The sequence below is a fragment of the Labeo rohita genome, chromosome 18, assembly GCF_022985175.1.
Source record: "Labeo rohita strain BAU-BD-2019 chromosome 18, IGBB_LRoh.1.0, whole genome shotgun sequence".
Taxonomy (NCBI): Eukaryota; Metazoa; Chordata; class Actinopteri; order Cypriniformes; family Cyprinidae; genus Labeo; species Labeo rohita.
This window is the reverse complement of record NC_066886.1, coordinates 32900958-33045136: the sequence shown is the minus strand read 5'-3', so window position 1 is coordinate 33045136 and position 144179 is coordinate 32900958. Positions and strand designations below refer to the sequence as shown.

At 36.1% G+C, this 144179-nt stretch overlaps 4 protein-coding genes across 10 annotated transcripts in view; 1 reads left to right on the top strand and 3 right to left on the bottom strand.

Moving 5' to 3' along the window:
* The window catches only part of tnfaip8l3 (tumor necrosis factor, alpha-induced protein 8-like 3), a 46881-nt gene extending 28224 nt beyond the window's left edge, over positions 1-18657 (bottom strand). Inside the window, exon 1 of the mRNA XM_051135708.1 lies at positions 18299-18657. Within this exon, the coding sequence (XP_050991665.1) occupies positions 18299-18344 (46 nt within the window). The 5' untranslated portion in view covers positions 18345-18657. The remainder of the gene's footprint in view (positions 1-18298) is intronic.
* Positions 18658-32317: 13660 nt separating this feature from the next.
* Positions 32318-49269, bottom strand: LOC127181253 (ovarian aromatase). Its single transcript, XM_051135922.1, has 10 exons — positions 49133-49269; positions 39917-40336; positions 39461-39611; positions 37515-37669; positions 37256-37432; positions 36882-36996; positions 35226-35337; positions 34981-35143; positions 34483-34724; positions 32318-32693 (listed from the first exon to the last, which is right to left on the bottom strand). Exons 2-10 carry the CDS (start codon positions 40119-40121, stop codon positions 32460-32462), a joined length of 1554 nt encoding a protein of 517 aa, XP_050991879.1. The 5' UTR covers positions 40122-40336; positions 49133-49269; the 3' UTR covers positions 32318-32459.
* Positions 46879-55298, top strand: gldn (gliomedin). Its single transcript, XM_051135921.1, has 10 exons — positions 46879-47542; positions 48344-48395; positions 48492-48518; positions 49148-49246; positions 50043-50153; positions 50402-50530; positions 51315-51380; positions 51467-51592; positions 51761-51911; positions 52518-55298. Exons 1-10 carry the CDS (start codon positions 47093-47095, stop codon positions 52981-52983), a joined length of 1677 nt encoding a protein of 558 aa, XP_050991878.1. The 5' UTR covers positions 46879-47092; the 3' UTR covers positions 52984-55298.
* dmxl2 (Dmx-like 2) lies at positions 55189-119850 on the bottom strand. 7 transcript variants are annotated; one of them, XM_051135913.1, is made up of 46 exons: positions 119458-119850; positions 108400-108525; positions 105880-105951; positions 105585-105663; positions 105067-105214; positions 103616-103682; positions 102832-103004; positions 100767-100944; positions 97830-98004; positions 96632-96835; positions 96210-96472; positions 93963-94668; positions 92584-92705; positions 92368-92457; positions 92173-92284; positions 91971-92090; positions 91419-91649; positions 88445-90121; positions 86750-86860; positions 86436-86605; positions 85225-85322; positions 84934-85099; positions 84101-84365; positions 81500-82266; positions 80022-80312; positions 79742-79933; positions 79582-79658; positions 79276-79406; positions 76993-77241; positions 75943-75993; positions 71391-71584; positions 71123-71256; positions 69860-69945; positions 68091-68292; positions 67860-67977; positions 65387-65449; positions 64875-64961; positions 63274-63395; positions 63057-63195; positions 61405-61465; positions 61199-61326; positions 59527-59604; positions 59242-59333; positions 59105-59157; positions 58518-58735; positions 55189-56789 (listed from the first exon to the last, which is right to left on the bottom strand). In XM_051135913.1, the coding sequence occupies exons 1-46, from the start codon at positions 119542-119544 to the stop codon at positions 56580-56582; spliced, it is 9183 nt and encodes a 3060-aa protein (XP_050991870.1). In that variant the 5' UTR covers positions 119545-119850; the 3' UTR covers positions 55189-56579. The 7 variants fall into 7 exon arrangements, with proteins under 7 accessions (XP_050991870.1, XP_050991871.1, XP_050991875.1 ...); XM_051135914.1 differs by having other exon boundaries at positions 79276-79403; XM_051135918.1 differs by lacking the exon at positions 65387-65449.
* Positions 119851-144179: the final 24329 nt, after the last annotated feature.

The window sequence follows — 144179 nt, the reverse complement described above, 5'->3', positions numbered from 1 at the left end:
TGATTGATTTTTCTTTTATGCCAAAAATCATTAGGATATTAAGTAAAGATTATGTTCCATGAAGATATTTTGTAAATTTCCTACCATAAATATATCAAAACTTAATTTTTGATTAGTGATATGCATGGCTAAGAACTTCATTTGGACAACTTTAAAGGCAATTTTCTCAATATATATATATATATATATTTTTTTTTTTTTTTGCACCCTCAGATTCCAGATTTTCAAATAGTTGTATCTCGGCCAAATATTGTCCTATCCTAACAAACCATACATCAACGGAAAGCTTATTTATTCAGATTTCAGATGTCTGATGTTTAAATCTCAATTAAAAAAAAAAAAAAAAAAAAAACCCTTATGACTGGTTTTGTGGTCCAGGGTCACATATAATCTCTTTACATTTACACAAGTTACGTTTCCATCAGCATTTTTGCCACTTTGAGTCAGGAGACAAGGAACTAGTTCAATGAAACAACCTCAGTGGCCAAATAAAATATCAATTACAATCATAATTAACATATTGTGAATACCTCTCTATCTCTCTCATTCGGCACAAATCCAAATATTCCATAATATTTCCATATTTGTGCTGCATCCAAATGCTAAACTATTATTTATTATGTAAATTATAGACTTGCACTGATGTTCGGTTCACTGTTGTTTTATGTTGATAAAGTAATGTTACATACTGTGCAGTCAAGTTAGCACTGCTAGAATCGCGCCGGCGTGATTACTTCATCTTTCCTCATACCAGCAAAATCAACTTAAACAAAAAACACATAGGATGTCGCTTTCTCCATTTGAGTTTCCTTTCTGTCTCAAAACTGTGCTGAAACTCAGCAAATATAGGCTACATTATGTTACACAGTTTTGTCTATCAGTTAACTAAATTAAATATGTCAAGTATCTATTCCTTGTATGTATATATGTACTGCAGATTTTATAGCATATATATGACATTAATTTGATATAATATTTAATATTTTCACATGTAGGTGGAATTTAATTTGTACTGCTATCTGTTTAAAAGAAATGAAAAGAATAATATTTTATAAGATAAAAATAATAAAAATGTAATTACATATAAAAATATTATTACAAGTTTCACTACAATTCTAATTGTTTTAATCTGTTGTTGCTACACTTATTTTGATGTGTTGACTGACATACAAAAGCACATGTAAAGTACTTTTACAATACTTTTTCTATTTCTAATTTCTATTTTCTAGTTTTCCTAATGTACTAAATTGCAACTCATTAATACAAGTGTAATTACAAATACATTTAATTTAATGACATCCAAGTTTCAGTAGTATATTTTAGTACGCCGTAAATGCTCATTACTACATCTGCCAGTGCACCTTAGCTTTATATGATGAAACATGAAAGATGAAATTACATATAAATGATGTCATTATTGCATATGAATTATGACAATTACAAAAATACATGTTAAAATAAAATCATGAAATGACATACATACAGTATGCATATAACTGAGTCCTGCTTGCAGTAAGTGGGTGAAAAAAGCAGTTTTAAGGTTGATAGCATTATGTATATATAGAAATTATAATACATATTCACTGAATTTCATCTTTGAACAGTAAGTGTCTGAAAACATTACATTCGGTTCACACTTAAGTATATTCTTTCAAAGAACGTTGTTTATGTAATTGGTGCTCTTTCTAAAAGAATGCTACAGTGTATTTTTTTTTTTCCACTGTGGCATTGGCTAAGAAGTAAAACATTCCTCCGGGCATAAAACATCTGATCTGTGGCAGAGTGTAACCACTAAAATGAGCTAGAAACAAGAGAAATCACTCCTGGTCTTGTTTTTCTGTGTGGGACGTATAGATTACTTTCATTGTTTCTCATCATCTGCAGCCCAAATACACACTAACAGGAAACACTGATTCTGAATCAATAGCCTCTTCTCTGACGACACAGTTCAAATTTAGCAGCATGAACTCATTAGCTGTGCTCCAAACCCTCGCATCCAGCCATCACAAACACCCTGTTAAAGCAAACACTGATCCAAACAAGCTGGAATCACTTTAAGATACCTCATTTTGGCCAATCCAAGATGCTTTTCAATGAGCTCAAAATAAATAAATAAATAAATAAACAAACAAACAAACGATACAAAAAGTTACAAAAAAACAGAGACTGTGCCTTTTCAAATTTTCCAAAAATCAGTTTTTTTGTTATCATGTTTTTATTGTGTTAGTTAGCTGTATTTTTTTTAGTTATTTTTACTTAATTAAAATAACCCAACTGCAGTTCAAGATTAATTGAAATGCACAATGAAATAACATGATTTGTCTGTTTTTGCAAATTATATATATATATATATATATATATATTTTGAACAATTATTTAAAAAATATTGAAATATATTATTATTATTACTATTATTATTTTGAACAATTATTAAATATATATATATATCATGCTCAAGTACTTGTTTTGATGTACTGAATAATATGCTATGTGTAAGTACTTATGTCCTTATTATTATATTACGTTTAAAGTAAACATATTTCGAATGTACTAAATGTACATCATTACAAATGTGAAATTACAAATATATATTTAAATATATGACACAATTTTTTGCAAATTTTTTTTTTTTGCAAAATATATATTTTTGTTTTGTGTTAAAAAATATGTATATATATATATATATATATATATATTTACCATGCTCAAGTACTTTACAAATATATTACAAATATATATTTAAATATATGAATATATGAAATTTAAAGTCAATAGTTTACAGTGCATTCGACAGTACGCTTTAACCCATACTATGAAATTATAATTATAATACAATAATTATTATAAATATAATTATAATTATATGTACTTAAGTCCTAATAAATGCACACTTAAGTCAAACAAATTGCATTTAATATGAATTTAAACTATAATTTTATTTTATTTAACTGTAATGAACATACAATTAGGTATTTCATTCCATGCTTACATCAGACTCTACTGGATGCTTTAAGGTTAATTAACACAGGACACGTTCTTGTGTTCCATTCGCACTGTTTTTTAATTATTGTTTTGTGTACTAATGCCTCAGACAAACATCAACACTGTGTTTTTTTTTAAAAAACTGTCCCGATCCCTGCATTCTGTTCCGTTCCACCGCGCTCCATCGTGCTGTTTATGACCGAAAGAACACGTTCTGTGTGAACTTCCCTTCAGTGGCCTGTGCAGACAGTAGCCAGTGAGGCGGCTCACTAGGATTTGGGACAGAGCCAGCATCAACACACATCTCTGTGTGATCTGATCTGATATCAGTCCAGACCGACGCACACTGACCTTTGTCTGAAAGTGCAGAAGGTATATATGGGTTATTCTCAGTGTGTGTGTGTGTGTGTGTGTGTGTTTGTGCTAGCCTGCATATCTCTAATGTGTGATTAAACATAAAGGTCAGCTGTCGACACAGTGAGAGGCTGGATTTTGCCCCTTGGTGTTTTTTTTTTTTAAATCAATTTATAACATGGCAATAGAGATATCTGTGACTGACTGACTAAATGTAGGTCACGCGATAACACTGGTACATTACAGGGCTTGACGTGACGCCTGTAAAATGTGTTTTGTTAGAGAGAGACGGATGTGCTTTGCTCTCTGAGGGTGTTCATTTGATTCTGGGTGTTTAATTGTACACAGGCTGCTGCCCTGTGTGATGATGATTTTACACAATTCTTTGGTAAAGTGTTGACTGAGAGTCAAGCCTTATATTATGAAGCGTTCTTCAAAACCCACAGAGCGCCACAGGAATGAGTCCTAAAACCCACAAATGAGTAAACATGATTGCATTTCCTGTTACATTGCTGCTTGCTCTTTACAGTCGGAAGTGTTATCCTTAAATCACATGACCTTCTGTAAGTGACATAATTTCCTTGAAAGAGAAGAATTTCTAAAACAAAGATTTAGTTGCAAGCTATTCTCTCTTTTCCTCATTCTTTAGAAAATCGAAAAAAAATGTATCTATTTTTATTTCCTTTCTAAATGTTAATCTTCTTTTAGCGTGTTAGTAATGGGCTTAAAGCATAATAAACATTCACCCTATTAAGGTGACATATTGCATTGTAAAAATGTCATGTGCTACGAGAGGGTGGAGAAGTTTCCTAGTCCAAATGTGAAATATTTGGTCAGGATTTCAACCCTTCGGGTGACCAGTATGTTTTTATGTAAAAATGTTTTTTTCCAAAATTAATTTTTAATTAAGGGGAGACACTGCAGGCAAAAACGTTGTTTTTTCAAGCACCTGTCAAGTTTGACATATTGGGCTTTTTGTTTTTTCAGACTAGTGGACAAGAAACATCCAAAAGATACTGTTGTTTCTTTTATAGCACTTTATCTATTTGTGTCAATAGATTTTAATTACAATACATATTTTTAAAGGTCGTTTTCCCAAAATGAGTTTTTTTTTCTACACTGAGCCATAAATCTCCTCTTCAGTAACACTTACACACACCAAACTTGACATTTTTATTCCTGTCTATATCCTCTTTGTTTTTTTTTTTTTTGTTTTTTTTACAGAGGGATTTGATCATATATAATTTACTTGATTTTATACATCATTTTATTCCCCCCAGAATTGTAAAAAATATGTTTTTTTTTTTGTTTGTTTATTTTTTTTATGTAATTATGATTTTTTTTTCCTGAATTATGGAGTGACAAAATGAGGTACCCAAAATTCCCTCCGTAAAAACATTTGACCCTAATATGTCAAAAAAAAAAAAAAAAAATAAATAAATTAGTGCATATTTCATTAAATAATATCTAATTTGCATATTTAAACCTAACATTTTGGAAAATATGTAATACAAAAAATGTTTGCAATTATCAGTGTAATCAATCAACTGGGCAAGTAAGGTGATAACTGTTAGGTTTTTTTTTTTTTTCTATTCTATTCTTTTCTATTCACCTGCAATGTCTCACCTTCCTAATTAATATTAATTATCACAACAAGTCTGCTCAGTCCAAAATCCACCAGACTATAGAAATGAGCTTTAGATTTTACTTCTGCTGATTGTATTTGGACTTCAAATTTCATCATGTTCTTTTGTAAAGATTATGCATAAGAATCATGAACTTTTGTTGGTCACAGAGTGTATATTCTGCATCTGTCCAAAAGTCAATGGAAAAATCCGCTTGGGTTGTATTGAAGGAACCAGAGCGATACTAATTTCCGGGCAGGCCTACAAAATTACACCACCCCTGTGCTACTCATAGGCTTTCATATTTAAACAATGATTTACAGCAAAGCTGTGGTCACATATATTGTGTGTGTGTGTGTGTGTGTGTTGTGTAAATGCACACTGAAAGTGCTCTTGACCACACGGATGACTACAATGACGGACAGGAATGAGTAACATGTATTCCAAAGGTGTGAAAAGGGCCATGTGCGTTTGACATCAATTATTTCAGATGGGTTTATATGCACTGGTTTATTCCACTAGTCCATAACAGAAGCTCATTTAAATAATGACACACCGTTCTGGTCTGCAGAAAACACATAAACTATTCAGATGCTTAAAATGTGTGTTGGTGTTGGTCAGTTTCCCTCCATGCAGATGTAGTAAACACTGGATATTGCAGAGGCATAATTCTGATAGCAAAACAGAACACTGACAAACTTTATGATACAAGTTTGGCATATTTTGCAAAATGCTTTTATTAAGGCAAGATGTCAAGAACTTGTTTGCCAGTTTTTTTCTTTCTTTCAAGCACTCCTTGTAACAAGCCAGAATCCCAGCCTATCTCATTTTTTATGATTTAGATTTTATTTGTTTGTCTAAATTATATGTACAAGCAAACACACAAAACTAAATAAACAAACTCTAAAAATAATAATATATACATGCACAAATGGAAAAAACTAATGAAACAAACTGTACAGTTTAAATCCTTTGAAGTTGCATATCGTGAGTTTTAGATTTAAAATATTAACTGCATAAAATGACTCGCTGTTTAAATATTTATTTGAATGTGTGTTACAGCGTATTATACTCTGATAATTCATCAAAGAATGGCACCATACGCCTCCACAGATGTCTGGACTGAGCCCAGAATATCAACTGACCCTAGAAACGTCCCACTGCGAGCCTGTTCAGTGTCATATTTGATATCACAGTGAGTTTTAAATATTACATTAACTATAATTGTAGTTCCTAACGATTTAATATCTTGCAGTCGTCAGTTTTAAAAGAGCGTGTTATTTGCCCGGTGGTAGGGGTTTGACTAATAATGACTGGCGAAGAGAAGCTAATCAGACACTTAGCATGAAATCAGATCTAATAATGGCTCAGCACTCCAGACATAATGACAGATTTAAAGAGTTAAATGTTCATCTGCTGTTTGCGATATCACTGTGAGCAGCTGCTCTGTGATTATTTAGACTTTGGTGAGTCTAAAAACAGACAACAAAGGGAAAAAAACCATGAGTAGAAAGAAGACTGGCCAACCGACGTCAAATATAAGTGTCCTCCTCCAGAAGCGAAGCCAGAACAGCCTGGGGTGATTATACGGATTTAAGGAAGCCTTTGAGGGCAGAGTTACGCTCCCTTTCGTCTGGCACGCACGTGCGTTTTCCAGACTCAGCAGAAACCGCAAGAGGTTTGCACCCGGCAGCTGATTTTTAAATGGAAGCTAACAGTTTTAAGTCGCTCCCAGTAGATCTTGAAATGCCAGACGAACCCTGATACCTTTACCTTTGTGTCGCCCAAACTCACTGTCACAACTTATTCAAGATTTTTCCCAAACCACAAATAACTATAGTGAGAATGACGCTTAGATGAGTAAAACAAGTTTGTTATAAACCACACTTCCCTAAAAAAAGATGTACTGACAAGGTAGGATCAACACTAATTCTTTTATTTCTTTCAGTTTGAATTCAATTCTTTGTGCTTTTTTTTTTTTCAATGTAAGGAAAGTCAGTAGGCTCCAATACAACCCCTTTGTCATTGCATGGAAAAAACAGTTTAAATTTTTGGGTGAACTATTCTTTTGAAAAAAAGTGCACTCAATTGTATTGAATCTGCACTTGTACTTAAAATCTTAAACGTAAATTTAAAAAAAGAAAGATTCTGATTGGTTGAGCCGGTCACCTTTGTTTACATTTGTGTATTGCTCGGCAACCACTTTTTTTTTTTGGTAAATTTACCCATAAACCGCGACTTCGTGGAGCTTATTGCTTTATTAACACACTTAAGTACACTTTTTAATAATGTCAAACTAAAAGTACTTAAGTATTTTTTTTTTTAAAAATCTTTTGTCGTGCTTTAAAGAATTACACCTATTGTGATGTGTTGACTACAGGGTTAGTCACATGTAAAGTGATTACAGTTTCAACTGTAATGAGCTATTCAATATTATTTTAAAAGTTAGCATATTTTAACCACTCCCATTTTTGAACCGAGATGTAAAAATGCACTATCCAGGTTAAATTTTTTATAATTCATGAAAGAAAACATTTTGTAATATGATTTTAATGTACATTTTCCATGGTAATGCAATGTCTGGTTTTAAAATGGCTTTCAAAGGATGAATTTTGAGATTTTAAGTTTTGAACTGATATTGTCAGGATTTTGGACTTTTGTTTACATGTTTTCCCCCTAGCCTTTTTCCTGTTTGTCCATATTTGGTTATTTTTCTTTTCTCTTTAGTTTGATTGTTAATTAGCCCCGCACCTGTTTCTGTTTCCACTGATTGCGTTCCAATCTTCATAAGCTGTGGGTTTTCCTCTGTCCCTTTGTCTTGTGTTAATGTAGATGTATGTTGAAGTTGTTTTAGTTGTCTCCTGTGTTCCAGTGGATTTATAATTAAAGATTTATTTTGGATTTCTCCATCACCGTGCGCTTCCAAGTCAACACGCTACAGATATATCATTTCTTATGATTTCTAACGCGAAGAAAGTCTTTTGTGACCAAGGTCAGAACTCATGTTATGACATAGATTTTCTTTTTTTTTTTAAGTTGCACTCTTGACATATATGAATCTATTACTTTTCCTACATAATTTGTACCACAAAAATACGATAAAATATCTATTTGGGAGTCTTAGACCTTTCCAACAATGTATAGTTTGTCATGATTAGATTAGGATTTATTTGTAATATGGTGAAGTAAACTTAGATGTCCCACAGAGGGGACGGTGACAACTAAAAGGTTAAATAGTTGAAATCAGAACCTTATTATTATTAATGTGTAATTACAAATACATTTAAATTATTAAGATGCAAGTTGAAATATGAATATATTAAAGTATATTTCAGTTTACTATAAATGTTTGTCGGTACATTCAGCAGTGCACTATAACCATATTTCAATGACAATAAAAGTATTTTTTACAGTAAGTATAAAGATGAGTTGAGTCCTATTTAAGTGGATCAAAAACATTCTAAAGGTTAACTAACTGTATTTATTATAAGTTAAAATTCTAATGCATTTTGTTCACTTGTAGTAAAGTCTCCACAACTTTACACTGGATTGCACTTAAATATATTCTTATAAAGTAGCTTATTTCCATAAAAAGTATGTTTTTTTGTTTTTTTTAAGAACATCTGTATATCTCATCCTGCATCCTGTATGCTACTAACATTAATGCTATCTGAAAGCATGCAGTTTGCTGGTGTACAATTACATCTCTAAGTCGTCTTACTCAATAAGAAAACAATATACTGTAGGTCAATGGAACGTCGGTCAAAAAACCCACCATGATTGAAAAAGCAAACGTGTGTGTGTGTGTGTGTTTGTGTGTATTCCACAGGCTCAAAGCCAACGAATTTTGTGGATGCACCAAGAATACCAATGTTGACGTTCTGCATCTCTGAACAAACCCCTAACCCTAAGTATTCAACTTTAGCTTGTTACTCATTCAGCACTTTTAGTGCTACAGACATGAATAATGCGTTTAACTGTACAGCTTGTTGAGGAAACCTGTACTATTATTTTTATAAACAATCGAACTTACAGTTTTGAACTGGCGATTGATGGAATAGATGACAAGATCTTATGAACTTTGAATTCTTTAAGATATCTTTTTTTGAATTCCTTCATTCCTTCATTTCAAGAGTTTGAAATGTCATGAGGGTGAGTAAATGATGGCAGAATTTTCATTTTTGGGTGATTGTTTCAGTATGAGCTCTTATGACTTGGACAACTAAGTAAACACCTACCAACCACAGAGAACAATGTGTTAAAAGCAACACCCTGGCAACCACCCACTACATCCTTGCATCAAGTACTGCAAGATGTTAGCACAGTTCACTTTTTTCCTCAGAAAATGTAAATCAAGTAACTGCAGATAAGCCCTAAGCCAAACCTAAAAACCTTTAAAAAAAAAAAGAATAAACACATTTTTCAGTCTTTCGTGCTGCATGTTTTTCTTTTGAGCTTGACAAAAAAGTAGGTTTTTACCAGAGCTAGCTTCTGGGGGCATTTTTATATATATATATATATAAAGTATAGCTGGGCCAGAAGCAAATAAAACACACGTCTAGGTACAGACGACTCGTGTCACCAGCGTAGACGCTGCCCACCCCCCTCCTGACCACAGTCTCAGTCTCAGTGGGTGACTTCCTGTCCAGAAAAGCTCTCAGCCTGAGTCACTCGTGCCAGCTTCCTCATAACCCTGATGTGTTTGTGTGAGGGTTACTGTCTCACTCTTGGCTCACGCACTTTCACATCTCTCCAAATGGATGCTTTTATAATTATAGAAGCCATTTATTCTATGAGTTATGCATATTAATTTTGAAAATGGAGCAGTCGGGAACAATTCTGTCTGTCACATTGAGACAGAGTGTTCGGCTGTAATATTTTGGATGCATAAAGCATCTCAGGAGCTAAAGGACATAAAGACCTGCACCAATACACACCCTAACTATAGACCCACAACACACACACACACACACACACACACACACACACACACACAATAAAGAAAGAGGAAACGATGCCGAAGGAACAGCATATAAATATCAACACATTGAGAAATATCCATGGCACTTTTTAGTAAGAGCTTCAGAATGTACTTATGTCATGCTTTACTACTGAACTCATGAGTCCATGTACGACAGGCAATGACTTTTAGCAAAAAAAAAAAAAAAAGTTAAAAATATTTGTATTTTATTTCACACACCTATCGTTTTGCTTTAGAAAACACTGATTCATCAACTGTGAAGTGTCAACTTTGGAGGTCCTGTTTACTTGCATTATATGGCCTCACAGAGATTATTTTTCTAATAAAGAAAATTGTCATTTTTGTGTGAGTATCCCTTTAAAGTTACGCCTTCAAAATAAAAGGGGCAACTGCATTGCAACTACAGTTGGAAACTTTAGCAGAAACAATGCAATATACAGTATGCAGTATTTTTTCTTCTTCCGTTATTTATTGCTGATTTGAAAAATGCAGATTGCACTTTTTTGTTATTCCAGTTTTGTATGAAAGTTATTTTTGGAAGCTCAGTCAAAAATGATTCAAGATGCAGAAATTAGAATTACTGTTATTATTTCTGATTCATTCACTGCAAATGAAAGGTCAAGTGTAATATTCCCCACATTGTACATCTGAGCGAATGTTGGTCATCCCTGTATTTCATTATGTATTTAAAGAGGCCATGAACTGAGAAACCAAAATTGCCTTGAGCTTCTAACATTTAAGAGGCCATTGTACTATAAAAACATCTTGTAAGTTTTAGAACTGAAAACTTTCTTGTTAGTCTAAAAACGGTTTATATTGAAGCCAGTCTGCCAAAACAACAGCTTGTAGACTATGTTTGACTCTATGATGTAAGAGTGTGGATAAACACCGCCCACTGATTCTACATCCTTGCCGATTCAGCCTGGCCTACCAATTCTACGTCATAGCCTGTTTAGCCCCGCCCATCGATTCTACATCAGTCTGTTTAGTCCCGCCCACCACTTCTACGTCACTACTGCTTTAGCCCCGCCCACCGATTCTATATCACTGCCTGTTTAGCGGACACATGCACACGTTTAGCAGACTTAACACACGCAGGTGGCGGTAAATCGGCATAAGTGCAAGCGCACATGAAGTGTGCCATTTGGAACAGGGCCCATCTATAAAGGATGTCAAATATACACGTTAGCTAATCATAGCAGTGGGAGTTTTCTTCCGAGTCTACATCCACCACGCCTGTTCAAACTTGGGGGATTGGGGTTAAAACAAGGACAGAAAATAGCCTATTACTTCAAAGTTATGATTTTTTAATGTAAAAATATTGATAACATTATAAGTGGACCTCAGAGAACAGTACAAAAAAACAAAACAAAACAAAAAACACTTCATGATCCATTTAATACAGAATATTCACATTTTGTATAAATGCTGCATACTTTGTAAAACAACTTACGAATAGCAACTTTCAAGGAAATTAAATCCAAAGAAAAACTTTGAATTAAAACCTCCTATCAACTTAGCGTGTTCAGCATTCAAAGCATAACCACTGGCTAGGATGATATTGGCATACTGAATTCTTCCAGCATGCACAGAACTTATCCAAAACTCCAACAGCGTTCTTAGCCGCCTTTCCGTCTGGAAATACTAATGTCGTTATTGTTGTCATTATCTGAATACTCCGGCCACATTGTAAACACAGAGGCTAATAAAGGCCTGACAGACCCGAGGCAGTTCAATTAAGAGCGCTTTACTATAGCATTCCTCCGTTTAATAGGAGAGAGCAGTGGAAATGGCTGTGGTACGCCTCAGGGAGAGTTTATAGTCACTCATACTTTTGTCTGTTTTCACTGATGTGATTCTTGTTAAATGTGGATGAGAAATATTCCCTTATTTCAGCACAATTTCTCTCTGTCTGTCTCTCACTCTCTTTCCCCCCGTCTCTCTGTCTTCAAGCTAAAATTAAGACTGTTTCCCTCTTGCAGAATTAAATACAAAGTGCCAAAAAGCTCAGAAGAGTGTTTAGATGGCTATTTTTCCTCATTTACGCACACTTTCTTCATGCTGCGGGAGGAAAATCTCTCTCACATTCCCTCTCACTCGTTCTCCTTTTATCTTTTTGGTGGAGCCCATTTTCCTCTGGCAGGACACAGAAGCACAAAAGAGAGAGGTTTGCCTTCGCTCTGGTCCACACGTGGCTTCGCTGTCTCTCTCTGCGGTGTGTCGGTTGTGTAATGATGAACTGCTGGTTGGTCGTGTGGTGCTACAGGTCAGATATCAGTACAAATAGATCAGAAAGAAGCTCGTTACTCGCGGATCGGGGTGGAGATTTAAGAACAGCTGGATCTCACGTGGCTCATAACTGGACTTGGTTAAAAGTGAACTGTATAATTAGGCCTGTTGATTTAAGGCATTCATTTAGTGTGAGTAATAATTTGACAAAAATACTCCTTCTGGTCCATATGCAAATTATATAATAAGTAATTTTGCTGTAGGCTGTCAGTGATAAATGTATTTTCAATAACATGAAATAAAACCAACAAGTGCAAAAATTTTAAAAAGGTGTCATTTATAGCACAGCTTTTTAAAGGTGATTTCTGATCAAGCGTGAGTGTTTGAAATGTTGTAAAGTGTTTGCATGCACGAATTACAAATGTGGTACATTTACCAGAAAAGATATTTAGCCAATTTTACGGCGGTTTAAAAGTATGCGATGTTGTCGGTGTGCCAGTCTGCTTTGGTTCAGAGATAAAGACTGAAGCCTGCTGACACAACAAACACACACCCACGCCAACCCATCGCATTTCTCCAGAAAGACAATCTGAAGATGGACACATGTCCCAGGAAGTAGATCAAGGCCTTTGATTGCTAAAACACACCCTGACACAAAGCAAAACATTTCAGCAGTATCCACCGAAAACTGCTGGGTTTTGGAAAGAACTGACATTCCAACTAGTGTCTGATTTATATTGACAAACAGAGTCAACATAAACAACCTGAGTACATGTGTTCTGCTGGGTACCTGAAGCCCAGAATCAGACAGGATTTTTAGACAACTCTTGTAATTATTACAGAAATAATATAATTTACAAGAAAATACTTAAGTGCGAACCGAATTTTAAACCAAGTTTTAAAGCACTCAATTTTTTGTTAATTTCATGAAAATGTATCATAGTAATTTATATTGCATGCTATTCCTTGTACTTTAAACTGCTGACCCACTTAAGTATGACTTAAGTGCATTTTAAAATGTAATTTCATTGTCTTAAAAAGCATGTAAGAATAAAAATGTACTACCAAATGTACTGACACGCATTTATGCAAAACTAAAATATGCTTTTATAAAACGGATAGTTCCGGTCCTCGATTCTGATTGGTTGAGCCGCATTCAAAGCTATTGTAAATTACTATACAAACATACACTTTTGTTTACGTTTGTTTGTTTCTCGGTAACCACTTTGTTGCAACCACAACCGTTTCTGAGGAACTACATTGTTTGGTGGAAGAGTAATGTCTTCATTATTATCATTACACTTTATTTGCACTGTTTTATTATGTGAAACCTTACTATGTATATGGAATAATATAAAAGCATATTATAAAAATATAAAAGCGTTTTATAAAAGCAATAACCCGTGTGAAGCCATGATGTACAGTAAATTTATAACAACGCCCCTTAGCTGTTATAAATTCACTGTAAACCACAGCTTCTTGGGTCTTATTGCTTTATAATGTCATTTCTACTGAAGCTGGTATTTAAATATATTTGCAACATATATTTGTACACTCAAAATACGCTGACTTTAAATGTAAAACTGCAAAAGTCCTTTGCATGTGATTTTGTTAATCAACACATCAAAATAAGTGTCTCTTCAAAGCATGACAAAAATTAAATAAAACAATGATTTAAAATGGACTTTAAAGTAAAACTGTTAAAGTGCACACTTTTCAAGTAGTCTTTTATTTCAGTATTATTAAATTATTTTGAAGTTTTTTTTTTTTAAAATATACTTTAAACTACAAGCCTATAATTAGTACAACAAAGTGTACTTATTTTTCCAAGGCAAGACATGTTCGGTCGTAAATATCACGTGAATTCTTTTGCTATAGGCCTATATTTAGTTTATCTCCTGTGATATGAGAGAGCACAGCCCAGCCATAGGAAAGATAACGATAGTTATGATCACTTTGATAGCTTTTTCACACCATACACAAAAGCAATGTGTAAGTAAAGCAGCAGCTCAGCGTTTTTCTTTCGAACATCTTCAACTCTACACTTCTGAGATCTCCTTTAAGAGTTATGAAATATCCTCTGAGCTGCAGATATTTCATTTTCAGCTGCAGAGACAGGTGGCTTTGCATTGTAGTGTCTCTAATCAGCTCTGCAGTTACTCATAATGAGGAGACTGAGTGTGTTTGAGAAACAATGTATGTGTGTCTGTATGTGTGGAAACATCTGGCCAATATTCCACTGCTAAACGTGTTCCTTAATCTTATTCCTATCAAACTAGTCTGCAGCGGAGTACTGCTATCTGCCATACTTTACTGAGACTCTACAGCATCTCTCCACTACTGCAATCTGTTTTTAAACAAGGAGTAGGCCCATCTAATCTTCTACTTAACCACCAGAGCATACAAGCAGTCATTCACAGTGTTGGTTCCTCCTGCATCTCGCCACCTGCTCAACTCCACCTCTATAACTGTGTCTTTCTTTATATAATCATCATCTCCATGCATTAGTAGTCCCATAGGAGGTATAAAAGCACTTGAATTGAGTCTCCTCCATTGCAGATAGAAATCTAAACTCATTTAACCATCCATTCATTCTAGGGACTAAATGATGCTGGAGCCCATCTCAACACCTCGGGCCACAGGCAATAGAGTTGCCAAGTCTGTGGTTTTTCCACAGGCTACTTTAAAGAATTAGTCTTTCAGAACAAAAATGTACAGATAATGTACTAACACTCTTGTCATCCAAGACATTCATGTCTTTCTTTCTTCAGTCGTAAAGAAATTATGTTTTTTGAGGAAAACATTTCAGGATTTCTCTCCGTGTAATGGACTTTTATGGTGCCCCCAAATTTCAACTTCCAAAATGTAGTTTAAATGCAGCTTCAAAGGGTTCTAAATCATTTTGCTTATCTAGCAAAACGATTGGTTATTTTCTAAAAAAAAAATAATGACAATTTATATACTTTTTAACCTCAAACGCTCGTTTTGTCTTGCTGTTTTTTTCCAGTGGTGACAGTTAGGGTACGTCTAAAAACTCCCATCTCATTTTCTTCTCCAACTTTAAAATCATCCTACATCACTGCAAAGGCACCAACCCAGAGTTTACAAAGTGAACATGCAAAGAAGATCAAACACCATTTACAAAAAAAGGTAAAACAGCGATGTAGGGCGATTTGTAAGTTGGAGGAGAAAATGAGATGGGAGTTTTTCGACATACCCTAACTTCACACAGAGCTAGACAAGATGAGCGTTTGAGGTTAAAAAGTATATAAATCGTAATTTTTTTTTTTTTTAGAAAATAACTGATTGTTTTGCTAGAGAAGACCCTTCTTCCTCGGCTGGGATCGTTTAGAGCCCTTTGAAGCTGCATTTAAACTGCATTTTGGAAGTTCAAATTTGGGGGCACCATAGAAGTCCATTAAATGGAGAGAAATCCTGAAATGTTTTCCTCAAAAAACATAATTTCTTCACGACATGAACATCTTGGATGACAAAAGGGTGAGTACATTATCTGTAAATTTTTGTTCTGAAAGACTAATTCTTTAAAGTAGCCCAATTCTGCAGGAAAGCCATGTGGCTCGAGGTGTTGAGATGGGCTCCAGCATCATTCAGTCTCTAGAATGAATGGACAGTTAAATGAGTTAATATTTCTATCTGCAATGGAGGAGACTCAATTCAAGTGCTTTTATACCTCCTATGGGACTACTAATGCATGGAGATGATGATTATGTAAGGAAAGACATAATCACACAGAGGTGAAGTTGAGCAGGTGACGAGATGCAGGAAGAACCAACACTGTGGTTGACTGCTTGTATGCTCTGGTGGTTAAGTAGAAGATTAGATGGGCCTACTCCTTGTTTAAAAACATCATTTAAGGTGCCTGGATTGCAGTAGTGGAGAGATGCTGTAGAGGCTCAGTAAAGTATGGCAGATTAAGCTCCTGAAATGCAAATTTACCAGGGGAACTCCGACAAAAAACATGCATTTTATCCCCTGGAACGTGTTTTTTAACAGGGGACCCCCCTCACAACATGATTGGGCTAGTTTTGAGTAGCAATTGGGTGGGTTTTGTTGTGAAAATCTGGCAACCCTGACAGGCAAGGAACACCTGGGATGGATCACCAGTTCACCACAGGGATAAAAATGTGTTTAACCTTTACAGCCTGGCTGTTGGAACTCATGAAACTGAAAGTGCACTTAACTACACTGCAACTAGACATCTGGGTATTCATTGTTATGGTTATAACAATCGTCTCCATCATTTGACAAATTACTGCTGCTGGTTTCCAGCACAAGTAGGCATATGAAAATCCTGGATGTTCTTGTTTCCCAAAATTGTGTTGACCATCCAATCAGACTGAAACTGGCAATTTCCTCAGAACTTGCCATTTTTTGCCAATGGATTTGGGTGGTCTGTGGCCAGGACTTCTGAGGCTGAAACTAGTGGCTTATTCAGCTAAGAAGACAGAGAGAAAATAAACAGCAGAGCTGATCAGCCAATGGAAAAGCAGAGCATCTCCCTCTCCAGTCCACAACCCTAGAGATCTTTACAGTGAGACCTTCAGCCAAACCTCACAGTAGCTGAAGAACTCGAACTTTCCCTCAGAGGGCCACTGAGCAGCTCTCCGCGAGCAAACATACAGAACTGAGACAGTCTGTCAGACGCCCCAGCGATGTAATGACTTACACATACAACTTTTTACAACATTACCACATTTACGCTTCATCAGCAACGGAGTCCTGCAGTGAAAGGAATAGTTCTGCCAAATGTGAAAATTTGGTCTTCATATATTCTTTTATGACTTTTCAAAAGTTTGTAAATGATGATAGAATTTAGTTATTCCTTTAAGGAACTAAATGGACTGCCAACATCAAGATTGGAGGTCAAGTAAAAAAGACCCAGAAAGTAAAAAAGACTTTAGTCCATGACTAAACATTTAATCACACAACAGTCCTGAAACCAGTTTTATGAAGGCTTCCTCTAGGTGAAAAATAAATAAATAAAAATCTGGTCACAGGTCAGTTTTTAAAAATCAAAAGATGTGTTATATTTTGTGTGTGAGGACTCTCTATGCTAAATACTTTTTGTAGTAGTTGATTGTAAGAATATCGGCATGCCATTTTTGCCTCAGCTATGTATCTGTAAAGGTTTTTATCATTATTATACGAACATATATGTGATTCTGGACCACAAAAACAGTCTTAAGGAGCACGGCCTTAAGTAGCCAAAAATACATTGTACGGGTCAAAATGATCAATTTTTCTTTTATGCCAAAAATCATTAGGATATTAAGTAAAGATCATGTTCCATGAAAATATTTGGTAAATTTCCTACAGTAAATATATAAAAACGTAATTTTTGTTTGGTAATGTGCATTGATAAGAACTTCATTTAGACAACTTTAAAGACGATTTTCTCAATATTTAGATTTTATTTGCACCCTCAAATAGTTGTATCTCAGCCAAATATTGTCCTAACAAACCATACAGCAATGGAAAGCTGATTTATTCATCATATCATATGATGTTGCATATAGAAAGATAGTTCATCTATCTATGTGCATTGCGTGGATAACCTCAGTTGGTCTCAGAACGATTTGATGAGTTCACATGAAATATCTGACTTTTGATGGCAACTCTTGGCAGTTCTGAGCACAGTTTGCTGAAATCTCTTTTGAAACTCTGGACGATACTCACAGCTCTTTCAGTGATTTTACACTTATTCTTTATTGTGACCACAAGGTTGTTTTAGGTTTGTCTGCCGGTTGGTACCGTAAGCATTTCAAGTCTGCGAACCCTGCCAGCCATAAACCAAAGTGCTGCCGTTCAATTTTCCACCGCCCCTGCGTTCAGCCGGCTCAAATATCACAGATTAACTTCTCCTCCAAGAGCAGAACCAAAGATACAACGCTCTGAAGAGACGCCTCGAGCGCTCGAGGACTGACGGACGGACGGACGCCCTGTCACAGGCTGTCACGCCGGGCGAGGAGGATGAGTACGATGATGAATGTTAAACGTGTTAATGAGAAAAGTAGCAGCACGTGCCTGTGCTCGCCTGCGCCGCCAGACAGCTGCTCAAACAGAGTTGGAGAAACAGGAGACGGGAAAGACAGGACTGATGCCTTACCTGGAGAGAGCTCTCCTTCACTCTGATCCCCAGAATCTGAGTCCATCTCTCCACGCAGAAGCTCTCCTCTCCTCTCCTCTTCTCTGTTCACTCCACTTCCTCTGTTTCTGTCTGTCTCTGTGCTGTCTCCCTGCACTGAAAACTGTTTTCTCGAGCTCAAATGCACCAGCTCTCCGTGTTCAGAATATAACTGACTCAATGAGTGCGCGCTGTTTGCCGAGCGCCTTTTCTGTGCAGTCAGACTGGCTTCTTTCACTGACACTCTCTTGCTTCCACTTTCTCCTCTCGTTTGCTTCCTTCCCCTCCCTCTCCCTCTCTTTCTCTCTCTCTCTCTCTCTCTTCTCTGTGTCCCTCCTCCCCCTTCTCCCCTCGCTCGACATTGTGATGCCTACAAAAACATTAAGAGGAGGAAAACTCTCTCTCTCCCTCTGAGCTGATCTCTTGTCTGTGAGAAATGTTTTGTATGTTGGAGAGGGTTTTTTCATTCTGACATTGCTGGGTGCTATTTTGGTTTTTAAAATGCTGTTTGGATGGACAAGTGGATGAGAAATGACAGCAGCATTGAAGGTGCTGTATTAGATTGGCGTTGCCACATCATCCATCTCGAAAATAAATAGAGTCACAGCGTGACTATAGGTGCCATCAACAGGTCAAGGCTGGTTTGGCAAGTTAGTGTGGTTCAGTTAGCCCCTGCTGGTAGATGATATAACTACACCATTATGAGGGCAAAAAGCTTCTTTCTCTTTGATGGTCATTTGAAGTAGCTGTGATGAAAGAAATCTTTTTTTTTCCATTATATGAAGTAGATATTGTGCCATGTTTAGATTGATTTCCCCTGTCTCCTGCCCTTGACGTACAGCACGGCGTGTGTGTTTGCTGTGCCATCAGTCAGTTAGTGTCACAATGTCATTTTCCTGCAGATTTAGATTTATCAGTCATAAATCATAAGCTTGAATTTAGATTGATTTCTGCCCTTCCAAAAGTAATAAGTACAGATTATTTCACAAGAATAACCAAAGTCTTAGCAGCTATATTCATGCAGCTACAGCTCATCTACTTGAATGGAAAGACCAACATCATTTATATGAATTACATCTAAGTTACACATTTCAAGTCAAGTATAAAATCTGACACAAGTGACAAAAATGTCTAAATGCATCCCCTCTGTAAAACCACCATCTCTTTTAGATCAAATGTATGATGCATATGAAATATTAAAATCTTTACGTATGATACTTTATACGATATAAATAATGGCTTTTCGCCAAACACATCGTAATATTCCACAAGGTCATATAAGCATGTGTCAAATTCACACTCTTTTAAACAGGCCAAGAGGATGGTGCAAGCACATCTTTTGATGTTCTTTAAAAAAGAAGCAGGACAGAAGGTAAGTTGACTGTTTTTCAGGACATTCCCCTACTGTAACATTGGAAAAACATATACAGTATAATGACATAAAATACACTGATTTAATAAGACATCACAATCAAGGTTGCAATGAATTACCGAAAATTAATGAAATCACCAAAATACATGCATATGCAAGGTAAAAAAAAAAAAAAAACTAAGGTTTTTGCGTAAAAAGATGTAAAATGCATTTATTTTATACTAAGTATAGTTTAAAGGATTCACTTCCAGAACAAAAAATATACAGATACTCACCCCGTTGTCATCCAAGATGTTCATGTCTTTCTTTCTTCAGTCGTAAAGAAATTCTGTTTTTTGAGGAAAACATTTCAGGAATGTTCTCCATTTAGTGGACCTTAATGGCGCCCGCGAGTTTGAAATTCCAAAATGTAGTTTAAAGCCAAGGAATAAGGGTCTTATCTAGCGAAATGATCAGTCATTTTCTAAAAAAAAATATATATATATATATATATATATAATTTATATACTTTTTAACCTCAAATGCTCATCTTGTCTAGCTCTGTGTGAACTGTCATGACAGTTAGAGTATGTAGAAAAACTCCCATCTCATTTTTTCATCCTACATCACTGTTCTACCTTTTTTTGTATAGGGTGTTTGATCTTTGCATGTTCACTTTGTAAACTCTGGGTTTGTACTTCTACAACGGTGTATATGATTTTGAAGTTGGAGGAGAAAATGAGATGGAGTTTTTCGACAAAAAAAAAAAAAAAACAGTTCACACAGAGCTAGACAAAACGAGCATTTGAGTTTTAAAAAAGTAACCGATCGTTTCGCTAGATAAGACAAAAATAGTTTAGAGCCCTTTGAAGCTGCATTTAAACTGCATTTTGGAAGGTCAAACTTTGGGGCACCATTGAAATCCACTATATGGACTTCAGTATAGGCCACATCAATAAACATTCCTGAAATGTTTTCCTCAAGAAACATCATTTCTTTACGACTGAAAAAAGAAAGACATGAACATCTTGGATGACAAGGGGGTGAGTACATTATCTGTACATTTTTTGCTCTGAAAGGGAACTACTCCTTTAAGTCTATTAACATATTTACTGACATATCGCTTGAGACTTACTGTTATAAAGATTGTAATTAAACTTTATTTGGAGTACACAATGCATATTTCTTAATATTAAGCCTAAATCTTAATCTCTATTGATGAGGATTGTATGATCTTTAAATAATATCAGTCTCTAAATGCTAAATATTTAAAGTGCACCTAAAGAATACTTGCAGTAGTTCACTTTAGCACAATCAAATATACTTCAGTATATTTTTAGTTGGACTTCAGCTCTACTTCCACACAATTAAAGTGCATTAAGTACAACATTAGTAGTTCCAGTTTAGCAGACTTTAAATATACCAGTTATTATACTGAAAGTACAATTGCAGGGTATTTTTATTAAGCACATAAATATCTAAATATCTTTGTAGTATACTTTGCATTAAATAAATGTATTTCAAATACATTTAAGTAAATTTATTTTTCTCTAGGGAAGTGTTGAGGTATTTTCTTACATCACTGTTTACTCAATCTGCACTGAGAGACAATGCAAACAACAAAGAGTCGTCAAAAATGATCTCCCTGTCTTTATCATCCACTGTGAAAGCTTTGGAGTGCTGAAAAGTGTGGGGCTCAGAAATAATGTATATTGGTCATTTAGAGATATTTTTATTAAAAAATTATGTTTAGAATGAGTTTAGAGGTGTAATGATTAGATAATATAAAATCTTCCCAAATTGCCCTCCAGTGGCATCATTCAGGTTGTTTGGTACGCAGGGAATGTGTGCACAAGAGAGTCTGATCATTATTCATGCAAGACTACAGTCACTTAAGTGCATCTGTAATTTCATAATCACTTCTATTATCTTTGAAATATGGTTAAAGTGTACTGTCCAATCTACTGACAAACATTTATGGTAAACTAAAATGTCATGTATTTAAATATTTTTAAATGCACATTTTTAATAATACACAAGTCTACATAAGTGGCCCCTTATTTCATTAATTAATATTACATTATCTGCAAGTGCAGTTTTTTTTTTTAAACTATCAAAGTATGACAAATTGCTCGTGATGTTTTTCAGTTATAATTTGCATCTGCCAAGCAAATAGATGTAACAGAACATTTGTTCAGTCTAATGTGCAAACAGGTTTGGCTGTTTTTTAACTGTAAGGCTAAACTACAACCTCCATATACAGCATTACAGGTTCTGTCATTCATATATCTGCACGTCAACCATGTTTTGGTCTCTAATGTAACAGAAAACAAGTGATTCAAATAAACCACACACACCATCTTCGAAAACTCCGCCCAGAGTGAAACATCATTGGTCAAACATCTTGTTCCACATGACTGTAAATTAAAGTCAAATATGTTCTGCTTGCTGTGAAACTTGCAGAATTAAGTTTTCTTTACGAGCGTCTTTCTCTGTCTGTCTGTCTGAGCAGCTGTCGTTGTGTCTGTCCCGTGATCTGTTTGTCCTTCAGGAGTGTCTGATAGCTCGTGGCTCTCAGCAGGGTCAGTGTGGTGGCAGATGGCGTGGAGGTGCCTCAGGCTGAGGGTGTGTGTGGTCAGCTGTCACATCTTAATAGACAGATGGTCATGAACTTTCTCTCTTTGAGTCCAATTTATGTCCCAGTTCAGTCCAGTGAAGCAGTCAATCGCCTCGACCCAGTCACGCTAAAGTGCAGTTTAAGACTGATAGTAAAAACATTCAGAGGTGAAGGTCTTGCAGTCTTTGTCCAATCAAAGCTGACTCTTCGTCATTCATGGCCTTTTCTTTTATTTGGTAGAACATCTTTTTGTCCCTGTTGGGTTTTCAAAGCTACAGATGTGTTGGATAAACACTCATGGTGATTGACATTTACCCTTTTGTGCTCTTTTGTGTGGGTAAAAGGTTACTCTAGTTGTTTTTCCACCTTCCTCACAGAGGTAAAGAACATTAATAGCCATGTAAACCTCCATTGTTGATGCAATTTCTAGAAACACTGCCACCTGCAGCCCTGGAGTGACACAGTCTGCAACAGTATTATTCTGGGACACTTTAGATAACAATCCTCTTTCAAATTTGTAATTAGGGTTCAAGTGCATTTCACTGAAACCCTACTGTAATGGTTGGAATGGTCACGGATGAGCGATTTCTACGTAAAACTGATCGTGCAGACCAAACCGTAAGTCACTGAGACTTGAAACTTGGAGGGATGGTAGTACTCACACCGCTTACAATGTGACCAGGTCTCACCCCAATCGGCCTGACGGGGGCGCTACAGCGATCAGATTCGTTCGTGAGCCATGGCGAAATTTTCGGGTATTTCGTATTTTTTGCAGTACCTACCTACCTTAGGTTTTTCACCCGATGGGAAGCAAACCAGTGCAGAAAGATTCTCTGAAGAGTGAATAATAATAATTTTTGATTAAAACTATTTTTGCATTGTGAAAATTTATACTGTCAAAAAGATGCATACTGTCACAATACATTTTCACAGGACATCGGTTCATTCGACTGCTATATGCATCTTTTATATGCATCTTTTTAAAGTAAAGATTATGTTTAACACAGCCATTCATGAAGGCAGGACATTCTGCATTACCAGATTTGCTTCCCACATTTGCAGCAGGCTTCACTGTACATCGTAACAGCTTTTTCCACCTGGCGAGATGTGCTTCCTATGGTAATTTAGAGCAGGTAGGTCAGATTCTCTGGAAAGAACTGTCGTTATGTTATCTATCCTTCCAGGCTGCCTCACATTAGTCAGAATCAGACTGACATGTAGATCTCACTTGGATTGATCATTCGTCAAGCGATTCCTGTCATTAAACTCTCAGAGTGCCACAGAAAAGTTCCACAACCATGTGCATCCATTGTCTTTATGAAGCAAGTGTGGAAAACATTATCTATTTCTGTTTTATTGATCATTACTGATTTCTAGTAGACAAATAAATTCAATATCACATGAAAAAATAATGTTGACCAGTTTTTACAATTGTAATAATAAAAATAATAAAAAGCAAAAAGTACTCCAACTGTACAAGGACTACCCTACATTATTATTCCATTACGGACACAGCCAGACAAGGTCACTGCCTTTTGTGACACAGCTAACAACGTGCATTAATTACCATTAATCCTTTACACATAAATATAGTCTACTATAGAGACGCACAACACACGCTTACGCTGCCAGTGAGACAGAAAGAGATGAAACCACACTTTAATGGGAGTTAATTGCTGTCTAATTCACTCCGAGATTAAACCCTGGAGGGAACAGCACGGCTCAAGAAGTTACTGCCAAATACATTCCCTGAAACCCTAACATGAAAAAAACAATCCACAATCTGCAATGCCAGGACGATCCTGAGTTCAGGCAAACCACAAACTGCCTCTAAAAGCCTCTGATTTTCTGGTAAATGGCGAATGAAGGCACATGTGGGTGTACGACTGTTATTACATCTAATAGATTTCCTGGTTATTCATAGAACTGCTTTCACAGGTCGTTTAGTTTAGAAAGCTTATGGCTGACTTTTTTATTCCTGTGTGCGATTTTCACAGCATGGTTGTTTTCTTCATTGAAAAAAAAACAATAGAGAAACTAATCGAGAGCACATAAAATAAAACGATTTTGACTAAATATGCCATCAAACTAAAAATGTGACTAACATTTATAAAATGGTGTCTGTGTGAATGGGAGAGTGGCAAAATAAATGAATTAAAGTTGCATAAAAGGAGGCAGTTTCTGGTTGTCATTGAATAACATACGTCTATACATATAAAATCACAAATGAAGCTCAAAAACTGACCCATACTTACTATGCAAAATTCACTTTTACATGTTGTTTAAATGTAAATGTGTGTTGGCAGTGTGTGTACACAACCACCCTATAATGATACAAATCATTTTTTTCCTCCGTTTTTTTACTCCCTATAAATCATAAGCAGTGTCTCAGAGCAAGCCATTTGCAGAATCTGTAAAATGTGATGTCAGACTTTACAAGCCCCGCCCACTGCTGTTGACTGACACTGCTGTATTAGCATAGACTCCGCCCTGATTGAGCCGCACACAATCCGCCATGTTTATTTTCACGCTACAGCATTTAAAAGCAGCATTTAAGAAATGTCTTCCTATGATAGCTATAGACATTATTCAGTGAGTGATTTTCTGTTTTTATTTTATTGTTTGGGTCACATTAACAGCATAGACCCAAAGAGCAGCATATTACACTGCTGTCACTTTATACACCGATCTAATATAAACATGTGATTTCTTTCCCAGCTGTTTAACTTCACAAACATAACCGACTGTGTTTTTGTAACTTATGTGTGTTTTTAACATAAACTTGTGTTTGAAAGAGAACTTAGTTTAGTACTCAAATGCCGTGTCATAGCCACTTCCTGCTCGTGTGTTTCAGATGTGTGCACTCAGAAAACTGTTTATCAGAAGTTTAAACTGATATGGCTTTAAAAGGCATGATTTCAGCACGATAGACATGATAATCAAAACCAAACAGATGTTTTTCCGCAGAGTATCTGATGTATGAGCTGTAACGGCACAGGCCTATTTTAGAAAAGGGGGCGGGGAGCAGCAGGTCATTTGCATTTAAAGAGACATGCATGAAAACAGCCTGTTTTAGCTTCTACTCAAAATAGGCATTTTCAAAATGTTATATTATAAATCTGTGGGGTATTTTGAACTGAAACTTCACAGACGCATTCTGGAGACACCTGAGATTTATAATACATCTTGTAAACAGGAGCATAATCGGTGCCCATTAAATTAATCAAACTGTTTACAAAAGTAGACAATTTGCACTGTTACAGCTCACCCACTTTGAAATGACCATATCATGTCTGATTTGAAGAAAAACTGAAAGGATGATTTTTACTGATCCCCCAGATTGGTTTAATAAGAATAGCTCACCCAAAAATTTTAATTCCCTGAAAATTTACTCACCTTTTACCACCTATGGATCCTCTGCAGTGAATGGGTGCCATCAGAACGAGAGTCCAAACAGCTGATAAAAACATCACAATAATCCACAAGTAAACCACACCACTCCAGTCCATCAGTTCACATCTTGAGAAGACAAAACCTGCATGTTTGTAAGAAACAAATCTATCATTAAAATTGTTTTTAACTTTAAAACATGAAAATCCACCAACATATTTGTTTAGAGCAGTTTTCGGCTGTTTTCACTTCTAAACTGTCCTTGATCTCTGCATATTATTCTGCTAATTCAGGTAAGAAAATTTTTCAGTGGAGAAAGCAACATTATGGATAGAGGACTTGTAAAACATACAGCTTGTGGATTACACACATTATTTGTGGATTGTTGTGACGTGTTTATCACCTGTTCGAGCTTTCATTCTGAGGCACCCATTCATTTCAGACGACCCACTGGTGATGTAATTCTAAATTTCTGCAAATCTATTCCAGTGAAGACACTCAGTGAGTGAAAACATTTTCAGCACATTTTCATTTTTGCGTGCACTAGTCCTTTAATGAAAACTGTCACTGCAGTTTGTACTAAAGTTAATTACTCTGAAATGTTGGGGGGTCTATAAATAATAGTCAAATAACAGCAAGTACAGAAAATTAAAAAGCTACGTGAATTACTTGTTACTGTACTTTAAAAGTTATTATTTTTTTAGCCATATAAAATTTTATTAAAAATCATAAACCTGATGAGATTTGATGTGTCTTGGCTTTAATAAATTATACATAATGTAGGCCTATGGAAATGCTGTTTCATATGCCTTTATGCTAGAAACATCAAATGGAACTGAAACATGATTTTTTTGGGCTATGTAGAGAGTGGACTTCCTCCTTTCAGAAGATCACAGCACACCACTGGATCCCAGAATATATATGGATTTAATTAGAAGGCAAATTGCTTCTACAGAGTTGTGATTCTAATCTCGTAAATAAAAATATTAATAATAATAACATGTAGGAAGTTATTCTAGGTTAGTTTCACACAATAACAAAGGGCTCAGTGTTTATAAGAGTCTTTCTAAAACCACCAAGTATCTTGAAGATTTGAAGATTCTGTCTGACGCCAAAGCCAGATCTGAAGTGAAATGTAACTTTGATGTGATCTCGGAGCTGGAAATGTGCCCATGCTGAATGAAAGAGCTAATGGTTTTCTATTTCTCCCTGTGTCAGTCTGATTTTAATAAGAGGAAAGTTATTCTCTTTGCTTTGATTAAACATAAAGTATCCTTGTTTGCCTTTGCCACAGAAGACAAACAAGTTGGGCTAAATTTACCTAAAGCAATAGTTCACCCAAAGCTGAAAATGAAGATGCTTTCATGGTGCATTTACATTTTTGTCTCATTCAAAAGAAGAAGCCTGGACCTTTGACTAAAACTGTCCTTTTCTGTTCCACGGAAGAAACAAAATTAGGTTTTATCTTTGGGTGAACTATTTCTCAGTCAAAACTTCTGTTTTACAAGAAACAACTGTAATGCTAAGATGAGTGTGAGGGTTACTGGAAACATCCTGCTTTCATTTCTCTGTTTTCATAACGAAAGCAAAGACAGAGATATTTCAAGGATTTGTGATATTCAGTGATGCTGATGATCTCCATGGTAACCAGTGCTAACACTGCAGCAGCATTGCTGAAATCAGTACAGCATTGTATTAATACAAAGAAGAGTCAAGGGACAGGGCAAGCTCAGTGTGTATGTGTGTGTACTTATAGACTATAGATGAGGGCTTTGAAATAACGCTAATGGCTGCCCAGCATCAAAATGCAGTGTGTGCTCAAATATGTGTGTGTGTGTTATAAAATAATAAAATACCTTCTCTCTTTGTAATCTGTCTCTTTCACCTGCTAAGAGCTTCTCCTCACCTGTCATCCATCCCATTATAAACACACACACACACACACACACACAAGTATAGTTAAACCAGTACACATGCATCATTATTTACTGAGTACAACTCAAAATGTTTTTCTCTTCTGTATCTGCAACATTTATTGAAATATGATTGTATAAAGCAATGTTTCCCAACCTTTTTTTCTCCAGTAGAAGAAGTTCACTTCCAGAACAAAACTGTACAGATATTTCAGTCACCCCCTTGTCATCAAAAATGTCCATGTCTTTCTTCCTTCAGTCGTAAAAAATGATGTTTTTTAAAAAAAAAAAAAAAAAATCAGGAATGTTCTCCATATAGTGGACTTCAATAGTGCCCACGAGTTTGAACTTCCAAAATGCAGTTTAAATGCAGCTTCATAGGCTCTAAATGATCCCAGCCAAGAAATAAGGCTCTTATCTAGCGAAAAAATCAGTTATTTTCTAAAAAAAAATACAATTTATACAATTTTAACCTTAAATGCTCGTCTTGTCTAGCTCTGTGATCCGCATGCGTACTCTGTGTAATCCGGGTCAATACATTTAAGGTATGTAGAAAAACACCTGTCAAATTTTCTCCTCCAACTTCAAAATCATCCTACATTGCTGCAGAAGTACCCAGTGTTTACAAAGTGAACGTGCAAAGAAGATCAAACACCCTTTACAAAAAAATATAAAACAGCAATGTAGGATGATTTTGAAGTTGGAAGAGAAAATGAGATGGGAGTTTTTTAACATACAATAACGAAACAAGACAAGCATTTGAGGTTTAAAAGTATATATATATATATATTTGGAAAATAACTGCTCGATTTGCTAGATAAGACCCTTCTTCCTCGACTGGGATCGTTTAGAGCCATTTGAAGCTGCATTTAAACTCCATTTTATAAGTCCACTATATGGAGATCATTCCTGAAATGTTTTCCTTAAAAAACATAATTTTTCTACGACTGAAGAAAGAAAGACATGAACATCTTGGATGACAAGGGGGTGAGTACATTATCTGTACATTTTCGTTCTGGAAGTGAACTAATCCTTTAAACACACCTGATTTAGCTCACCAGCTGGTTAGCACTCCAATTTCTAAAATGAATGGGTCAAATAAGGGAGAGCAAAATGTGTAGCTGTGGTGCCTCTAGAAACAGGATTGACAACCAGCACTAAACATCTTTGCTTTTTCCCATAAATTATCAACCTTATTCTTGAACGTAAAAGATTGCACATGGGCGAGACTTCATTCGTTAACTACATTAAAAAGAGATTGGCGCTGTTTGAATGGGTTCCTATGGAGACCGGAACAGAAGAGCATCCAATCGGAAGTTAGAATTAATGGCCGCGCTTTTACTCAGGAAAATAAGAAGAATAACAGCAACATGCAGTAAATGGTAAAACTGTTTGATCTACAAACCAATGTGCTCATAATTAAAATAATACATTAACAATATAGTAAGACACATCATTTTGCAATATCAAGCAGCTAAAAATAGCTGGACGTGGATGAGACAAGAACCCAGACCCATAAAATTTCTAAACAACAGAAATACAGCCAGGGCTTTAATCAGTACAATCCGTCAGTGGTTTCCTTCTATTTTAATATGCATTGATCCTTGTGGAAATGCTTTATATAAATGAATTGGGATACTTTAACACTGTTGCCGTGGGTTGTTTTTGATGTAAAAAAATAAGAGCATTTTATCCCCCAGAACACGATTTTTAATGGGAGACCCCCCTCGAAACGCGATTGGGCCAGTTTTGGGCTAGTTTTGAGTAGCAATTGGGCGGGTTTTGTTGGGAAAACCTGGCAACCCTGCAACAGTGGAAAGAAATATTCTAAAGACGTTATAATCTCCACTGATGGAAGTTCATTTAAATGGGGTTTGTAATAGCTATTTCTATTAAGCCACCATCCAGAAGACCCAAAAATATGTTCTTAAAGGGGTCATCGGATGCTAAGTTCACTTTTACATGTTGTTTGAACATTAATGTGTGTTGTCAGTGTATGTACAAATCTACCCTATAATGATAAAAATCCATGCAGTGGTTTTTAATTAATCTGTAAAAATAATATCCCCTTTTTCAAATCGAGCCATTCTCAGATGCCTGTCGTTGTGCCGTCACACCCACAGAGGCCGCTCCCACAATAGTTGATTGACATGAGCGTCTTACCTCAGATCAGCTGTAACAGTCCCACCTCCATTGTTTCGATGCCGGAGCAGGGATGTAAGTTAGACAAGAATATCTCCGATTGAGCGATTGAGGTGTTGTATTGCCGGATGTAATAACAAACATAGTGGTTGCATTTACTCCCAACATCTGAGCCACTGAAGATGCAGTGGATTACGTTTGTTTGTGAAGGGAATGCGCCTCCCGATCTACATAAATGCGTCTATGTTCGCACGAATCATTCGTGATCCAGCTTCACTTACAGCAGAAGTGAGTATAAGAGTATTTTATGAATCTTTGTGATCGCCTTTCCTAATAGGGTGCTAGTTAGCAAGTTTAGCGGCTAAACACAGCTAAATACGGCTAAAGTAAACAGGCTTGTCACTCCACAGCGAGAAAAGAGGGGCGGGGCGAGCAGAGCTCATTAACATTTAAAGCAACCTCGACCAGAACAGGATGATTTTTGCAGAGCTGATTTTGGCAATGTAAAAAAGGTGTTATTTACACTACCATTGAAAAATTTTAACCAAAGCATGTTATTGACTTTTCATTAAGGCCCTAAAGAATCATATCAACTCGATGACCCCTTTAATAAAGGGTAAAAATGTAGGCTAGTCATTACTACAACCTGCTTATTTTGTTGATCATGGCAGCACTGTTTCCTTGTTTGTTTGTTTTGTGTGTGTGTGTGTGTTTTTACAAGGCAGACTTTTTTCTGCTTATCTGAACGTTTCTTCCTGTTAAAGCAGATAATTATGTTAAAATCTATCTGCAATGTGATTGGCATTTGAGTGTGAAACTGATCTGGTCTGGTAAAGCGTATCTGAGACTGCAGCTATCTAGATGGGCATCTGTAGATTTATCTCATTGTGGGATTACCTGCATGTTTAAACAGAAGCTAAACACCTTTTTTTCAGGCTTCTGAAACATCCCATTTCTCTTATCATAGAGTTTACCTTGAATTAGATAGTATACTAGATATTTGACATGTGGGTCAATGACAAGTGTTCAAGATGATGAAAATCAAACTTTTTTTTCAGCTTTAAATGCGGGAATTCTTAGAAATGTACTCTTTTTTTGGTATTCTTGCTGGTTCCATTTAGTTTCGAATTCAAAACCTTCACCTCCTTTTAAAGTTCAATGACTCAGAAAGCAAAGTAACAACCTTGTGCATTCAATAGATGTGAGTGTACTTTCAAAGAAATTAATACATACATTTTTAAAATGTTAAAATCACGTCCACATTACGTCCTCATTATCATTGTGTGGAGCTTTCATCTTCTGTTCCACTGAAGAAAGATTTACAATATTTTGGGAGGAGGGTTCATTTAACAGATGCTTCACTTATTTATCCCTGTTAATAATTGGAGAATAGTGACGGAAGTGGCCAAATTACACTACAAATAAAATGAAACAGGAATAGGTTGGACAGATCTCTCTCAGTCCTTATTCATTTGTTGCTCTTCTTCTTTTGTGCAGTTTCCCAGTGCTCCGAAGACATGAATATCTCAGCGTGTTTGGTGATAAACGTTTTCCTGTTTCCTGTTTCGAGAGCATTGACATGGAGATCTCTGGATCAGGCAGGTGTGTGTTTTGTTTGAGTTTAACAATGTGTATTTGTCTACAGTGTCGTCTGGTTGCCACTAACGCAGCTGTCGGGTTACCACGGCAATAACGAGACATGCGTCATATTCATTTCCGTCTTCATCTAAGGGTTGGCCACTGATTCTCACAGAAAACAATAAGCAACAGAGATCCGGTCTGCCTGAACGCTCCACTTTAGACGGCCTGATTATGATAATAATACATCAAAACAACCAATGCTAATGTAATTTAGAAATCATTTAATATGCATACCAAGTAAGTTAATCTTGACTGTTTACATCTGCTCATGACCTAATACATGGTGTGTGTGTGTGTGTTTGTGTGTATGTGTATGTGTGTGTTCCTAGTCTCTATGTGTTGGCTGATGGCTTTATGGGCCCCATATGGAAGAAATGGCCCCTGAAAGCTAATAGACCCTGAGACCCTTATGCTGCCTGCCAGCTACTCACAGGAGCTGTACAAATGGGGTCTGCTGAACATCTGTTGAGTCCAACTAGTTTTGAGTTCAATGAACTCATTTAAAACTTGACAGCCCTGAATCCTCAGTCAGTTCAAATAAAACAGTTGTAAAGTTCAGATGATTTATTCACGTGCAGTTCACACTGTCCTGACATGGTGTAACGGCGCCCTCTGCTGAAGAAAAACACAGACATACTGGAAGTGTTTTATCCCATAATTAAACACATGCATGCACCACACATTTGATTATTTATCAGGACTGTTGTGTTTTTAGCAGCGTCTCTTTTGGCCTCAGTGTGACTGATTTGACATGACTTTTTTGAGGTTTTCAGTTGCTCTACTTTATGTATTTTTCATCATTTTAGTGTTTTGCTTTTGCTTTTTAATTTATAATTTTTAAAAACTATTTTTTTTTAAGAATCAGTTACAGTTACATCATTTGAAAAAAAAAAAAAAAAAAAAAAAAACTTTTATTAACAGTAAAAAAAAAAAAAAGTAATCCACAGAAAGCCACATTATACATTATAACAACAATTATGTTCACACTTACATACAAATTTAAGCAAAAATATCCAGAGGACTGACTACTATAAGCAGTAGATAAATACATGGTAATAATGACACAAGAGCAGACGTCTTCGAGGTGAATCAGAGAGCGTTTCTGAGGATGAGCTGCACGCCGAGGCTCGCGGGCTCCTCCACCGGCTGCTGCGACAGGTTGTTGGTTTGTGGGATGCTGTCTACAGTACAGCCCTTCACAGGACACACGGAGAAACGAGACAACAGCATCACAAGAACCGACTTCATCATCACCATAGCGATGTGCTTCCCCACACACGACCGCGGGCCTGATCCGAACGGCTGGAAGAAACGACTCGGCACCTTGAACGACAGATAGAGAAAGGTATTACACTGTCGGTGCTGCCGTGGACACAAAACATATTATTTTGAGTAGTGACTTTATTACTATTTGTTTTTTTTTAATTATAAATATATAAGAAATATAATTGTTTCTGCAATCAAAATAAGATAAGAATTCTATCTTATAAAGGATTGTGAACATTTTTCACACTTTAGAAGAAAATTCTAATCATATAACCCTCTGGTACTGTAGTAATACAAACCTTTAAGGTACTAATATGTACCTATTATGGGTAATAAAGGTGCAATAATTTTCTTTTAAGGGTACTGCTTCAGTGACAAGCTGTTGTACCCCAAAAGGTACAATTTTAAACCTCTATTTTTCTGTATGAATGGTACGAAACTTGATGACTTTAATGCCAGTCACTATGTGAGCACAAAACAAACAAACAAACAAACAAACAAACAAACAAAAAAAAAAAAAACGAGTACTTGATTCAAAAAAGCAAAATGGTCATAAAAAAGTCATACTTGTGTTGTTCATGGTCAAAAATGACCGCCATTGGAAATGAATGGGAAATACAATTTTTTGTGTGTAAAATCCAGAAATCATTCATGATGCAAAAAAAAAAAAAAAAAAAAAAAAAAAAAAAATTGCACAGCAATAAAGGGGAGACGCTCTAAAATATCAAGAGTGCAAAATAGACACACTCCTGAAAAGTAATATAAAAATCTTAGGGAAAAAAAAAGTTTTATTTTCAGTGGTGAAAAATTGATCATAATTATTGGATAAATATTAATTAGTTCCATGAAATTCTCTCAAAATACAAAATAAAAAATATTATGGAACAAAAATATATTACATTGATTTTACTAAAAAAAAAAAAAAAAAAAAGTTACATTTCGTCAGGTGTTCAGTCACTTTTGACTCCCAAATACCAGATCAATACCACAGGGTTAAATTAGCATAAATACTAATCCCAATACTAGGGTTTGTTAAATAGTAACAATAACTGTTAAAATGATGTTTAAAAAAAAAAAAAAAAAAAAAAAAACACTTTAATTACCACAGTGCATTTTTGTAAGGTTGTAAGGAACACAAACTTTATTTTGGTAGATATTATACAGCTGCTGTATATTCTCAGTCAACTAGTGCAGTTACAGTTTGAAAGTCAACATTCATTAATTGCTGGACCGTATGTGTTTAAGATTTAATTTTAACAGATCAAATATAAAATCAAAGGTAAATGGCATAGGATTTAAATACAATGCTAGTGTTTAAATAATATAAAATTAAATTTTAAAATTAATTATTCAAATAAATAAATAAATAAATAATGAAATAAAATAAAACTAAAAAGTTTCAGATATTTTTTGAGTGATTAGATTAAATATATAATCTCTCATATATGTATTGTATATAAAATATACAGTATAATTTATTTAAAAATTAACATTAACATTAAAATGTGATTTTTCTCAAACAGTCTCAGATTTATTTATTTGAGTGATAGTTTTAGTGTGGTAAATGTGTGTAAAGACGCTGAAGACTAAACATTAGATCAAGTATATAATCAAATATATATAAATCCATTAAAACATATATACATATAAACTATTATTTAAAAAAACAATAAAATTAACATGAGATCTCCCTCAAACATTTGCATAATTTTTCTTATTAATTTATTAATAATTATTTTAATTACTTCTGTAAGTGATGGCTAATAGTTTTATCGTGGTAAATGTTTGTAATGACACTGATGACAGAAATACAGGACAAGACACAAATTTTATAATGCAGACTCACATTCTTCTGGAAGTTGTCCAGACTGAACTGATTCGGTTTGGGGAAGAATTCGGATCTGTGCATCCGACCCACATTCAGTATGATGTTTGTTCCTTTCTTCACTTTGTAGCCCTCGATGACATCATCGTCCAGCGCCCGACGCATGGTGAAGTCCACGACCGGATGAAAGCGGAGCGACTCGTTGATAAAACTCTCCAGAACGTGTAACCTGGACAGATGTGAGTGCTGCAGACTCCTGCCAGCTACAAAACACAATCACAACATGACGTTCAAACGGTCAGAGAAACATCTGGATGAGACAAATAATCACAACTGAACAATTCATCCAAACATGACAATTCTGTTATTATTTGATCATTTTCATGACATCATTATCTACTTTTTGTCTACTGGAAAAGAGGTACAAATTTGTTTAACATAAAAAAATTCCAGCATACAGGTATGAAATGAGAGATTGTGAGCAAATTATTCTTTAAAGAACAGTAACTTGTTTCAAACCTAAGACAGTGTCCATTTCCTGCAGGATCTTTAACTCGACGTCCGGATTCTGTTTGAGCAACAGCAACATGAAGAACAGACTGATAGAGAGAGTATCCGGAGCCGCGATCACCATCTCCAACACACACTGCCTGACGTTCTCAGCGCTCAGCTCCCCGTGGCTCTAAACGCACACGAACACAGGTCAGTCATTCTCATTTATGTTTCAGAGCTGTGTTTGACATACTGCCTCGTGTCACATTCACCTGAGCAAATATCAGATCTGCTGTGAAGTCGAGCTGGTCGAGTTTTTCTGCGTGTGTCAGCTGAACTCTCTTCTGCTCGATCAGAGCCGCAATGGCATCCTGCAACTCCTGACTGAAACATACACACATACACACTGTACTAATAGGTTTCAAAGCCTTTACAAACATTCAGAAAGGAAAAAAAAACACTTCCTTAACCCTCTGGTCCTCTTCGGTCATTTATGACCGAAAAATGTTGCTTTTTGAAATGTAAAAAATCGTAGCTTCATCGGAATGAGATGACATTCCGTGACTCTTATCACATTAGCAATGTAAACACGCAAAAAATCACAGACATGATTTGGATATGTTAAAGGGGCGGAAAAAAGCCACACTTGCCTTCTTCGCGGTCAAAAATGACAGACATAAGAAAAAATATGAAAACTGGGAATATTTTGGGCGCCCAAACTACAAATCAGCCACTGTGCAGAAAAAAACGCAATCAAGGAGTGACACTCTAGAATATCAAGAGTGCAAAACTGACACCCGCGCGCACACACACACACACACAAACACACACACACACTGAAATGAACTGGTAAGACTGTAACAGAGCAAATTTTGAGTATATGTGAAATAAAATGAATACATGGAAAATAAAAATACAAAAGAGTCTTTCTCTCACTCCCACACGAACACACACCCAAGCGCGCAAACACACACACACACACAGATGAACTTAAAAAAAATCCTTTCCATGCTTCCCTTTCTAACAAAATTGTAATGTCTGATTGTAATCATAATGCAAATCCTGATATTAATCTAACAAAAAATATCTAAAAAATGAAAAATGTAGTCTTTTAAAATGTCTACATATATTTCTAAATACAAAACCTAAAGAAGAAACTATGTATAAAAACACAATGGGAATCAAAAAGTCTCTGTATGTATGTATATAGGGAGCTATACAAGAGGTTACATGAGCAGAACCTGATTTTACCAAGTACGGCGTGTTCCTAGATCAACATCTTTGTTGACCCTGGAACAACATTGTGATTAACCAATCAGATCTGAAAAAAACAGTTTAGTTTTTGTGAAGTTTAGGCTTACAGTCGGTGTTTGGTGCTTGTACATCAGTGTCAGTGTCATCATTTCCTCTGATTTTAGGGACTACTCATGGGCAAGGTTAGGTTTAGATGTAGGAAGTTTTTTTGTTTGTTTGTTTGTTTGCTTGTTTTTTTTAATGCTACCAGATAGCACAAATTTCGGTTCAAAATTGGATTTTAAATGCTTTCACTCTAATGTTGCATTTATCGAAAAAAAATAGCAAAAATAGATAAATACAAAAATATACTCATTCCAAGGGGGAAAAAACTAATTAAAATTGTATAAATATTGCAAACGTATCATCAAATCTCCTTTTGTTCAAAAAATATTATTGAACAAAAATGTATTACACTGATTTTCCTGAAAAAAAAGAAGAAAGTTACATTTCAAGGCTTCTGTCACTTTTGACCGCAAAAAGGCAAGTGTGACTCCTAAACAAAGAGGGTCAGAGGGTTAAAGCACTCTGGATTCTGCATTTGTGATTCTGCAAGTGTTTCTGGCAAAAGTATTAAAAGTTGTCACATTCACATACAGGACAAACATCTCCAAAACAACATTTCACAAACTCACGCATCTCTCTTGTGCTTCCTGTTCAGCCAGTCCAGTCTAAAGTACACATCAGGTTTGATTAAAACTGTCTGCCAGGTGTCAAAATATTTATGAATCTTCTGAAGCAGATCATGCTCTACAACACAGCATATGCATTTATAATGAATATAATGTACATCTGATACTAAAATTGCAATATTAACCATATGATCACAAACAATAGAGGGAACATCAGTCATGCATTATTTAGGGTTGAATAATGCACATAGCCAATAAAAAATATAGTACTGTTCAGTTGTATAAAATTGGTAAGATGTATTACATCATTTGCGTGAAATAACAAAACATCAAACTGTTCATTAAATGTGATTTAAGTGGACTAATTGAGGACTGACCATTGAGAGGGACTCCCAGAAACAGTCTGTTGGAAATGTCCACCACAATGCACCGCAATAAATTGAGGATGTCCACCTGTCCTCGAGCATCTGTCAGGTGAGACAGATCTTCCAGGTGTGTGTTTGTGGATGTGATGCAAATCTCCAAAGTTCTCTGAAGCCCTGGACCTGTCAGAGCTGATGCACACACACGGCCATGCAATTTAAACCAGCCTGTTCTACTACAGCGTAACTTGCATATTTTAAAAATCATGCCCACCTTTAGCATAAAAGGTGCGGACTTTCTTCCAGAGTACCACATTTGAGTTGAATATAATGCCCTGTTCGTGCATCCCGATACACTGCAGACCCAGTTTGCTCCCAAAGCGTGAGGTGTACAGAGATCTCCTTAACACATGATACACAGCCGATGACCTGAGACACACACAGCATTAGAATGAGAAATTCAGAACAAACATTTGTGTTCATTTATGCAGGGACACTCTGTGATATGGTGGTGCTAATATATTCTTTAGAAAAAAAAGTGCCAAAACATAGTTTTGAATTTGACTTGTAGTGCACTTCAAAGTTCTCAAATCTTAAAAGTATATAAAAAAAAAAAAAAAAAAAAAAACCTTTAAAGGAAAGGACATGACGTGTGGCCAAGTATGGTGACCCATACTCGGAATTTGTGCTCTGCATTTAACCCATCCAAGTGCACACACACAGTAGTGAGTAGTGAACAAACATGCACACAAAGAGATCACACACCCGGAGCAGTGGGCAGCCATATTGCTATCACTGCGGCGCCTGGGGAGCAGTTGGGGGTTCGGTGCCTTGCTCAAGGGACTCACCTCAGTCGTGGTATTGAGGGTGGAGAGAGCGCTGGCTTTTCACTCCCCCCACCTTCAATCCCTGCCGGACCTGGGACTCGAACCCGCAACCTTTCGATTACAAGCCCAACTCCCTAACCATTAGGCCACGGCTGCCCCTGCAGATTATATATACACTGTAAAAAAAAAAAGTTCCAAAAAGTTGTTTCAACTTAAATTAATTTGTTACCCCACTGACTTAAAATTTATAGTTTAGTCAACTTGAAATATTAAGTTACTTAATGTAAATTTAAGTGACAACTGGCAGCGGGGTAACAAAATATTTTGTTGAAACAACTTTTTTTTTTTTTTTAAACAGTGTTTTAAGTGTACTTTCATGACTATGTTTCTTAACACACCCAAATACATTTTAAAAAAGTGCTCTTTGTAATAATGTAATTATATATATATATATATATATATATATATATATATATATATTTTTAAAAGTACATTTTAAATCATTATGTTTCGAGTACACTTATTTTGATGTATTGACTAACATATTAAAACACATTTAAAGAACTTGATTATAATTATAATTATATAGTTGGTTTATATTGTGTGTTGTTTGATATTACAAGTTAATAAATATTAAATGCAATTTTAACTTAATCATTTCAACTGTGTAATTACAAATAGATTTAAAAACATGACATTTAAGTTCATTTTAATTATATATGACACTGGACCGCAAAACCAGTCATAAGGGTCAATTTTTTTAATTTATACATATAAAAGTGGAATAAATAAGCTCTCTATTGATGTATGGTTTGTTAGGACAATATTTGGCCAAGATACACCTATTTGAAAATCTGGAATCTTTGGGTGCAAAAAATAAATAAATAAAATATTTATTTGGGATAAAATCTCCAATAATTTGTCCAATTGAAGTTCTTAGCAATGCATATTACTAATCAAAAATTAAGTTTTGATTTATTTATGGTAGGAAATTTACAAAATAACTTTATGAAGTATGATCTTTACTTAATATCCTAATGATTTTTGGCATAAAAAGAAAAAATCATAATTTTGACCCATACAATGGAATGTTGGCTATTGCTACAAATAGACCTGTGCTACTTAAGACTGGTTTTGTGGTCCGGGGTCACATATTTAAAACAGACAATAGAATTATGAAACTGTATACAAAGATGCACTCTTAAGTTTAACTAAATGCATTTAATATAAATTTAGACTATAATGCATTTTCATTTAATTGTAAATAACACGCAGTTAAGTGCAGTTAAGTTTGCACGTATTTTCTATATATTACTTCTGTTATAAGTTCTCTTTATAAAAGTATGCTAAAGGGTACTTTTTCCACAAGGTGTGTGTGCGTTTCAGGACTTACTTGCTCAAGACGAGAGTTTCCTCACCATTGATCCAGACCCTCACAATGTCTCCGTATTTGCTGTTGTAGTAGTTGCTGGCAGTGCCAATCCCAGACCAGATGAACCGACAGTAAGAGAGAACAGGACCCAGACCCAGAAGGAAACAAGGACCTGAATGAAACACATGGCAGCATGTGAGCTATAACACAGAACTGCATTTATAAGCTACATTTTCTTAATTATTATATGTGGAGGTGTCTGTTTATATTTATTCTACTTTATGCATTTAGTTATCCAATCAGAGTTTAGACCACAAATATAACAAAATATTGTAGATAGCACAGTCACTAACAAAAGATAAAAAGGCAAAACACCACATGACCATCAGTTCAAAAATGTATTTGTTTTGGATTTGATAAAGAAAATACTGTGATTTCTTTGAAAACCGGACAAAATTTTGAACAAACCCTACCGACCCGGCACACAGTCTTTCTCTGGCCGATGGTGTCTGATGGCCAGCAGCAGGCAGAGCATAAGCAGCAGTAGTGTGGTCAGGGATCCGCACGCATTGTCTTGGGCAGCGTCAGTGCTGTTATGGGCCCCCCGGATCAGAAGGTCCAACGCAGCCTCACCGAGACGCACCGGCTTCATTCCACAGGGCTGGAGAAGTTCACCTGACATAAGAACGGCGTGAGAATTGCAGCTTCTTCAAGACTGAAGCAGCAGAACTGCAGATATACACTTTTATATGTGTGTGGTTGCACCGGATTGGATCTGGATAAATCAAAAGTCAAAATAAAAACTCAGCATAACCTTGTGCGCTCCTCGTGTCCTTCAACCTCAGTTTCCACAACATTATCATGACACGCGAACCCTCAGCTGTCCCGAACTCATCTCTGCAAGACATCAAAGACTTTAGGAGATTTGAGACATCTGCAGCACAACCTTGAGTCATTCAAAAATGAAAAAAAAAAAAAAAAAAAAAACGTCCTTCAGACCTTATGCATACGCTTTCCAAAAAAGTAGAACACTTTAAGTTTATTTTATTAAGTATACACAAGTAAAGTTCAAGTATATTTTTAGTATACTTTATGTAGTAAGTATACAAATATCAGTGTACTAGTAGTATACTTATAAGTGTACTATTTTAATACTCCTTGGGACTGAATTGGCCCACTTTCTAGTATATAAAAGTATACTTTTAAGTATAACAGTAGTAAACTTTGAGTACAAAATTAGTTTACATCAATGTTTTTAGTTTGTACTGCAACTATACTAAAAGTGATCTTATAGATATATTTATAGTTTACTAATTAAATACTTGAAGTGTACTTTTTATTACACTTTGAAGTATAGTCTCAGTAAACTACTAGTTTATTAGTTTTATACTGCAAGTATACTCAGAAGTTTTCTATACTTTCACTACTATGTCTCTATATCTAGGTATTAATTTGTATATATTTTGTTATATGAATATTTGAACATACAAAACATCAAATAAAAGAACAGGGTATCTGCTTGTAAACAAAAACATTTTATTCTTGCTTCATGCATTCTTTTTATAAACACTTGAATGAGGGTAAGTTTTATAAAGAAAAAATATACATTTTGAACAAAAAGCTGAAAACAAGACTATGAATTGGATTCAGAATGATAATCAAAATGTAGATGAGTCGATCAGCACCCCAAAGGTTTACAGTCATTATTACCTCTTCATGGCATGGGTCACATTTTATTCCACAACGTTACACAGTTTTGATACTGTTTTATGTCTGATGATTGTGTTAGATTACATGTGGAAGCATCTGTTGTTTCAGTTTCTTTTTTACTTGTGTTTTTTTGTAAATTCTGTACAGTAGATGTGTACTAGTGCCCCCTACAGTATAACAATGAAAATACAGATTCTCGGAGCACAAGTATAGCTCAAATATGTTTAGACTTTTTCTAAATATTTTCTAAGTCAAGTATACTTAAATGTCATTTTAAGTATATTTCTGATAAGTGCATAAAAAGTAGACTAAAAGTATACTTACTGGTGTAACTGCATTTACGCTGCAATTAAAAAGCATAAATAGTGTTGTGCGATTCATGTTTTAAATATGAAATATATTTGAATATAGAACTATGAAATTTTAAAAAACTTAAGCAATACTTTAAATATACAATAAAAACTGCCAGTAGGTAACAGCAAGTCACTGCGAGTCCACTGAATCATTCATTCAGATGATCGGTTCCGAATGTCTGATTCTTACAGAACAATTCAAGTGACGTTATAAATAAATGTCTCTATAAATGGGTCATTGAATCACTTTATTAATTCAAAATTTTTAATGACAAAATAATGAGAAAAAAAGTCGACAATATTGTGTCTAAAATGTAGTGTAGAATGGGGCTAAAAGGTTCCTTTGATATTATTTTCCTCTAAACCACTACGTGGCAGAAAAACGTGGCATAGCACTTACCAAAACATTTGCTTTTCGAGATACACGTGCAAATTTGTCTGATCCTTGACGAGATCACAGGCAAAGTGCAAAGTCGATTATGTGCTTAATTGATCTAATATTTGATGTTTCACAAAATGCTGTGAATTTAAGTAGCAAATGAGAATCTATACAATTCTTGAATATATCAACACAAAGGTCTTCTTAATGATTTTCTCAAATCCATTAATAATTATTCTGTAAATTAATTTTATTATCATCTTTCTTATTCAGTCTTAAAACATCATTAGTTAGGTATTTTATGGTTTTCACCATTCAATTTAAAACAAAAACAAATTGTTACAATGAACACAAAAGCCATTTTGTATCTTCAGTTTGCCCTCTTTGTGTGTGTCTATCAGATTCAGAGACGTTGTGAATTCACTGAACGCCCACTTTCATCGCGAAAGAATTTATGGAAATAAGCTGACATCATTGAGTTCGGTCACAGCAGATGCATGCAGCTTTCTAGCATTTTCTGAGTAAAGGGAGGATCCCTCATAGTTCATGTACCAATAGGTGAATGTGTGATGCCTTAATTTCACACATTCATTCTGTATGTACATACTGATGTTGCCCTATCTGCTGTATTAACCTAAATTAAATGCAGGTCAATATTTTAATGGCAGCAGCTTAAGATTAAACCCCTGATGATTTAACTAGATGTTGCTGGGTTAAGGCCCAAAGGGGGTTATTTGAACCACTGTAACCTTGAGCAAAGTGTTTAACTTCAGGTTACTCAGGAGGACTGAAGCTGTAATGTTAATGTAAGTGACAGTACCTTAAATAAGAAACCATTGACTAAATACCAATTAACTGTGTGAAAAAAGGCCTTTACATAGGCCAAACAGGCATCAATGTGTGGCTGCCAATGTGATTTTAGGATGTTTAAGGGCTTGCTTAAAAAGAGTTTTCTGAGTAAACAAATTCTGGGTAAAAAACGCCCACTTTCATGTTTCTTTTATTTCTGTGATTTTTTTCTCTCGTAATTTAAAAAAGTAATAGTAACAACATATTTTTGCTCATTTACTAAATCATTAATAACTGACATTAGTTTAACTGACTTGTGTGGTATATTGAATTATGTGAGTATGTGGAGGTGTAAGGGGGAATTTTCTTGGATGTCAGAATCGCAGGGTGGTCTTAAAGATTTTGAGCCTCTCATAAAAAAGTCGACCTTTTGAACATACATCAACATCACACACTACGTATTTAGGGCTGGAATGTCTTTCTCGGAAAGAAACAAGTAATCTTTAATTCATTAGAGAACAAAGTGTCCCTCTGCGCACTGAAAGCCACGTCACTTAAATATGTCGTCACTTCAATACGGCCTTTGTGGTCCATGTGTTTCGCAATTCTTCAAATAAGTTGTTTGTCCCCTGTAGCAAAACTGTGGGCAGGAAGCCACAAGGAAGGGAATTGTGGATACTGTCAACCATAAATTTACAGATCATTTACATTGATGCTGCTGGCTGGCGCTTTCTCAATTAGTAATCCAATAGAGTAATTATGTTGTGTTTGCGGAAACTGCATTTGTGATAAATATTGTACATGTTCATTTTTATGATTATGTCATTTTTTTTCTCCATCCACCGAATTACTTTGGCAGCTCATCACTGTACACCTAACATCCTGAGGAGAGTGTGTGTTGATCTTTGTGATGGTTGTGTGTTCAGCTCAGAGAAATGCTAGTCGCACGGCTGTTGTGGGAGGTCGTTTGTTCGGTTTCTCATGGGGAGTGCCAAGCAACAGAGAATAACAGCAATGTTTGAGACAACGCACAGGGAGAGAAGCCAAACCACTTCCCTTTACTCAACACAGTCCAATGTCCACTCAACTGACCTCTCTGAGGTCTGAGGGCCTGTTTTATACAAATCTTGCATATATAGCAAGTATCTTTTTTTTTTACCTGTTTAATAATTGCTTTTCATATAAAATGTGATTTTTATTGAACGGACAATATCAGATAACGCCAGTCTATTGCATGTAAACTTCGGTGTTCCACAGGGTTCTGTTCTAGGCCCTTTTTAATTTATTCTGCGGATGCTGTCTTTAGGTGATATTAGTAGGAAACTTGACATTAGCTTTCATTATTATACAGATGACATACAGATTTATACTTTCTTATCCACACAGTGCATTGCATTAAGGGCATTAAAAACAGTAAATGGGGATAATCTCTCTCTCTATTTTTTAACCACATCTGTAAATAAATTTTACTGACTATAATCTGTGTCTTGATGGTACCACTGTTACGAGAACAATGGAACCATCTGGATTACACTGTAAAAAACAACAACAAAACAGTTTGCTGAGTCAACTTAAAATAATTTGTTACCCTGCTGCTTAAAAATGTTAAGTTCAGTCAAATGTTAAGTTGTACTAAGTGACAACTTAGATATTCGAGTTGACTAAACTAAAAAAAAAAGTGGTTTGTTCAACTTAACAGATGTGTTTACCCAGCTGCCTTAAAATTGTAAGTTGAATCAACTCAAATATCTAAGTTGTCACTTAGTAAAACTTAACATTTCAAGTTGACCAAACTTTTTTTGAGTTGACTGAACTTAAAACTTTAAGGCAGCGGGGTAACAAATTATTAAGTTAATAAGTTAACTCAGCAAATTGTTTTACAGTGTACCCTGTCATGTTAAATTTGCAGATTTCTCATATTTCTAATACAACTTTAAAGGAACATCCTCTTTATTTTATAACCCTCTGGTTGTGTTCGCATTCCTGTCATCACTTGTGGTGTTCCCGGTCAAATGACCGGACTCCAAACAATTGCTTATAAATCTCTCATTATGCTATATTATCACCAAATATCTTTTTCTTTCATTTAGGACTGGTTTTTGTGTTTCTATTTGCATCTGATTAATCGTAGGCCTCATTTATCTGAGAGTATGTACCTCTTTTGGAGTCCGGTTATTTTTGACCAGGAGCACCACAAGTGTGACTTTGTGCAATTTTGTACAGTTTTGCCTACTTTCAGAAAAATGAGGCCTAGGATTAATCAGAGGCAAATAAAAACACAAAACCTGTCCTAAATGAATGAAAAAAAGTTGACAAAAAGAATGAATCCAATATTTGGTGATAATATAGCATAATGACAGATTTATAAGCAGTTGTTTGGAGTCCGGTCATTTTTGACCGGGAACATCACAAGTGTGACTAGGTGAAATAAAACCCACAAAAAATTCAAAAAATTCCAAAAAAAAAAAAAAAAAAAAAAAAAAAAGATACGTACTAATACCCTGTGTGAACAAAGTAAGTTTGAGTCCAATTTTGAGTATTTTCGGGAAAAATAAAATCTTTTCTGGGTCAATTTGACTTGAACACAACCAGAGGGTTAATGCTGAAAAGTTAGTTCACATTCATGACCTGTTAATTGAAATGCACTATTGGCTGGATGTCTAGCTGCCTCCATACAAATTCTGCAGGTAGATTTCGCAGGAGTATAAGCAGCTCGAAGTATAACTAAGTTATGTCAGCCAAACTGAATCATTTACTGGTTATGTGTTAAGTTCGATGTCAGTTATATCAGCGCTTCCTTGTCTGTCAGGGGAGTCTGTGAACTTAACAGACCTCAAAAATTTGAGCTTTAAACAGGATTAAAATGAAAGTCAATTAGATTTTCAAGCCAGACTTCTCTACTGCCAGCACAAAGTCTGGTAACTATTACTATACTAACTAGTGTTGGAACATTACTTTTAACAAACATGTTACAATATTGTATTTCTCCCAGTAGAATGAACTGATTGTTACATTGTTGCTTTTAATGTGAAGTATATTTGTTATTTTGTCATTTTAAGTATTCTGATGAATCATTTAATTTATTTATTGACCAATTTAAATTGCTTCAAGTGAAACATAGCACTCTTGGTAAAGAACTTGGCTGACCTCAAGAAACCTAAGCTGAAAACAGATTTAAGGTTTAAGACAATTAATCTTACAATGCAGACTTCTGGCAACTGTTCTTAGGTGAAGCTGTACCCAACTAACTACTTAAAGGAATGACAGAAAATAAAACCTGGCTGAACTGATTTGACCTTCACACTCCTCTCAGCATAAGCACATTCTCAGCACTGAGCTCGGATACCTTGTTTCTTGTTTGCGTGATCACACAAACCCAACCGAGGAGCTTGTAGCTCAGCTTGTATGTTTTATTTGGCAATGACCTACAGCTGCAGGGCAGAAGACCACAAAACACAACAGACTCCACAGCTTCATACAGCAGTCCGCCAGTGTTTTTTCAATGCATAAATTTGTTTTTACAACAATTTTAAATGCATTTTTTTCATCTGGCTGTGCATGACAGGATTATATTAATTATTACTGTACATCCAGTACTGTCAGTGCATGCCATTTCCAATTATAACGAGTGCAGATGTATTTCACATTCATTATATAAGCACAGAAAGAGAAGACAGAGGTGCTAAGTGATATCAGATCAAAACCCGAATTAAAACTACAGAAGTGGGTCATGTTGCATGATAAGAATTGCATGTCAGGCCTTCAACTCCACAACCAGCCCGAGTTCCCTCAAGGGTCCTGGCTCCTTTAGCTGCTGACATTTACTCACTCTGACAAGCTTGTGAAATCACCTTGAAACTGAATAACTTTTTTTGTCAGTACTGTTTTGTCTGTATTATTCCATTGTCTTAGATACAGATATACTTTTGGATTTCGTCTGTTAAAATGTTTAGCACATGCTCAGGTGTTAAAAGCTGCACTACTCCTTGCTAAGCCAGCTTTGAATAATCTAATAAAAAATAAATAACTAAAAAACACTACACGTTTGAAGATGTTTGGACAGCCTTAGTAGAACTGTTTACTGAAATCTCGCTGTGGCTCTCAGCATGTCTAGTTTTCTTCCACATCATTGGCTGTAGAGTGGATGTGGATTATGCTGGTCAGCCCACGGTCATGCTGAAGAATGGACTCTACTGCATATAAATCAGGTGACTGCACAAGTGGGGGGTTCTTCTCCAGCGCATCAGCCGAGCAGCCCTCAGTCGCACACAGACCCGACTCGAAACAAGGACTTCAATTGTCTTCTCGCATCCCGAGACTGTTCTTTTTCAGGGGAATATTCTTTTATTACTCAGCCTTACTTTTGAAAGTCTTAGTTTTGTTAGTTGTCTAATTTTTGTTCATTTCTAAATTGAAGTCAGAATGCTGGATCCACTGGCTGAGTTGAGAAGAACCGGGGGCTTTCGTCAGTGCGGTGGCCGCTTGTCCTGGCAGGTGCGTTTGATCTTGTACAGCGTGTGCGTGCTGACGGTGATCAACTGCGCCTGCCTGGTTCTGCTCCTGGTTCAGCAGAGAGAGCTGTGGGCTCATCTGACTGAGGTGGAGAAGCAGGTGGTGGAGATCTCTCAGAGCTCCGTGGTGGAGTTTATGACACAGGTGAACGAAGATGAGGGAGAGTATCAGTACTCCAGAAACAAACGCAGAAGGCAGCACCGAGGGACACGACCTTTTGAGGAGCACGAGGGGAGTGTGGGAGAGGAAGTCTTGGGAGATTTCCAGTATCAGTATCCGCAGACGCATGGGCCGGTTTACCAGCACAAAACAGAGGAGCAGGATGGAATGATGATGATGATGACATACTCCATGGTGCCAGTAAGAAAGTCTATTAATTACATGATTCATTTCAATTTTACACAAAAAACTGGATAAAATGTGGAAAGTGTCAGTGGAAGTCTATTTCTCCCAGACTGCTTTAACTATTTTGAAGAACAAAAAAGTTTGATTTATGGACTGTTAATGTTGTGTGCAGAAGATGAGTTTTTCAGATGTCATTCATTCAGTTTTAAAAAACTTACAGCCTCATCATGCAGTTTTCCAAGCTATGGGAATAAAAAACCAAGGGAAAACATAAAACAGATAACCTGATGATAGCTATGTAATGTTATATAGCTAATAGTTTTCTTTATTTCACTGAACTGTCTGAATTTCCTGATGGAGATTGGATGGAAAAGTTTCTTATGATAAATAAAAATGACAGCTATAGGATATACAATGATATTTTGTTTTTTTGTACATTGCAAGAAAAAAATATCTGTGTAAAAGTCTGTTATAAATTTTCATAGAAATGTCTGTAAACTCAACATTATCTGTTAATTTTACAGAACCAAACAACAGAATGCAATGCATAATTTAAAATATGGGTAAACACCTGTGAAAAATCAATACAGACAGTTACTTCTCATCAGCAAAGTACATTGCAATGAAAAAATATTAAATAATTTGTATGAGTAGACAATGTCTACTTACAAAAAGAAAAGAAAAGAGAAGAAAATGAAGAAAATTTTAGCTCCTTTAAATGTGTTTTTAGTTTTGCTGCAGTAGTTACATAATTGGATTCTACTAGAACATTCTTCTACAGAATTGCAATGACCTGACTCCAAATATATGTTACAGATTAAAATTCTTCTGGACATTTGCAACAGTACTAAAGGAGTCTGTCTGACTGGTGAGTATTTCGATCTGTTAGGTCATCTTCGCAACTTATATCCTGAATTCACTGTGTCCAAATGTTTACATTTTGGATTGATTTTGGCTTTCACAGGACCACCAGGACCACCAGGAATTCCAGGTAGGAAATGAACTATTCTAATGTTGTTTACAGATTATATTCTACAGATTCTAAAGCGACCTCAAAACCGTGTATTTTACAGCCCGGAATGCAATTTTTACCGGGGGGACTAGTTTGCGTTGGGCTAGTTTTGAGTAGCAATTGGTTGGGTTTTGTTGTAAAAACCTGGCAACCCTGAGAGATAGATAGATAGATAGATAGATAGCCATCATTAACATACACTCTTAAAAATAAAGGTGCTTCACGATACCATAGAAGAAACTTTTTTGTTCCTGGCGAAAGAAGGTTTCTCAGATTATAAAAAGGTAAGAAAGAGATGGTTCTTTAAAGAGCCTTTGACTGAATGGTTCTTTGTGAAACCGAAAATGGTTCTTCGATGGCATCGCTGTGCAGAACCTTTTAAAGCGCCTTTATTTTTAAGAGTGTAGGCATCCCTTTCTTGTTAACACTATTACATTTTCTTAAAACACTATTACTTTTCACTTCAACATTTCATGTTTAATTCAACGTGTTACTTGCCATTTCTTTGTACTTCATTGTGAAATTTGCTAACAATTTCCGAGTTAAATTTTCAGTGTAGCGTTCCAAATAATACATGATTCTAATAATCTTACTTTACGGATTTCCAGGCTTGCCGGGTGTGGACGGAATGCCGGGATATAATGGAACAGATGGAATTCCAGGGTTGCCAGGAGAGCCTGGAGCACATGGAAAACGAGGAAAAAGAGGTCAGCTACTGACTCCGCAAAAGAACGTGTAAAATCCATCCATCATGCACATGAATGAATATAGTCAAAAAAGGTCTTCTGAAAGAAAATGTCCTTCTTTCAAACCTCTTTGTGAAAATGTGTCTGTTTCTATGGCTTTCATCCTCCACTGAGGAAGAGGAGAGGGGAATTTTATCCTGTTTTAGCCACACAGCAGGATTCAAAGAGACTCTCCCACTGAATAAAGCAGAACTCATGATAAGAGCTGACTGACTGACTGACTGACTGCTCTGTTCTGAGAGCACAAGAGCCCACAGACTGAAGTGTCATTCAGCAAATCAATTATGAAGAAATTGAATGAAATTCTTTGTACCGTGGCAGAGAAATTACCGGAAAGCATTTGAATACGTTTTATGATGACTTCATACATTACATTCCACCAGCAAGTGATTGTTTATGCACTGTTTACATGGCTAGGTAAAAAACTAACAACCTCCCAGAACACCCTGGCAACCACCAAGAACATCACCTAGCAACCAACCACACTTTTTTAGTTCAGAAAATGTTTTGCATATATATATATATATATATTTATGTATTTTAAGGTGATGTAGTTGCACATTACATTTGCTTATTATAGTAAGTGGGTAATTACTTATTTGGGTAATTACACTGTAACAGCATCACTAAAACTAAGCTGTAATGTTTATTGCATGACTGTAACAATGTAATAAACAGAGCTCTGGATAGTTTAAGAAACTGCGTTACATGCACACATGAATTAATAATTGTTTTGCGTTTTTGTACCTGTATGCAGGTCCTTCAGGTGAGAAGGGTGAGCCTGGTGAGAGAGGAGAGCAAGGATATCCTGGACCCCCAGGACCCCCTGGAGAACAGGGCGAACCTTCAAATGATGTCATTGTAGAGGGTAAAGATGACTTCTGTTTTAATGAGGGAAAAGTCTATTTTTAAGCAATAAGGCACATGTGAGGATGTTAGAATCAGTCACAGCTAAACGACCTTGTTAGGCAAGACTATATACACAAAATAAGCAGCAGTGCATTGTTGGGTACAGCATGATAAAATAGTATTTTATGACATAGTCCTGCCATTTATATTATATTACATTGACATTAAAACAAGTGATGCCATATTTCCTTCTGCTTTAATTTGCAGGTCCACCTGGCCCAATAGGACCCCCAGGCCTCCCTGGTCCACCCGGCCCTCCAGGGCCCCCTGGGCCTCAAGGGCCACCAAGACACAGGAGCCACAGAGCACATCTTCAAATTGGGAAGGAGTCTGTGGGTAGGTGAAAAATGGCTAAAATTACGAATTGTGCATGTGCATATTTCAAAGTTACCTCATTATCCTTGGCATTTTTCTCATAATCAAAAACAAACAAAAGAAAACGATTTTCTTTCTTCAAATCATTTAACAAATTATGAAAATGTATTATTGTATGTAAACTACATACAAGGTAACTAATTCCTTTGTTACAGTATTTGTTAAACTGTAATACATTAAAAATAATTTTTATTAGAGAAATGTGAATCACTATTGATAATAATGAGGATTAACTAATTGTGTTACTTATTTACTTGTTATGGAATGTAATGCATTATGTTACTTTTGTGTTACTTTTTAAATCTGGGCGGGGCTTGCTTCTTTGTTTATAATATTATTTTTTTTTTCATTTTGGCAAAAGTAAAAGCCTAAAAGTGAGATGAATGCACCTCAGGCTGAAAGTAAAGTAAATTCTCTCTGAAGAAGAACACTCTTCAGCAATAAAAAATGTAGCCTGAATGTTAATATATAAATTTATGCCAAAAAATCATTAGGGTATTAAGTAAAGATCATGTTCCATGAAGATATTTTGTGAATTTCCTACCATACATATATCAAAACTTAATTTTTGATTAGTAATATGCATTGCTAAAAACTTCATTTGGACAATTTTAAAGATGATTTTCACAATATTTAGATTTTTTTTTTTTTTTAAAACATAATCTGATTATGTAACTCATGTTACTTGTAATGCCATACTTGCCACCAACACTGATTCTGATTTAATCTCATTGTTTATCTTTAGGTCACCTTAATTCAGTCCCAAATGATGACACCATCAGCCAGAAAACTGTCTCATGGAAGATAAACGGTACCAACTAGAATGATTTATTAGTTGTTCTACCTATAAATAAAGCCTTTAAGCTTCACCTCTGATGGTGTGATTGTGTCTGTCAGACTGTGTCATAAAGTCAGTGCAGAACCCCAGACATCTGATGAAGATGAGCAGCACGTTTGGAGCGTGGATGATGGACACTGCCGCTCACGACAATGAGAAGATCTGGGTAGCAGAACATTTCTCAGGTACTGAAAAAGAGAGAGAAACCTGCGTCTAAACTCTACTTCCATTTGCAATTGCTCAGTGTAATCAAATGTTGTTTGATATTTGACATTGTGCGCGGTCATAGAGCATACCTTGCATTGAACATGGAACTTTTGAACATGCTTTTTAGATTTTTCCCATTTTTTTAGGACGTATCATAAAGGAGTACAACAGTATCGCAGCGTTCCAGAACAGCAGCAGTGAATCCATTGATGTCCGGAGGTTCTTCCAAGGTTGTGGCCTCGCTGTACATAACGGCTCCATATTCTACCACATCGCTGGGACATCCAATATTGCTAAGTATGAATGAAGACAGCATGGGTGGATCTTCTTGATAACATCATGATTATAAGTCATTTAATTGAGCAAAAAAACGGAAATTCTGTCATCATGTTGCTCCAAACATACGGAGGACTAGGGATGTTAAACGTTAAATTATTACTTTTTTTATAGCAATAACATTAAATTATGCAAAACTAACCCTAAACCAAACCCTATTCCTAACTCTAACCCTATAGTAAGTACATGTTAATTAATACTCACTACTTGATTGTATAATTACAATGTAGCAAGGACACCCTTCACTCTGAGAAAATACATAAAAAACAAAAAACAAATTCAAAATAAAAAAAATACAAAACGGTCACTTGAAAAGTATCCTTTCAAAAGCTATATATACACTTTAGTACTGATAGGTACATATTAGTGTTTCGAAAGTACATATTTAAGGGATAAAGAAGTTACAAAAAACTTTTGAACTTTCAGACCTTTGTACGAAAGCTTTGTACCTTTTGTAAAATAAAGTATGAACAAACCATGTAATATGTATTATGTAAGTCATGTTTAAAATGTAATGCATACTCTTCCTACATTAATCACATGCTCTCAATTCTCCCATATTCTCAGGTTTGACCTCCAGACGAAGATCTTACACACGCTGACCATTGAAAACGCTTTCTATCACAACAAGTCGTACCTCCTTGAGAACTCAAAGACGTATTTCAAGTTGGCAGCGGACGAGAACGGCATGTGGATCATATTTGCCTCCAGCATCGACGACAACATAATGGTGGCGCGGCTGGATGAGAAAACCTTCTCCGTCACCGCATACATCAACGCCACCTATCCCAGGACCAAAGCCGGTAATGCGTTCATCGCCTGCGGGATCCTCTACGTCACAGACACTAAAGACACAAAGGTGACGTACGCCTTCGACCTCCTCAAGGAGAAGCCTGTTAGTGTGAGTTTTGATCTGAGGGCACCTGGAGGGGTTCTGTCCATGATCTCCTACAATCCCAGAGACAAACATCTCTACATATGGGACAGCAGCTACGTCAAGTCGTACCAAGTCCAGTTCCTCTCAGATGAATAATCAAAAATGAATGACATAATTGGGATATTTTATGTTTTGTTTATATATATTTACTAGCAATGTTTCAAGCCTGGGAAGGGTCAATTGACAAACATTGCTAATAAAAATAATATCCACCTTTTTCTGAATGCGGAAGTCTTGCCCGACTGGAGCATTTTCCGAGCTGATAATACAATGCACATTTTTATAGTTAGTTATATTGAAAAAGTTTAAATTCAGTCAATCAGTTTTTACCCCATTTTAACATGGATTCCTATGGAGACCGGGACACGAAAGCACCCAAATGGAAGTTAGAATCCTTCATGGTCGCCGCTCATCGGTTACTTAAAGGTGGATAAAGGTGGATTGATAATTAATTCCTTACATTTATATGATACAAGTTTGATTAGAAGGTGTGATTTCTATATAGATTTTTTATAATTTAAAGTCTAACAAACATCTTTTTGTAAAAGGTTTAGGTTGAAAAGTGAGTTTGCATTTTCCTTCTTTAAAATAAACGCCACTTGGTTGAAAATATTTTTATAAAACAGAAAGTTCCGGTCCTTGATTCTGATTGGTTGAGCCACGTTCAAAGCTGTTGTAAATTACTCTACAAACATAAACCTTTGTTTACATTTGTGTTGCAACCACAAACTTTTCTGAGGAACTACGTTGATTGGCAGAAGAATAATGTTTGTATTAACATCATTACACATTATTTGCTCCGTTTCATTTTATGAAACCTTACTACGTATATAGAATAACTGTTTTATAAAAGCAATAAGCCCTGTGAGGACGTGGTTTACAGTGAATTTATAACAACCAGGGGGCTTTGCATCGTACCTAACAATGCCCCATGGCTTCTTGGGGCTTATTGCTTTATTATACAATGGATAGTTCCGGACCTTGATTCTGACTGGTTGAGCTGCGTTTGAAGCTGTTGTAAATTACTCTACAAACCTCCACCTTTGCTTACGTTTGTGTGTTGCACAGCAACCACTTTGTTGCAACCACAACCGTTTCTGAGGAACTACATTGTTTGGCGGAAAAATAATGTTTTTATTAATTACACTTTTTTTATTTTGTAAAACCTTACTATGTATATGGAATAACCATTTTCTAAAAGCAATAAGCCCTGTGAAGCCGCAGTTTACGGTGAATTTACAACAGCTTTGCGTCGTGTCTAACAACCTTAGCTGTTATAAATTTACTGTAAACCATGGCTTCTTGGGGATTATTGCTTTATTAAAAACACATAGTTCCGGTCCTTGATTCTGATTGGTTAAGCCGTTGTAAATTACTCCACAAACACACACCTTTGTTTACGTTTGTGTGTTGCTCAGCAACCAATTTGTTGCAACCACAACCGTTTCTGAGGAACTACATTTTTTGGTGGAAGAATAATGTTTTTATTAATATCATTACACTTTATTTGCTCCTTTTTAGTTGTGAAACCTCACTACGTATATGGAATAACTGTTTTATAAAAGCAATACAAACAGCACCCCTGAAGCTGTGGTTTACAGTTACTTTATAACAGGCCTAACAACGCCCCTTAGCTGTTATAAATTCACTGTAAATCACGGCTTCGTGGCGCTTATTGTTTTCATCTAATGTAATGATATTAAGGCATTTTTAAATTTGACTTTGTGTTCAAATGGGGGTTCAAATTTTGGGGCTACCATATTTATTTATTTATTTTTCTGTATGACTTTTACTTTTATGTGTTATATTTTGCTTTTTTGGCTAACACATGTTTTAAATGAATGTTTATTGAAACATGCAACATGAGCAGAGCTAATTTTTGTGCAAACTGTTTTCGTGAAAGCATTGTTACATATATTCGTTTACGTAGAAATGATATACTTTTAAATTTACAAAAGATTTGTTCTCTTGCTTCATGAACAAGGCCAAATGTGTGTAAACAATAAATTACAATTCTATGTGCAACCACTGCTATCAGTATTTCACAGCATCACTTCATCAAGACTTTTCAAGGTAAAGTCACACAAAAACCCTATGTGATAAGATTAGTTATGTGCATTAAGTAAGGTGATTTTTAATTTTCGTGTTGACTTCATGTTATAGACGACTGTGTTAGACTGCAAATATGTGATTGTATAATTTTATATCGCATGCATGTTTATGCTTGTAAGTCCTGAAATAAACCCTGAAACATGTTCATCTGAAAGACACGTGGAGTCGAAACAGTACACGTGTAATGACTTAATTCAAATAAAAAGAATTTATTCAACTTACAAAGGTAAAACTTTGACCATGACAGAACTACCTGTTCCTTCAGAAATATCAACCAGTGTTTTTGGGGTTTGCATTTTCACACACGCAGACAGATCAGGCTGTTCAATAAATACACATCAGACCATCGGTTGAACATTTAAAATACGTACAGTTGACATGGTGCCCAGCAAATCAGACAGAAACACAAATATGATCTGAATAAATACCACATACATCAAACCAAATATACGACTATTCCAGCAGTTAAGATAAAATCAAAAAAATAAACTAAAAGCATTATTGTGTTTGTACAAGCTATCGTCGTAATTCGTCATTTTATATTTATATATTTATATATATATTTATATATATTTATTCATTTAAAACTATTTCCACTTTTTACTACTCGGCCACACACAGCCAGACATTCATTTGTAAATAACAGTTTCCTCTAATAGAGCTTTTTAATCACGTGTAACGTAAGAGTGTTATTGTTTCCCCAGATCTGAGTGCAAATATTCAGAACAGATAAAACATGAAAAAATAAATATGTAAATAAATAAAACACAAACCTATTCAGTGTTGCACTTTGTCCCAGACATCTAAAACGTAACTTACATTCCTAAAGTTAAATATAAATACAAGAGTTCGTAACAGAACAAACGAAACGAAAACGAGCAAACGAACAAATATTTTGTGCAAAAACTAAACATTTCCTGTTCAAAGTGAGAGTTTCAGGGCTCGAGAGATGAAAAGGTCAAACACGTCATTTCCAGGAGCAAGCATCGTCGTCTCGCGTGGAATGTTTAGCTGTTTGGCTGCTACGGAAACAAGCGTGTCAACAGCAGCGTGTGCGCGTGGAAGGGGGAGGGGGGTGTGTCTCTGGGGCCGCGGCGAACCGCCGGGCCGCCAGGGTACTGTGCCATTTTACACTCCGCAAATACATTAGCAGCCAAGGAGAAAACGTACGGTAAAAACAAAACCCAACGACTGGACTTACACTGATAGCAGAAGCACAGTGCTGGTATTTTAAATGCTAAAATGGGCACAAAATGAAGACACACACACATACACACTTAAAAATGGAGCTTTGAGCACTTTTACAGAGCACGACCAATAACCTGGGAATGGAGTGCGATGACTCAAACAGCTCATGCATACGGCTTTCCTACCAACACGTTATCTGGATTCGTCTCCAGAAATGACAGGAGTCGATCGTCCGAATCGAGGGACCTCATGCGCGTTTTCCGGCGTCTTTCGTGGGGCGGGGTGCTAAAGAGATTCTGCAGCGCGAGATATTTGTTACCGGTTTACGATTCACAGCTAAGGAAACGCGGAGGTGCCGTCGAAAGCGTTAGTGTTCTTCGGCCGCTCCGCTGTTAGAGGATCTGGAATATACTGGCCGGAATGTTGTAGCGGTCGGGAAGGACCCTCATTTTCAGGGTCCCGTCGGCTCCGCAGGTGAAGATCCGGTTGCCCGGGCACGTCTCGACTTGCATCACGCCGGCGCCGATGTTTCGGAATATGGACTGCTTGGCGTGCTCGGTGCTGAACGAGTGCATGAGACCGTGACCCGCCAACTTCCAGACCTGAAACGGAACAGGAACACGATCATTAGCAGTGATGCGCAAAAATGGATTTTTGACATTAAAAGTGAAAACTAATTAATTAGTTATGAAAAAATAAGACGATTAAAATATTTTAACACAGTTATTGCACTGGCCCCGCCCACAGACCTGTATGTCATCTAACATTTCATATAGTTGACTGCTGACAAATATGATGCAGGACACCCCAAAATTCAAGATATTGGTGCAAAAAATGCCCCTGTATGAGTTTTTGTCTCATATTTATATCATACGATATCACATGAGCAGGGAGAGCACTGTTACACGAGTGCTGATTTTCTCCCAAATATCACGAGTTTAAATGTGATTTTATACAACTGTTTAGTAAATAAGAAGTTGATATTTTGTTATATTTTAAACATAATATGTGTTTTTGCTTAATTTTGCAAAGAACATATTACCTTTGAAGCCACGGCAGAATTGTTGCACGTCTCCGAGCAACACAGCACTGTTTAGTTTCTGAATGAATCCGCGTTTTGAACGAATCGTATGAATCAATGATTCAAAGGCTCATTCATAAAGAGAGCCGTTTACTTCATTCCCGAATGAATCAGCTGTTTAAATGAATCTAATGAAGACATTTACCGCCACCTGCTGGCAGATTTAGTTTCTTATTTATAGTATAATTTCCTAAATTATATTATTTAAGGGATAGTTCAGCCAATGACTTTTGTTGTATAAACAAAAAAATACTGAGATGTTTCTCAAATGATCTTCTTTTATGTTTTATGGTTTACTGTTTTGGCTGTTGTAGCCAAAATGTTTTTGTGTAATTCATTTTACGTTGAATCAAATTAAATATTTCTACTTGATACTTTCTCATTTAACACAAAAACAGCTTTAAATAATCTTTTGTGGGTACCAACTGACCAATAGTTACCTATTTAAGACTATTTTGTGAATACAAAAAAAAAAAAAATAATAAAAAAAAATAATAATAATAAATAAATAAATATGTACATTTTTAAATATTTTGAAACCCTTCAGCAATTCAGCATACATCTCAATAGTTATCATTTAAGTGCATTATGTACACTACTATCATATCTGCCACAGATCACCATACTCTCTAGATGGTGTTATTAAAAAAAAAAAAAAAAAAAAATGTAAATGCATAAACAAAAAAGGCTATATGTTTGTTTACACTAAGATGAATGTTCAATGATAAATGAATAAACAATTATGTGCGATAAATATTTTAATGTGAATTAATGACTTGTTAATGCATCTGTTCAGACTGACATGTACAGGTCTTCACACATGGATGAAAGCGTGTCACCTGTTAACCCCGGCATTTTCCCCGTCTTTTTATGAACTCACTGATGAATTCACACCAATGTAGAGTCTAATTGGATGTGAAGCCTTGGACATGAAAATGAGGAGTGTTTCTCCTTCCATTTAAAGCTGTTAAGGCTACTTAATTTTTATCCTAAAAATGTGAGATTGCATCATTTGTTATTACATTTGTTATTAAGGTAGTTTTCACACATGATACTGAAGGAGGAGGTTTTAGCACTGACTTAAAAAAATGTCTAATTAAATTCAGTTAAATTAATTCTTGTTTAGAGTTAAATGTTTTAAAAAACATTTTTAAAAAACTTGTTGCTTTTTAAAGCTTTTAGCCTAAACATCCACATACCAGCAGCAGGAGATGTTTAGGATGCACTGTGTCATTTTAGGGGAATATACCTTCATGTTCCCTTCGGCTGAGCCGGTGACAAAGAAGTCTTCGGTGGAGTCCATGGCCAGTGCTTTGATGGCTGAATCATGCGCCTGGAATGTGTTGAGCAGCTGTCTCTGACGGATGTCAAAAATACAGACGAATCCCTTCCGGCCGCCTGTGATGATGAGCTGCTGTTTAGGAGCATACTGAAGAACCGTCGCACCATTCTCATGACACTGGAACGCTGGATACAAAGAAATACAGAATAAAACTAGGGTATAAAATACTTTACACAACTTTTTTAAATGACATTGTATGTTTATAGAAGACAAACCCATACAATCTCAGACTCTTTTACTTAAATAGACATTCAACTGCAAAACAGGGCTACTGAGGTTTTAAAACACTTAAGACATTTTTAGTCAATATATACATACACTTTGAACCTGTCATAAATCATCAAGAGTAGCTCATAATCTCTTGAGATAAATGCATGGTTTTGATTATGAACTGATCTGAAACTGCTCATGCAACAGCGCAGAAAATGTATTGAGACTTGGAATAAAATTACATAAAACAAAAAACACCTTCCCTCAAGAGTCTGTGGACGTACCGTGTATCATTGAGTTACTTGGAGAGACCAGAGTGTCCCATAAACAAACATTCCTGTGGATGAAAGTGAAATATTTCCTTAAAAACATTGTACACAGTCTGTTTCTATATGACAGTAGGATAAATCATGTAACTGACCTGCCATCGTTGGACTGTCCTGCTGTGGCGATCAGACTGGAGGACGTAATGAAGGCGAAATCTCCGCAGCTTTTACTGTGACACTGCCAGCTCTGACACAGACACACAGAGATGTTTACTATTTCATGTTATACAGTCATACTGCTTTAGATACACTAAATATGTATGTAATAGTGAAGCTAGCATTATTTGCTTGCAGATGCCACATGCTTTAATCAGAGTCTAAGGGGAATTTGTGACGCTCAGTAATGGAAGGTTTGTGCGGTAGAAAGATAAAGCTCTTACCAAATACGGTTTGGGGTTTGAGGAGGTCTGATTGACTTGCCAGAGGCTCAAAAAACCCTCGCCATCAGCAACACCACACTGCAGACAGACGGAAAAAAATGGAGATATTTAAGGACACAGACGGTATTTTCAGCCGCATATTGCATAATGATTGAAATAAAGAAGAGAAGACACAACAGGATGACCTTTCCTAAACAGATGTGCTGCTGTACTCAACTTATTACATAACAACACAGACAACAATTACCGCGCCGCTGACGCACTCACTCTATTCTGTGAAGAACAGACACTAAATGAGCCTGGAAATGATTATACACTACACAGGAAACAGTCACTAAAGCTCAAAAGCTTTTTCAATGGACAATTAATAATTTCTAGTTTAATATTTGCGTGTGTGTATTTTCACTAAATACTGTGTAAAATAGGCATCCAATGAAATTAATCACATTTGTACAGAACTTATTGCTTATCAACACACCGCATCATATATTAACTGTATGTATGTGATTAATTAAATACAAATACACAACTCTATAAATACAGTAATTGTAAATGTCTTCCCAAATAAATCAAAGATATTGTACCAACTAAAAATTAAATCAATAATTGATATATTATAATTAATACACTATATTAACATTCATTAGACTTTTCATTACTGAAATATAGAGTTGAAATATTGTTTTATAATTCATATTTACATTTATAAGCATGATGTGACATATTTCCTCAAGAATGATAAAAGTAGTTTTTTTTTCCTTTTCAATGCTTATTATTATTACTATTTTAAATTTAAATTTTCTCTTAATCTGTAATTTATTTCTTTGATCAAAGCTGAATTTTCACCATCACTACTCCAGTCTTCAGTGTCACATGATCCTTTAGGATCTAACATGCTAATTTAGTTAAAAAATATTTTATTTATCAGATTTTTCATTATGAATGTTGACAAAACTGCTGCTTAATATTTTGGAAGGAAGTGTGATACATTTTTTCAGGGTGATTTGATTAATAAAAAGTTCAGAAGAACAGCATTTATTTGACATGGAATATTTTTTAAAAATATAGTTAAAAATAGTTATTTACAATAGTAGTAGTAGTAATAGTAATAATAGTTATAATAATAATAATAATAATAATAATAATAATAATAATAATAATAAAAGCATTTTAAAGAAAAAAAAAAGTTATTTTTATAATGCTTGAGGAAATAATGTCACATTATGCTTATAAATGTAAATACACAGTTTCTGCAAATTTTATGAGGGTAAATTTAAGCAACCTAAGCCATGTAGCACAGAAATTACGCTTTCGCTTCACTTTAAAATGAAGCACATGAGGAAACAATCCCTCACGCAAATTAATACCATGATCATATGAATTTAAGACTTGCTGCTCTGATTTAAGACCTTTTCAAGGCCTTAATTCACTGAAAAGCGATTTAAGACTTTTAAGACTTTTATTAAGACCCACGGAAACCCTGTAAATATAAATGTCCCAGCTGCTACTTTTGATCAATTTAATGCATCCTTAATGAAATAAAAGTATTCATTTCAAGCGTACAGATCCAACTTTTTGAACAGTAACGCTTGTCTAATAATAAAAGTGAATAAAAAAAAAAAAAGTCACTTGTTTATGAAGTTTAGAATTTTAGTAGCTAGTGCTTCAATACCTTGTTCCCCTGTGAGTTGAAATAGAGACGTGTGACTCGAGCGTTTCCGGCCTGTCTGAAACAGATGAGCTGCTGTGGACGATTCCACTCAAACATCCTCACGCTGCCGTCCTGAGCTCCCGTCATATCTGAAAACATGTCAAAGAAGTCAAACAGGAGTTTCATCAAACCTTACAGTGCTTTTGTGTGAAATAAGAGACACTCACAGTACTGATAGATGGGATGAGACGTCATTCTCTTCACGTTATTCAGGTTCCTCTTCATGATCTGACAGAAATCACACACACAGTTAAACATGAAACACTGTTATCTCAAACAGTTTCTTTATATTTTACAGTAAAATATTACCATATCAAATATCAAAAAATATCAAAATCAACTACAGCACCATTAACATCTGATTTCATCGTTGTACCAGATCTTTTGTTACTCACTGTAGAATAGCTAACTACACAATAAAACGATAATTTGTCTGAAGTTTATTATTTGAATTAATCAGCAGCATGTGGAGCTTGGAAAACTAGTTTAAAAAGTAGCTTCCCCAACTCCATATTGTCATCTTTATCAGCCGTGAATGAGAACAAGAGTGGAGGTTGATGTGATGACGCAGGTCTGTACCTTGGGCCGCTCGGACTGTCTGCGGTTTACTTATCAGCTCAATACAGACTCATCAAGAGCTCTGTTGAGACCACGACTCACTGTTTGTGTTCTGCTGATAGCAGCCAAAAGAAAACAGTCAGAAGCCGCTCTTCACCGGCGGCTGCAGCTCTGTGGGAATGTGACCATCGTGAACCTGCTTCAGTGTGTGCATACGCACAGCGGGGTTTAAAATCTGAGACCACTAGTACAAACGCTTCTGTGTTTTTCCTAATATGATACAAACTTGTACATTACAATTTATATTCTTAGCTGTAATATTTGTGTGCAAAGCTGATTTTAAAAAATTAAGGCCTTTTTGAGTATTTGGTTTCTTTTTCCGGTAATGATTAAAGTACTGAAGCTGCATTAACAAAATCTGATGATCATGTTCTCCAGCATGAAGATCAAGAAAACCTGACTGTCTGTGCAAAAGATGGCCACAGATTTACAAATGTCAAAAATTTGCTTACTTGATTAATGACCTAGAAATGCATTTTTAAATGTCATTTAGTAATTTAACTTATTGGTGTTTTTTTGTACTTTTTTTTTCAAAAAAAAAAAAAAAAAAAAAAGCAATATTGTTGAAGAGGTACTTGAAAAGTGCGTGAATTATTGAAAGACAATCAAAAAAGTAGTGCTTGAACAGTCTATCAAAGTCCATTTCATTTTACAGTATCTGCACAAACCCTGCATACTATGGTTTAAAGAATATATATATATATATATATATATATATATATTCTTATTTTGTAGAAATGTTTTTGTAAAAAATAATATATTCTTATTTTGTAGAAATGTTTTTGTAAAAAAACCAAAACAAAACAAAAACAAAAACACACTAAAAAACATTTAAAATTTTAAGATTCTGTCAACTAAATCTGGACTTTATTAAGATTTTTTTAAAAGGTGTCACTCAAATAAAATAATGTAAAGAAAAGTGAATGTTTAGTTAAATGCTGCTGCTTTTCGCAAGTCATAAATAATAATAATAATAATAATAATAATAATAATAATAATAAAAATAATAATAGTAATAATAATAATAATAATAATAATAATAATAATAATAGCTTAATTTTTAAAGCGCTTTTCCAAAGCTCTAAGCACAAGGTCAAGCGATCATCCATTACTTTTGCACTCCATCTTCCCCCCAACTTTTTCATCAAAGTTTATTTGCAGACTTTATTTCACTTCACAGAAAACAGTCTGACTAACATACCACACTGGCACCCATGCTGGTCTGTCCGCTGCCCAGCCACGGCATGGAGGATGACGCTGCCATTTGTTGAGGGGCAAAGGGACCTGTGCTGGCCTGAGCGATGTTGGTGTGGGACGAGCGGTAATCCACATCATCAGAGCTACACAGAGAAAACTAGATGTTCATATCAGTCCCTTCAAATCTGAATGATTCAAATACAAACAGACAGGTGACAAACCTGCGAGACTCTTTGTCAAAGTCCTCTCCGATCCAGGTGTACGGCTGAGCTGCGAGCAGCGTGGACACGTCCACTTCCTGGACATCATGAGTGGACGCCAGCACTATTTCATTAGTGTTAGCCTGAGAGAAAGAACACTTTATTTTAAGGACTAACTCTCACTATTAACCAGCATGCATAGTACTAGCATATTGGCTGTTTATTAGTACTTAGTCCTCCGGTTTAATTTTACAGTAATTAAAGTAGCGTTGAAAGATATACTAAAAGGTATCAAGATATGCTTAAAAAAAAAACAGTACGATTCCACATTTTACTAGTACCGGTTCTTTAAGACAGCATTTTGATAAGAGCTGTATTAACACTGTTTATTTAGGGTCCTTTGATTAAAGCGAAGCGGAAAACGGACAGAATCACACGATCCAGTCATAAAAACAGAATTTACTGTGTTAGATGAAATATCACCGATTTAAATATGAATCCTGCACGTTCTACACATAAAGGCAGCAACTCGTCAAAATAAAAGTTTGGTTTAACTTGACAGAAATATTACAAAATGTAACAATAGTACTATTACTAATATTATTAAACTAATATTATTTACCAGAATTTATTTACAAGAAAAATGTAAATACACAAGACAGTATTTCCAGGAAAAAAAAAGAAAAGAAATAGAAAATAAATAATTCTTTATAAAATCTAATCTTTATCAATTCATTAGACATGATTTTGATTATTAAAATTTAATTAAACTATTAAAATGGAATGCAGAAAATTAATAGAAAACAGGTTCACAGAATTTGATCAAAATAAAACTGATTTGAGAAAAATAAAACATTTTTATAGAGCCTTAAAATGTAATTTTTGTTCAACTTTTAAGAAATTGCTGTTAAATTGTGTACGTTTCATGGTTTCATGATTTTTGATTCATATTTTTTAATGTAATATATATATATATATATATCTATATATGAAAAAATGGAATCCAGAAAAAATTAAATCAAATGGAAGAAATAAAACAGAATTTGGGAATAAAACAAATTTCATAGGGCCCTATTTGTTTCATTTGTGTCTTTGTTTTATTGTATTTGTCCTTTATTTTGTTACTTGTGTCTGTGTTCTTATTATTAATAACAAAGATAAAAAAAACAAAAATTGATTATATCATGATATAAATTGTTATTGTGAAATAAAATTACTATATCATGAAATAAGATTTGGCTTTGTTCTTGGATCATCTACTATTCACTTACTTTAGCTGTCGTTCTATGTTTTTGTTGTAGTATCGGTTCAGTATTGAGATATTTTATTCAGGCATTGATCGGAGTCAATATCGGAGTATTGTGACAACACTAAAATAAAGTAAACAACTGAGCTGATAACTGAGACCAATCATAATCAAGTATTCCAGAGAGCCGTGTATTGACCTATATATGAAGTATATTTAAAGAAGCACTTGGAGCATTTGAAGTCCTGCACATGTGGTTTGTTGCATTTTCAGTTTTTCTATTAACTAATTGACTATGAAAACTGACTTCACAACCATGACGCCATTAACAGAGCCACTCTCTCTTTAATAGAACTAGAGATAGAAATGTTTTTACCTTGTTAATAGCAAACGCCATGATGATGTCAGATTCTTTATGGATGATTTTGGCTTTGCCTCCAGGGTAACCCATATCAGCCTCCACCTGTAACACAACACACATACACAAATACACACTCGCATTAGTTCTGCTGCACTGCTGTTGCTAAAATAACCACCCAATCACATCCACACACACAGCAGCAATAGCAGGAAGTTTGCTAACATGCAGTTGAGACCATGTACACACCTCCTCAGAGGACAAAACACAAATTAATCGCAGTTATTACTTGATCTGCTAAACATGGTGTCAGAAGCAGAATCCGGTCTGATTGGTTAACCGCTTTCAGTGCCGTCGGCGGTTAGTGAGGAAGAGCAGTGCCGAGCCAGACGAGTTAGGGGATGTGAGGAAAGAAACGGACGCGTGTGTGTGAGAGTGTGTGTGAGGTCACAGCAGGTTGACAGAGGATAGAAGCCCAAAGCTTTGAGAGGGTTTCACAGAGAGACGAGTCCCATTCTGTGTCTCAGTACCTTGTTGGTTTTTCGAGCTCCAGTAACGCAGTTTTGTATGAGGTGGTCCACATGATCTAAAGACTACACAATACACATCACAACACACACACACATTAACAAACACACACGGGCACAGCACAAAACACATGCACGAGTGACAAACAGATGGAGAAAAACAAATTAAATAATAAAGACCAAAATAAACCTCATTGAAGCTCTGACAGAGAGAGAGAGAGAGAGATGGTCTTGAGATAACATGCACACTCCAGCATCTGTGTCAGTACTTACCCCTCAACATAAAAAAGACTACTGACTACAGTTCTATATTTAACGGATAAAAACCCTGTTTCAACTGGTTTATCTTGAAGTTTAATAACTTCTAAAAAAAAAATGAATGTCGTTTTAATAATTTTATGCTGGCCCCGTCTCTTTATTCTTGTAACAGTTGTTTTCAAAACGTCATCCCTTTTATTTCCTAACTCTTACATTTCTCCACCGCTTTCGTCGCTGCAGTTTCAACGCTACACATCGCTGAGGTCAAAAGTTTACGTCCCCCTTTCAGAATCATTAAAAATGTTAATTATTTTACCAAAATAAAAGGTGTCATACAAAATGCATGTTATTTTTTTTTATTTAGTACTGACCTGAATAAGATATTTAACATAAAAGGCATTTACATATAGTCCACAAGAGAAAATAATAGTTGAATTTATAAAAATTACCCCTTTTCAAAAGTTTACATACACTAGATTGTTAATACTGTGTAGTTCCCTGAATGATCCACAGCTTTTTTTGTTGTTTAGTGATAGTTGTTCACGAGTCCCTTGTTTATTCTGAACAGTTAAACTGCCCACTGTTCTCCAGAAAAATCCTCAATTCCCACAAATTCTTTGTTTTTTCAGAATGTTTGTGTATTTGAACCCTTTTCCAACAATGACTGTATGATTTTGAGATCCATCTTTTTACACTGAGGACAACTGAGGGACTCATATGCAACTATTACAGAAGGTTCAAACACTCCACAAATGCTCCAGAAGGAAACACAATGCATTAAGAGCAGAGGGTGAAAACTTTTGAACAGAATGGAGATGTGAAAATTGTTCTTATTTTGCCTAAATATATATATATATATTTTAATTTAGTACTGCCCATCAGAAGCTACTGCAGATACATGTTTCCCAGAAGACAAAATAAGTTAATTTTACCCTGATCTTTAAATTCAAAATCTTTACACACCCAGCTCTTAATGCATCGTTTTTCCTTCTGGAGTATGACAGCAACAACTATCAGCTATCACTGAACAAAAAAAACACAGCTGTGGATCATTCAGGTAACAACACAGAATTAAGAATCAAGGGGGTGTAAACTTTTATTAAACTGAACTGTTTTCTCTTGTGGACTACATGTAAATATTTTTATGTGAAAAATCTGATGCAGGTCAGTACTAAATAAAAAATAACATACATTTTGTATGATCCCTCTTATTTTGGTAAAATCATTAACATTTCTAATGATTCTGAAATGGGGATGTAAACGTTTGACCTTAACTGTACATGTTTTGAAATTATATTATATACAGTCGCATTTCAAATGTTTACGTGCTTTTCTTCTCTTTCTTCTTTTTGTTCTGAACAGCCCCTTCATGCAGTGGTGGAGCAGTTATGAAATATTGTTCTTGTAAATACTTCCCAGCATTTCAGTATTAAATATGCATGGAACTTTCAGCAAAGTACAACAGTTACTGTTTGGCAGTGGTCAAAAAAAAAAAAAAAAAAAAAAAATGTAAACAGTGAATTTTGAATCGATTTCTTTATTGCTACACTGACATTCTGTATTCAAACTGCAATATAATAATAACGCAAAATAATAATAACTCTTGAAAATTATAAAAATAGCTCAGATCCCCTTATTTCTAGCCCCACCTTTTGAATGCATCACAAAGACTCCACCCCTTGTCTTACCTCATTCTAGTATTGTCCCCACCTCTCTAATTACCTCACTCTGGCTCCTCCCATTCCATACCAAACTCTTGCCCTGTCTTACTTTCCTCTTTCACTGTTCCCATCCCTTTTGCAACCTAACTCTGGCCTTTAACCACCTTACTTGGACTGCATGTGAAATTGCATATTTTGCTACTATATAGTAGATGAAAAACAGCATGTGAAAACTCACAGTAGGTGAGAGCACTTTTGATGGACACTTTAATATTGTATAAGGCCACGAGAGAGGATCTGTGAATGGCTTATGGCAACGACAGTACATCCAGATTATCTTCACACCATGCACACTCAGACTAAACAGAACGTACTGCACATTAACAGTTGAGAATTGCTTATTCAAAAGATGTACCTACTTAAAGAGTATGCAATTTCAGTCACAGCCTATGCATATTTGTACACCTCACTCTGTGACCGGCCCTGCCTCTTTAAAAATCTCTCCTGCCCCATTTATTCTGTCAGTGTCTGGTCCCACAGCTGTATTCTGTAATTACCTCACTCTGCTTCCTTTTCTTTGTAAAGATGTATCGAATCAAAGTCTCCTGGAGCACCTCCTGTTTGACCAGAAAATGCCACAGGCGGCGAGCAGGGAAGGAGAAGCGGTGCTTTGACCTTAAACACATGGACAGTTATTTACACAGTTGCATAATTCTTTAAAAAAATCAGTAATTCTGTTTTAATTGTAATTTTTGGGTTTAACTGAGACATCTGGAGCGAATACCCACTTGAACGGTGTGTTATCAGGCTCTAGCATGGCTTTGTGTCGGAGTATAGCCGGTCCCCCGCCAGCGCTCAGGTCCGTGGGGTAGGTGTTGATGTAGTTTGGTGGAGGGCCGTCAAATTTGTTTATTTTTTCCAGAAGAATCTGTTCCCAGTTTTCCAGTGTCTTCAGCACAGCGTTGGCCAGGGGAGACGTCACTGGCAACTCTAAGACAACACAAGGGGGAAAAGGAAACGGAAGTAAATTATTTAGTTTACCTTCTGACAGTTTAAGCATGTTTGTAGGGATGCACCAATGTATCGGCCGCTGATATTTATTGTCGATTTTTGATTATTTTAAAGCCATCGGCATATCGGAAATAGCATGAAAACACTTATTATACTGATGGTTTATTAATTAACTGCATGGAGACAATGAGTTGCACGTCTGTTGCATAATCCAACATATTTCTCTGGGCAAAATAATTAAATGCTTGCCAAAACAAAATAAACAAAATATAGTTTGTCAAATGGCATAGTACAGCTTATGCAAATGTGACACTGATGCATCCAATGAGTGAAAGGCCTGCGCTCAGCTATAAATTCATAAAACTATATAGGCTATAAAAAGGAATATGTAGGCCTATACATGAAGGAAAGAACTGTGCTGAATTTTGGATCATTGTAACATGCTCTGGAGCGGAAAGAAAACTGAGCCATTTTCTTTATTTTGCAAAAGCTTTACAGTTTTAAATGATGTAAGGAGTAGCAATTGCAGTGATCACGTCGCTGCCTCACACGCACACACGTTTTTGCTAACTTGACATTGTAGCCTGTTCATTATTAAAATAAAATACAGCTAAAGAAACATAAAAAGTTACACTGCTCCGTCCGTACAGTCTGTGCTGTTCGGCGTGACCAGTGCCTCAGCGCTGATATAGCCTATGTGAAGGATGATTTTTTACGTCGATAATGTGAGTGAAGAACAAAGGGTATAGTTTACATAATAAATAATATTTCAGCATCCAGATACGACACGGAATATGGAAACATTTGGATTTGTGCAAAATGAGAGAGGTAGACTTCAGTTTCGCTTTTAAATTAATTCATTTTGGCTTGACGTTTACTTTAGAGGATTTGCTGTGGAGAGAAGGGAACTAAAATGTTTGTAAATATTTTGCTTTATTTACCGGCATTTTAACCTACATTATTTCTAAATGTAATAATAAAACGCAGCGTACAGCCGACTAATGTTGTTTTTTTTCTCTCAAAATGCTTATAGGAGTAGTGTTTTTTTTAATCCATGCTCCAAACATTTTTAAATATCTTGGAAAAAATCATTTAATTAATGTCTTTAAAATGTTGACTTTTCTTTCTTTTTATACATTTGGTCAAAACCTAGTTAAGACGATGCTGTATTGGCTATAAGTGCAAGATAGGCTACCAAATCAAGACCCTCTTTGTGTTTTTTTTCTTTTTGAGTAAAGAATGTATTATTATTTATTATTATTAATAAAGGCAATGAAAAAGTTTAAAAAATAACATCATTAATTAGTATTTTTTTCTACTCATACCGGTTTTGGAACGATAATAATACAGAGAAAAGTAGGAACAGAAATGTTTACATACAAATCAATTTTTTTTTTTTCGTTTTTAAGCCCTGCTTATGCAATTGACCAATATCGATATCTGTATTGGAATCAGCCAATAGTTGTTTGTTAAAATCGGTATCGCCCCAAAAAAATCCTATTGGTGTATCCCTACATGTTAGAGTACATTTCCACTACTCATGCACCTGTGAAGTCCAGGCCTGTCAGCGGCAAGAACGTCTTAACATTGTGCAGGCCAAGTTTGACCATCACGAGGCGGATCAGAGACCAACTGCAAAGACACAAACACAAACATCCCTCAGCCTACACACTGATATGATGCAGGTGTATTTTGGCACACAGGACCAATGTTTTTTACTAAACACCAACATTATTATAGTTCACATTAAAGGAGAAGTTCACTTCCAGAACAAAAAAATTACAGATAATTGACTCACCCCCTTGACATCCAAGATGTTCATGTCTTTCTTTATTCAGTCGTAAAGAAATTATGTTTTTTGAGGAAAACATTTCAGCATTTTTCTCCATATAATGGACTGATATGGTGCCCTGAGATTGAACTTCCAAAATGCAGTTTAAATGCGGATTCAAACGATCCCAAATGAGGTTTTGAATGATCCCAGCCGAGGAAGAAGGGTCTTATCTAGCGAAACAATTGGTTATTTTCATTAAAATAATACAATTTATATACTTTTTAATGTCAAACGCTCGTCTTGTCTTAGTCTGCCTGGACTTTTTTTGTTCCGGTTCACGACATTTAGGGTTTGTTGAAAAACTCCCATCTCATGTTCTCCCTCAACCTCAAAATCGTCTATATCACAGTTTTACCTTTTTTGTTAAGAGTGTTTGATCTTCTTTGCATGTTCACTTTACAAAGACTGGGTCAGTACTTCTGCAGCAATGTAGGATGATTTTGAAATTATTTTTGAAGTTGAGGGAGAAAATACGATTGGAGTTTTTCTACACACCCTAACTGTCTTGACCAGTATGCACAGTTCAGAGAGAGCAAGACAAGACGAGGGTTGGAGGCTAAAAGTATTTAAATTGTATTTTCTAACGAAAATAACTTTAAAATCAGGGCACCATATCAGTCCATTATATGGGGAAAAATCCTGAAATGTTTTCCTCAAAAAACAATTCCTTTACAACTGAAGAAAGAAAGACATAAACATCTTGCATGACAAGGGGGTGAGTACATTATCTGTAAATTTTAGTTCTGGAAGTGAACTTTAATATAAATGTAGTTTTTTTACTTCATCCATCAATAAAAAGAGAGAGTTTAACTATAACTATAGCAGACTGCGTTCACGCAAAAACTGTTTATAAATCTGTTACAAAAAATGAAACAATATATCATTTCAGTTTACAAAATGCATCCTCATCTTTGTTTTCTAAAATTTTCTGCAAAAATCTATTTTAACTCTCATTCTGATGTGTTACAATCTCACCTGTAGGAGTTTGGATCGGAGTGTTGTGTCATCTGTGTGTCTGAGAGGAAGGCATCATCATCATCCTCATTGTCACTGCCACCGCTCTCATCTGAATCATACAGCGCCCCGCTGTCAGAGAGAGGAAGGAAAGGCTGGCGGAAACAATGAGACAGACACCCTGTTAAGTGCTTTTCAGATTTATAAAGCGATGCAGATGTCCAAATACATCTCTATGATGGACGTGTACTTAGAACAAAAAATAGCTATCCATGTAAACAAGTCTCACTTTGGCCACAAAGTAATCCCACATGCTGAGCTCAGGTGGAATGAACTTTTCCTTATAGGTGGGCCGCTCTACAGGGATGGGTGGAGGTGTGGCTGGAGTCTCTTTAACGGGACGTCCGGGAACAAGCATGCGCATGTTAAACCTGCGCCTCTGTCGGTCCACGTCCTCAGCGGGAGGGGTTGGAGGAGGTAATGCTGGAGGAGAGAGAGAAACAGAGAGAATGAGACACGTACAGAAGCTATATAGCAAGAAACTGAGAAAGAGGTATGTTTGGAATGGAATACCAGCTACTACTTTGGGAAAAGAAAGTAGTATGCAGTATGCAGAATACTGAATCCCAAAATGCAATGAAGCAATATCTAAGCAATAGAAGCAATATCTAAAGTACTGCAAAAGTTTACTGCAATCTCTTTCTTGACAAAATTAGATTAAAAATGCTACACAATGCATTTTTATTTTCAAGATGACAGGTGGCTGCCACTTGCTGACTCCTAGCAGCAAGTATAAACTGCGTCGTATGTAGTAAGCAGTAAGCAGTATTCCAAACACAGCCAGAGAGGTAAAATATTAAAAAAAAAAAAAGTAAAAATAAGTCATGCCAATAAACCGACAGAGAAGAAGATAAAGAAACTATGAAAAGAATCCTGTCTGAACACAAACTTATCCTAAAATGAAAGCAGATGACCATGATTAAACACATCTACTGTAGACAGGCAGATCAGTTGATTGAGCTTCACAGTAGGTCGTGCAGCTGGCTCATGGGTAATAAAGCTGAGAGGGTTCCTGTGATCTTACAGAGCATACGGCATGATATCAAACTGTTCACACAGCACACTGTCAAGAAAACAAACCTTCCCCGTTATCCTGTTTCACTTCATCAGGTACAACTATATAACAAATACAACAACATGTGTTTAATCATTTAAAAGTACACTTAGCCTTTAATAAAACCTGTATGTTAGTTGCCATTTCAATTTCTCAAGCCATAAACACACACAACACATCACTGTTTGTGAAAGAAATAAAATGTGAAAAATAAAATAGTCAGTGAAAAACTCGCAGAGTCACAGAGATCAGGAGTGATTAGCAAATCTTGATTGATTCATTTATTTGTGGAGACGCAGATGTAATTAATTCCAGTATTTTTCACATTTCTAAAAAATAGCCAGTATTAAAAATAACCTGCATTTTTGTATTGATGAAATGCTACCTGAATCATACATAACAAACTCTCAAAAGAGAGAGACCAAAAGCTTTCATTTTTCAAACACATAGTCCAGTACCTCTTCGGGTGTTCGGTGTATAAAGTGTCTATCTCTGTTTTCTTTTGAGCTGAAGGGCATCTCATTAGCATTTAAAGCACGTTTTGATTCTGATAGTGTGGAACGTTTATCTCAAATGCAAGGGAGGACACATCTGAGGAGAAGAATCACCTCAAAGCATCATCCTTCAGAAGTCAGAGAGAAATTCCTGCAGTAAGAGTCTGTGAGTGTGAGTATGTGTGGGGAGTTTTATTTTGAAACAAAGAGCTGATAGGGAAAACACAGAGAGATTAATTTACTGTGCTGATGATCAAAGGATCTTCTCTTTGAGCGCTGCCAGACAACACCTTGACAAAATGCCAAGAGCCGACAAGTATGAAAACAAAACCTTAATCACTGGGTTATTTTAGGTTGTTTTATGAATGTGATCCTTGTATGTGACACCAGAAGCTCTTTTCAGTTTAACTAAGTTTAGAAACACTACATTTTGGATTTATAGACAATTAAAAGACAATTAAAACATTTTTCAGGAAAGAAAGACTTCGGTAATTGAATTAAAACTTAATTGAAAAAGAAATATTAGAATAAAACTTAAATTTAAATATGTAAAATAAATATTGGCAACTAATTAGTTTCACATTAGAAATGGTAAATGTAATGTGATGTGGCAGATCGCTGTAGCCACCTCAGTTCCAACCAATCATTTCTTCCTCTTTACTACTATTTATTGCATGAAATAAACATGAATTAACGTCGGAAGGTATGCTGAAGTAAATAGCATAACTTACTGAAACGTATACGTACGAACATGCAAAAAAACTGATGCTGGGGTGTAAAATACATAAATCGGATTCCTTTGTGACATCAAAAAAGTCCAAGGCTTAGAGTTCTCAGAGTTTATTTAAGCAATCAGTTCGTCACATGACATAGTCACCTGAACAGGTATCAAAACAACAACAAGATAATTACTAATCATAATTATAATCACACCAAATAGATTCAAAACAATTCAAAGCACTGTAACAATTCTTTTTATTTCAGTACAAAGAATAAAAATCAAAATAATCTCAGGAAACACAACATAATCCAAGAAACAATCACATCTATTACAAACAAGAAAAAAAAGGTTACAAAAAAGGAAAAAACTCCCAATTCTCCAGTGCTTTGAATTGTTTTGAATCTATTTGGTGTGATTATAATTATGATTAGTAATCCTCTCGTTGTTGTTTTGATACCTGTTCAGGTGACTATGTCATGTGACGAACTGATTTCTTAAATGAACTCTTGAGTGTGTTTGTAAATTGATCATATGCATGGATTACTTCCTTGTTTTAGACAAGCCAGCTCAGTCATTTCCAGTCAACTGTATTGTGCCGTAATAGGAGTGTCCTTTGCTCGTTTTCTCTACATAGATCATTCACAATTTGAAGAAAAGTTGTATTTGTCTAAGAGGACCAAACGTCTTTGTATACCATTTCAAGAATGAACGCGAGTGTAAATAATTAAGCGAGGAAATGCGTGAGTCATTGTTATGATTGACAGTAATAACCGAATGAAACATCTGACAAGCCGATGCCAAAAACAGAGCTGTGCATTAAATGATTCAGACTAAATTCAAAGTAAGAAAACTACAGCAGTAACAAGTTTGTGTTGGTTGAATATAGGCTGTTGAATAGCTTTTACAGCTCAAGATAAAACTTAAAAGATATAGTTATTAATTTAAACACAAAATATTTCAAATTTATATTGATTCATATTGAATGCATTATTTAATTGTTATACAATTAATATTTAACTTATTTAATTTGTAGTGAACAATATACAAGTATTTAAATAATTCACTCTTATAGTCTATTTGTGTCTGAGCTTATTTATTTTATTGACTTTCTGCACTTGCTATACAATACACTTAAGTGCGGTAAATGTACTAAAATTTGTTATACTGGTAATTTTTATAATAAATCGAAAAGCAGGAATGAAAAAAATTAGGGTGTTAAAAATGGCAGCTGCAGCCAATAAGCAATGCTCTACTGCCATCTTCTGGTTATAAGAGTAATTTCATATTATTATCATCTTAAAAAGTCGTTGCTTTCCTGAAAAGACATTTTTTCATCTCATCTTTATGAAGGAAAAGTGAATTTTACTGCACAGCTGTAGAGTTGAAAAATAATAAAGGCTTTAAGAATTTACAAGATTTTAAAAATTTGTTCATGACTATGAAGGAAAGTGATTGATGATCAAGAATACTATTAAGATGTCATTGAAGAGAAGCATCGTTAGCTACCTAACATTAGCCTAAACAGTTATGATAGTGTTTAGCTGTCAGCATTTAAATGTAGAAGTATATGTCTAGGTACTCTCCTGGGATTACCAGCTCTTTATATGTTGTTAAATAACATGAAACTGAACGTTCATGCCACTATCATTATTTACGATGTTGCAGTTATTATTTTTCTCAGATTCTGATAGGAACGAGGCAGGAGAGGAGTCTCAAGAGTCTCCACATATATATAGCACATAAAAATGAGCTTAACCGGACGTTTATGTGCTGGCTTATCATTATGCAGAAGCTCTAAAGAACGCTCCGTGCATATGGTCAATTGACACCCTGATGAAGGCGAGTTAGCCGCAATGCGTCAGTGCGCAAGTGCTTGTTTTTAAAACTTTAAAGCCATGTGAATAAAGGATTTTTTATATTTTTCACATTATTCAAGTGCCTTGGACTTAAGGGTTTTTTACTGAAATGTATATTGTATCATGTAATCACTTAAGCAGTGTATCAACCACAGAGCAACATCAATAAAACAACTTGTATGAAAGCTAAAGAAAAGTTTGATCATTTATAATTGTATAATAAACTATTTTCATTTACATTTTTGGTTTCAATGTTTCAGTAAAAAAATTATTTTGGTGCATCACTATTAGAAGGCTGCTGGTTAATGCGCACAGCGGTCAGTAAGGCAATTTAGTAGGGTTTGGAAAAGAACCTTGTATTATTTCGAAAGAGCACAAGAAATCCTGTTTTGGATTCAATTGGTTCCACTATAAAGGTCCCATCAGTTCAGACAGAAAGAGAACAGAACAATCTCTCTGAATGTTGACCTCAGACAGCTGGTGTGCACCTGAGCCTGGGGCACTCACCGCATCTCTATCTACATGTAGCAGTGAGGTCGACTGTCTCCCTCTCTCTCACACACACACACGCACACACACCTACATCAAGATTGGAGTTTAAATGCTGTTAAAGCTGAAATGCTGAACAGAGAGACGAGTGGAGGGAGTGTGTGTACCTGATGTATTCTCAGACTGGAGCTCTGTCCGCCTGATTGACTCCACATTGGCTGTGATGGTCACGCACACACACACAAACACACATGAGATGATGAGATAAAAATGAGACACAAAAGCAAAATATGCATACAAACACAAAAAAGGCTGGATGAAAACACACACATCAAATAAAACAAAGTAAGAACTAATGATATGTAATGCATGAGAAAGAACAAACATCACCGCAAACACACGTAGCACCTCTCCACACACTAACAGGGGCTGACACACACGTCCTGCAATCTAGAATATACAGGTAACACTAATAAGGTCCCATTGTTAACATTCATTAATGCATTAACTGTAATATATGTATTGTTCATTGTTAGTTAATTTTTTTTAATGTTAGCTAATAAAAAGCTGTTGATTGTTTATTTAATTATATATTTTAAATGCTGAAATTAACATTAACTAAGATTTATAAATGTTTTAAAAGTAGTTCTCATTAATAGTTCATGTTAACTAATGGAACCTTATTGTGATATACTTTTGTAAAAAGTGTTACCAATATATCAGATCACTGGACTTTTATGTGCTTATTGATACAAAACTGTAAATCCATCATTGCCATCTCATTTCCTGTTCCTGTGTGGAGGAAGTGCCTCTGAGCTCTTACTCACAGCTCTCCGGCTGTGCTGTTTCCACGGTAATGTTACCATGGTTACCAGCCTCAGTCTGAGGCGGTGCTTGATTCACAGTCAAGGTCGGTGGGTCAGAATCTGTGACCTCTGCACCCTCTGACCCCTCGGACCCTGCTGCCTTGAGAGCAGCTGAAGGGGAGGAAATCTGATTATAAACTGAAGGACCCACAAACCGTTTTAAAGACATTTAAAAAAAAAAAAAACACATGGAAGCAAAAACAGTGCTTGACTAAACATAAAAATGTACAATGCTAACATTAAAATAACTTCTGACAAAGGCTGTGTGTAAAGGTCATATTGTGGACTTTCTTTACAGATGTGGCAGAACAACGCATCAATGAACACCTCTGCCAGGAGCAGAAGACTCACCTGGAGTGATTTCTGGGGGCCTCTTGGGTTTGACAATGAGTTTGGCTCCTCCCCCAAACACGGCGGCCCACATGCGGTTGTTGAGGGGATGAGCGGCCAGTCGGAAGAGCTCGTTTCCAGAGTGTGTGCCAAGACCGTGAATCAGCAGACTGAGATATACGGCCACCACTGCCTCACACAACATGACGTTCAGACGAACGTGATCATCACCCTGAGCACACGCCAGCAGACTGATCAGAGACGACACACCTGAGAGAGAGAAAATACACACAATCAGCCAGTGATATATACTGGATCTATCTGTTCTTGGATTCTTCCATATATTTATCCCTCGATCCATTAATCTATTCTCCACCATTCATCTGCCTGTCCAACAATCTGTCTATCCAGTTTATTCTCTATCTGTCTGTCCTTCAATCTCTCCACTCTCTCCTCCATCTATTTGTTCATCCATCCAACCATCCATCCCATCGTTTATCCAAGTTTTCTGTCCACCGATCCAATCTCTCCTCAAATGAATGTGTCCATCCACCCATCAAATCTCTCCATCATCTATTTGACATCCATCCATCCATCCATTCATCCAATCTCTCCATCATCTATGATCCATCCATCCATCCATCCATTCATCCATCCAATCTCTCCAACATCTATCTGATCATCCATCCATCATCAATCTGACATCCATCCATCCAGTCTCTCCATTATCTATGATCCATCCATCCATCCATCCATCCATCCAATCTCTCCATAATCTCTGATCCATCCATGTATCAATCCATCCATCCATCCAATCTCTCCATCATCTATGACCCATCCATCCATCCATCCATCCATCCAATCTCTCCAACATCTATCTGATCATCCATCCATCATCAATCTGACATCCATCCATCCAATCTCTCCATAATCCTGATCCATCCATCCATCCATCCATCAAATCTCTCCATCATCCATCTGACATCCATCCATCCAATCTCTCCAACATCTGATTATACATCCACCCATCCATCCATCCATCCATCCTCTCTAACATCTAGCTGACATCCATCCATCCAATCTCTCGATAATCTCTGATCCATCTATCCATCCATCCAATCTCTCCATCATCTATGATCCATCCATGTATCAATCCATCCATCCATCCAATCGCTCATCATCTATGACCCATCCATCCATCCATCCATCCATCATCTATGATCTCATCATCTATCACCCATCCATCCATCCATCCATCCATCCATCATCTATCCAATCCATCCATCCATCATCTATGATCCATCATCCATCCATCCATCCATCCATCCATCCATCCAATCGCTCATCATCTATGACCCATCCATCCATCCATCCATCCATCCATCCAATCTCTCCAACATCTGATTATCCATCCATCCATCCATCCAATCTCTCCATCATCTATGACCCATCCATCCATCCATCCATCCAATCTCTCCATCATCTATGATCCATCCATCCAATCTCTCTGATCATCCATCCATCCATCCATCCATCCATCATCCATCCATCCATTTGGCCATCCATCCATCCAATCTCTCCATCATCTATCTGACATCCATCCATCCAATCTCTTCATCATCTCTGATCATCCATCCAATCAATCTCTTTATTCTTTCCACTCAGTCTATCCATTCATTCATCAATCCAACATATTTTTATTCATTTTTTATTCACTTTTATTCATTCATTCTATCCTCCCATCTGTCTACCCATCCAATCTCTCCTCCATCCATCCTTCCATCACTATGTCCACCTGTCGGTCAACCCATCCAACCTATTCATCCATACATTCGCCCATCTTATCTCTCAGTCATCTATCGGAGCATCCATCCATCCATCCCTCCGTCTGTCAACCTGCCCATTCTCTCCACCATCTTTCTGTCCATCCATCCTTCCATCCGATCTTCGCTCCATATATCTGTTTATTCCCCTCTGACTGTCCATCCATCTATTCAATTCCAATCTTATGCAATCTTTTAGACCAATCATCCATCCATCCATCCATCCCTCCGTCCAAGTGGTAAAAATAAAATATTTATTCATAAGGTATGCATTGTCTACCAACATGCAATCAGAACTAAATGAGAATTTGCATTGAGACAACATTATTGGTTAATATTTTTCACCATCAGTCTGCCACTGTATAAATAATGAGAATAGGGTAAGTAGTCTGAATGGAGAAGCGAATGACTCGATGAAGACGAGTCTGAATGTGCTATTTCTCTCCATACGTTTCATGTAGTTTGATCTGATGTCTGTTACCTGGCCACTGTGCAGGGGCAGAGGTTGGTGTTGCATGTTCCTCTATGCTTTCAGTGCGAAGTCTACGCCTGTCGCTCAGTAACAGCCCCTGATACACCATCCCTGTAAACTGATTGGCCTCCGACTGACTGCTGAACACACACACACATTAGCAGGAGGGCATGAATCAGCGACTGTGTGTATATGAGTGTAAAGGTTAACAGAATGGAATGCTGTTCATAGTGACAATCTAAGCAGCTACCACACATTTAGAGCCATTGTAAGATGACCAACCAGTGCAGTTTATCAGTAGCATTATGTTTGTACCTGTAACTGTGGCTGTCACACAGCGATTGGTAGATACAAGCTGACAGAGAAGCAGCAAGAGTGTGTAAAGCATTCACCTGAAATACACACAAACATATTAACAGAAGCATTTACGCAGAGTCTTCATATGTGAGAGCGAGTATGTTTGTGTGTCTCTCACCCGGTCGTCCAGTATGTCTGGGTGTGGCGGAGCCTCCATCTGGACAATGGTGTAGAGGATATCATGTATGTGGTTTCTGAGGTGCAGGACGGGGTTGGCGATGACAGTCTTGGTGGGGGCGATGCTGGCCGACAGCAGGGGCAGAGTGGTGGGAAGGGGAAGTGGAGACTGAAGCTGCTTCACTGTCATTTCCTGTGGACACACAATCAACCAATCACATGAAAACATGAGAGCACAATATAAATCAATCAACATGTTAAACCATCATGCGAGTACACACTTGCTGTGATTCCTGCAGCAGGAAGAGCAGCTCCATCCGAACAGACGTCACTCCTCCACCCTTGGCTCCGTGCAGACTGCAGTAACTCAGGAAGACTCTGAGCAGAGCTTGATTCTTTCTCAGCCAGGCTTTCCTCCGCTCTGCATGCAGCTGCTTGGCCTGTAGACGCCGTCGCTCCATCTGATGGCGTTCGTACGCACCTGCTTCACCCCGGATCTGTGAGTCTTCCAGGTCCAGAGATCCATCTTCACCCCATTTCTCTAGCTGACCTGCAGCCACTTTCCCCTCAAACTGACAAAATATCCAGAACAGATCAGGGATGGCCAACATATTTAATGTTTAGTAAGTACTAGATAATATTTTGCTGGAAATACACAATTAATCAACATCATGCATTTGCAATCATTTTAATGTACTTCTAAGCAATTCAGTTTCCTGAATTCCTTACATTAGTTTCGCAATTCCTTGCATACAGTTGAGGTCAAACGTTTACATACACTTACAAAATGCATGTTATTTTTTATTTAGTACTGGTCTGAGTAAGATATTTCACATAAAAGACATTTACATATAGTCCACAAGAAAAAATAATAGTTGAATTTATAAAAATGACCCCGTTCAAAAGTTTACATATGCTTGATTCTTAATATTGTGTTGTTATCTGAATGATCCACAACTGTGTTTGTATAGTGATAGTTATTCATGAGCCCCTTGTTTGTCCTGAACAGTTCAACTGCCCGCTGTTCTTCAGGTCCCACAAATTCTTTGGTTTTTCAGCATTTTTGTTTATTTGAACCCTTTCCAACAATGACTGTATGATTTTAAGATTCATCTTTTCACACTGAGGACAACTGAGAGACAGCATTAAGAGCCGGGGGTGAAACCTTTTGAACAGAATGTTCAAAATGTGTACATTTTTCTTATTTTGCCTAAATATCATATTTTTTTCCATTTAGTACACAAATGAGTCAAATACACAAAAATGCTGAAAAACCAAAGCATCTGTGGGACCTGAAGGATTTTTCTGAAGCGGGCAGTTTAACTGTTCAGGACAAACAAGGGACTCATGAACAAAAAAACACAGCTGTGTTTATTAACACAGTATTAAGAATCAAGTGTATGTAAACTTTTGAACAGGGTCATTTTTACAAATTCAACTATTATTTTCTCTTGTAGACTATATGGAAACGTCTTTTATGTAAAATATCTTATTCACATCAGTACTAAATAAAAAAATAGTATGCTTTTTATATGACCCCTCTTATTTTGGTAAAAAAAAAAATGTATTTTAACAGCATCTCTGAGTTTTATCATAAATAGTGGTCAAACATTGAAGCTGGAGTCTTTAATCTACACAGTTTGCCCAAATAATCTGAGGCCATCAGCAATCTTTGCATTTTAAGATGTTTAACTTCTAACAACTCAGTTTTGAACTTAATCTGAGATTGAAATCTTGCAGTGAGATGGTCAACACCAACCTTATAGTTGCAAATGTGGTGCATGGCCTCGATTTCCTTCTCCAGCCAGTTGTAGAGCTGAAATCGCAGTTTGCCACCATCCACCTCATAACCTGTAGCCAGTGTCCGCAGCTCCGTCATGAGGATCTTCAAACAGGCTCTGAACTTCAGCTGTTCGGCGATCACATCCACCTCTGACTCGGCTGCAGAGTCTTCACGCTGCAGGGCTGCTGATTTGGATGGCTTTTTAGCCTCCTCATCCTCCACCTCCGGTTTCTTCATGGTCAGCCCACCCTCTTCATCCTCATCTTCATCCTTGTCATCACCCCAGTCCAACTGTAGACCCTCATCCTCCACTTTAACCAGCGGTTGACTCCAGTCCAGCCCGGCGGAGGAGTCTGCACCCCAGGCCTGACTGGGGACGGCAGGAGCTCCCCAGTCGAGATCTAAAGCCTTTCCTCCGTTCTCCTGAGGCTGGCCGGCACTGACGTTGGCCACAGATGAGCCCTTACTCAGAGAAGATGCTTTCTTAGTGACTTTAGGGATTTTGGATAAGACCTCAAGCGCCAGGAGTGGGCAGCCCACCTTAAAGTGAGCATTAGCGGTGGTGAAGAAGAGTTTCCGCTCTATCAGGTTTATTTCGTCTGCGCTGTTGCGTTCTGATGTTAGACCGACTGCAACCCCAGACGCCTCAGGCTTGGCAAAATGCCGTCGGATAATCAGAGGGTGTGCGCGCAAGTAGTTATAGAAACTAAAGACAACAGGATTGCATGATTTCACCAGGACATCTGGAAAAAAAAGAGAAATGTTCTGTCTCAAACAAACAAATGATTAGTTCACACATTCATTTGATGGACTAGTTGTTTTTCCTGAGCGATGCATGCTGTGATTATTAGGGGCCAAGCACCGAAGGTGCAAGGGCACCTATTGTATCCGTTAGCATTCCTATTATTATTCTTCTTCTGTTTCTTACGGTCGAGTCTGAAATTTGGCACACAGATAGAGGACAGTCCCATCACTAACCACAGCAAGTTTGAAGTCTAACTCAAATTCTCTAGTGCCACCACTTGTCCAAAGTTTCACTCATTTTATGCTAATAACTTCTGAACTGTAAATTTCAAATGAAAAAAATCTTTTGAACTCCAAAATTAAAAAATTGTAAGGTTTAGTTTTTTTGCTATTTTTAACAGTTAAAAAAACTACTTTTTCAAACTCGTCTTAGACGTTTTTCTGATTTTCACCAAAATTGGCTCAGATCATCTTCAGGCCATGCCGCCACAAAGTTATGGAATTCAAGTTGATTTGTCAAACTGTTCTTGAATACCACGCAAACGAATTCTACGAAAAGCACGCAAAAATGGATGTAAGGCTATATCTCCGCAACAGTTTGGCGTATTGAGACCAAACTTGGTGTGTGTTATAACAAGCATGACCTGAGGCTACCTGTAGTGTTTTGGCACAGTGCCACCTAGTGGTCAGGATATCTGGCTTAAAAAAAACAAAACAAAAAAAAACTATTTTTTCTTATACGTTCTCAATGGTTTGGCCAAAATTCACGAAACTGGTCTAGATTCGGTGGAGTATGCCAAGATATTTATTTTGGTGTAAAATGCTGTATTTCAACATATCGTCACGAAACCCGGTATGTGTCTTCGGCACCATGCGCTGACAGTACTAAAAAAGTTTGGAGGCAGCGCCACCTTGTGGTCAAAAGTTAAAATACAATTTTGAAAAATGCTAATACATTTTCTATACATTAGCCTATTGTCATTAAACTGGTCCTGATATATTCCTTTGACTTTAACGCATCAATGAATGGAAAGATGCCGAACTGCATCCGAGGCTGTATCTCTACAAACCTTTGATATTTTGACACCAAATTTTGAATGTGCCATTGTCACCTCACACTGACCACACCACATCAATTTGGTTACAGCGCCATCTATTGGTCGAGAGTGATAAACCATCAATAGTTACAATACTGTTAATAACTTCTGGTAGCATTAGCCTATTGTAATGAAACTGGTCTCAAAATATTCCTTGGGCCATGCCGACAACAAGATATCATTATTCCACGGTCAGCCGTACTTCCTGTCTGCCATTTTGATGCCGTTTTACTTTTTCGAACTCCTCCTAGACTGTTGGTCCAATTTTCACCAAAATTGAATCAGATCATCTTCAGACTGTGCTGATAAAATGTTATAGATTTCGTGTCGATAGACACTGTTTTTGTATAGCGACGTAACAACTTTGAGCCATTCCAAAGTGACCCCGAGGCTTTATCTCTACAAAGCTTTGACATATTGACACCAAACTCTGTGTGTGTGTCATTGCCACTTCACACTGAACACACCACATCGATTTGATAACAGCACCACCTACTGGTCATAAGAGACAATCCATTAAATCATATTACTAGTAGTTGTTTCACGCATTTATAATTAACTAATATTATCTTAAAATGGCTTCAGTTACTCATTGTTTCAGTTGCTTTGTAGCTTGCTGCCTTGCTTGCCTAGTGCTTGGCCCCGTAATTGCTGTTGCAGCTATATTTATTGTTAATATTTTAAGAATTTATTGGTAGGTATTAATCAGTTGCTGTAACTGATTGTAACTCTTTACCAGGGTTCTCATCATCCTCTTTGTAAATCTGCTCCAACAGTGTGTCCAGGGCTCTGGTGTAGTCCTTCATGATCCAGTACGCAATGCTCCTCAGGAACGGGTCAGGGTGCAGTTTGGTACAGGAGAAACCGCTTCCATCTCTGTTGCAGCCGAGCACCTTCTCGTACAGAATACCCTGACAGGTGGAGGAGCTCTCGTAATCAGCCTCGTAAAGACGAGCGACAATCATCGCAAGCTGGATGTCCTCCATTTTCTCCAGACAAACCTACCACAGACACAGACCAAACTGTCAAAAACACATACCAGTCATGTTTCACTCCAAAATCAGAATATTTTACCTTTTTTTTAATAGCTTTTTTTTTTTTTGCAAAATATATTTCCTACATATTTTTTTCTTTTGAGTTTTTGATGAGTTTCCTGAGTCACACAATGCGACTTTTCAATTGTCTGTTCAAAATAAACAGAAGCAAAGCTCATTTATATTCCTAACATAACTCCCACGTATCTAATTTTAACAACCTATATACAGTTGTGATCTCTCACAAGTGGTGTTATCAGTGTGTTTTGACTGCGTGCTGTCAGACATCCAGCCCAAGGTAAATTAAAGCTGTCAAATGTCCATCAGAAGGTTTATCTGTGATGTTTAGACTAAACTGAAGCGCTCAGGGCTGTTATATCACACTCCACTCTTCACAGACGACCACACGCTCTATGACGTCACAACCAAACCAAACCAACCTCAGCAGACTCCACATCTAAGAGATCAACAACACACACTTTCTATATTCTCCAAGGAATGAATTTTAGCACAGTTAAAATAGGATGGCGCAGACCTCAATGGCGTCTTTCAGGGAGCCAGCGAGCAGGAAAAAAGCAGCCGACTGCTCAAAGCGCTGTTTGCCCAGGAGAGAGAAGGCGTTCTTTAAAGCCGCCTTCCTCCAGCGGTCCTCACTGAAGTTGTGGCTAAAAAACTGGGTCATCTTCTCATCGTGTTGAGACCTACACAGAAATCAATACATAAATAAGCAGGCGGAAATTTCAAGAGAACAGCACACTGCATATGAGCTGCAGCTATGTGAAAGTAACACTGTATCTATGAATAAGAGTCAGGGAGTTTGAAGTACCTGAAGAGACCCCAGAGAACAGCCTTCTTCTTCATGGCCAGATAGAAGAGAGCTGCATCCAGTGGATCATTATGCCTCTGAAATGCTGCTTTGGCTACCTATAAAAGATGGTATCAAGCATATTTATTCTGTTTCTTTTTTTGCTAAACATTTAGTTGCAGCTGAATACCATGAACAAAAATCAACAGGCTACATAAAAACAAGATTCACTTAAGAGCTGTTTGCAAAAGAGCTGCGTGATTCTGGATAAATTGGGTTGTTGTCGATTTTTTGTGGTTGTGGTTCTCTTCTGATTCTGAAGAAAAAAAACATTAGACAACTAAACGAAATCACATGTAGGCCTAATTTAAGTAAATGATTCAGTGATTCATTCAAGATTTACTTGGTTCATTACTGGATGAATCAGTGTTTTTGAATGAATGATCAAAGACAAATACATTATTAACATATCTTCTGGCATAACAATGTAATCGATAAATCTTTAACATTATTTGGAATGTCAAATTAACTTTCAAAATGATGATTTACTCTATTTTGATCTCTACCGCACATATAAGAGTTTATATCCAGACTATAAACTTTTATCCCAGTACTTCTGTGATTATTTGAATGTTTGTAACACAGAAATAATGAACTGTGTGGTTGAAAAGACAGTACATGACAGTGGCTCTCTTTGTGTCAGCGGCAGCACAAACGCAGATTTGAATGTTCAAATCACATCGAACGCTGCACGGAAGAAAGACTGAGGTATCAAACAGATAAATCATTGTAATTTAGAAACAGAATCACGTTGGTATTTAAATTGTGTTTGTGATATTTAACGATTTGTTAAATTAAAATGCTTGGTCATATTTGTGGTGACACATCTATTGCAACATGTTTTGCTTATCACAAATATTACAGGCTACTTTTGCTTTTTCGACTTCTGATCACAAATGCAGCCATATTTTGGAGCGCTATGCGCTTAGATTAGTGAGCAAGGTCCTGGCAGATCGCTGGGTGGGGTCCTCACAGATGAAAACAAATAAACCAAAAAAGTACAGCGTACAGGAATCGATAGGTGGAATCAAAATTTTAATTTCACAAGTAGTATTTGATTCCTGACCTTAAGTGTCCGATTGTGGAATCGGAATCGATTTTCGATACCCAACCCTATCTATCTTCTGTGTAAAAAATGTTGTGTGTGAGCAAGTTTGTTTTTGTGGACTTACCTTCTCCACCATCCGCCTCAGAGTGTTAATGTTTCTGATCCACCAGCCGACGCCCACCGCTCTGAGCTCAGACCACTGCGGATCTCCTCTCTGCATGGCAGGAATCATGTTCAGCATCTCCTCCTCAGCTTCTGAGTGGAACGCCCATGCAAAGTGACACGTGGACACGCCTGGACACACAAACACAGCATATAGGCATCTTCCAGATTTATTTCCTGGTGGTGGAAATGCTTTAGCACCACCTTATCTCACTGAGAAAGCATTTTGGAGTGTGATGTGTGCATGCATGTTTGTGCATGTCAAGTTTGTGTTACCCTGATGCAGCAGCTGCATCCTGTAGAGGGGGGGCAGAGATGTCAGCAGACAAGTATGTAACCTCATGGCCAGCAGGTAACGTAGACCACACTCGTCTAGAGCCTCTCCACCTGCAGAAACACACAATTATTTCACCACAACCCTGTTGCCTTTTTAACTTTTGATTCTTCTTCTACAAGGTGATTCCACTGCATTGCATTTAAAAAGCGTGCTGGGAGATCTTCACTCTCTGACATATGACTCTGTCATCAGAGCGTTAATGATGTTCAGAGCACACACAATCCTGAACATATTCCAGACCACAATCTGCATCACCTCCTAATGACTCTGATCACACCTGATCCAATTAAACATTTAACAGCACAGACATCCAGCACATCAAAACTCAGAGACTCATTAAAAACTTCCTCTACTGGGAAACTGAGGATTGAACTTTGAAGTTCATCTAATGTCAGATGAATCAGAACTACAGTATGATTTATCCTACTGTCCCTGAACTTTTTTTCCTTGCATTTGGGCTCCAGCAAGCTCTGGAACATTGTGTTAAGGTTTTGTACTAAAGAGACTAAATAAAAAAGATCTGAGCTATAGGTAACATGGATAAAGCCTGATATGTTTAATGTTGACAATAAATAATAATACCAAGGTTATTCCAAAAAGTTTTATAATGGTTCTCTCTTCATGTACTCGGTTAACCTCACTGACATACTAGACAGTCAGCATGAGACAAAACTAATTTTAGTGCAACTGTTAAGGACTTTTTGTTGTATGTGAATATTTAAACAGAACAGTTTTACATACGGAACTGAAATACAGTTTCTATTTTAAATTTTATGTTCTTTGATATCACAATGTGGCCTACACCACAAGTCAAAGGAGGAAGATGCTTGCTGGGGCCAGATGGTGTAATTACTAACTCTTCCAGCAGGGGGAAAACAACAAAATCCAAAATCTTTATATTTTTTTATATGGCTAAAAGGGATACTTCACCCAAAAATGAAAATTACCCCATGAATTACTCACCCTCAAGCCATCTTAAGTGTATATGACTTTCTTCTTTCAGACTAATACAATGAGAGTTGCATTAAAAAAACTCTTTCAAGCTTTATAAATGGCAGTGAATTGTATTTGTCTGAAAGAAAAAAAAATCATATACACCTAGGATGGCCTGAGGTTGAATAAATCAAGGAATTATTTATATTTTTGGGTGAACTACTTCTTGAAGCTAAACTCTCGAAGACCAGAGTTTCCCACCCCTAATAGTGTTTAAAGGTGATGCGTGAAATTCTTCATTTGCGGAGACAACTGTACTGTAAGTATCCCAATCGTCTGTTGTTTTCCTTGAAAAGTGTAACGACTGTGGTATGGAGTAACTAGCAAAGCGAAGCTTTATTTAAAGGAGAAGTCCACTTCCAGAACAAAAATGTACAGATAATGTACATTTTGGAAGTTCAAAATCGGGGCACCATAGCAGTCCATTACATGGAGAAAAATCCTGGAGAAAAATGTTTTCCTCAAAAAACTATTTCTTTACACCTGAATAAAGAAAGACGTGAACATCTTGGATGACAAGGGGGTGAGTACGTTATCTGTAAATTGTTGTTCTGGAAGTGGACTTCTCCTTTAAGTATACAAACAAACCTAACACAGCAACACTGGCTCAACCAATGACTTTGAGGCAGAAGTAAACTCACCGGTGTACTGTTTATCCGTGGGTCCTGCTACTTCTGCACTAGTGGTCGCCACAGTATCGGCGAGAGCCACAAGGAACATCTGCTCGAGGCGTGTGAGACCTGGCAGGCTGGAGTGCATAAGATGTGAAGACAGCACCTGTGCATGTTCAGGGCCAAAGTACGTGGGGCCGTACTGCGACAGGTTAATCACACGAGACTTCTTCTCTGGTTTCTCAGCAGCAAAGCTCACAAAATCGTCGGTGGTGACAGTCTGCACCTGGAACAGATCAGCGTACTGATCATCTGATTGTTTCTGCATCTCACGTTCTGCCCCTTTTCCGGCTTTGCCCACTTCCTCTCCCGGCTTGTAGGAGGTGTCCTGGTCCGCAGACAGTAGGGCGTATAGTGGAAGCGGAGGAATGGAGTTGATTTCGGTGTAATCACGCCCACCATCTCGGCCAGCAACGATAGTGTCCTTTGCTGTGCTACCCGTCACACTAATGGTTCGGGATAGGTGCCTCCTGGCGCCTCCCTCTCCTGCCTCCACATCCCTCACCACTGCAACCTCTCCAGCAATGCACTTGACCAGGTGCGCCAGAATGGCCTTGGCACGACGTACCCTTCCGAGGTCCATAAGCTCTAGGAGTTGGGTTGGATGGTATTGCGGAAGAGTGGGCGATAATGAATGGGCCGCCTCAAACAAGCCTCCATCTTGAATCACCGCCGGAGGGCGGAACGCATCGTCGATTCCCGCACTGCCCTCGAAGACACTCTTAGATCGTGCTCTGCCCTCATTTGAGACAGACATAGTGCGACCTCCAACGCCCTCTGGGGATGAGATGCTGTTGTCGTCGGAGTCGCCCGGTTTCTCGTCCTGCCTCCACTGCGCATAAACCTGCATCTCGCAATCCATGCCCACCACCAGGATGCCATCACGCACCCAGGACAAAGACACCGGCAAGGACGGGGTGCCGTCGACGGAAGAGACGAGGTTTACGGACCTCAGGAGCACCCAACGAGAGCGAATTCCCTGCTTTATACTGCCCCCTAGAGGCAGGGTGACTGCAGGGTGATCTTTCACTCCTGTCTGCTCTGCGACAACCCCTGAGATGCGTCCGTACATAAGGATGTTGGATCCAACCCCGACCGTCAGGATGTGCGACCCATCTTCTTTAGACAGCCAGTCCAGGTGCACAAAGTGTTTAATATTGGGACTGTCTTTGGACACAAACAGATCTGACTTGCTATAGACAACCAAATTGCTATCAACACTAACACGTGGATCTAACGTTTTCACAGGTTTGCTAAAATCGTCAAGGTGGATCGTCTGTTCCAGAACCCACTCCGAGCCGCCCGTCGACTCGCACTCGTAGATCGATACATGCATGGAGAAGTCCTGAGGCATGCCAATCTCATTCCCAGGTGACATCTGTTTGAACGACACAGCAAGTCTTCCCGTGTAGGAGCAGCTGACCGCAACGGGGCGGCCCGCAACACACACAGAGCTGTCGTTGTCGTCTTCCTCTTTCAGGAGTCTCCAGTGCTCCCACCGATATGAACGTGTCTCTTCGGGGTTTGCCGCCGATAAGTCCATGTCCACCCTACAGTGCCAGAACCTGACACGTCCATCAGAACAGGTGGTCACGATCAGGTACGGAGCCAAACACACAGGGTAGATAGAGGAGGAGCTCAAGTGACCTTTGAAAAGAACACCCAATATTTTTATTAATCACATGACGCTTTCATAACAGAACACAAACACAAACCATCCACATCCACAAACGGCTGATTATACAAGGCAATATAAAATTATCCAATATTAAGAATACTTCAATGATTAGAACACATTTGTGACCCAAGACCAAAAAGTCATAAGTTGCACAGGTATATTTGTAGCAGTAGCCAGCAATACATTGTATAGATCAAAATGATCGATTTTATGCTAAAATCATTAAGATATAGTAAAGATCACGTTCCATGAAGATATTTTGTTAATTTCCTACCATAAATATATCAAAACTTAACTTTTGATTAGTAATATGCATTGCTAAGAACTTCATTTGGACAACTTTAAAGGCGATTTTCTCAATATTTTGATTTTTTGCACCCTCAGATTCCACATTTTTAAATAGTTGCATCTCGACCAAATATCTTTCATTATATTAAATAATTCATTATATTAAATAAATAAACAATAAACCACAAATAAATGTAAAAGAAAATAAAAAAAAAAATAAAATAATAATAATAATAATAATAATAATAATAATAATTATTAATAATTAGAATGAGATCAACAAATATATGGCAGAGTTCCACAAACATGGGTTAAATTCACAAATAAATAAAATGAGATTTGCAAAAAATAATAAATAAATAAAAACATTCATTTACAATATGTTATGTCACAAACACAACTCTGCCCGGCATTTATGTGTGAATTATGTCCTGTAAATTTATGGATTTCCTCCTATGCATTTGTGGATTTTTAGATCCTAAAACATTTCTAAACAAATCCACAAATTGGTGGACTCCAACTCAAACCAATCAGATAATAGCTACATTGTGCTGACCAATCATAGCACATTTAATCCATGTTTGTGAAACTCTAACATATATTTGTGGATCTCATTCTATTTATTTGTGAATTTGTTTAATTTTTTGATATAATTTTACTTATTTGTGGATCAAAATCTATTTATTTAGAATAATCGGGGGGGGGCTTTAGTATAGTGAACAATTCTCACTATTAAGTAGTAAATCATTAACATATTGGCTATTTATTGGTACTTATAAAGCACCTATTTTGCATTACCACATTCTACATACGTAATACTACCCAATACCTGAACTTAACAACTATCTTACTAATTATTAATAAGTAGCAAATTACAAGTTTATTGAGGCAAAGGCCATAGTTTAATGGTAGTGTGAACTGGTCCTTAAAATAAAAGTATGACCAAAAAACAATGAATATATGAATATATGATCATACCAGCGGAGGGCGTGGCTCTGATTAGCTCCACCCCTGGTGGAAGGTCTAGCCGCTGACTGTAGACCAGTTTAGAGCTCAGGATGAGTTTGCTGGCTGACTGCAGGTTGGCGGAAGAGGAGGAGCGAGGCAGCGGACTGTGACCTGGAGTGGTGTCAGGAGATGAGTCAGCATAGTTTTGACTCAAAGGAACCGTCAGCTGGTTCTGGAACACGTGATCATTTACTGGCTCTTCTGCAAAGATTGGAAAGACAGTAACATGTAACAGTAATCAATCATGACACTAATTTCATTAAATGCATTTAGGACATAGACGGAGACAGAACAGAAACATACAGAGACAGTACAATACAGAGTGCAGATGTACATTATTGATGCCCAACGGATAAATAAGTGCACCATTTCCTTGTAAATTATTTCCAGCTCTGAAAAACAAATGAGTCATTAGAGGAAGTATCAGCTTTCCATTCATGAGACTCCCTTCACAATTTCCCCTCATAAGCTGTCTGCCGACAGCTGTGTCATCGTGTCACAAATAACCCACATCATACACACCCACACACGCCTGCACCGAGCGCAGATGAAGATGCCACATCTGTAATACTGAGTTCCGATTGGCATCCTTCTCGATCACCACCAGATAGAACTTTTCTGAGAAAGGAGGAGGCTGGTACTCTAGAAACAAAGATAACTCAAATGTAATGCTCTGTAAAAACTCCGCAAACCAGAATTAAAAGGAAAGAAAAGGTGTTTGTACCATCTGCGGAGGGAGCGCTAGTAATGTTGAAATCTGGAATGTCTTCATGCGGTTTGTAGCCTAAAATAAAATCCTCCTGGAATACGTGGAGCAGCTGTGTGTTTGAGCCACACTGCAAGACACAAACATACATGAAATATTATACACGTTAATCAAACAAACTTGCATGTGTACACAAACAGATTTAGACCCCACCTGGTTAGTAATGACATCCAGCTCTATGATGCAGCCGGGTCGGGCAGTGGACTGCTGACTCACAATGTTGAATACTTCACCCACCAGTTTCTGTACATACAACCAGGCACCAGACATTGTCAATCAAATCAACTGACATTTGACATGACATTTATCATACGTTAACTGACAGATAAGGACATTATTTTTATCAAATCCACTTTGAGAGGCTCTTACAGAGGTCTCTGGGTCAGAGAGTTCATCCAGTAGTTTGCGGGCATCCACCACAGCCTGATACAGACGCAGGTTTTTACCATCAGACGCCACAAAGCACGCACTTGCTGAGTTACAGTAGGTTCCTGACATAAACACAAACATCTTTATTAAGCCCAACACAATAACAACCTAATGAAATATAGCTGGAAGCAGCAATTACAGGGGTTCAAGCGCATAAGGCATTTAAGCATATAAGGAAACAGACATTACATATTATCTAGCAAAGGCTGTACCAATATAAATCAATGTTTAAAAAAGCATTTTGGCAAATTCAGGTAATTTACTATAGAGATATTAATTTTTTTTTTTAAATTTATGACTGTTATAGCGCCAGCTGTGGCCTGATCCCCTTAAAACTTTGCAGGCTTGTTTAGAGCAGGTTTTGGTTTTCAGTTTTGAGTTTTTCTTAAATTTGGACAGGCCCCTTTTCTAAACGACCCCATTATAGCTTCCAAAACGGCAAATTTCAATTTTTTGAATTATTATTGGCCTAGAGAGTCCAGAGAATTGTACTGTAGTGCTTTTTCCGAAACTGAGCAAAAAATCTAGAACTAGTTTGTAAACGTAGGTTTTTGACATCTTCTCAACCATTTAACAAACAATTCAATTAACAGCAATGGTTGTAGAGGCAAAGTTTTCCAGAAAGAGGAGTTCTATCATATGATACGTATATTGTGTTTATGTGCGAAAAAACATTTAGTCCCATATAAAATTGCAGTATTGCCCTCCAGTGGCCGATTTCTTTCAAATTTCCCACAGACCTTTGGGGCCACGAGTCAAACAGGCCCACCAAGTTTTGTTCCAATCAGCCTCCGTTAACCTTGTCTAACAGGTGCTCAAATTTGTCGGTTAGTGGTGGCCATAATTTTTGGGATACGCACACGTCCTTGTAGACACTTCTGGCACTTCGGACCAAGACCGTGCATGCACATTTTTCATGTTGATAGGACAAATAGTTGAGTTACAGCTATTTTTATGTTTTTTTCCCCCTCTTATAGTGCCACCAAGTGGCCAGAAAGCCATGTTGTGTTGTTTTCCACATCTTCTTGTGCTTGAATGTACAAATACGTACAAAAGTATGTCAAATACCCATACCCTAGTACTGGATAGTTGTAAGGGAATTGCTTAGATGGTTCTGTGTAGCTGTTAGGTTGCTACTATGCAGTTCTGGATAGTTGCAAGGATGTTGTTAAGGTGCTCTACTTTATCATTCATCATAGCTCTAATTGCTAAGCAAACAGTGCAGGTTTGGATAGGCCTATACTATCCAAATAATGCATTATATGCCAAACTAAACATTTCGTTTCTAAGGTTAGATACAGCTATGGTGTTAAACTCACCGAGCACTGAGCTAGGGATAAGCGTTGGCAGCCAGGCCACGTTGGAGAACGCGGATGTGTGGAGCGAGTTGATTCGTGCTAGCTCCGACACGCCCCCTGTGCAGGACAGTGGCCCAATATGATCGACTCTCCAGAGGATCAGCTCACTGTAGATCGCGTTCGGGTCGTGGAACGTACGCGTGGCTGCATTTCGCAGTTGTTTACGAGGAACGCCTCTCATTGGCCTGGTGGGTTGTAGAGCCACGCCCCCAATCTGATCTCCATCAATGCTACCGGATCCAGAGGGCGGAGTCAGCAGTGCATTATGATGAGATGATGTCAGCAGCAAGGGAAGGACCGTGTGACAGGCCAAATCATTGAGATGGAATCTGTGTCCGCAGTAACGGAACTTGTGCGAAACTGTGAGGACGTTCGAAAAGGCCGACTTCTCAGCAAAGGTCACAGCCCATTGGTTGAGCGAGCCGTCCACGTGTTTGGACACCATCATGACGGCGGGGCCGATGACAGCAGCCAGAGAGTGTCCGAGAGCACTGAGCCCCGCGGACGCAGATGCGCTCTGAGGAACCCGCCGCTCACTTCTCTTATCCTCCAGAGCACTGCAGTTTTCTTGGTCCATAAAGGTACAGGCGTACATCATGATGTTCTTACTGAGGGAGTTAGCATCGCCCGTGGGGAACGCCACAGGGATACGAGAGGAGAACGACACCTGAGGAAGAAAAACAAATGGATTTCATTTCATTTATCAGGGTGATTAGTAGTGTATTAGTGTGTTAACGTAAGTTTCTGGGGACAGTAGAGGCTGGACAACATTTATGAACGTAACATAATATTTTAAACTGTCATACAAAATTAAAAATAGAGTTTATTTGCTATCCATTGACAAGGTATGAAGTCTATGCTGTTTTCAAAAAATCATAAAACATTATTTGTAGAGCGCCCACTATACAATAATCTAATTTTGAGCTATTTGCTTTCGATATAAAAGAGTCTCAGCTTTCAAAGAAAATAAATGTTGTTTTGATGGCGTTTAATGTGACATGACAAATTGCTGTTGCCGCCTCATTCAGTTCGATTATCTCTTCCTCTATACTAACAGTTATAAAATGAAACGAAAATGTATGAAATGAAAAGGTATGTTGAAAGAAACAGGACAACTTAATAAAAAGCATCTTGTCTCGTAATTGCTCAGTCTTTGTTTCAACCATGTAAAGATGTCAATACAACAGCTTGAAAACAATGTCATGTTACTTTTTTTTAAAAAATATATTACAATGTAACATTAAATAACATTATGTTATAATGTTATACAATGTTACATTGTAATATATTTACCAAAAATATATTTATATATGCAAATATTAACATTTACTCCAGCAAAACCATTCAATGTCCATAGTTTGTTGTTTAGCTAGAAAAAAGAGCATTCTGCTAAAAATATGCACTATATCACATATTGATTTTATTTTTTACCAAACATGTTGTCTTATCATTTAATGCATGTATGTTTGAATTAACCACTCATGAAAAGTTTTTATTACAGCCACCATTTAAGTGTTCACATGTGACCCTGGACCATAAAACCAGTCATAAGGGTCAATTTTTTTCCAAATTGAGATTAATACATCATCTGAAAGCTGCATAAATAATCTTTCTATTGATGTATGGTTTGCTATGATAGAACAATATTTGGCCGAGATACAACTATTTGAAAATCTGTAATCTGAGGGTGCAAAAAATTAAAATATTGAGAAAATCACCTTTAAAGTTGTCCAAATGAAGTTCTTAACATTGCGTATTACTAACCAAAACATAAGTTGTGATATATTTACAGTAGGAATTTTACAAGATATCTTAATGGAACATGATCTTTACTTAATATCCTAATGATTTTTGGCACATTTTTGGCAATAATTTTGACCCATACAATGTATTTTTGGCCATTGCTACAAATATACTCCAGCGACTTAAGACTGCTTTTGTGGTCCAGGGTCACAAATTTCAACAACAAAGTGGAGTAGAAACATAATTATCTCATTATAAAGTTGATATAAAAACCGCTGTATCTGCAATTTAAATGTTTGTTTGCAATTCATTTCTACTGTTATTTATTCATAAATGTGCATTATTTATTATTAAATAAACTTGTTTTTGGCTTCTGGCTCACTGAAAATTTTAACCTTGGTTTCTGGTGAAAATCATTACGATTCATCATTTGTCATAACCATGACTTCTGAATGAGCATCTTACCTGAACCTGTCTGAAGATGCCGGGTATGAACTCATCCAGGTACTTGACGTGCCAGACGAGGAAGGATCCGTCGTGTGGGTGAATAGTGAAGAGCATGTCTGGACTCTTGTTCCACTCCAGGATGAGAGTCTCCAGCTTCCGATCCAGCAAAACAGAGGGCAGAGGAACACTGCTGCTCGAACCTGGAGAAGAGGCCTTGGTGCTGCCCTCCTGATCTCCCTCCTCATGTTCTGATGAGCCTTTATCAGACATCTCATCCAGATCTAACAAAAACACAAAAGAGCACATCATACAACATTCTGTAAATATGTAGCGCAGTGTCTTAAAGACACTGATACAAACGATATTTGCAGCTTTTAGTCATGTTTCTGTTAGCTTTAAGTTTAATGTATACTGTAACAGGTTTATTCATAAAGTAATACCAAAGTCAAACTTGGCTGCCCCCTCCTGCTCAAAGTCTTCAGTGGGTTGTTCCAGGTGTTGCTCAGAAAGTTTGCGCAGCTGCTGCATGAACAGGTCCATGGAGGTGGTGAAGCTCAGATCTTTATTATTCAGCCAGTGAACCACAAACCCTCCGCTGACGTCCTCAGAGAACAGGCCCGATCCAGCCAGCGCTGCGGGGATATCTGATGACAGAGAGAAAGATCACACTACTGTCTGTGTGTGTGAAAGCATACGTGTACACGTGTTTTAAAATGTCTTTCTTTTTATTTTCAAACGATCACACTTTTATTTTCTAACCCCACCCATAAACTAGAACAGAAATGGGCAATTTTTAAATAAATAAAATATTGTTTAGTATGTTCTTTTAATAAAGCTTACTGTATCATTTTTGATACGATTTCTAAAACCTTTTAATTATAAACACATACAGTTTTGTACAATCAACAACACGTCTTCTTTTTAGCAAGTAAAAGGGTTATTTTAGTAAAAATGTTGTGGTACACATGCTTTTTGCTGTGAAATCTATAGTAAAAAAGTAAAAGTAAAAATTTAAATAACTTTTAAATTGTTAATATTTTAAGATGAACACTTACAGCATTAAAGCAACTTGATTATCCATACACAATTTATTTTATTTAATTTTAATTATTTATTTTTAGAAAAATCAAGTTGAATTCCAGGGCCTGTATTCTTAAAGCTTCTAAGAATCCTCTCAGAAAGCTCCTAATTTAGCTGAACAATTTCTACGTAGGAGTCTTAGCTTAAGAGTAATTCAGGACCAATCTAAGAGCAACTCTGAATCTTAGTGAGGAAGCAGGGCTGACCCCGTTGCTAGCTATGACACAGCCTTTTAAAGACTGTGATTGGTTGGTTGTCCAAAAATGGAAATAAAAGAGTACAGGGTCTATAAACAAATCATTGATTCATATAATAAGCAATCAGGATTTTATTTACCACCAAATTTTCATATGTTTTTGGTCAGTTTGGGTCTCTGAATAAAACATTCAAATAAAGTTAAATAAACTGTTACATTACCAAAAAAGCTGTTGACGAGGCTGGAGGAAGTGTCCTTATAAACTATGTTCACGCTACAGTCGCTGTGTAATTTTATAAAATTGTGTTCTTGTAAACCATGTTTACAAACACAAGTGTGTGTGTGAGTGTGTGTATGTGCACCTGTGTTGGGATTGATGCTGGCAGAGATGTGGAAGTGGCAGAGGGCGTTGGCGTGGTGAGAGATGTGGCGGTGAGTTTCGTGGGACCCCAGCTGGCTGGGCAGCAGCTCGGTGTGGGCCACCAGAGCGGACGATCTTCTGCGGCCCCTGCGCAGGTGCTTGAGGTGGTGGATAGACTGAATGGAACAGACAATTTTTATCATCACAAACAGAACTCATGTACAGCAGGCCAACATGAAATGAAACGCAGTACTCTCAGTTTCAAAAACACTGTCTCATGTGTGATTAAAGTTTTTCCCCCTAAAATCAGTGCAGAAAATGCAGAATCCATCTGGGTCTACAGATGGCACATGGAGACAGGTGAGAGAATGCATGTGTGTGTGTGTGTGGGTGTGTGTGTGTTAAAGATGCAATATTCATAAAAACACACTAAAGGTGTGACACATCCATGTGTGATAACAAAACTAAAAAAACCAACACCTTGTGATTTTATTAAACAAATACACATCTGTGTATTGTGCAATACAAAACTCTGTCCAGAATCACAATATCCTAACACCTCACATTAAAGCAAAAACACCTAAAAAAACACCTCATCCAGAGGTAAATAATGTGTTTTTGTGTTTGTGTTCTTATAAGAAAGTTAACCGCATATCACATTATTACTTATCAGCGCAGATCAACCCGGAGATTCCTGTCAGAGTTCATTCAGCATGCTTCCGTTTTTCCAATTAAACCAAATAATCCACACATAGAGATGAAATCAACCAAAGCAAAATTATATTAAACAGAGCCCATGTATGTTAAGTATACATACACACTGCCATGTAAAACTCCATGTGACCGCCTAAATTAGAGATGCTGGCAATGCAAACGGCCCAAAGAGACAAATGTTATCTTCCTTTTTATTTAATGTTGAAAACAACATGGAATCACTGAAGTATAAAATGAACTAAGGTCAGTATTATAAATAACAAGTCTAATTCAATTGCTGGGTAATTTCATGTCAAATCAACCAAATTTCAAAAAATTCACCGGCTCAAATTATTGATTTTGCTAATATTTTTTCTGGAGAAAGATACACATGTATAGCGATAAAAGCCAAAATATTAAGTGTCATGGATGAATATCCACTATTTTGTAGAGGGAGGTCAAAATGGCAATTTTCACCTGAAATTAAGAGTTAAGTTATAAGGGGGTAAAATGACTTCAGAAAGATGGCAGCATCATAATGTTATTTTTACACAGAGATTGGTAGTTACATAAGCAAAGTCTGTTGACTTTAGCAATCTTTGTTGCATTATGTGCCAATGAGGACCATTCAAAAATGGGGAAACGGCACTTTTCAGGTTTTTCTCCAAAGTTTGCATGCCTGTAACTCAAGAAGTATTAAAGATATTTTAATGCCCTTTTAGATATTTGGCCTTAACCAACTTTCCGTTTGATATCTTCATTTTTAAGGCCCTATGAGATTCGGTTCCAGAGATATTGGAATTTCAATATGGCTTCAGGAGTAAATCGTTAAAATTTACACATTTTCAGCGGTCAAAAACCAAATGTGAGTCAGTTTGCAAATATATGAGACTTCTTTTTCTTTTAAAGAGGAATGTCTGAAGAACAAATAATGCTCAAACTAGAGATGTATCTTGTTTCTTTCTGTCAACACAACTACATTGAATATACCAGTCTGAGTGGCATAAATATTCTTTTTCCAAAGTTTGCGTGCCTATAACTTAAGAAGCGTTAGAGATATTGCAACATGACTTTAGATTCTAGTTGTTAATAAACTTTTCTCTTGGAATCCTAATCAAGGCCCTACATCGAGTCGCAGAGATATGGGGATCTCAATGAGGCTCCGTGTCCAGATTGTTGAATGTTTCCCATTTCAGGGGTCAAAAACCAAATGTTGGTCACTTTGTATGTGGGCGATTCTTATGTTATTTAAAGAACAATGTCTGTGTATGTGTATCTTTCATGTGTATCTTTCTTCAGAAAAAATATTAGCAAAATCAAAAATTTGAGCCGGGGACCTCTGATTGAGTTGACACAGAATGACCCTGCTGGCTGATTTCAGTAATGGGACGAATAAAAGTCCAGTAACTAGACGCTATAATAAGGCATTTGTGTGCATTACAACCCACCGGGACTTGATGCGAGATCCACCAATCAGAGGTTCCCGAATCTCAATCAGCTTTTCAAATAATTTATATTAATGAAGAACATCATGTTTTTCATTTCATTCAAGTTCTTTTATCAAACTGATTAAGGACAAAAAAGCATATGATAAAGTGGTGCATATGATTCACCATACCCTATATTCCAAGTGTTCTAAAATCAAATCTGTCTAGATTTGTGTGAACAGACCTAAAATAATTATTCACATAACGCTTTCTACATATTTGTTTCATGCACTGCATTTGTGGTGCTTCTATTTATTTTTGTTGGCATGTTTGAAACTATTCAATTTGTCCATTGCCAGCAAAAAAAAAAAAAAAAAGATTTAGAATCAAAGTGACAAAATGAATTGCTTGTTTTTGGTTTGCATGGAGACAAAAGGTAGGCTACTGTTCACTAGCATGCAGTTTTCACACATCCTACTGAAGATGACAACTGCTGGGGAGGAGAAGATCTGGTGCAAAAAATCATTCAATACTTCTGCCGTGTGACAACAACTCCAATATAATATAATAACAGACATTTATTTGCATTTCAGCATGATTTTCGGACTGATATCTAAGCAGACATGGTTTGAAATGTAAGGAATTGATTATCTGACCAAACTGCAGGTGTAGTGTGTACACATACATAGGTCATTTTACAAAGTAACTCAGCTAATATGCATAAAACATTATTCTTTATTCAGCCTTGACTGCAATAATTTTGAACTACGCCATTTTCTTGTGTTGACATGCTTTTGTGTGCGTTTGTGCATGCTGACCTCCAGAGCGTGCTGTATCTTGTCTTTCTGAGCGATGTTTGGCAGAGAGGAGCTGAAGCTGGTGCTGTTCTCTGAGATCTGCCCCCCCAGCAGACTGTCCTCAGGCAAGAGGGTCTCACTCCACAGACGACAGATGCCATCCGCGCAGGACGTCAGCAGCACGTTACACACAGAGCCCCTACGACACACGCACACAATGAGAAACACACACAAACACGGGCGGAACTCACAGTGTGAGTTAAGGGTGGGCGGTAAGACTAAAATCTCAGCAATGTTTCCAGCACCGCTAATGCAGATGGAAGGCTGGAGTCTGAACTGAATAGAATGAGATGAAGATGTAAATTAATTTTAGAGTTAATGAGTTCATCTAATTAATTAAAAAAAATGAATGCCCCCATGTACGCCATTTTATATTTCAGCCAGGCTGCACAGATCGAACAGTGTTTGACATCAAAGCACGGTGAGAGCGATTCGAAAGCATGCAGAGCTGCTGCTGCTCTCTAGAGCTCTCGCTGTACTTTGATGTCAAACGCCGATAGGTCTGCACAGTGCAGCTTCAAGCCGAACACACATACTGTATTACATGATGCAGGGCAACAACTCATTGTGTGATGAAGCCTAGAGAACAGTTACATTATACGCCCCTAAGATTCAACAGATTGGGGCAAAAATACCCCTGTATGAGTTGCTGTCTCACGTTTATATCATACGATATACTTAAGCAATATCACAAGTCCTGTCTTTGTCCCAAAATGTGATTTTTATACAACAATTCAATAAATAAGAACGTAATTTTGTTATATTTTACACACAATATTGTCAGTTTGTTTGCTCACTTTTGCCAACACAAATAATATCTATTAAAGCCACAGCAGAAGTGTTGCGTGTCTCTGATCAACATACAATTTATGAATGAATTCGTATTTTGAAGAATTGGTTGAACCAATGATTCAATGACTCATTCATAAAGTGAGTCATTTATTTCATTTCATGAATGAATCAGACATTTAAACAAATCCAATGAATGAATGAAAGAATGACTTTTTATGACTTTTTCCAAGACATTTACCACCACCTACTGGCAGTTTTACTTTCAAATTTAGAGTGCCATTTCATTAAAAATGATTTCAAGTTTAAATATTAAAAAATCCATATTAAAAAATCCATCTAAAAAAACAACAACAACAACTAATAAACACACTAATGGCTTTTAATTATCTTCTGGTCATGACTTCTTAGCCAAATTCGTTGTGAGAATAATCTGTGATTAATTAACTGCCACATTGTGTAATAAATTACATTAACATTAGATTAATAATTTTAATCGATTGACAAACCTACTTAATATTTGACTCACCACAACTCTGTTAAACTGAAACTAGAACGTTTTATTTATTTATTTATTTATTTAATTCAATTCAATTCATATATATTTTATTTCAGAGACTATTTTGGGTAACACTCTGAAGTCCTTTAGTTGCTGTTTTTTTAATTATTAATTTAATTTATAACTACACTATGAATTAAATCTTTTTTTTTTCATTCATTAATGCAGGTAACAATTTATCTGTTAATTAATTACTTAATTACTTAATTAAGTAATTAACTTAACTTAATTTTCCCAGCATTTCAACAATAAATACAACAATACAGTTATTCTGTCTGGAAGTTATAACATATATAAAATAATAATAACAGTTATTTTAAAAAAATAAAATAAATAAATACAAAAATAGGATAACCTAGTTTTGGATAATGTGTTCTATACAATTATACTATTATTATACAAATATACTATTATTCTATACAAAATAGAATAATATTATAAAACAGACAGCTCTGACTTTAAAAACTGACTGAATGAACCAAGTCATTGCAAAATTTTCAATACATGCACAGCTGTGACTGCAGATCTGTTGAATTCAAGTCCCATGCACACATCTCTACCACGGTACAAACGGTTTAGCAGTGCATCTACTAGTTGACATATAGTTACAAATACAGTGTACATTCTGTCATACCCCCCACCCTAGGGTGAGTCAAAGACTGGATGTGTTTGACATACTTGGGCATATATTTACTGGTTTTCCTCCAGGAGAAGCCTGTGACCGTACGCGGATGTGCCAGATACACAAATGAGAAATGAACCGCTGGGGCTTTTTTATCAGTCACGTCTGGTATCACCACTGCAGACTTCCATCCTGTGGTGGGATACCACACCTTCAGCAGGCAGTCATCCTGAGAGAGAGACAAAAATGGTTATGCCAGTGTAATTTCACATTTTCACACCTGCTGATGTGCAAATTACTTCTCCTGTTCAGAGTATGAAAATGAGACAAAACACGCAATTAAACTTCCACAAGAACCACATTTACACCAAAATATTAGGACACCAAAGAAGGACAGAATATTTTGGGGACCAAACCTACATCAGAACCACTGAGAGTAATGAATTATTAAGCCAAAAGTATACACCACTTGTCCATGTGGAAATTTCATGCTAGGGAAAAATAGGCTCATGCTTGTCATGCAGATTCAACATGCTGACCAACAGAAAGCTGATGGGTCTGAATGCACTGTCAGGATAAAGATAGCTTAAATATAGTTAGATCAGCCAACCAGTCATACAGTAGCTAACTACTAGATTAAAACGATAGCTTGACTGTAGCTTCCATGCTACTCATATCCAGTAGTTCATATAAAAATTAAATAGTGTTTTTTTTTTTTTTTTTTTACACAACACAATAGTAAAGGTTTCTGTAAGAGATAGTTCTAACGTGTAGCACTTTGGTGTAAAACAACTGACAAACAAGTCCACCATGATATAAAATGTGCCGAGTGTGTGGTACCTTTCCAGCTGTGGCGAAGTATTCTCCATCTGGAGACCACTGAGTAATATGAACAGCAGCAGCAGTCCTGACACAAAACACACATGAAGCAGAGCAATTTACACACATATACAGGTTAAAAAAAAAAATGCTGTGTTTAAAGTGAAGTATATTTTATAAAGGGCCCTCAAAGTGGCGTTTTTCAATGTTTTCACTTCTATGGTGCCCGTGACTTTGAACTTCCAAAATGTAGTTTAAATGCAGCTTCAAATGGCTCTAAATGATCCCAGTTGAGGAAAAAGGGTCTTATCTAGCAAAACGATTAGTTATTTTCTCAGAAAATAAAGATGGAATTTTTGCAACCTACCCTAAAACCAGAATACTTGTAAAGTGTTTTTTTTTTTTTTTTAGAAAATGACCGATCGTTTCACTAGATAAGAATGTTAATTTCAGCATTTACTAATGCATTATTAAAAACACAAGTTGTGTTTGTTAACATTAGTTAATGCACTGTGAACTAACATGACCTAACAATGAAAGACTGCATTTTTAATTAACTAACATTAACAAGGATTAACAAATACTGTATTAAATGTATTGCTCATTGTTTGTTCATGTTAGTTAATACATTAACTAATGGAACCTTATTAAAGCATTACCAACAAATCTAATTTAAGCAACTCTTTTTATTTTTTTTTAATTAATTAATCATTTTTATAATTTCATTCAAAATTTCTGAATTTGATGATTTCTAGTTTCTATTTATGTTTCTTTTAATTGTCTACCCTCTCTCTGACCTTTAATGTCCATTTACTCTGATGCACACCAATAATTTTTTTTTTCTATGGCATGTTTATAAAAATTACTTAAATGTCTTAATTGAATATGGCCTAATCCTGGTTTATGCTAAGCCCTGTCTATGAAACTGGGCCTTTATGTTTATAGTCTGAATGAGCCTTTAAAGCTAAAAGATTTTTTAAAGATAGCATTTTTATGTTATACATTGTCTTAGTTTATTGTTCAAGACTACTATAAGTATGCCATCCATGGTTTTATCCCCCACAAAAGTGTAAATATTGAGCCTCCCAAGCAGCATTAAAACATTTAGAGTGGTCCAGTCAGATCCAGCAATCTTTTCCATCTTAGCCTATAGGTATAAGATTTTAGGGCATGGCTCCCTGATGTATGATGCATTTAAACAACAAAACTACAATTTTAGTATTTTTTTTCTTTGGATTGCTTTTATTTAATGAGTTTAATTATTAGATTTTCATCAATCGAGGACTAGAATATGCCTACATATTACATTAAACTCTTATTTAAGACAAGCAAATGCATTCTTTTTCCATTATATGACCCATTTAAATAATTCAATTCATCAAATGCGTGTTAACGTTCAGTAAATCAGGCAAGTGACATTAAAGATTTAGTTTGCGGACAGAAGTGTGCTTAAGTTCTTAGGCTGCACTCACTTGCACTGCCAGACACATTTCCAGTCGTTGAGCATGAGCTCATGAGCTCCGTCATCATTCAGCTGACTGTCCTCTTCCTCTATCAGCGTGTCGTTGGTCGGAGGAGCCCACAGCTGCAAACGCTCGGTCGCCGCCAAGATACGATTGCCTACATGACAGACAGATGTAATTAACATCACCCACATATACGTACATATTTATGAGCACCAGTCAAACATTTGGACACACAATCTTATTATTAATATTTTATGATAATAGTGAATTATAAAAAAAAACACATGTGGAAATACAGAAACTATGCAGCAACCAATATAAGAATGTCTGCACCATTTACCACTTCAAATCTAGATTGAAGTCTCATGTTTTAAGACGCTTATTCAAACATGAATAATGCAGAGGTTTCACTCAAGTCAGAGAAGTATCTTCTAAATGTATTATTTAATCAGGCCCAAACATAGTTGGAAAAAAGGCACTGGTGAAAATGTTCATTTATTTACAAATGTATATTTCAAACAAACCTTGAGGGTCCCAGGCCAGATTGTAGGTTATAGCATTGAGAAAGAACTGACCAGTCTTCTGCCATTGGTAATTGAGTTGCTTTGGAAAATCATAGTAATAATAATAGTTAAAATATATATAATTTTTTGACTTAATATTTAAATTACAGTAATGATGAATTAAAAATGTCTATTTAGAATGATTAAGGCACTCTCAGGAAAATTCAGACAGCATGGGGGTGAATTACTAAAGATGTTAAAATGTCTATAATAATCAGTATTAACTCAAGTATTAATTAAGGAATGCAAAGCTCACCTTGTGACGTTTGTTTGGGTTGGAAGCAATTGGTTCAAAAATACAAACGGTATTTCCATAAGATGCAGCAATCTAAAAAATAAAGAATTATTTACAGATTATTTGTAATTAACATCATCATAAAAGAGCGGTTTGACCATTAACAAAGAGAAACTGTGAACACAAAATCATGGCAAAAACCCGGTCAGTGCAGATAACTGGATATAAGTTCATCTATCCATGTTCGTACGCTGTCAAGAGTGAGCTGTGGCTTGTCAGATCCACAAGCACATAATGTCTGCTCATCAGTGACTAATGCCCGCGTCTACAAGGTGGCTGAGACAGACATACATTTTCTCTGTTTTGCTACATTTCTCTCTTCTATCTCAGACTTCAGATCAATTTTCAAAGTTGATTTCCCCAAAGTGTGTAGCGCTCTCCAAACATCGCTCTTTTAGATGAAGCACTCCAACCAGACCGGGCAGAACTCTCTTTTTGTCCATCCAAGAACAGATGGTGAAAGAGCAACTCCATTTGGTGAAGCTAGTGATGCAGCAACTAAATGATAGCAAGTCATTTACTGTTGATGTACAACACTGCAAAACTTAAATTAACATTCACACAACATTTACTCACAATCCACTCAAAAATCCTGGAAAACATAAAATGTTCATTACAAATGGATAAGTTTGTTGGTACATTTTGAAATACAAAGAAGAGCACACAGATAATAATTTCAATATGGCCAAATCAAAAGCTGATATTTTGGTTTAGTGATGTTATATACATACATATATATATATATATATGTATATATATAGTACTGTGCAAAAGTTTTAGGCCACTAGTATTTTCACCAGCTAAAAAATGGTTTAAAGTAAGTTATTTCTATCTTTTGCTGTAGTGTATCAGTAAAAAATATCTGTTTACATTTCCAAACATTCTTTTTGCCATTAATTGTAATAATCTAGTGAGATTTTTGTTTGCACAAGGAGCCTGACAACAGTCAGTGCTCCACACTGATCTGATCTCACCATCATCCAGTCTTCCTGGAATGACATGAAGAAACAGAACAAACTGAAACAGAGTAAATCCTGAAGAACCGTTTCAACGTCTCCAAGATGCTTCAGGAGACCTACCTGCAAAGCTACCTGAAAAATTTTGCGCAAGTGCACCTAGGGCAAAAGCTGCTGTAAACACAAAGAATGGTCGGACCAAATGTTGATTTCATTTAGTTAATAGAAGGTAATTGATAAAGAAAATCTATTTATGACAGCATCCTCATTTTACAGCATTTTTACACAAGAGCCTAAAACTTTTAACAGTGCTGCAGCTTTGCAGGTAGGTTTCTTGAAGCGTCCTGGAGACTTTGTCACAGTTCTTCTGGATTTAGTCTGTCTGAGTTTGTTCTGTTTCTTCATGTCATTCCAGACAGACTGGATGATGATGAGATCAGATCTCTGTGCAGAGCACTGGCTGTTGTCAGACTCCTTGTACAAACAAAAATCTCACTGGATTATTACGATTAATGGCAAAATGAATGTTTGGAAATGTAATCTGATATTTCCTACTGACACACTACAGCAAAAGACAGACTTTAACTGACTTCAAACCATTTTTAGCTGATGAAAATACTAGTGGCCTAAGACTTTTGCACAGTACTGTGTATATATATATATATATATATATATATATATACACACACACATACATATATACCTAATGGTAGTGTAACCTGTTAACAATTACACATTATAAACCTGTCTTTTCAGGCAAGTACCAGATAATGAGTGTCATGAAATGTTTTTAATACGACGGAAACCGTCTAACGTGATCACAGTTGTAAAACATTGTAAAAACACTGTACGTTAGACCTATTCATTGTAATGATTTCATTTCAAACAACGAATAAATTATATATAGAAAGCGTATGGTGAATCATTCGATTAAAAACGGGACTTCAATCGTGAATCATTTGATTTAGATCAGGACTTAGGAGGGGTTCGAGGGATGTTTTTATCCCCACTGGGGATAAAAATAAATAAATAAAAACGGGGATAAAAATAAAAAAAAACCTTTAACCCTGGGGATAAAAAAAACCCCTGTATATATATATAGGAGAATATATAAGGAATATTTTTTAAGATGTTGACTGTATTTAAATTTATTGTCAAGTCAGCTTCAAATGACATGCATGGCAGATTCAACAAACAATACATTAAATACAACTAAGATACAAGGCCAAGTTAGTGCTACAACACTGACACTTGTCTAATAAAGTCTAATATGGTCTGTACGACACCTTGCATACACAACTTCATGTCTGAATTTAATATTTTTCAAGAACATTCTGCAATATTTAACAGTATTTCAGAAGTTTATGAAAAAAATAGTGAATACATTATATTGCGGCACTGCTCATGTTACTGTATCAATAAACTTTTTTGCTTTTGTTCGAGTATTCCTCATTTGTTCAGTGTTTTGTAATAAAGCTCTGCTATAAGCATTAATGTAAACGTAATAAGTGTAGTATTTTCTTACCCGGCCGAGCTGCTGAGAGCACTCCACACAGCCCACCTGGATGTTTCCATTCTGAGCTCCAGGAATAATTTGAACACACTCAAAATCGCTTGCAAGGATCACGATATCACAGCCTGAGCCGTAGGCCTAAAAAAAACAGAAATCACTCAGTTACACTCTGCCATTTCTTGCAGCTCATATAACACCTTACAAGACACATTTCCAAAAGCCAAGAAATGGCAAAGTTCTGCAACAAGAAGTTCAACATTTATCAGTCATTCAGATTATGCTTCTACATGCATGCAATTAAATTACAGAAATGCTAATTATTTATTCTGTGAATTACTGCAAGACTGAACCAACAATTTTAGATTGGCACATGACTAAAAATGATCATTTAATTGTGTAAAGAATCAGATGAACAGCACTGATTATGCTTCATAAACAAAATGAAGACAGACACATGTTTTCAATCGAGATCTGATAATTATTATTGTTGTTTTTTTTTTTTTTTTTTAATTCATAATTTTATTCAGTAAGGATACATTAAATTGATGGAAGTTTTGGAGAAATTCCACAATAAAAACACTTTTTTTTTCTATTCTTCAGAATATTAAAGAAAACACGTGTAACAGTTAAACTGTTTTGAACACTGATAATAAAAAAAAAATGTTTCTTTCTTCAGCAAATAAACTAAAGAATCATGTGATACTGTAATGATGTAATGATGCCTGAAATTCATTACATGTACATTTACAGTTACATATACACATTACATTTGAATAAATATTAAAACAGTTTCTTTAAATTGTAATACTATTTTATTACAATTACAATATTACTAATTTTACTATTACTAATTTCACTGTATTTTTAATCAAATTATACAGCCTCTGTGACCATAAAAAAAATGTATTTATGTTTTTTTCTTTTTTTTTTTTTTTTTTGGAATGCCCGACTGAAAATCATTCAAACAAAAAAATGGGGAACTGAATTCTCTCTTCCTTATTTTGTTGTTTTATTATTATTATTATTAAAGCATCCCTATCAACCTTCACTTTCGAGTTTAGATGTTTCCATATTGGCTGAGGTTCAAGTGAAACTGCTGTGGCAACGTAGCAATGTGTGTCATAACAGAACTGAGAAAGAGTAATGATTCAGAAGGGTCACATTAACACACTGACATAACATTTACATTGATACTGTAATTATACCATCTGAACACAATGTGTTGTGACAATTCACAAATGCTGTTGTAAAAATACAAAATTACAGAGTTAAACAACACCAACATGAGTGTAACGCTCTACATAGAGTAGGGAAGTACACATCTACACATACACAAAGTCGGACTCTAAACAGATGTGCCCATTTGATGAGCTAAATATGCTTACTGATGCATCCTGTCTTTTCTGGGTTACAATTACCCCTGGCGCTGATCTACTGCACATGCTCAGTTCAGCATTTTCAGTCATGTTTAAGCATTTTTGGTCATCAATAGCACAATAATACTGTTACTGCAGAAATTATCTGGATGGTCTGTGACAAAAGGCAAATGTACAGTGCACAACACAGCACGCTACACCGATTAGTATGACCCATGATGCAATGCACTCAACTTTCTGTGTCTAAAGTGACAACTGCTGCATTCAAACTGCTGTCATTACTGTGTACCATTTTATTTATTTTTTATTTTATTTTTTTTAATAAAACAAGGTTCACTATACAGTATATTCTGTGCAGTATGTAGAAAACAGTACATAAGTATTCAGTTTTGAACAGTGCCTTATTCTGTATTCTACATACTGCAGCTTTGATGCTGTGGTACATCCTGAACACACACACACACACACACACACACACAAGCCATTAATCAGTCCAGACTGAAGAGGCAAATGCTGCACCTGTTGTTCTGAGCAGTGTGTGTGTTCTCATCCTCTCTATGACTTATTAATGGGAAGAGAGCACAGAGGCACTGAAAGCAAACAAGCTCAAAATGACACTCATTCACATTACAGACTCGACTGGACAAACACACACATTACTATGAGGTGTGCATACACAGAAGACAGACAAATTATAACGCCATATGAATGCATAATTCCAATTAAACTCCACTATTAACCTGGACATTGCTTTTCTACATTAGTTATCTTTACCACTTATTTGTTTTGTATTGTTCTTGTAAAAATGGTGCAATCAGTTCATTCATTCAGCATCGATACATACCAAAGTCTTGATTTCATGCCATTAATGGAGAATGAAATGCTTATCACATGTTTGTTAGAACTCAATAATAACTGTAAACTTGTTTGTTTACAAAGGACTCATAAGGACTCATAAAATCGATTTTATTTTTTCCTAAATTTTGTGTTTCTGAATGTATTTTTTTTTCTGGATTCTGTGATGTAAATGTAGCATCAAAATGGCGTTTAATTAAATTAATGTATAAAAATGTAACAGTTTAATCAATCTTTTAAAATGTAATGAAATGATAATGAACAATGAAACTTTTCATTTTGGTCAAATTAGGTGATGCACAACAGAACTTGCAGAATATATAAATTAAAACTTTGACTATATATATACACACACACACACACACACAGGGTTCGTACAGATACTGTAAAATTAAATACCAGGACTTTCGAGGACTTTTCAAGCACTTATCACACTTATCAAACAATGTCTTCTTTTCAAATGAAAACTATGGTTAATTTTTATAAGGGATTTGTAACTCTACTGCTTTAATGGTTTGATTTTTGTACTGTTTAATAAAAAAAAAAATGTACACGAAACCACTCGAAACCAAATGATTCGCGATACGCCCTTTGAAGTCCCGATCTGAATCAAATGATTTGCGAAATATATTCCAATTGGAGCACTTTGCGACGCAATGGTTTAACTGATTCTAAGATTCAAAAAAACTCAGTTTCACTCATCACTATGTGCTTTTTAAAATGGTTACAAGCAATGTCGAAATTCAAAAATGATCGGCTCTTTTAATTTAATCTGTTGTTTATTTGCTAGCAAATCACTTGAAATGAATGATCGAAGTCACAAGTTTGAATCAATAGGAGCAATTCCAGTGTAAATGACTCACTCAATTGATTCATTTAATCTGTCCTCTCTTCGTGTCTTCAGCCATGTTTGCACGCTAGTTTTGTTTTATCAGGGTTTGTTGTTTTTGTTTTTTTTATTAGTTTTAATAAACTGAAATAAGCAAAAATGTATTTTGTTTTTTGAATTGCCTAAATTTTGCATGAAAAGACAGAAAAGATATATAAAATACTAAACATTTACTATACATTTTAGATAGATTTAGATACATTGTCTTTCAATAACTCAAGCACTTTTCAAGCACCTCTTCAGGAATATTATGTATGACCCATAATGCAGTGCACTCAACATTTTGTGTCTAAGGGTTTTCCAGGCCATATAATTTTACTAGGCCTTATCATTTCAAACAGTCAAATTTGAGTACTTCAAGCACTTTCAGCACCTTGTACGAACCCTGTATTTAAAATAATCATAATAATAAAATCAGCGTAGGCCTGATTTTTTTTAATGTTATAGTACGAGCAGTTATAGTAGCAGCATCGGTTTGAAAAGTACATTTTACTAGACAGTAATACTATTTGACCATCATACTTTGTTTATTTCCTTTAAGTAAACACATTTTATTTTGGTGTTGTGTATGTGTAGTAGTAACTGCTCAGCTCATTCACTCTGAGACAAAATATGCAGACTTTAAATTTAAGTTGCAGTCACAGACGTTATTTCAGATTGAAGTTTGAATTTGGTTCATTATACAGTTCCAGAGATTTAATTTTTTGACTTCAAAAACTTTCAAATGTTAATGATATTCCACATTATACAGTAAATTCAATATTTATGACTGGAAGCCTGCAGTTCCATCTGTGTTTTCCACTTCTCTTTCTTAGTCAGCAGTCACTGTGTGAACAACACAGGCAAAGCAGTCTTGAGAAGTAACTGCTCGGTTTTACTGAAAACATCACATAAAATGTGTCACCGGACTTCACGTACATGTCTCTAACAACACTTGTATATTAAAAATGACTCAAAAGGTTGTTTTCTTTTTATACTGTAACAATACTGATAAATATCAATATTGATTTATTGCCCAGCACTAACTGAACAACTGAACGGGAAAAAAACAAAAGTATAAAACTCAACTAACTTAACAATTCAAACTCGAGTAAATCTGAATCAGCCAGGCTGAACTCAAATAATCTGCATGAACTCAGGCTAAACTGAATTGAGTGAATCGAAGTGAATCAGACTCAGAATTCAATATACACTTATAAATCAATAATAAATCAGAACCAAAACATGTAACAAATACGTGTCCCTGTATCATTGCAGACAACCTGTGTGTGTGTGTGTGTGTGTGTTCAGTGCAGTTGACTATCATTCATGTCCCTCTGCACTGTGAGACTGAACACGACCAGAGCAAGACATCATTCATCAATCTCAGAGAACATGATCCTCTGGGAGAAGACAACTCGACTCATCCTGTCGAATTCGGCTCTGCGTGCCTGTCAGCATTTGTGATCCGACATGTGTGCAGTGATTGTAATACCCTTCACAGATCAAGACTAGTCCCACTGAAAGGTATAAGCTTATAAAAGGCTATTCCACAGTATGTTAGCAGCTACTGACAAACATTACCAGCACTGTTAAAATACTAAAAGGCCTTCATTTGAAAAATCAGCTTCACTACACCCTATACTGAGCTCAGAGAGCTCATCAGTCTACAAACCAGAGCAGATAAACACAGACTCCTAAAAAAAAACCAAAAAAAAAAACAACTTTTTTTGTGGTGGGACTTTTTTTTTCTTTTGATAATGCACTACCAAAAAAAATTCCCGTTGTTACAACATCTCTCTTTCTGGTATGAACAAGCCAAACTAAAATGGTTTGCGTTACAGAAAGTAAAACTAAGAGATCTAATTTGTACAGACAGGTTTGTTAAGTGTTTTTTAATCAAAGCAGTCTCATGCTAATGTGTAAAGCCAGCCTGGTCTCACGGTTTATACGTAGGTTTTTATACGTAACGTTTAGAAGCGCAAAACATTTTTATTGATGCTAAAACGTACAGCTTAGACGTATTTCAACGTTTAAAACGTACAAATCGCTACATATTTAGTTAAAAAGGTCAAATATTTCCATATCAAGATGTTCGTATCAGTGCCTTTTTAGAATTTTATCAACAAGTGATTTTGATTTTTAGCCACCTATTTTTAGCCACCTAAACCTACCTATTTTATAGCAAATATGCATTTTTATAATTTTATTAATAAGCAATTTCGATTTTTAGCCCCCTAACCCAACCCCAAACCTAAACCTACCCTTTTATAGCGAATATAAAAGGACATAAAACGTAACTGACCAAAATATGCAGGAAAATTACCATTTTAGTAACAATACAGAATACAAATATTTTTATAGTCACAAATCCCACTCCTACCTCTCTCTGTACAGTAACAAAGAAAAACATGACAGACAAATAAGTGCAATTGCAATCATTTATTTATTGCAAAAATGTCAAACGCAGTCCAAATGACGATGCGTTGCAGCCGCAGTCCTCGCAATACGGAAGGTTTGTGTGGTGCAGAGCAGAATTTAAGTTGTTAATTGCTCAAAATATTATCTAATTTTTTTTTTTTTCTTTATCCACTTCGTGAAGACGCACGCATCATTCAAAACACGCCTCACCAGAAACACGGTATGTCGTAATCAGTGACGAATGCAGACGAGAGCCAATGAGCATTAGATTTTCTTCTGTAAAACCTGTCGTTTCTTGATGCGGCACTATTTGAGATTGTAAAATGCACTTCAGCGCAGGTTTATTGCTGTTACTGCTGGACTCGCTGCTCTGGATGGAGCTGAAGATCACCAGATAAATGCTTGAATTTGGGTCCGTTCCTCGCAATCATATGGATTCTCAAGATATGGATTACAGCGCACAAATAAAATTGTTTCATTTTGTAATTATGATGTGTGTTCGGTGTATTTTATGGTTCTATTGTTAGTCACAGCATGTCGGAGAAAACGTCTTTTGTGTCCCATCATGTTAATATTACATGAATTGTTGAACAGTTGCAGAAATGTTATTTATTTTAAGAGTTTAAAGTATAGTCTTGTTTAACATTATTGTAGGCCTGTTCTTGGAAAAGAGCTGGCAGCAGAAATCACACAGAACAGAAATAATTTGATATTAAATAACAATTAATATTAATTAACAATTTAATAACGCAATTGAAAACATAAGGTCACTGGTATGAATGAAATTAATGCCACGATATCAATATTCATAAGGATTCGTTTTTAGGTGTCGTCAATACGTCAGTATTATACGCTTAAGTGTCTGGAAAAACGTAAGTAAATGTACCACATTTTACGTAAAATGCATACGAATTATGATGAGATCACGTTGGTAAAGCTTAAGCTAAAAACTTTGTGATACACCTCTGCTGCACATATATTACTGTAAAAACATTTCCCATATGTTTAAATACAAGAGATAAACTATTTGAAATCAAAATGTAGGCACACATGCCATATATTAATGTGATGTTGAAAGTAATCTGGAATAGTCCTTTAACCAGTAGTTGTTTGTCGATCAAAGGAAGAACAAACCTCATTGATTATTTTCGTTTAACATATTCAATGCGAATAAATATCATATTTGATACACACCTTTCGCCTTTAAAATTATCAACATGATCAAAACTTTGTTGAAAAATCTGTTGTACACAAGACTTGTTTAGCCTTTTAGTATAATTTTACAAATGTCCACCTTCAGATCATGCTATATCTTCAAAAAATGTAAAATCCTCACTTTTTGAAATACACATGATAATAAATCTCATATTGTTAGAAATATTTCAAACTGCACACTTACTGTACTGAAGCAATTTGCATGACTATCCATAAAACATTTTTAAAAAATCATGTTCAAAAGTGAGTATTAAATATGATGATCAGGCTTCTGAGGAATGTTCATTTGTACATCTCTCTATCATCATCGTATTGCATTGCATTATATCTTTTACCCCTAAAATAAAAACTACAGAGCTTTGATCATAAAACCAAGTGTCATTTAAATATCATCCTACTAACAGATATTACTGTGAGATGTGGAGTGGGAGCTGGTATTCATATGCATTTTTTGCAAGTAGTCTGTTTTACTGTGATAAAGATTTCATTGATATTAAGTTATCCAAATCTTACTTTTTGGTCAAATAAATAGCACCAAAGTGTTTTCCCTCATCAAGTATTAGCTTCATACTTTCAAATATCAAACTATATGAGCCATAAAAGCCTGACATAAAAAAGAAGAAGAAGAAAAACACAAACCACAAACCACTTGAGCCTAGATTACATTTACAGCATTTTATCTGAAGGTCAGAAATCTCTCAGGTTTCATTAAAAAAAATATCTGTATTCCAAAGATGAACAAACATCTTATAAGACTGGGATGGCATTAGGGTGAAAAATTTTCATTTTGGAAAGTATCCCTTCGACAGACCATAGACAACCGAAACGCTGCTCATATCCATCGCTACCAGCTACTTGTCTGAAGAACCCGGAAGCACGACTGCTTGTTATGTGACGCGTCATAAGTTCAGTGATAAACATCAGCTCATGTTTACTGGCAGGCATGAGCCATGTTTTTGCATATTGCATATTCCAAGTATCTCTGAATGTTGCAGCTAATAATGAAATCATATTACACTGAGGTTACAGCACCCAAATAAAACCCAAAGGCATTGAAATCCTCCAGTGCTGTGATCCACCCTTGACTCCCGCTGGCTAATAATCCCAGCAGGCCGTGGGATGAGGCGTCTGCAGGAGTGAAAGTGTGTGTCAGCCTTGAGTACGGCATGACCGTAACATATTCAGACACGCCGTGCCGGGGTGTATTTTTATGCCATGTCCAATGACAGCTAGCATTCCTTAACAAACACACACTATAACCCTCCATTCACAAGCCCCAAAACACCAGTTCTTCCTGTACGACAGCCAGAGTTTAATAAAATGATAAACTAAACGTGTTCCTTCTTTGGCCGTCTGTGGGTTTGCTGTATTGTCTGCAACTGTCACACTGATGCGGTAAGCAGGAAGCCAAAAAGTCAAAAGGCTTGACACCCAGAAAGTGAGACTGACAGCTCTCACAAACCCAATGCGGAGTCTTCTAACGCTATTTAGAAAGCCACCCACTGCTTTACTAATCTGTTTCGATAATATAATGTCTTTAAAATATTTTAATTTGGGAACTTCATTGAATAATTAAGATTATTTGATGTTTCTGTAAGAAGTCTGCTTATGCTCACCATGCATTTATTTGATACAGTACAAACAGTAATATTTTGAAATGTTATCACAATTTAAAATAATTTTTCTAATTTAATATATTCTAAATTATGTTATTGTGATGCAAGGCTGAATTTTCAGCAGCCATTACTTGAGTCATCAGTGACACATTATCCTTTTGAAATCTAATAAAAACGATTCTAATCATTATCATCTGTGCTGAAAACAGTTTTTGCTGCGCAGTATTTTTGTAAAAAAAATGTGACGCGCTACCGTTCAAAAATTTGAGGTACGTTTATTCAACAAGGATGCATTAAATTAAGTATGAGTAAATACATTTATATTAGAAAATATTAATATGTCAAATAATTCCTAACTTGATATTCATGAAAGAATCCTGAAAAATGTATGTATGTGACCCTGGATCACAAAACCAGTCATAAGGGTCAATTTTTCAAAATTGAGATTTATACATCATGTGGAAGTTGAATAAATAAGCTTTCAATTGATAGGACAATATTTGGTCAAGACACAAGTATTTGAAAATCTGGAATCTGAGGGTGCAAAAAAATCAAAATACTGAGAAAATCACCTTTAAAGTTGTACAAATGAAGCTCTTAATGTATATTACTAATCAAAAATTTAGTTTTCACATATTTGCAGTAGGAATTTTACAAAATTTCTTCATGGAACATGATCTTTACTTAATTTCCTAATGATTTTTGCCATAAAAGAAAAATCAATAATTTTGACCCATACAATGTATTTTTGGCTATTGCTACAAATATACCCCAGCGACTTAAGACTGGCTTTGTGGTCCAGGGTCACACATATATATACATATATATATTAAATGACATAAGCGGTTTTCAATATGGATAATAATAAGAACCATTATTAGTACCAATAACAACTGATATTAACTGAGCAACAAATCAGCATATTAGAATGATTTCTGAAGGATCATGTGACACTGAAGACTGGAGTAATGATGCTGAAAATTGCAGATACTGTTAATGCAATCAATACAATTTTAAACAAGCAGCTCTGTCAATACTATGGAACAAATACCAAAAATACTGTATTTGGACCCACTTTATATCAAGTGTCTTTTACTTTTATGCCCTTACACTTAAAAATGAATCATTTGATTCAATGCACTTATTGTGTGCATACATGTTTTTTACACATTGTACTTACATTTGAAAATACCATCCTGCAATTACATCCATAATTAATAAAAATCTATATTTACACTACTGCCGTGTTTTGCATTTCAACATGAATTGGTACACTGTACCTAACAATTCATTATGTATATCATTAACTATATAGTATTTAAAGAACATAAAGTGGGACCAAGTATCTCACATATAATATGGTGGGGTGAATACTGTGTTGGAAAACAAGAGGCTTTCAAAATCAAAAGGTTGACAACAAGAAGTTTCACGCGACAAGACGACCTGCTCACACATGCCCAAACACGGCTCTTGCACAAGCCAACGACAATCATTTCCACAGAGAAACTGATCTCCTGAACTGTCAGGTCTGACCTAATCATGTGAAAGCGCTGTGTGGACTTTCAGAAGAAGAACCTGTGTTAAACCAGAAAAATACACCAATTGTACAGCAGGTTTCAGTTCTTGTTTCTGCTTTGTGGAAGTCGCTGTTATGACCGTCAGCAAAATCAAAGCGCACATCCGAGCACCTTCCCTCAAAAAGACAGCTTGATCGTTTCAAAAACACCATCATCATCCACCCTACATCACTTGACAGCAGATATTTATGAGAAGCCAGTCATATTCCAGTACTGATCACCGCATGGGCTCAATAAGATTGAAATGGCGAGGGAGGAACGCTGCCAAACAGCTTGCTGAATCACATTCTTGCTAGACACTTTGCATGTTTTATAGTTATAACGACAAAAAAACCCAAACTCTAATGCATTTGGTAGTGGTTGCATTATTAGCATCATAACGTAGCTATAAACATGCAATGCATGCCATGCAATGATTCCCTTGTGTGTATTAGTTACATATTCTGTTGTTTTGGCTTCATTGCACCTTTATGCGCCACTTTTTGATGCACATGTGCAAACCGAAGCTCTTGAACTTAAACAAGCATCCTAAACACAGGCCTGATTCACTGTAAGTGATTAGATCTTTACATTAGAGACTCAGGCCTGTCAACTGTACTCTGTGACGTCACTGTGTGCACAGCTGACGGGCTCAACATCCAACCACAATGGCTGTGTCTCATAACCTACTAAGACAACCTCCACAGACTGCATTTTTGGGCATCACAATGCACATCTGAAGCTGTCTAGGTGCTAACTAGGTTGTGAGCTACAGCCATTCAACCTTCAAGCTCCTTGTACCATCATTATCACCATGAATGAACATTGCAACCGGTTTTATAAATGCATGCACAGCCTGTCATACAATCGTGCATATTAGAGTTTGCTTAGATAAAGACACCGCAGGCGTGTGTGTGTGTGTGTGTGTGTGTGTGTGTGTGTTACTGATCTGCAGGGACACACACACACACACACACACACACCGCAGATAACCTTGAGGATGACAGATGGCACACTGAACCCATACACGCATCATGAGGATGATGATGGTGGGGATGATGATGCTGCTGCTGCCCACAGGCTGCATGCAGACGCGTCACGCTTGAGCATCGATCACGCACACGCGTAAAATAACGCGCCGCGCAGGTTTATTCCACACTCACCGTGAACGGGACGTCGTGGACGCTTCCCACGGAGTAGCAGCAGTCCCCCGGGTTAACGGCCCCCGTCAGCACCTGGTGCAGATGCATTTTTGTTGATCACACCGATGTTGAATTATTTACAGCAGCGACGCTTCTCCGCCCGCTCGGTTTCTCTCCATCTAGACCGGGAATCCCATCCGACGGCGTCCGGCCTGGAAACCGCTCATCCGTCTCTAAACACCCCGTGCGTTTAAAGACACACGAGCTCTGGTAAAATATGTGCCCCGGTGTCCGATTTTCTGCATAGAATGGTTAAAATCGCTCGTGTCACGTCGCTGTCAACATTAACGAGCGGATTATACGCTTCTCCTCCCGCTGCTGCTGCTGCTGCTAAGACTGGAGCGCGCGGCACGATCACCGCAGCGGCGCTCGTGCGCTTCGTGCGCGCGACCTCATGACAGCGACGGTGTAGATGTACACCAACTAGATGGAGCAAAGTTTGATATGCATGAATAATGTATATCAATAAACCTCTGAAAAAAACTATTACCTGACAAAAACACAACATTTACAAAAAATAACATTTTAAATAACATTCAAATGAAAATACAAAATAATATTTTTATAGTTTTTATTAATATTTTTAGTTTTTATTGTCTTATTGTCTGTTTTCATTTTAATTTTGGTCAAAGTTTTCAGCCAAGTTGTGTGTCATTTTTTATGTAAAAATAAAAAACAGACATTTAATAAAAAAACATGCATTTTTGTTGATGAACTGACAAGAACACAGCATTAACAAAAATCTAAAAATTAAGCTAGTATTAAAATGAAAATTAAAAACTAATTTTAGTCTTTATTAATATTTTATTGTTATATTTTATGTATTTATTTTAATTTTAGTCAAAGTTGTAGTGATTTTGTTGTTTGTCATTTTTTGTCTAAATAAAAAATAAAACTATATAGACATTTAAAACAATAACTAATAAATGACAAAAACACTAAATAAAAAAATAACTAATATAACAATGAAAATAAAAAATAAAAAATAATTTATGTTTTTTAAAAATATTTTAATAGTTTTTATTGTTATACTTTCTATTTTCATTTTAATTTTATTTTCATGTCTAAATAAAAAATAAAAACTATATAGACATTTAAAAACAATAGCTAATAAATGACAAAAACACTAAATAAAAAATAACTAATATTAAAATGAAAATAGAAAATAAAAAATAAAAAATAATTTGTTTTTTAAAAATATTTTAATAGTTTTTATTGTTATACTTTCTTCTTTCATTTTAATTTTATTTTCATGTCTAAATAAAAAATAAAAACTATATAGACATTTAAAAACAATAGCTAATAAATGACAAAAACACTAATATATCAAAAAAAAACTAATATTAAAATGAAAATACAAAAATAAAAATTAATTGTATATTTTTTAAAAATATTTTAATATTTTTATTGTTATATTTTCTGTTTTCATTTTTTAGTAATTGTGTTGTGCTTGTCATTTTTTGTCTAAATACAAAATAAAACTATATAGATATTTAAAAACAATAACCAATAAATTACAAAACACTATATTAACAACAACAACAACAACAACAAAAAACTTTCTAAGTTAAAATTGTTAGCCCAGATAAGTAACTACATAAATACATAAATAAATATACTTATTATTTACAAAACCCTAATTTGTACCTTCATAAACTTCTCGTTTTGGTGAAAAAGGTGTGTTTCTTGATTCCATAGATTATTAAACATTATAATAAAAAGGATAATGCAAACTGACTTAATTTATCTTAACATAATTTTAGTGTCTATAAATAATTTACGCGTAACCGTTTATACTAATTTTATTGATACAACCGCGGACGAAAAACAAACGCTCTGATTTTATGTCATATTCTCATTATTATAAGCTTGGATATGTGGGTCGTTCTACTCCATCTACATCTAGGGCCTGTAAAGCGCTTCCATGTTTTCGTGGCGCGCGCACGAGCGTGACGCGTCGGCTGCACGCGGTCATTGATCTGTGCGCGAGGGTGAGGGAAGAGAAATGCGGGGGTGTTTGGTGTGTCCCGTTCAATGTAGATCACACAGAGCTCAGGTGAATAATAAAGACAGTGAGTTATTGGGTGTGATTTCACACAGTCCTGGAGCAATTAACGCCATTTTCGCACTCAGCGCTAACAAATGATCCCGCTCAGGGAATCCCAACACCCCTGCACGCGTCGGTTTGGTATCTTCTGAAAACGCATTACATGACATTCATAACATTACTTGACGTTCATAATGTTACATGGCGTTTACATCATTGGCACGACTTTCATAACACGATAACACAGTAACATTAAATAGTGTGATAATAAATTACATTCACAAATTATTAAACGGCGAATATAATATTACATAACACAGACTGTCATAGCATTCATAATAATACGTCATTCATAGCAGTGCTTGGCATTTGTAACATGACATGAAATGTAGAACATTGACAGTCATTGCGTTAAACATTCTCAATGCATGCCATTCAAAACATACACAGCCTACCATTTGTAATATTGCATTACTATTACAATATATGACATTTACAATGCTGCATAACACTCATAACATCCACTGACTCAAATTATAGCAAATATGACACTGTATTCACAACAGTGCATGATATGCATAAAATGCTATTAAATGTATAACATTAACAGTCATTTACATGACATTCATAATAATACATGTCTTTCACAACATTGCATGGCATTTGTTAATATTGCATGGCATTCAAAAAGTGATAAAACAATAAATGGCATTCATAATAATATGTGACCCTGGACCACAAAAGCAGTCATTTTTTATTTAGATTTTTACATCACCTGAAAGCTGAATAAATAAACTTTCCATTGATGTATGGTTTGTATAGGACAATATTTGGCTGAAATACAACTATTTGAAAGTCTGGAATCTAAGGGTGAAAAAAAATAATGAGAAAATCACCTTTAAAGTTGTCCAAATGAAGTTCTAAGCAATGCATATTACTAATCAAATATTAAGTTTTGATATATTTATGGTAGGAAATTTACATAATATCTTCATGGAACATGATCTTTACTTTATATTCTAATTATTTTTGTCATAAATGAAAAATCGATAGTTTTGACCAATACAATGTATTGTTGGCTATTGCTACAGATGTACCCATGCTACTTAAGACTGGTTTTGTGCTCCAGGGTCACTTATGTAAAATTTATAACATTGCATAACAGTCATAATACCACTTGAAAGTAACATTACATGGCATTGATACAGTCATGGCATAATATATTAACATTAAATTACATTCATAATAATACTTGCCCTTCACAGCATAACAATTGTAATATCACATGACATGCATCATAACACATTGCATTTATAAAATTACATAACACTCATAATGCCACTTGACTCAAATCATCATGCAGCAAGCATAACATCATATGACATTTGTGAAATTAAATTGCATGTTCAATAATTCATAACATAACATTAGATGATATTCACAATAATGCATGATGTTCATAACATATGATACTCAAAACATGACTCTCAACATAATATACACTTTACATTTAAAACAATGCTCGGCGTAATTCGCCATCCTTTATCTTAATGATTTATAAAGTATTAGAATAATTTCTTTAAGATTTTAGGTTACATGCTGTACAAGTTGTATCAGTTTGTTAAAGAACTAAAAATGTTATACTTTGTAACACTGTACAGTGCAACACAGTGACTAAGCAAGTTTTAACGGCAAACATCTGTGATCTGTGCCTTGTGCAAATAAACACCTGCAGCAAAGAGTAAAGCGTGTCACGCACACACACACACACACACATGTTGTGTTTACATGTTTTATGGGGACATTCCATAGGTGTAATGGTTTTTATACTGTACAAACCGTATTTTCTATCACCCTACACCTAAACCTAGCCCTCACAGGAGACTGTGCACACTTTTACTTTCTCAAAAAAACTCATTCTGCATGATTCATAAGCCTGTTTCCTCATGGGGACCTCACAAATGTCCCCACAAGGTCAAAATTTACTGGTGTTACTATCCTTGTGGGGACATTTGGTCCCCATAATGTGATAAATACCAGGTGCACACACACACACACACACACACACACTGGTATTCCTATCTTAGCCGTAATGGTTTTTCTACTGTCCAAACTGTATTTTCTATCCCTTTACCCTAAACCTACCCCTCACGCAAAACTACAGGTGTTTTTAGATTCTCAAAACACTTCATTCTGTATGTTTTATAAGCTGTTTTCCTCATGGGGACCTAAATAAATGTCTACACAAGGTCAAAAATTATTGGTATTACTAGTTGGCATTTTTGTGGTCCCCATAATGTAGGAAACATGAAATACACACACACAAACACATTTGCTCAGTCTGTACTGATTCAGTGAGCGGGGGCTCATGATCACATGATCTGTGTGTCCCAGATTGTGCAGAGGTCACTCATGGACAAAACACCCTCTCTCGAGAATTCTGCTTTACAAACAATTACTACTAAACCTTTATCTGGGTTGAACAGTGACTTGTGGAATGTGGACGTTTTGAATGGATCTTTGTCATTTCAAGAATGTGGCTTAGTTAGCTTGTAAAAGATATGTATGCAGATACGTTTTCTGAATTGTGCATCACACAGGCATCATTATAAACCCCACCACCGCAGAGTATTTATAAATGTGTGAAAATGGCTCTGTTGCATGCGTATGCGTAGCTCATGCATAAGTGTGTTATACAGTATATGATCACCAGAGATGGAGACTAAGAGGAAGTGACAGTCATGTGCTACAGCCTACAGCACTGATCACCCTTGGTCCTCGACACGGGGGATTCCTCTACACACACACACACACACTCACAGACACACACATTTGGCCTCTGGTACATCAGTATTTCAGTAGCCTTTCCTTCTCTCCTTTCGTTTTGAATCATATTATCCAATATTTATTTCTGGTAAATGCTGTGTTGCACTCCAGGCTGCGTTTTTGTGAAGAGTACAGTTTTCTTCTTTTGAAGAGTCTTCAGACAGCGGCTGAGAGGCAGAAAATCAGTTTACTATGGACTTTACTATGTGTAAAGGAATGGCTGATATCTGTGACACTGACCCAAGATGACTTTAGACTGACTTTAGACTTTAGCTGGTAAAGTGCAGTGATTTCACCTTTTGAAAAAGAGAGTTTAAAACCAAAAAGACTTTAATTTATTCTTTCCCCCCACAATAGTTTGTCAGTCAAAGATATGATGCAAATTTTTGTGTATGGGTGTATTTTATTTATCCATAAACAAATAAACAAACAAAACCACTTAAACTGTGATCCATACAGGCATTAAATACACATTTTTTTTCTTCAAAATTAACATATTTGTGAGTGACCCTTATCTTTAAACCTAATCAGTTTACAAAGAATGATTTCTACTCAGAGATGTAATCATTCCCTTCCTAAATTCCCTTGAGCTGAGCCCCTTGATTCTGAAATCTCACTGAAGGCATTAGTGTATGAACTCTATCTGTATCATTGAGAGTAACTGTGATGAACTGCAGTCTGATTTAATCTCTCACAGTTGGTGTAGAGACGCCCATTTACGCTAAACTCGTGTGATCTACTGACCTACTGCACACAGAGTGACTGCAGAGCTTTGGTCTGATTTGCTAGTTCCTCTGAGATAGTGGATTAGTTGTTGGATTGATGAAAAGCCTCACGTAAAGCCCATTTTAATCCAATGCTACATCACATTTATTGTTGGTCATCATTACTTTTTGTTGCCTGAACAGTAATTTCAGAGGAGGAGAGAGTTATTATATTTCGACAAGTGGTTCTAAATGCAAACATTTTCTCTTTAGAGCAAGATGCATTTAGGAATTATACACAGTAAGAGCAACAACTTTTGTGACCAAGGACCACAAAACCATTCATAAGGGTCAATTTCAGAAATTCTTATATTGAGATTTATACATCATCTGAAATCTGAGGGTTCAAAAATCAAAATATTGAGAAAATCGCCTTTAAAGTTGTCCAAATGAAGTTCTTAAATTTAAATTGTGTCATGAATTACTCCAATAAGCCTTAAGGGTCTTTAAAACACAAATGATGACATTTTAATAAAACCTGAAAGATTTTGTTGACTCCACTGAAAGCCCATTCTACTAAATACAAACAAACAAATAAATAAATTGTAGTACGTCCATCTATGGTCACCTGCAACCATATTGGCTTATAGATATTTTTATTGAACACATATTCAATTTTTTTCCCCTAGTGCCTAAGTGTAAAATAAATACATAAACAGTAATCTATACATATGATATTAAGTTTATTGGAAGTAAATTTTAAAGTATTTACTTGCAGTATAAAAACTATTAGTAGTTTACTGAGAATATTTTTCTAAATGTACTTTCATAAACTAAGAAATAGGTTAGAAAATGGGTTCACTTGTACTGTAATACAGTTGCAGTACTAAAGAATGCAAAAATATGAACAATATATAAAAATATAAACTATACGAATAAATTACTTCAAATACTTAATTGTACATTCCTTCAACAAATCTTCACAAAAAAATTAAGTGGGCCACCAATACTTTATACTTGTCAGTAAAAACCAAGTATTCTTAAGAAGAATTTTGTAATAGTAAGTATATATTTTTGATTAGTAGCCTACATAAAAATTCGACTGGATGTATACTCTCTTTTGTATTTTAAAAGAAATATACTAATAGCACAGATGAATAAACCTATTTTTATGGACAGAAACCTCTCAGGTTTCATTAAAATGATATGTTTTGTTTTTTAAAGAAGGGCAAAAACCGCATGGTTTTGGAACGACAGGAAAGTGAGTAATCAGTGACATCAACTGAGTTTTCATCAACTATTGAGTGAACTATCCTGTCTCTTATATTTTTCTGCTAAGAAGAAGAGGAAAAAGAAAAAGAAAAATAGACCATATCTCAACAATTTTTAAAATAAAATTGGCAATATATCAAAAAATGCTGGGTTAAAAACAACCCAACTTGGGTTATTTGGCAACCCAGTGCTGGGTAAATATTGGACAGAACACATGCTGGGTTATTTTGACCCAGCTTGTTGGGTTAAATGTTTTTACCAAGCATGCTGGGTCATATTATTTCAACTAAGTCAACTATTGTTTAAAAATTATTATATTGCTGGCTTAAAATGGTAAAAAAAAAAAAAAAAAAAAAGCAATAATCAAAAGAAGAACATTTATTATTAAGCAAGAACACATGGACATACAAGACAAACTGAATTTATTTGGATGAATACAGCATAGTTTACAATATTACATACATTTATATCATTTAACAAGCATTTTAGACATAAAAAATGTAACGTTTAAAAGTACCGTTTTAATTTAGTTTATATTTAGCCATTCTCTGTAATTGCTTTTTGCCGGGGGAAGTATGAACTTCAGAGAGCAGTTTCCTTGGATATCACTCGTAGTTGAAAGATGCCGTGACTGACTCCAAAACCTGCCCATAAATGAACAGTACTGACATTAGAGAACATATTTTAACATCAAATTAAATTAAATTCAGTATAACAAATAAAATTCGTTTATTTTATTCCATCATGAGAAGTGACCACTGCTGACGCAGCTCACTGACATCTCATTCTTACGTTGCATTGCATAAAATAATGCAGTTTAGAGCACAGTAAAGACTTTATAAATTAAACCTTTAGAATTAACCTTTATTTCGGTGAAGAAGTGCATCAAATCGGCAGCGCTGTAAACCGCTCTCTTCTGTAGAACTTAAAAAGCCTGTGCTCTGACTGTAATTCAACAGCTGGGCTATTTGGTCAGAGACAGGCTTAACTCAGTGGTTGGATACAAAAAAATGACCCAGCATTAAAAATGACCCAGCAACTTACAGAAAAACTAACCAGAACTTGGGTAAAAAATATTAAAAATAACTCAATGAAATGATCCAACAAATTAAACCCAGCATTTGGGTTAAAAAAATAACTTTAAATAATGTTTCTCATTAAATTCTCAGGACAGTTGGTCTGAGGTATGCAATCAATTCACTTCCTCGGTTCATTTCTTCGGGCAATAAATGTCTCATTTGAGTGGACTGAGAGAAACATCAGAGAGCATCTTGAGACTTAAATTAAAACACAACTGAGAATTGAATCACCTGCGCTACAGAAGAGCACTAGAAGAGCAATAATTTTATCTGGGCTGGTTTTGTTTGGACATGTTTACGGTTTATGATTTTCTTTTATTATATGTTTACCTCTTTTCCTCTCTTCCATCCTCAGATCTCTCATCCTGATCTTATACCGCAGAGCCCCGATTTGCTTTTCGTATTCCAGAGGCGTTCTGTATCGCATCCCTCTGTGTGTTTGCTGTGCCTGTTGAGTTGTTTTTTAATTTTGACAATTTATTTCCTGCCCTCTCACCTGCTCATCTGTCATAAACAGAACAAAACAGAATCATCCCTCCTTCCTGTGGTGAAATTAGATCAGTGCCGTTACCCAGGGACAGAAACGAGGATAACCCTGCTCTCGTAACTCTCATCAAATCACAGGTCACATCAGCCTGATAAAGCAGAGCAATAATATGAGCGTACTCGCTCTCTCTTTCTCATTTTAGAAGTGCTTAGGGAAAAACAAAAACAGATGGGCTGCCAGAGAAGTCTGCACTCGTAGGCACAATAAATACTTTCATGATTAAATACATACTTAAAGAAGGGCTAATTCTGACCCCTCACTGAACACTAGACAAGAGTGATAAACGCTGCTAGAGAGTCTACATTAAACTAAATAGAATGCTAGCTGTTGTTTCCCATCACACACTGAATTATTTACAGGTTATAACAAACTTGCTGGTGCTACTGGATTAGAACCATACGTCTCTTCACACACATAACAAATCATTAGCTCTGCTCCAGGAATCATAGATGGGAAAGCAGCTACAAACAGACAGAAAATATGCTGCCTTATACCTAATTTTGGCCAAATTCTAAAGGTTGGCAACACTGTACATGTAATTTGTGAATAACACTTTCCCAGAATGCATTACAAAAACATTATCTAATATTAAAAAGAAAAAAAATGAAAAGTGCACTTCAAATACAGATGATGCACCTAACTAAAAAAACAGAAAAAAATAAAATAAAATAATGCACTCAATTGTCTCAGCTTTAATAACATAGTGTAGGGGGGGGGCTATCAGACTCCATTTATTAATGACATAATAACCTTATAGAATACTTACACTACACTACACGGTTGAATACATAGTGCATAAGAACATAGTGTATAGGTGTACATAGTGTAGTCAGTGCATCATTTGGGACACAGCTTACGAAGTTGCCTACAACAGTGACCGTCATGACTGTAGCTTGATATTTGGACTTATTAGGAATGAGTATTTGAGTATATGAGTCTTTCCATTAGTATTCATGAGTATTCTTGTGCACCAGTTGCACTTATACTGTATATATAGCTGAACATACCATCCAGTTTGTCCTGAACAGACTTTTGGCCACACAGTAAAATAAAATAAAATAAAATAAAATAAAATAATGTATTTTATATACTCCATGCAGACATATTCACAAGCCCCTAAGGTCTAAATCCAAGTCGAGTCAAAGTTTTTATTTATTTTTTATTTTATTATTATCTTATATAGTGTTTATCTCTATTTTTATGCAGATCTAAACAAGTAGAACATATAATATTAATGCTAATAATATATATATATATATATATATATATATATATATTTAATTTAATATTAGTAGCAGTGTGCAGTAATTATTACTGCTGTAATACAACTGCACTGTAAAATAAATGCAAATGAAAAGTAAATATTTTACAATATGTATATTATTTAGTTTTGAAAATGATAATATTTTTGTCTTAATTTCTTTGCTAAGCCCTCAAACTATAATTTTGATTGAAACCTGCAGTTTTAGAGAAAATAGGCTTACAATTGTGTCTCAGTACAAATCAGGTGAAATACAGTAATCATCTGTCCACAAAAAAACAGGAAATTTTGTGAATGTGAAAATATGTAAAGCGTAGCTGGTGTCCGTTGTGTTCACAACACATGCAACAGACTAAATTTAATTAAATCAAAGTCTTTTCACATTACAGACACTAAGCCATATCACGCTTTTGATTGAGTTTGTTTGACAGATGTGTTGCCAAAATAATAACTTCAAGGAAGTTTATGTTATGAGACATATTCATTATGAAACTGTGGCAGCTGCCAGTAGATAATTAATGGGAAACACTGGATTGCACTTCAGATTAAATGACATTAAGATTCAAGGTAAGACTATGCTATATTACTGCTATTTATTGTTCATGCGTATAACCACACTTTTCCAATGGGCGATGAACATGCATGCCTTCAGATGCATCTCACATGCATAAAATAAAGTGGACTCACTGTGTTTAGAGAATTGTTGTGATATTTCCTAGTGCAGCACATATTGATATGGAATGAATAAATGACTGAATGAATGAATAGGAAACATATGGTGTTTAATGCTGTTTCGGAGAGAACATAATCAGCAATGACTTGTGTCCATGTCACAAGTAATTTTTTTGCGACCAAAGGTAGGGTTGTAGTTGATTTATAGTCAAGTACTCTTATGTTGTTTCTGATCTCTGACACTGTGTCCACACCGGCACGGCACGTCGCAAAGCTAAAGTCTGTCTACACATGATACGGCAAAGCAACCGTTACAAATCATTTGTTTTTTCTGTCAGAACAATTGGTTGTGTTGCATTGCACTGTGCTGCAACCAGTGTGGACAACATCGCTGATTATAATGGATTCTATCGTTTTTCGCTGTGTCGCATCGTGCTGCTTGCATCTGATTCTGGGGTAGACATGATGTGAGTTTCTGTTTTAGGTTCCTGTTTCCTTGGTTGCCATGGTTAATAAGTAGTTCTCATTTGTTCCCTTGATTATGTTCTTCACCTTTTTTTTTTTTGGTTATTTTTTAAAATTAATATTACACAGTGCTTAAATGTATAATTACACTGTAACAAGGACACCTTATAATAAAGTGTAACCTGTTTAATTATTTATTTAATTAAGCAGAAACTACAGTTTAACAGTGTGTTCTCTGATTGGAGGATTGCTCTTCAGGATTATGGGTATAGTTCTTTTATTAGGAATTTAACAATTCTTTCTATCATTACAAGTTTATATGTTTATATGTCATCTCAATTGAGAAAATAAATGGGATTTACATGCTATTGTGAGTTGTTGCCCAGAAAGAGCATTTCAAAGCAGTCACATGAAAGGCTCCATGTTGACATGCACAGATGGCAGAAGATCGCTAGTTTCTTAGCGATCTACACCCAGTCTTGCATGTCTGTGTATGGATTTGGCCTTATGCCTTCAGCCGCTGAGATCTCCTGTGACTGCTCCTCATTGACGGGTTTCTGGATAAGAGTTCCAGCAGAGCTCAGCGTTCTGTCATTATTACCCTTTACTTTTGCTATTAATATGAGCTGTATTTTTACAGCCAGCATTAAACAGAACTCCCTTGTGAAAAATAAATGCACTTAATTGTATTAAACTCTACTTCACGATAACATAATGTTAATGACATAAAATGGCACTTAAGTGTACTTACAGTAAATGCACTTGTAAATCAAACAAAGATTATTTGACTATGTTTTACAAGAGAATACTACAGTATTTCAGTCGTTCTAATTCACATTTATTGAAAGGTTACCTGTAATGTGTTGCAGTGTACATAAAAAGTGTTAATTTTAAATCACTGTTTTATTTATCTTTTGACATGCTTTAAAAAATATTGTTCCACAGGGCATTTATTTCCGTAATTGTTACTACTTTTGTAGGTATGGTGAAGTGTACTTTTATTAAGTAGGCTATATGCTTTTAAAGTATAAAACTATTATATTATAGTATTGTAATTGTTAATTAAATACATTGTGAGTGTTGTTGGTTCTAATATGGGGAAGTGTGTTTATTTTTCACAAGGGCTGTAATTGTTTTGCTTTGATAATCTGATAGGTATGACTATCTGTGTGCAATTTAAACATTGTTCATCTAAGATAAAAGTCCTCTGCTAAATGTCAAGTAACTAAGAAACAAATCATTCCTTTAACCTTTGTTCCTGACCTTCAAGGGCACAGAGCACCTCAAAATGCAAGACCTTAACTGTTACACAACAAAGACTACATGCCACATTTCTGAATGCATCATCTGTAGAATGGAAAATAAAAACGTACAATTCATTCTGCTCCCCACACGAAGCTGTCATCCAGTACGGCTTCAGAAGACTCATAGCAGAATTCACCTGGGCAAATGTAAAAGGTTCTCTAAAAGTGTTTTAAAATAGTTTACTTACCTTTTTATGTCAGCTTTTGTGACACATAATAAACATTAAGTTGGAAGCTGTCCATTTGCAGGGTGTGTGACCTAGTTTTGTGTTTAAAAGCAGTGGTTCTGAGGAGCTGACTGTGTTAAGAGCCGCTGAAAATGGAGTGAGATGTCTCATATTTTATTTAGGTTTCTCTGTGGGACGCTACCACAACACAGACCACAAACCTTCAGCCCGCTGATATATTACGTTTAACAAATATCGCAGATGTGAGAGTTTTAACACTTTTCATTGACAACGCAAAATCAGCCTGTACTAGGTTTTTCTTAAATACTTCCAAATTTCATAAATTCACACTGTTATTACAGTCAAACGTGTTCATTTCTACTGTTATAATCAGTGTTGGGGAAAATTACTTTTAGAAGTAATGCATTACAATATTGCGTTACTCCCTAAAAAAGTAACTAATTATGTTACTTAGTTACTTTTTATAAAAAGTAATGTGTTACATTACTGCGTTACTTTTTAAATCTGGGCAGGGCTTGCTTGTTTGTTTTTAATATAAAAAGTTTGATTTTTAGCAAATGTAAAAGCCCTTTCACACCAAAAAGTGAAATAAATAAGCCTAAGGCTGAAGGAAAAGTAAATTCACGTCTGTACAGTAGAACTGTAGGAGAAGGAAGTTCAACACTCTTCAGCAATGAGAAAAATGAAGCACAAATGTTAGTTAATCAAAAGTAAGCTTTGCTTATTAGTATAGTTGAATTGGATCAGCAAATGTCAGCAGCAAAGACACTGGTTAATAAAATGGGATTAAACACACAAAGGAAACAAAATGTAACAGGTGTAAATTAAAAAGCAATGCGTTACTTTTCTAGTTACTCGAAAAAAAAGTAATCTGATTACATTACTTGCGTTAATTGTAATGCGTTACCCCCAACACTGGTTATAATGCAGATAATCATTTGTGATCCTGGACCACAAAACCAGTCATAAGCAGCACAGGTATATTTGTAGCAATAGCCAACAATACATATGGGTCAAAATTACTGATGTTTCTTTTATGCCAAAAATCATTAGGATATTAACTAAAGATCATGTTCCACGAATATATTTTGTAAAACTCCTACCATGAATATATCAAAACTTAATTTTTATTTAGTGATATGCATTGCCGAGAACTTCATTTGGACAACTTTAAAGGTGATTTTCTCATTTTTTTTCCCACCCACCCTTCCAGATTTTCAAATAGTTGTATCTCGGCCAAATATTGTCCTATCCTAACAAACAACCCTTACGGTTTTGTGGTCCAGGGTCTAATTTCTCCAAGCAATGAACGTTCTCACAGATTGCTTTATTCTCTGTGTGCCACCAGAGGGCGCAATGACACCGTTTATCACAAACTCCATCAGAGAGAGAGAGAGAGAGAGAGAGAGAGAGAGAGAGAGAGAGAGAGAGAGAGAGAGTCAGTGATCAATAGTATGATGTAGTTCAGTAGAAGAATGAGTTTGATTATTTAAAGAATGGACTGGTTTATAAACGTTTTACAAATATTTAGTAAATGTATGAATGATACGTTTTAAATGTTGTGACTGAATGTTGTTTATTCAGTAACATTTAAAAGGTTTCATTAGTTAACTACATCAGTTAGCATGAACTTACAATAAACTTTCTTTCTTTCTGTGCTTGTAAAAACACATACTTTAGAAAAGACTTCGTATTATGGAAATAATATCCATTAAAACAACATACCTAAGCACGCAATGAATGTAATGTTTTTGGACACTTAATAGTATGTTATTCATGTTTAAAAGAAAATGTGTTATAGTTGACATTTATTAAGTAGCTACATTTAAAATATTTTTACTTTAAATGTAGTATAGAAAAACAGTTTAAATATTAATGAATTCTTTTAGTATGTTAGTCAACAGATGAAAATAAGTCTACTTCTTTTAAGCAAGACAAAAGAGTATTAAAAAATAAAATTTAAAATTGACTTTAAATCTACTTTTTAATCTTTAAAGTAAAATAAAGCCATAAAAGTTAGCTTATTTCATTAAAAAAAACTATTATGTCCTATTCTATTTTTAGAATAAGACAGTATCTAAGGAATCTAAGGGTATGAAAAAAAAAAAAAATCAAAATATTGAGAAAATTGCCTTTAAAGTTGTCTAAATGATGTTCTTAGAATTGAATTTTGATATATTTGAAATGTACAAAATATCTTCATGAAACATGATCTTGTATATATATATATATATATATATATATATATATATAGATAGATAGATAGATAGATAGATAGATAGATATATAGATAGATAGATAGATAGATAGATAGATAGACAGACAGATACTTTTGTACTTTTGAAGTTATGAGTTTTTTGCTGTTTGATTACTGTTTTTCTTTATTTTTTAAGTTAGGTTAACTTTTGAGACTGATTGAAGAGTGTTTGTTTCAAGTTAAATGTGGGATTATTGGTTTATTGAAATTGTTTTGCTCACTGATTTTTATTTATTTATTTATTTAGTATTATGTTTTTAGCTAGGTTTGTTGTCAGTCTGTTTTTAGAGACGTGTGAAGGCATTTGAACAGCATAATTTCAGTCTTTAAATACTTGCTAGATCTCTCATTCCAACTGAATTGTGCACCCCTAAATCTTACCAACAGACCCACAAGATGGCTTATCTCTGCCCCACAGAATTCACACAATAGCAATAGAGAGACAGCGGAGATAAACGGGGCCCCACGGCCCCGTAAGCGCTGCGGGGTGGAACGCATACATTAACATTAAACAGCAATATATTACAGTGATAACAGTCACTGCGGTGACACTGGAATTTGTTTTGACTTGAAAAGAAATAAAGGCCTTGTCACAGCAATTCAGGTGGAGATGGAGGGATTTTCAGAAAAAGGAGAATTGGCTCCTTCAGTAATTGGTATGTGCAGTGGTTTCCTCCCAAAGTTACATTTCAGCAGCCGGTGGCACCTTATTGATCTCCGGTTTAAAAATGCCATGCCAACCATGAAGAATCATGCAACTTTTGTGTCTTTAAGCTGGTGTGTTAAATGGAAATTAACATGCATGGATGACAGATAGGGGGCAGCATAACCCAACACAAAAGTTTCAATAAAACGTATAATTCTCCTAAAGAGAAATTTTAATTCTGTAATCCTTTCCTCACTCTCATGTCTTTCCAAATCTGCTTTTTTTTTGTCTCTGAAGCAAAAGAAAATGTATGTAGCCAATTTTCAAAGCTGTTATTTTTATCCTTTTTTCGTGTTTATTGGAATAAGTCAACAGGTTTTGAACAATTGTTAAACAAATTAGATTTATAACTCTTATAGAGAGTCACCACACGCTCTCAGAAAACTGTCCTCATTTGTACAAACACACACACACACACTAAACGATAAACCTCAACTATGCTCGTTATAACCTCTTATTGCTGTTCATTAGATGCTTGGTTAGTTTATTTGTTTATTCATTCAATGTGTTTATTTGATAATTAATTAATCAATCAGAAGTTTATAGACCAATTTAACACCTATTTGTCAGAGGTAATAAAACACAAACACACAGCTCTTGTTTTCATTAGCTTGTTCTATCAGACTTTTCCCCCTTGATTAGAAAAAGAGTGAGTCCTACATAACATGAAAGTCATCCAGCTCTGTTATATCCAGCACAGCACAACACACTTCACGTATCTGGGTAAAAATAAGCTCTCAGATCCTAAAGGTGGAACACATAATCAATCGCACTGCTTCTATTCTCATATCTGTTGATTGTGAATATTCTGTGTTTGTAAACACTGAATCCAGTCGCCGAATTGAATGTGGATTTTCTTTTTTGACAGCATCATTATTCATTTCTGCCTGTCTTCCTCTTTCCCTCAATCTACTGGAGGGGAGAATGAGGAAGAAAAAAAACAAAAAAACATTGTGGAGCGCGTTCAGAAGTAACATACACACAGATCCATCACAATAACAGTTCTGTCAAAGAGATAAAGAGCTCAGTGTGCATCTCTCTTCATCTCACACTGCTTGTCAGTCTCTCGACTCTAATAAGCTCACGATCATAGGATGGTACTGTAAAAACACTTACACAAATGTGTATTTATTCACCCTTTATTTCTTCTTGTCTACATGGGTGGTTCTCGATTAAAATAAGCTGCAATGTGGACTAGACACCATTTGTCTGCACATCAAAACTGAAGTATTCTCTGGGCCTAACTCAACAATTGGCCTGAATTATGAGCAATACAATGTAGTGTAGAGGTTATTTTGTCATTTAGCAGCCTGATCGCAGCCCTTTCGCTTCTACTAAGGAAAACTGCTACATTTTAGTGCATCAAGTGTCCAGGATTGATTATTTAAAGTGTCATTGGTTATTTAAAGTCGACTTTTTCTTGGTGCAATTTTCAATATGCGCTACAGTCACATTATTCATATTGGCATAAAATAGTTTAAAAGTATGCAAATTATGATGCATCTATTGACATAGAAAAACTGCTCTTGTGAAAAAGAAGTTTATATGGTTTTATTAGGTGTATAATTATGCATTTAAAAAAAATTATCAAACATCAAGTTTGCAAGTTTGCAAACCCGAGCCATTGTTAAGATCTATTCTGAATACTGAATATCCAATATTAATCCAATAATATGAGTATTCTGAATATTATTATATGAGTATTCTGAATATCATTGTTAAGATCTATTCTGAATCTCGGGACAACAGGTGTGAGATTACATTGGTCTTTATCTCAGGAGAAACATCTGAGAAGCAGGAGACTCCAATCGCAGGTTATGTATCAGTGCTATTCCCCCGATCACAGCACATGAACACCCTCCCGCATCCATATAGCTCTCTTACACCTCTGCTTTCATGAACACGTGGCTGTGCATAGGGGTTTGATTCACACGGAGCAGTTTGTCTCTGTCGGACCACGTGCATTGATTTGCTTTGTTGAGGATGTGATTAGGTAGATGTCCATAGACGCTGGCGTACACTGAGAAGGACATCAGATATCTGCCTCTGAGCTCATTTCCATATTAATACACAAAAGCCTGGGGTCGCTTCCTCTGTACCTGCTTTAATGAGAGTCAGCTCCGAGGTCAGAGAGGACACATTAGCTGTGACAAAACCATGCTGACATTTCCTCCTGTCTGCCAAAGTGCTCTTTAAGAGCAGAGCTAAAGAGCTCTCAGAAAAACAGCTTGATTTCAATTCATTTGAATTCAAAAGGTGGCCTCTGCAATTCATCATTAATGATAAAACTAATGCTATGCTTATACGATATATATAATAAATATGTTTCATGTCGGAATAGATTACGCAGTATGTCTGTATTAATGCAGCGCAAGTTCGAGGTGTTACTCTGCTGTGGTGTGTGATAGATATAATCTGTATGATGAAACAAAGGTCGAACATCATGAAAATGTCATGACGACCAGAGAGCTGAACCTAACTCTGTTGAAGCATTGCATCAGTATTTTATTAAATGAATAGTTTACTTACAAAACACACACACAAAAAAAAAAAAAAAAAAAAAAAAAAAAAAAACAACAACAACTATAATATATCCTAGAAGGAGTCTATATGTACATTGCGGCATGATTGACCTCAGTGAAGTCAAACACCATACTATATCAGTTCAAGTGAAGTCTAAATAAACATAAGCCAGGGTAACTTTTGCATTTGCAAGGTTGTTTTCCATTTTACAATCTGTTTTTATTCTCTCTCTGGATATGACAATATGAGAATTCCTTTTCTAACCCCAGGTAGTTTTGACACTGTTGAATGTAATAGCTTATTACAGAATTATAACATAACATACATTTTTCAAAATGTAAACATATATATATATATATAGAACTCATGACTGCCAAAAAACAATACATTTAAGAAATTTATGAAAATTTATGAAAGGTACATATTAATTTTCTAATAAAATAACATCAAGACAACATAAGTATTAATGTATTAAAAATATCACTTGGAAAGACTTCTACTTTTATGATGAAAACGATGATGATAAATGTGTAATTTATCAATAAGTAGCAGCACAGTGAAATGCTCCCTTGTTTAAGCCTTCTTTCCTTCCTTCTGAGTCAGAACTGACCTGGAAAGTGATTGTAATGGTGTCAATATGTCAAAGCTTTGCAAAGATACAGCCTCAGATTTAGTTTGGCATCATGCCATCAAATTCATTGATGCAGTAAATTAAAACCATTTCTGGTGACACAAAATCCATAACTTTCTGCTGACATAGTCCGAAGATGATCTGAGTTGAATTTGGTAAAAATTGGACCAACGTTCTAGGGGGAGTTAGAAAAATTAGGTTTTCAAAGAGAAACAAAATGACAGACAGACAGTTCAGCTGATTATGGCTTAATTGGTATTGATTTTCTCTGCATGATGAAAAGAATTTACCAAGACCATTCTCATGGCAATATGCAAAACTAATCAAAAGCTATTGCCATTTTTTAAAATTTTATTATAATTTTTAACAAGGTAACACCACCCCAAACCTTTTGAGTGCTTTCAGGGTATGGTCTCAAAGATTTTTGTAAACAATCAAAGGTTTTGTAACAGTGTAGCATTTTATGACAAAATTCAAGATGGCCAATGAGCATTATATTAAAGTAGGTATCAAAATTTTGGTCAAGCGTTCAGAAATAGCCATTTTTCATATCTCCTGACCACTAGGTGGTGCTCCTCCGAAGCTGTGGAGGTACTCTCAGGTCATGGTTATTAAAACACACAATAAGTATGGTCTCAATATGCTAAACTGTTATGGAGATAAAGCCTCATGTCCATTTTGGCATGCTTTTGTCAAATTTGTTTGTTCGTTAATTCAAAACGGTTTGATTAATCAACTTGAATTCCTTTTTGTTGGCATGGTCTGAAGACAATCTGGTTTGGCTTTTGTGAAAATCAGAACAAAGGTCTAGGAGTTAAAAAAGTAAGTTTTTCAAAAAAATGGTGTCATGGGGCAGTCAAATCAGCTTGAGCCAAGGAATTAAAGGAATTTTTTTTTTCTAGCCCTAATGATTCAAAAGTTATGAGTGCAATTTGTGAGTGCTCTGTTCCGGATTTGCACACAGACTTTGTTGCAGTCATTTCCTAAAATGTAGTTTGTGTGAAAATAATACAAAGTCTGTAAATGGGACATTAATGGGACATGCTGAAGTATGTTATCCTGCTGGAAGTAGCCATCTCAAGATATACTGTATACTGTGGTCATAAAGCGATGGATATGTTCAGCAACAATACTCAGATGTCAGGCATCATCTTTCTTCTCCATGTGAACTTCAGCAGATTGTGTTGATCATGTCTACATGCCTAGTTACTGCAATGTGATGTGGCTGATTAGATATTTGCATTAACGAGCAGTTAATGCAAATAAACGGATGCACCCAATAAAGTGGCCTAAAATCCAAAACGCTCGCATTAATAAACCAACAGAACATTGCCAGTTTTCTATGCCAGAGATGTATAATATGTGAAGATCTCTGAGAAAAGAATCAACATCTGTATCATATCTGTACTGTATATCTCCCATGTATTTATTATTTTTATTTATTTATTCTGTATTATTACACTGACCAAAATTATAAACGCAACACTTTTGTTTTTACCCCCGTTTTTCATGAGCTGAACTCAAAGATCAAAGACTTTTTCTAAATCTGTGTTAGTCAGCACTTCTCCTTTGCTGAGATAATCTACCCACCTCACAGGTGTGGCATATCAAGATGCTGATTAGACAGCATGATTATTACACAGGCGTGCCTTAGGCTGGCCACAACAAAATGCCACTCTAAAATGTGCAGTTTTATCACACAGCACAATGCGACAGATGTTGCAAGTTTTGAGAGAGCGTGCAATTGGCATTCTGACTGCTGGAATGTCCAGCAGAGCTGTTGCCCATAAATTGAATGTTCATTTCTCTACCATAAGCCGTCTCCAAAAGGTGTTTCAGAAAATTTGGAAGTACATCCGACCGGCCTCACAACCGCAGACCACATGTAACCACACCAGCCCAGGACCTCCACATCCAACATCATCTGAGACCAGCCACCTGGACAGCTGCTGCAACAATCGGATTGCATAACCAAAAAACTTCTGCACAAACTGTCAGAAACTGTCTCCGGGAAGCTCATCTGCATGCTCGTCGTCCTCATCGGGGTCTCAACCTGACTGTAGTACGTCGTCGTAACCAACTTGAGTGGGCAAATACTCACATTCAATGGCGTCTGGCACTTTTTAGAGGTGTTCTCTTCACGGATGAATCCTGTTTTTTACTGTACAGTGCAGATGGCAGACAGCGTGTATGGCGTCGTGTGAGTGAGCGGTTTGCTGATGTCAACATTGTGGATCAACAGGCCCATGGTAGCGGTGGGGTTATGGTATGGGCAGGCGTATGTTATGGACAACGAACACAGTTGCATTTTATTGATGGCATTTTGAATGCACAGAGATACCGTGATGAGATCCTGAGGCCCATTGTTGTGCCTCATGTTGCAGCATGATAATGCACGGCCCCATGTTGCAAGGATCTGTATACAATTCCTGGAAGCTGAAAACATCCCACTTCTTGCATGGCCAGCATACTCACCAGACATGTCACCCATTGAGCATGTTTGGGATGCTCTGGTTCGGCGTATACGACAGCGTGTTCCAGTTCCTGCCAATATCCAGCAACTTCACACAGCCATTGAACAGGAGTGGACCAACATTCCACAGGCCACAATCAACAACCTGATCAACTCTATGCGAAGGAGATGTGTTGCACTGCATGAGGCAAATGGTGGTCACACCAGATACTGACTGGTTACCCCCCCAATTCAGTAAAACTGCACATTTTAGAGTGGCCTTTTATTGTGGCCAGCCTAAGGCACACCTGTGCAATAATCATGCTGTCTAATCAGCATCTTGATATGTCACACCTATGAGGTGGATGGATCATCTCGGCAAAGGAGAAGTGCTCACTAACACAGATTTAGACAAATTTGTGAACAATATTTGAGAGAAATAGGCCTTTTGTGTACATAGAAAAAGTCTTAGATCTTTGAGTTCAGCTTATGAAACATGGGGGCACAAACAAAAGTTTTGCGTTTATAATTTTGTTCAGTGTATTTCATTTTATCCCATTCTGTCATGATGAAGTTTAATGTCACTCTAAAGGAACATTTCATTTCAGAAGCTGCATCTCAAGAACTGAGCAGTGTTTTTTTCCCTTGTACTTACTTCCCTGTTCAGAAAAGAATTATGACTTAAAATCATTTGAAGCTAATGAAAAGTAGAAAAAAATAGCCCGATGTTATTTTGAGGTTTAAGTCAAACCTATTTTTCATTTGCCCAAAACAAACACAAAATATGATGCAAGGACCCGTGCACATCTGGCAATACTTTCAGCATCGCCCCTCTCTCTATTCACTGTCTACCTGCTCTTTCCTCCGTTGCTTCTGAATTATTCTCTCTCATTAAGAGCCGGTTAGAGCCATGGGATCTCAGGCTTTGACTCAAATCAAATATTTAACACAGGCTAAACAGCTCAAGAATCAATGATGCGGTCCAGAGCTCACACCTGTCGGCCTCATCCAGTGCCTCAGTGAGTTCAACTATCGCAGTAATGTGTAACGGAATAGATATGATGAGGAATAGTTGATAGTGATATTCCTGTCAAGCTGACAAATATCCCATCATGCTGGGGTGGGGCGACTGTCCATCAGTAACCCGCCGATGTAGTGTATCTGTTCTTTCCAGAGCTGTATAATTCAACAGCAACACACTGAACCGGACCTGTCAGACGTCTCATATCAAAAACTTGCACAGACAGACTAAACCACACAAAGATAACCTTCAGAATCAATACAGAGACAGATCTACTGAACAAAGCCACAATGAAATGACAAAAAATGGACTTAAATGAAGGGGAAAAAAAGTGTAATTTCTATGACACTGCATTATTCCATTTTCTTAAGAAAAACTCACCTCCAGAATGTATGTTGTTCTAACTGGGCTTTAGAGCAATGTTTATTAGTTTCTAGGGTGGTATGAGTGGTTGCTAAGGTGTTGATTACATGTCCACATAAATACTCATCCTTTGGGTCAGGATTTGACATGTCTTCCTGTTAGCATCTTCTGTTAGGTACTGTAACTACACAATCTTGAAAAATTTAAATTTGATTATTTAATAAATGATATGCTTTGCATTCAATGCTTCGAGCATTGTATTAGTTTAGCAACATGATAGCATTGCATATTGGAATTAGTTGAGTCGACTCTCAAGTGCTTGCTTTGTGAGGTCTGCACTACTGTTTGTGTGCTGTGTACTTTCCATTTCAAGTAGGATATTGCATTATCTACATTTAAACAGAATCCATTCTTACTTTCTATTTGTGCTAAATACATGACAAATGTCCTTAGCTGCTGTGCTTTTTACTAGTTTATGTTCAAAAACTCACGCTTCTTGTGTCTGAACAATTACAGACAAATTTGGAAAATTTTCATTTTGTTCTTTGTTTTGAACTTGATTTTGTTCTAAAATTTTGATGTTAAAGGTCCTTTATGAAACCATTATTTAGCATTGTGAAGCAACTTTATTTTTTTGTGTGTATATATATATATATATATATATACACATAGTAGTCAACATTTGAAGCTAAGACAAGAATGGGTATTGTTTTGGTTTTAGGACAACTTTGATGAAAGGTTTTGATCCACTTTAAATGTGGACTACTACATCTATCTATATTCCAAATAACTTTTTCAGCTTTGTTTACAATTTTGGTGTTACGACATCAAACCAATGAAAGTACTGCAAATTAATAGGAAGAAGAAAGAAAAAAAAAACAACAACAACTAGAATAACATAGTTGGAATGGAACAGTCATCAGTTGCCCTTGATTTAATAGTTTGAAGAGCCACCTTTTGCTTTAATTACAGCCATCAGTCTTTTTGAATATGTCAGTACTAGCTTTGCACATTATTTGCTCTTTCTTTCTTTAAATCTGTCCACAGATTTTCAATTGGATTTAAGTCAGATCCCTGACTTGGTCACTTGTGGACATTCACCTTCTTATCTTTAAGCCATTTCATTGTTGTTTTGGCAGTATGTTTAGGGTCATTGTCGTGTTGGAAAGTGAATGACCTGCCCATCTTCAGCTGTCTAGCAGAGGGACGCAGGTTTTCCTCAAGAAATTGGATGTACTTGGCAGCATCCATTTTCCCTTTAATCCTGACCAGTCGCCCAGTCCCAGCTGAAGAGAAACACCCCCGCAACATAATGCTGCAACCACCACGCTTCACAGTAGGTATGGCGTGTTTAGGGTGGTGTGCTGTGTTTGCTTTTCGCCAAACATTGCGCTAGGAGTTCAGTCCAAAAAGGTAAATATTGGTCTTATCATAGCAACTTTTGCCAGAAGGTATCAGACTCTTCCAAATGTGTTTTTGCATAGTGCAAACGAGACTGAGTGTGACACTTTCTTAGGAAAGGCTTCTTTCATGCCACCCTGCCATACAGGCCAGCCTTGTGTAAAGCTTGGGAGACAGTTGTCACATGCACAGACTGACCAGACCCAGCCATAAAGTCCTTCAAAGTTGCCTTTGGCCTCCTGGTAGCTTCTCTTATCAATGTCCTCCTGGCTCTGTCATTTACTTTGGACAGAGGGCCTGAGCAATGTGAATTCTTTGCCGTACCATGCAGTACTAACAGTGGAATCTTCAAGAAACAGCTCGTTTTATTCTAAAGTAGTCAACACCACTACAATTAATGTCAGGTGGGGCAATTAGCCTGGTGTTTAATCTGGAAGTTGATTGCTTGCACCTGAGCAAGTTTATAATGGTATACTCTAAGGGGCTGATCACTTTACAAATCAGGCATTTCACTGATTAATTTTTAATAATCCCCCAGAATTTATTAAATTATATTTTTACTTTAATGATGATAGTTATAATGTGTAAATGCTGCTCAAGAAATTTAGACTTAATTTATTTTATTTTCCAGGATGTAATGTGACAAACGGTATAGGTTTTCACGGGGTATGATGATTTTTTTTTATAGCCACTGTTTCTACACTTATTATGGTCGTGGGAAGCTGTATCCTAACCCAGCATCTTGAGCCACAGGTTGGGAAACTCCTTGAATGGATGGTCAGTCCATTACAAGGCTCACACGTAGATTTTAAAGGGGTCATCGGATGCAAAGTTCACTTTTACATGTTAAACATTAATGTGTGTTGTCAGTGTATGTACAAATATACCCTAAAATGATAACAATCCATGCAGTGGTTTTTATTTAATCTGTAAAAATAATATCCCCTTTTTCAAATCGAACCAC

Excerpts from the sequence above, each read along its gene's own strand:
- dmxl2 (XM_051135913.1), bottom strand. The coding sequence starts at position 119,544 with ATGCATCTGCACCAGGTGCTGACGGGGGCCGTTAACCCGGGGGACTGC. Across the intron at positions 103,683-105,066 it reads AAATGTGTCTGGCAGTGCAA|GACTGCTGCTGCTGTTCATA; the intron begins GTGAGTGCAGCC and ends GTTTTGTGTCAG. Across the intron at positions 96,836-97,829 it reads CAGCATCAATCCCAACACAG|ATATCCCCGCAGCGCTGGCT; the intron begins GTGCACATACAC and ends CTCTGTCATCAG.
- gldn (XM_051135921.1), top strand. The coding sequence starts at position 47,093 with ATGCTGGATCCACTGGCTGAGTTGAGAAGAACCGGGGGCTTTCGTCAG. Across the intron at positions 47,543-48,343 it reads TGACATACTCCATGGTGCCA|ATTAAAATTCTTCTGGACAT; the intron begins GTAAGAAAGTCT and ends TATATGTTACAG. Across the intron at positions 49,247-50,042 it reads TGGAAAACGAGGAAAAAGAG|GTCCTTCAGGTGAGAAGGGT; the intron begins GTCAGCTACTGA and ends ACCTGTATGCAG.
- LOC127181253 (XM_051135922.1), bottom strand. The coding sequence starts at position 40,121 with ATGTCAGGTGAACTTCTCCAGCCCTGTGGAATGAAGCCGGTGCGTCTC. Across the intron at positions 39,612-39,916 it reads AGAGAAAGACTGTGTGCCGG|GTCCTTGTTTCCTTCTGGGT; the intron begins GTCGGTAGGGTT and ends TGTTTCATTCAG. Across the intron at positions 35,338-36,881 it reads AGGAAGCACAAGAGAGATGC|TCAGGAGTTGCAGGATGCCA; the intron begins GTGAGTTTGTGA and ends TGTATGTTTCAG.